Source organism: Furipterus horrens, unplaced genomic scaffold, assembly GCF_987537825.1.
Source record: "Furipterus horrens unplaced genomic scaffold, mFurHor1.1.pri manual_scaffold_3, whole genome shotgun sequence".
NCBI classification, from domain to species: domain Eukaryota; kingdom Metazoa; phylum Chordata; class Mammalia; order Chiroptera; family Furipteridae; genus Furipterus; species Furipterus horrens.
The window spans coordinates 71,813,019-71,957,197 of NW_028327173.1; the positions used below are offsets into that span (position 1 = coordinate 71,813,019).

The following is a 144,179-nucleotide window of genomic DNA, read 5'->3' on the forward strand; positions in this document are numbered from 1 at the left end:
CCCCTCTCTTCGCAGCTGAAGGGTCCAAGGGAAAGACGGAGTCAATACAGCTTGGCTTCAGGTGCGCCGCAGGAGTTGCCGGTGTTGACTACAACGTCAAACCGCCTTAGGGACTCCGGCTCCAGATTTTCTGTCGGGGTTTACTCCCTTAGCCTTTCCCCTGAAGAGGTATGCCGCAAGGCGGTGGAGGTTTTTTGGAGTCAGAGTTTTCCTTCTCTGATGTGCCCTGACTGGAAGATCGAACCAGCGACACTTAGCTCGCAGGCCGACGCTCAATCCACTGAGCCAAACCAGCCAGGGCTAGTATAAGACTTTTAGTACTATGTTGAATAAGAGTGGTGAAAGTGGGCATCCTTGTCTTGTTCCTAATCTTAAGGGAAACACTGTTAGTATGAATGAGCTGTAGGTTTGTCATATATGGCCTTAGTATGTTTAGGAATGTTTCCTCTATTTCCACTTTGTTGAGAGTTTTTATCAAATGGGTGCTGGATTTTGTCAAATACTTTTTCTCCCTCTATTGATATAATTATATAATTTTATCCTTTATTTTGTTTATGTGGTGTATCATGTGAATTGATTGCAGATATTGTACCACCCTTGCATCCCAGGAATAAATTGCACCTGATCGTGCTGTAAGATCTTTTTAATGTACGGTATTGCTCAATTCTGTTCGCTAATATTTTATTGAGGATTTTTGCATCTATGTTCATTAGATTATTGGCCTATAATTTTTTTTCTTTGTAGTAGCTTTGTCTGGTTTTGGGAATCAGAGTAATGCTGGCCTTGTAAAATGAGTTTGGAAGCCTTCCCTCCTCTTGAATTTTTAGGATAGTTTGAGGATAAATGTTAATTCTTATTTGAATGAGTGTTTGGTAAAACTCACTTCTGAAGCCATCCATTCTAGGGCTTTTGTTTGTTGGGAGTTTTTTATTACTAATTTGATTTTGTTGGTAGTAATTGGTCTGTTCAGATTTTCTGTTTCTTCTTGATTCAGTCTTGGAAGACTGTATGTGTCTAGAAATGTATCCATTTCTTCCAGATTGCCCAATTTGTTGACATATAGTTGTTCATAGTATTCTCTTACAATCCTTTGTATTTCCGTGGTGTCACTTGTCACCTCCTCTTTTAGTTCTGATTTTATTTGGGTTCTCTCTCTCTCTCTCTCTCTCTCTCTCATAGTTCAGCTTTTTATTGAACATGTTACAAAAGAGGTTTAGTCAAGAAGACCCAAGCACTTGTCATCACCAGACTCCTCAGATTCTTTCTTTGCTTCCACTTTCTTCTCAGCTGGGGCAGCTGTGGTGGAGGGCAGGACCTCCTGCTGCTGCAGCACCTGCTCCTGGGGCAGGTCCACCAGCCCCTACATTACAGATAAGGCTCCTGATGTTGACATTGGCCAGAGCCTTTGCAAACAAGCCTGGTCAGAAAGGTTCAACATTTATGCCAGCTGCTTTTCATTCGGAAGGTGATCATATCCTCTGTGACTGTTATCTCATCATCATGCAAGCTGAGGGCCAGTTAGATGCAGTTGAGCTCTGCAATGGAGATGGAGGCTGTGGTGTGGGAAGGCACTGCCAGGCACAGTGATTGTTGCCGGGTGATAGCTCCTCAGGACTGAGTACCTTACTGGCCGTTGAGGAAAGCCCTCTTTTCTTTCTTAATGGATCTAGTTAAAAGTTTATCAATCTTGTTTATGTTTTCAAAGTACCAGCTCTTGGTTTCATTAATCTTTTGTATCGTGTTTTAGATTCCATTTTGTTTATTTTTACTCTGATCTTTATTATTTCCTTCCTTCTACTCACTTTGGACTTTGGTTTGTTGCTTTTCTAGTTCCTTTAAGCGTAATGTTAGATTGTTGTTGTTTTTTTCTTTTCTTTTTTTGAGGTTTTTCTTGTTTACTGAAGTAGGCCTGTAGTGCTGTGAATTTCTGTATTAGGACTGCTTTTTCTGTTTCCCACAGATTTTAGGTCATTGTGTTTCATTTTTCATTTGTCTCAAGGTATCTTTTGATTTCTTCCTTGAGTCATTGTTACCCCATTCATTGTTTAGTATCGTGTTATTTAGCCTCTGTGTGTTTGTATGTTATTTCAGTTTTCTTAATTTTTTTAAAGCCATTGTGGTTGGAGAAGATGCTTGATAATGATTTTAATCGTGTTAAATTTATTGAGACTTGTTTTGTAGCCTAACATGTGGTCTGTCCTGAAAAATGTTCCATGTGCACCTGAAAAGAATATATATTCTGCTGCTTTGGGGTGAAATGCTCTGCAAATATTGATTAAATCCATTTGGTCTGATGTGTCACTTAAGACTGCTGTTTCCTTGTTGATTTTCTGCCTGGAAGACCTATCTATTGATGTCAGTGAGGTATTGATGTCAATGAGGTATTAATGTCCCCTACTATGACTATATTACCATCACTCTCTTTATGTCTATCAATATTTTATATATTTAGGTCCTTCTGTGTTGGTTACATAAATGTTAAGGGTTATATTCTCTGGTTGGATTGATCCCTTTTTCATTATGTAATATCCTTCTTTATCTGTTATAGCCTTTGTTTTAAAGTCTATTTTGTCTGATGTAAGTATTGCTACCCTAGCTTTTTGTTTCCATTTGCATGAAATACCTTTTCCATCCCTTTGCTTTCAGGTCGTGTGTCTTTTGATCTCAACTGGTCTGTTGTAGACAGCATATGTATGTCTCTTGTTTTCTTGTCCACTCAGATACTGTATGTCTTGATTGAAGCATTTAACCTATTTACATTTGAAGTGATTATTAATAGGTACATAGTTATTGCCATTTTATTATTCATATTTATATTCCTTTTTCTCCTTTTTCTTAAAGAAGTCCCTTTAACATTTCTTATAATACTGGTTTGGTGCTGATGCACTCCTTTAGCTTTTTCTTGTCTGGGAAGCTCTTTTGCTCTCATTCAAATTTAAATTACTGGATAGTTTTGATTGCAGGGTTTTTTGTTTGTTTTAATCACTTTGAATATTTTGTGTCAATCTCATCTTGCCTGCAAAGTTAATGTTTAGAAATCAGCTGACAGTCTTATGGGAACTCCTTTGTAGGCAACTAACTCTCTCTTGCTGCTTTTAAGATTCCCTTTGTTGTTAACCTTTGCCATTTTAATTAGGATGTGTCTTGGTGTGGGCCTCTTTGGGTTCATCTTGTTTGGGACTCTGCACTTCCTGGTCTTGTATGTCTACTTCCTTTGCCGTGTTAAGGAAGTTTTCTGTTATTATTATTTCTTCAAATAGGTTCTCAATCCCTTGTTCTTTTTCTTGTACTCCAGTGATGTAGATGTTTCTACACTGGATGTTGTCCCAGGGGTCTCTTTAAATTCATTATTTTCAATATTCTTTTTTCATTTACTGTTCTGAATGGATGTTTTCTGTTACCTTGTCTTCTAAATTGCTGATTCAATTCTTTGCTTTATCTAATCTATTGATTCCTTCTAGAGTATTCACTGCAGTTATTGTATTATTTATTTTTGACTGGTTACTTTTTATGTTTGTTTTTTTTGTCCTTTTTATGCATACTATCTTAGTGCAAAGTTCCGATTAAGTTCCTCAGGCATCCTTATAACCAGTGTTTTGAACTTTGTATCTAGTAGACTTCTTGCTTTCATTTCATTTAGCTCTTTTTCTGGAGATTTCCCCTGTTATTTCATTTGAGACATGTTTCTTTGTCTACTCATTTTGATTGCATCTGTTTGTTTCTATGTGTTAGGTAGATCTGCTACATTTCCCAGTCTTGGCAGGGTGGCCTTATGTAATAGGTGTCCCATGTGGCCCAGTGGCACAGCCTTCCTGATCACCTGATCTAGGTGCTCCAGGAGTGTCCCTTGTGGGGTTGTGTGTGCCCTCCTGTTGTAGTTGAACTTTGATAGTGGTTGGCACATTAGTCAGTGGGATTGACTCTCAGGCTGATTGGCTCTGAGGAATGGCTATGACCAGAGTATGAGCTGCTGTGCTCATGAGGAGCTGACCCCAAAGAGTGGGATTCACCCCAGGGGGGTTTGTTTCCCACCAAGACCTCCTTTTGAGTGTGCTGCTTATGGAGCTAATTAATCAGGTGGTGTTCTCTGTGATCCGAAGCTGGCCACCAGGTAAGTTGGTTCTGGGGCTTCTTGGGAGGGGCTGGTGAAGGTCAATGTAAGATGCTGCTTGTGACTACCTCAGAGCTACCTGTTAGGAGCTACAAGGTGATCCATAGATGGTAGCTGCCTGTCCTGGCCTGGATGCAGGTGGGAAGGGCCACACTGCAAACTGAGGCTGGTGCCACTAGTACCAAGCCTGGAGCAGGTCATCAAAAAGCCCAAGGCACCCTGAGATCTGCCACTACCTGCTGGCTGCCCATAAGGCTCAGTTGCTAGAAGACCCTTGGGCAGAACATAAGTTGGGTGAGGCAGGGTCTCAGGGAGTCATTGGTGGAGCTAATGGAGTTCATCAGGTTACTGCAGAATCAGGTTTAGTTGTGTGTGGCTCAGCACAGAGACAGTGGTGGCTGTCCCTCCAGCCCTCTCACTCTGGAGCCACACAATTCAGTTTCTCCCTCTATGTCTCTGGCACTCCCTGTACCCTTGAGCTTGATTAGAGGTGTTTTTTTTTTTTTTAAAGATCGATTGCAACTTGTTTGAGAAAAGTTGGATATAAAACTATTGTGTATGATCCCAGGATTATTTAGAAGATAGAGAAAAACAAATTGGTACGTGTTTGACAATTGGAGGCAGAGTGATGTAAGTTTATTTTAAAATCTTATATTTCAAATTTCCTACAATAAAAAAAAATTAAGAGGGATACTGATAAACTAGAAAGTATCCCCTTTCGGAAGCCAAAAACCTGGAAAACTTAGACGAATCAGCCAGAGGGAAGAAAATGATAGTTGATTATTTTGAAGTACACTAAATGACAACATTAAGTACACTAGCGTCTGGGGGCTCACTTTTTACCAGGTAGGATGCCGCAAGCCCCACAGCTGGACTGTGAACCTAGGTCTCCCGGAGCCAGCTCTACTTACCACTATTCACTCTGTCTCCTAAGCCAGAAACCATAAATTTTTCACACCAGTATCATTAATTTTCATTTATTATCAGGATATAGTGGCTAGGGAAGAGAGTGACCCAGAAAGGTAGGAGGTATTATGATGGTTATTTAATATTAAAGAGACTGGATACAATTGTTTCACAAAAAGATATATTTTCATATGGCTATTTACATTTTTTCGTATTTAGTTAAGAATATCATACAACTGATACCTTCTGCAATGTTTCATGCTTTTAAATTCTTTTCTATTTACACTCTTCTGATATGGAATTACAACTAAAATGGTCAAATCCCTTGGTAATAGAGAGCAACCAGTCAACATAGCTAGGTCTTCTCTTAAATTTGCTGATCAACATTAGCAATAGTTACGTTAATAATAAATTACTTAAAAATCAGTAGTAGTTTTAAACAATTCATAAATAAGTGTCCTCTGTGCAATTTACATGTTTAATATCCTGTGGATGCTAAAAGCTTGTATATTGTCAGATGTGCACATTATTACTTTTTCAAATGATAAACTTTTCCAAAGAAGAAACTGGAGAAGCTTGAAGTCATATCCTAAGGTTCTGTGGAGAGCGATCAAAGCTCTGCTTGCTTTACAGGAGGAGGTTCCAATTTACGTGAGAGAACAGTTAAAATCTGGCTGAATTTCTCATATCTCTCTGTCTGATTAACTTGTGCGCCTTTGCTGCCCCATAGCAGTCGCATTTGAAATTCTGTCTTAAAGATTTCATTCATTTCTTCATCTGGTTGAAAACCTAATGTAAACAAAACAAAACAAAGTTTTTTCAGTTATGCCTAAAACAGTGTTGAAAACAGACAGAAAACTTGCTTGTTTAAAGTAGGATCAAAATGAACTTCATCTCTCAGAACTTTAAAACATTCCCCAGGGAAAAACACAGATCTGCTATATGTAAGGGAGGTCAGAGGCCAGTCTCAAGGACCTGAGCACCTTCAGAGAAAAAATAACAAGCTCACTAAACAGGATAGAATAAAATTTGTGTGCATAAGCCACTGTGGGGAGTGTTCAAAGTACTTTTTGTGGTTATTTTTACAACTTTATTGGTGTATCATTTACATGTCATGATTCACCCATTTCAGCTATACAGTTGGGTTTATAACAGTAAATTTATAGTGCACAACCGTCACCTCCAGTTTTATAGAGAACACTTCCACCGCGCTAGAAAGTTCCCTAGTGTCCCTTTGCAAGTCAATCCCTGTTCCTACCCCAGATCCCCACCAACCACTAATCTGTTTTTTTGTTGCTATTCTTTTGCCTTTTATAGAAATTTGATATAGATGGACTTATAGAATATGGACTTTTTCTGTGTCTGGCTTCTTTCACTTAGCATGGTATTTTTGAGGTGATTCAATATTGTTGCATGTTATCAACAGTTCCTTTTTACTGTTGAGTAGTATTCAGTTATACGAACATATGACATTTTGTTTATCCATCATCTGTCAACTGGTGGATACTTGGATTGTTTCCAGTTTCTGAGTATTATGAACAATGTTAACTCTTCGTGTGGACATGCATTTTCATTTCTCTAGGAGTGGAAGTACTAGGTCATATGGTAAATATATGTTTACTTTTAAGAAACTGTCAAGCTCTTTTCCAAAATGGCTCTCCCATTTTATATTCTCATCAGTAACATATGAAGATTCTATTTTCCCCACATGATGCCAATATTTAGTATTGTCATTCTGGACAATGTGTGGTGGTATCTCATTGTGGCTTAAATTTACATTTCCCTTATGACCAATGCTTTGAACATCTTTCCCTGTAGTTATTTGTCATTCCTATATCTTCTTCGGTGTAGGGTCCTTTCAATTCTTTGTCTATGCAAATCTTGTTTGTCTCTCATTGAGTGCCAAGAGTTCTTTATATAGTCTAGATATAAGTCCTTTACAGATATACAGCATGGTGCAAAAGTTTGCATACAGATGTAGGTATGCAAGTGTTTATTCTTGTATTATTTATTATTATGTTCCATATGAACAAGTGTAAACCTACTTTTGTCCCATCCTGTATGTTTGTCAAATATTTTCTTCAAATTTGTGGGTTGCCTTTTAACTTTCTCAACAGTGTCTTTTGAAGAACAAATTTTTAAATTTTGATTTATCAGTGTTTTCTGTTATAGTTCATGTTTTTTGTGTCCTAAAAAATCTTTGCCTAACCCAGGGGCACAACAGATTTCTCCTATGTTTTGTTATAGGAGCTTTCCACTTATTTTTACTTTACTCATATTTTGGTTCTATGATCCATTTTGGATTATTTATTATATATGGTATGAGGTAAAGATCAAGGTTTTTTTGCATATAACATTCAAGAATTCCAGCAGCATTTGCCAAAATACTATATTTTATCCAATAAATTACTTTGACACTTTTGTCAAAAATCAATTGACAACCATATGTGTGATCCTGTTTCTCAACTCCATCTTCTCTTCTATAAAAGAGAATTATCTGGTCTACTTAAGACTGAGGATGCTCAGTCAACTCTATTAGAGAGGGGAAACCTCTAACCAAAGAGTCATACAAGCATGTGGTTCTCATCCTTGATTATTACTGTAGTCTGCTTTTTCATTAAATACTGTCCCACCATCTAGATAACAGGATCTTAGTAGTTGAGAGGATAATAGAAGGTTTTTAGTCCTTTCTTCCCTGTGATGCCAGAATATCTCTGAAAGATAACCAACCAGAGGCCAGATGACAACTTCCATTCCTTCTGTTGATAGGTTTTGAGCCCCTACCCTGGGCTGGGTGTGAGGGATACGATGGTGAGCAAATCTCTACCCTACTGGGTTCACAGTCACTTCCAACAGTGGGAACTTGCTATATCAACCTGTAGCAGCATCAGCTGAGAAATACCATGAGGTATCTTTAATTTGCTGTAGAGCAGCTTAAAGCACACTTTTGGCTTAGCCAGCATCCAAAGTAAGACATCTACTGGCTTCGTATAAGTAGACATTTTAATCTGGTGAATTATGTGCTTTTATTGTTTGAGATCTACACTGCTAACCTTGGCAAACTTTCTGAGGGAAGAAAGAAATGAGACAGATCTATGATGCTTACATCTACAGCAGACACAGCGCAAACTGTTTAGCTCTAAATCTGGTTCTGAAGCAACAACTTTGGCTCAGGATGAAATAATAGGCCTCTCCCACCCTGTGTGATCAAACTTGAAGAATTTTTAAAAGTATATAGTGAGGAAGAGAAAATAATCCTTCCTGATAACTGCCATAGAAAAGTTCTTATTTTTGCATTTGCTTCCTAAATGGTCCTTTTGCTTATAAGCCTTCAGCCCTCCAGCCTTCCTCTGCACAGATGCCAGATTTAAAACATAAATCTGACCATGGGATGACACCACCCCATGTTTAAAACCTTCCACTGGCTCTTCCCCAGCCATAGTTCTTCATTAAAGGCCCTCCCACCTGTGCCCATCCACTCCCTTCTTCAGCCTAGTTGACTACACTAATCCAAGCCCAAGTACTTGTGTTCTGTACTTTCCCCTGAGCTTCTTCAGTGCCTTTGCTTGAATTGGACCTTCTGATGCTAAGAGCAAGAGAGCTCACTTCACAGTGTGGCTGAGAAGGAAGGCACATGCAGGTAAATGAAGTCAAATAAAACTCCAACTCCTCGTTTTCTAACAGTTATTATTAGAGGTTCTAATGGTAGGCAAGCCCACCAATTCTTTTTTGACCTTTTCCTTCTGTTTATTCTATACCAATGACCCAACAGAATATATACAACAAAGAGAAATGGGATCCTTAAGTCATTTAAGAATTCAGAGGAAGTAATCAACCAGGAAATAGAATTCCCATGCCTCAGTCTTTCCTCCGTGGCGTTTTTCTAATTGAGAACACCTGTGCTCTTTCATGCCTTCGTTCCAATTACTATGCAGGTTAGACAGCAGCTTACAAGTCGGCCCTTACCTTCCAGGATCCTCTCTGCATTCATCCGGTAACTGTCCGCAGCCTCTGCCATGAGCCGGGCTGTTACCAAATGGTTCATCATAATCTCACAGCTCTCGTCATTATTTTCCCACATGTCAGTTCCTTCAAAAGTGACAGCCTGCCGTTCCATTAAGGTCACAAGAGGCATCAGCAGAGGGACAGATACACTGTTTGGGAGAACACATGTAGACTCTGAAAAAGAAGGGGTAAAGTTTTCCACCTCATTTTTTTCAAAGTTAAGCACAGAGAATTCCAGCTCTAGATAACACCACAGGAGAATCCTAGACCCACCTCTTCCCACGGACACATTGATTCTGCAGCTAAATATGAAACACCTTCGTCTGAGAGAGGCCCACACAGAAGCGGGTCGGAGAGGCTGGGACACAATGTCGCCATAAACCCCAACCTTGTGCGGTGACAAACAGTCTGGAGGGAACTCAGACCCCGGAGCTTCTACCTGAGGAGCAAAAGGTTTGAACCCCACACTGAGCACCCCAACTTGTGCCTGAGAGACCCCAAAACCAATGGGACTTAAATCCACAAGGCCTACAAGGCAATAATGATCTGAGGAACAGCTCTTAAGGGGTTCACATGCTCTCATTCACCTGTCCAAGGACTCTGAAAAGAGCTGATTGAGAGGTGCTCAAACTTTGTGAGTGAGCCTGGGGGTGGTCCCAATTTAGCGCACTGATCTAGGGACCTGCTAGCGGACAGACACAATCTTCACACTCTTCCTCTGCCTCACTCTAGCCAGTGGGCACCATCTTTTCCTTTTTAATACTGGGCTTTTCCCCCCATTTTCATCTTTTTTCCGTGGAAGCCATCTATAAGCTTTCCCTTTACTTCGCTCCAGCTCACTGTATCTCCCAGAAAGAAGCACATACCCTTGCCTGGTGCCTATCTTTTGCGGCTGCTGCCAGACGACACTGCTACATTGCCTGGCTCTGGTGACCAGTATGGCTTATGCCCATGGGTCCCACAGACTGTAACCAATGAAGAAAGATTTCTTAAACAGCTACTAGGGCACAGCAAGAAGCAACAGTGGCCTATGAGCTTATCATCTAAACTGAGGGCTGAGGGGCAGGCTTCTAATTAAATACACATCTAAGGGTTGACTGTAATCCTTTGCGGAGACTTCAAAGAATGGGCACTGTTTTTGTGCTGCACCCCCCTCCCTGCCCACTGTGGTCCAGAGCACCAGTATCTCCAGAGGGGAGCTTTCCCATGTATCTGGAGCACCCTGGTTTTTGCAGCTGCCATCCAGGAAACACCTTGATCACCAAACTCTGGTGGCCAGGGTAGCTTGTGTTCTTGGGTCCCACTGGACTGTAATAATTGAAAAGACAGTTCTTGGCAGGCTCCCCTTCCCCCACTGCCCAGGGTACTGCAAAGACTTCAGACTGAACTGCCAGAAAGGAGCTTATACACTCATCTAGAGCCCTGACTTTGTAACTGCCGCCCAGAGAACACCTCCAGATTGCCTGTGGCCAGTGGGGTTTACGCTCGCAGTTGCATAGGACTATATATATTTTTATATCTAATTCATAACAGATTAAAGACTTAAATGTAAGACCTAAGACCATAAAACTCCTAGAAGGAAACATAGGCAGTGAGCTCCTTGACATTGGTCTTGGTGATGACTTTTTGGGTGTGACTCCAAAAGCAAAGGCAACAAAAGCAAAAACAAACAAGTAGGACTACATCAAACTAAAAAAATGCTGCACAGCAAAGGAAACCATCAACAACATGAAAAGTCAGCCTGCAAAATGAGAGGAAATATTTGCAAATCATATCTGATAAGAGATTAATATCCAAAATACATACAATATAACACTCATAGAACTCAACAGCAAAACAAAACAACAAAAAACCCACACAGGACCCAAACAGACATTTTTCCACAAAAGTCATGCAGATGATCAACAGATATGTAAAAAGATGCTCAAAATCAATCATCAGGGAAAGGCCAGTTAAAACCACAAGAGGTATCACCGCACTTGCTAGAATGCCTATTATGAAATAGGTGAAGTGTTGGTGAGGAAGTGGAGAAAAAAGAAACTTGCCTGTTGGTAGGAAGGCAAATTGGTGCAGCACTATGGAAAATGGTATGGAGGTTCTTCAGAAAATTAAATATAGGACTACCATATGATCCAGCAATTCCATCTCTGGGTATTTATCCAAAGAAAACAAAAACACTAGCTCAAAAGATACATGTACCACTCCCTCCCATATTCATTGTAGCATTATTTACAAAAGCTAGGACATGGAAACAAGCTAAATGTCTATCACTAGATGAATGGGTAAAGATGGTGTGGTATATATTACAATAGAATATTATTTAACCTTAAGAAAGAATGATATCTGCCATCTCTGACAACGTGGACTTTGAGGACACAATACTAAGTGAAGTAAATCAGAGTCACCTATGCACTACTTATATGTGGAATCCAGAAAAACAAAACAAACAAAAAACCCTGAGCTCGTGGATACAGAGAAAAGTTTGGTAGCTGCCTGAGGTGGAGGGTGGGTGAAATGGGTGAAGACAGTCAAAAGATACAAATTTCCAATTACAGAATGAGTAAATCAGGGAAGGCAATGCATAGCATGGTAACTATAATTAATATTACTGTCTGGCATATTGGAAAATAGCTAGGAGAGTAGATCTTGAAAGTTCTCATCACAAAAAAATATTTTTGTAACTGTATGGTCATGGATATTTTCTGGACTTTATGATCATTTTGCAATATTTACAAATATCAAACCTTTATGTCGTACACCTGAAACTAATACAATGTCCTGTCAATTATACCTTAATTTACAAGAAAGATAGACAGAATGAAGTGACTGGTAGCCTGTGTCATTTTTTAGCAACTGCAGACCATCTACATGCAATGCTGTCATTTGATAAAAACCTTGATTGACACATCAACAATCCTGCAGATAACTCAGGGCCTCATAGCATGCCCTGCTAAATGCTTTGATCAAACCAGAACAGATACGACCTGCTGGTCTTAGAGACACCAAGCGGGCAGCCACCAGGCCTGTGTTGCTGACCCCATGCTCACCTCTGCCTTCATGCAAGATTTTGCTGAAAGGCTTCAGCTGTTTCTCGTAGAGGATGGCAGTTTGGGTGTGCTGGCGCCGCAGGGCAGTCCATGTGTTTTCTAACCTTGTAATCTGGAAGAAAGAAAGGTGTGATCATTTTGTAAGGGTTAAGTTGCGGAATAGATGACAGATGCACATGGTAAAAAAGTCAAAGCAGTTGACTCTAGCCTGCATTGCTCTCATGGCCCATCGAGGGACAACTCCTCTCATCAATTTCTTTGTGTGTGTGTCTGTACACACACACACACACAGATGCACGGCTTGAAAATAAATGCATGTCATACTACACATTTTTTTGTTCCTTGCTTGGAAATCATTCCATATGAATAGATATAAAACTGCACAGAACAGCCTTATTTTGTTAAACTTCTGCATAATGTTCCATTTGATGGATAAACCATAGTTTAACCCATCTCCTATAGATGAGGGTTTTCAACATGTTTTTCTCTTACAAAATCACCTCATAAAGATTTTGCAAATGTGTACATGTGTGAGACTATTGGGAGGATAACTTTCCGGAAGTGTAACTACTGGGTCAAAGGGCACATGTGTTTTAAATCTGGAGATGGATCACCAGCTGTCTTCCGTAGAGGTTATACCGATGAGAGGGTGTAGGCATGTGAGGTATAGCATGTTAACGTTCCTCGTAAGTAGTGATGTCTGAGACACACAGGAGAGTGGCCAGGCCATGCAATGCCACTACTCATGCCTTTCCATGTCTTTTGGAATAATCCAGTCAACACCAACACATGCCACTGGCTCTGACTGTCCCAGGATCACTGGTCCCCACTCACACCCTACCACCAGCATTCTCAGTGTCTGAAGTTTTCTACCTGAAACAAGGAAGGGAGGGAGAGCACTAATATTTAGGGAAGGAGAGTCAAGTATTTGAGGAATTTCACTGAATCCTCGCAATACCCTATGAAGCAGGTATTTTGGCCTCATTTTACAGATCAGAAAACAGAAGAGATCAGGTAACTTGCTCAAGGTTTTGCCTTTGGTAAAGGGTAGGGCTGAGGCTCATTTCATTGGCCTCTAAGAGCTCCTGTGTGCTTGTTTCATATGAAAGGGGAGAAGGCCCAGCACCAGCAGATTCTCTGGGAAGCAAAGGATGTGGGCTGGTCTGCCTCTGGCCACCCACATGCTGCCCCCTCTCCTGGCGCTCCCTTCTCTTCCTCAGCCCTCAAGCATCCCTTTTCTGAAAGAAGCCCTTGTCTCTTGGCTGAGGCCATATCCTGCTGGTTGCAGGTCTGGACAGTGACACACAGGAATGACAGGACTCCTCTGGGGTTTTCCCGGGTCTACCACTTCCCACCCCAAGCAGCACTCTGGCTCACCCCACGGCCCTGAACACCCTGCAGGACCAGGTCCCCTCATTGCTGAGGAGCTCTGGGAGAGAAGAGTCTGAGGCTGCTGGAGGGAAGGGAGCTGCCTACAAAGGCATGTTACCCTGCTTTGGGATAAGTCCCTGGCTGCTGAGTTTGAAGTCATGGGCAGCAACCATGTAATGCCACAAAACACCCCTTTTACCACTCTATGAGGAAGCTTTGCACTGGAATGCCATACACACAGCTCAGCTTGTTGGCTCAGCCCTCATAATTATATGCAGGTTTGGATAAGAGGAAATAAATCTGATGCAAATTAAAAACACCTGAATGAAAAATTAGACCTCCTAACATTATAGAAGTCAGTATATCAGGAAAATATGGCTGAATTTGCTTGTTTCCAATATCAACCCTACTAAATTCCAGTGCATCTAAAGAATTTTGTAAACTCTTGGAATATTACATTATAATTGGAATTGACTGCCCACCGCCCAAATTTTCCTGGTGAAGGAACTAAGTTGTCTGGCTTCTTGTTTTTAGGGTGACCTTGCTTTAATGCAGGGAAATTATGTTCCTAACATGGCCTGCAGGACCTGTGACTGTAGCTGCAAGGCCAAAGGACCATTTTCTTCTCTGAGGTCCACTTGATTTCAAACACAGGTTTTTCAGTTTTGATACATCCTAAAAACAGCCCATCAAAGCAGATAAATTCAAAGTGCCTGGTTTCAGAAACTAATTAAGGGGTTATATGGCAGGTGGTCCAGAAATCTGAATCTTTTAATGAGAGGGTGTTTCAGGTAACCTGAGGAACATTCTTTGAGATAAACCTCTCTAGGGATTCTCAGATATAAGCTCCCCAAATAGCTCAGTTTCCCAATCATTACCCCAAACTGCCCGCACACCTGGTGACTCAGGTGCACGCAGTCTCGTTCTTATACAACACCCTGGCCCCAGACGCATCATTCTAATTTGTTCTTCAGGAACACTGTTCTTGAGGATGAGTCTTCTAATGGCACCTCAATGTGGGCTGTCGGCAATTACCCACTGCTTTTAAGAACAGCCAAAATACTCAGGACACTGCTCTGCAGATTAGTCAAAGCAGCTTTCACTAAGATCCAAGTTACCTTTTAAGATTGACAAAAGTCATCTGTGATTTGCTAAGCACAGGCCTGCAGACCACTTTGTAGAATAGGAAGCACACACAGGCCCACAGGCCTGTGCAAAACCAGTGGAAATTTACCTGTGGCATTTCCAGGGCTTTCATGATGGCCGAGAAAGAATAGAGGTCGCCCATGGAGTCTTTCAGTTCCACCGCCACCTGGATGATCCTATTGAGGGTGGCTGCCCGGTCCTCCAGCGTGCCGGTGCAGCCCAGAATGTCCACTGCAATGCCGATAGCCATGGTGCTGTGCCTGCGGGGGAGGAGACCAGTGGGCAGGCCCAGGTCAACAGGACGAGGAGGGAAGGAAAGCAACCCAGAGAAGAAAAGGACTGGCGTTGCACCATTTGCTGCTCTTGCCCTGAGATGTGCTGATAGCTCAGACACTTTGGTTGCCGATTTCAGCAGCGACTCCCCTGCCCCCACCACACCGATGGCTGCAGGACCCCGACAGGGCCTCAGAAGGTGTACTTTGTGGGGTCAGAAAGGACAGGTGCCCCGGGACAGAGCGCTGTTTGGGCCCGACCTGGGGCATGAGAAGGGCCCTCCTCAAGGGAAGTCAGGAGGCTCCGTGTATGTTCCGCCACGAGAGGTCCAAGGAGCCACCAGGTCTCCCTAACACACTGGGAACCCCTTCCTCAGAAGCCCTGGGCCACCTCCACTGAGTCCCTACACTGGGGGACGAAAGGGACGGAAAGACGACAGCATATGCTAGATCCAGAAAGACAAGGGCGTCGGAACAAGGAAAGGAACGAGGAGCTAAGAATGGAGTGTCTGTGGCTCTGGTCAAGGGGCCAGAAAGTGAATGCGGACATGGACGAAAACTGAACAGCAGACTGGCAGGATGTCCCTGTAAGGTCAGGCTCCAATAAAATGGCTATCTTGTTTGGATCTGCCTACAACCCTCCCTTTTCTCATCCTGAACCATACAGGTCCACCTCACGCACCCAGAACAGGAAGCGGCCTGATCTTTTCTCTCCATGACGATGGGACTAACATGAATGGGGACACAGAGCAGCCTCCTCGGAGGGGGACAGGTGGCACAGCCTGGATCCCTCTCCTTCCCTCTGAAAACCAGGACTGCAGAGCTGACTGCACAGGCCAGCACAGTCTCAATCACATTTTGTTCCAATTGTGAATGCTGGAGGTGAGCCCCGATTCATAGCATGGGCACTAAAATACATGTCTTGGAAACTCTGGGGCCACCTTGTCCTGCAAGTTCAAAGCTAAGGATGCTACTCCATGGCCGCACCTGTCTCTGTGCCCATGGTGCGGTCTCTCTCACTCTCCTTGAGCAAAGGGACGCATGCTTCACCCAGTACCTAGCATTACTAGTTTCTCTTGGTGACAAATGTCCAGCCTAATACAAAGTCTTAGAAGAGTTTACTTGAGCCAAACTGATGGCATTTGCCAGGAAGCAAAATCTCAATGGATTGAGAAAACGCTCTGTTGAATGGCAGTTTTTCAGCTTATTTTACACATTGGAATCAAAGGAGGAAATGTAAGAGGAGTTACTTGAAATCCACTGGTGGTAGATTAGGGAGTCTGGAGAAGGCAAAGTGGGGCAATCTTCAACATCAGATAAAAAGCAAAATGGAGAGACACGTGCTTCTTTTATGTGGGTGGGTACAGGACAGTTAACATTTACAGCACAGAGATGGGATGCGGGCAATGAGATAACAATGTGGTCTCCTGCTCTGGTGCAGCGGTTGTGCCTTTGAGGGGTTGAAAAGAAAATTACTCTGACATTTCAAAGGTATGTTATCTTAGAGGCACAAAAACAACAGAAAATATCAAAATTAAAGACTGACCTTTGCCAAGGAAGCTACAGGCCTAAGTCATGACTACACACAATGACTTGCTTTTAGTTAGGTCTCCGTATGCCCAGACCATGCTATGGGGCTACTTTCATTCTCTGAGTTCATAGAGCTTGTCAGCTTTAGTCTGTGGCCCCCTTCTCGTCCACACGCTAACGCTTCTGAGTGTGTCTGTGCATATACAGGGTGGGGCAAAGGCAGGTTTGCAGTTGTGAGTATGCAAAACAGAGTTTACTCTTGTGTTATTACTAATTAATTATTGTATTATTTTCCATACGAACAACTGTAGACCTACGTTTGCCCCACCCTGTACGCATGTATGCTGTTTACTCGCAGTGGGACTTTAGGCTGCTCCCTGACTGCTCCACTCCTCGATTCCTTCATCTGTAAAATGGGAACAAAGGTAGTTGTGATAGAGACTGTGTATGGGTATAAAAAGAACTGAAGTGCCCGGCACTAGCAGGCACCTAGCTAGTAGTACTTGCTACCATGATGACCTCTAAGGGAGTATCATTCTCTCTGTATCTTGGTTCATTTCACCTGTTTGTCTCTTTTCCTTTATTTATCTCCTTCCTGATTTCTTGTCCTTTTTAATGAATGGAGTCTAACATAGACTTAAAGTCTATTTTTATGATCTGTGGTTTACTGAAGAGTTTTGCTACCTGTTTGCAAAGTGTTAAGATTGAGCCAAACATTTTATTTTTATACTTATTTATTTATCTATTTATTTATTTTTCAGCAGATTGAACCAAACATTTTAGACGTAATTTTTATCTAATAATAAACTAACTTTCCATATGCATTCAGTCCATTTTTTATTCGGTGTCCCCCCAACCCCATGTTTTAGTAGCCCTTAATAGAAAACATATTTTCTACCTCTTTATGACCTGGCAGTATATCAGTGGTTAATTGGGTAACTCTATCCATTCATTCGACCAACATTTGCCTGCAGCCCCCAGCACACACCGCTATGGGAAAGAAACTTGGCTGGTATGTCTGTTGCAGAAACTCTGATGCTCGGCAGCAGGAGGCACTAATTGTTAGACTCAGTAGGTTTGGAATGGGTGAGGTGGGAAATTAAAAAATAAAGGGTGGCTTTGTATTTGATTCTGAAACACAAGAAGATGATGTCATTTAGCCTTTCAAGACCAGAATACTCACGACCTTTATTTAAAGACATGGTAAAAAAGAAAACCCCTCCCCAGACTCTAGCAGCAAGACCCATGGGTCAGCTCTGGACAGGAAACGAGCCAATGAGTGGGACCCCAGGCCAGGGGCCATCAGGACAAAGAGGAAATGGATGTAGACAGAATGGAAGTCTGAAAATAGCCTAGAGAGAAGCCCTGCCCGCCAGCCTCAGCCTCGGACCCATGTCCTAAAAATCCTCACGAAAGTGATAAAACAAGGCCTGGAACTTGGCAATTTTTCAGACTGAGATGTAGGGGAAGTAGGGGGCACAGCTCATCTCTGTTGGAACGGTGACCACTGAGCCCAGACAACAGCAGAGGAGAAGTTGGTGGACCTGAGAAGCCAGGCCCCTGGGCTTGGGGAGGGAAGAGGACACCTGGAGAGAGTGGTTACAATCTAGAAAATTCTGATCAGGAAAACTAGAAAAATTCAGAAGGCAGACCTACAATTGTCCAAAGGCATTCAATAAGGATGCCTGAACCAAGTCAGCATGGACCACGTCCTGGCCTCCTGCCTCCCACAGTCTTCCATTCAGCATTCCAGTGTCTTCTGTGGGTTGCATCTGCGGTTATAAAGCCCAGGCAACAGCGGCACTGCAGGCACTTTACCTGCCAGGTGACTTCCCCGTGCTACTTGAAAGGCAATGTTTACTTTCTAGGGGCTGACATCCTCGGACTACACTGTCCACTGGCCACACCTGGCTATTGACACTTAAAATAGTAAACAGTAAAATAAAACATTTCATTTTTCAACAGCCCTGTGTGGCTAGTGGCCATCGTAATGAGATGCAAGCTGTTCAGCCCTCCAGCAAGGTGCACTCATGGTGCTGAGACCTAGAGCGTCACGGAAACCCACAGGCAGGGGACGGCGGCGCTCGGGACCCCGGGACCCTGAAGCATCACTGCCCTCTCCTCGTGAAAAGCCAGGACCCCAGCTGTCCGCTAAAACCCACGTGTGTGTCGTGGCAGTGGGAAATCGGTGGGAAAGGACGGAAAGCAACAAGACAGTCTTGCCCAAATCAGCTGTCTTTTTTTTGTGGGTCAGAAAGGCCAACTTCAATGGTAATAAGATAATGAAGTCTAGCACTTCTTTTCTTAAAAATGTGCCTTGCTATTTCTATCTTTCTAATTTCTTAACATGCAACGTTCCTGTGTGGGGGCTGAAGCGGACAGCCAGGGCCCTGGCTTTTCATGAGAAATGGGCAGTGAAACCTCAGAGGCTGCGAGGAAGAGGGACCGAGTGCCATCCTCCTCTGGCCTCTGTTCCACCACTTGTCCACTCTTCAAGGAAAACGTTCACTCTGTTCTTCCCAACCTTTCCCACAAACTCCCACTTAATTCCTAAAGCAGTCTGGAGCAGGGACAGGAACATGTTCTTTGTTCCCTCACTTCCTCGGAACTGTCTCTGTACCTCTCCAGGAATTCTCTGGCTAAGGCTTCTGGGAAGCATTGCCTGGGGCCACACATCCTCAAGGACAGTGGCCCTGGGGGGTGGGGGGTGCTGTGCCTCTCTCTGCTCTGAAACCCACTGCTCTGAGAGCCAGGGAGGAATTAATTCAAGGGGCCGGAAACACGAGGACAGTCCTGCTCACCTTTCGATGATGTCCAGACGCAGCTGGTGGCCATAAGGCAACGTAATGAGTTCCAGCCCTGAGCTCACGCCCATGTTCCTCCTCATCTCTTCAGAGACTTCAAGAATCCTAGCGACCTGTCAAGAACACAAGTTGAAATACGCCGGGTCAGGCAGTGGGCTTGCTGCGGACACAAATTCAGCGCGTGAAAGGAAACACACTGAGCACGGACAGCGTGGACGCACTTCCTACAGTTCTTTTTGAGCAGCAGCATCTGAAAAGACAGTTTTTATATGTGGTATTTGGAGGGTTTTAATACACCCACTGGAATATAAAACCTGGGAGGAAAGCACCTAAATTGGTCTGCAGAGTCTGCAAATGGGGTGTTTCTGCCCAGCCCGAGAAAAGCGCGGCTCCCGGAGCTTCTGCCTAACAGAGGCTGGGTGCCGCTGCAACGTTAGCTGGGGACAATGGGGCTGCACGCCAGTCCCCTGCTGTAGAAGAGCGGGATTGCGTCCAAGCTCCCCTCTGCAGCGTGCCTCGCCGTTCATGTTCTCACTTAACAGCAGGGCTGGCTGCTATTACTCGTAATTATGCCTCTCCGGGGCTCAGTAAGTGCACCACACGTCTGGAAACCATTAGAAACATGTACAGAGATTTGAAACCCGAGGTCTCAAACACACCCATTTCTCCCCGTGGGTTTTCTTTAAAGAAAATCTTTGTTTGTCCCAGCCAGCTCTCCCATCTCAATTCTAGGGTGTAATCATGGTTTATCAGGACCAGGTATTTGCTGGCCATTTATAATTATTACATGTTACCTCAAAATGTTGCAACGGAGTCAGCATATCTCTGAAACGGGACTAAGGATGCCTGAGTGCCCTGATGCATTAACGATGCAACCAGCAGACACTGACACTGAGCCTGGACACGCGGCAGGCATGGGACAATTCCTCTCCTTGATCTGTAGAGCTGTCCTCTAACACAATTATCCTGGCCATATGAACAGTCCAGATGTTTTCATAATAGGTTCCAAAAAACATCTGGAAGTTTAGCCGGTATTATTAACACTGACCCTTAACTTCTGTGTTTGAGCAAGAATTTGCTCTCAGCCCTGGGGAAATGAGCCTGTGGGAATTAGCTATTTAGGGGCGGACCCCAAAACTGGACGCAGAATTCATACCATGCTCTCTGAGCCTCAGTTTCTCCCACTCTAACACAACTGCTAAGTTCACCTTTCTCAAGTACTTTGCAAAGGCTCAAACAAGCTTACAACCCAAAAGAACTATTTGAAAGTACAGGGTGTGAATCATCAACCATGTAGAAGGGGTCAGAGTTCTGGCCCAACCTCTCGAAAGAGATTTACACCTTGACCATGGCAAGGCAACACAGACATGCACCCCAGCCACCTGCGGTCACAGACACTTTGCTCGCTTGTTTATACAGCTGCCCTGTCAGAGGCTCCAAACCCAGCACATCTGTGGGGTGTCCTCCGACCCACACACACTCAGAGCAGCAAGATTCAAAGGCTTGTCATGGATTCAGTTTTGTTCTGGAAGCTCTAGCATCCAGAGCAATCCCTGCTCTGGCAGAGAAGCCTCTAGGCTAGTTTCCTTCAGTGTAAGCATTCAATTCTCTGGTCACTTTGCTGGGCTCTACCAGAAAATACCAATGCCTGCTTGCTCTGAGGCTGGGCTGTGGGACCAGAGGGCGCTGTGCTCACACTGCAGGACCTGGCTCAGGTCTCTGTGGAAACACCCAGGGCCATGCAGGTCACAGACACAGAGGAGGGACGAACATTTCTAGAGCATTAGCTATGAACTGGACCTGGCTTGGTGACATCAGTGCCCATGATGAGGCATTCCAGCCTCCTTCTGCTCTGCAGATCTTAGCTACCCTGGTTCTGCAGGCTCTCCCCCAACTCGGCCTGCTCCTCATCCTGCTGCTTTTGGAGCTCTTGCCGTGACCAAAGGGAGCCCTGACGGGGGCATGGCCTGCCCTCCTCCCAGCTGCCAAGGGACCTTTTAAATTGCAATGAGATCGCCTGGCTCAGCTCACTTTCTCTGTTGCCTTTAGCAAAAACTGACTGGCACTAGGTCCTTATAAGCCTGTCTCCCTCACTGAACTGCAAAGTGAAGACAGCAACTGGGAATGAGCCCAGAAGTAGAGACTTAAAAACACGGAAGACCTACCAGGACCTCCCCCACCCCACTTTCATTGCCCGCACAGAGTGAATCTCCCATAAGCCAATCCCTCCCCACCATGGCCTTTGACATCTGAGTTTCTACATATGTGTGTTGTCTGACGCCTGGAAGATGCTTTTCGCATTCTTCATCCAGCCAACTCCTATTCACCCTTCAAAGCCCATCCCAGACATCCCCACCCTGTCCCTCTAACTCCCCCATGTTCAGGACCCTGCCTCAGAGGCCCCACGACTCCTGTGCCTGCCCCTACAGAACATTTCCCACCTGGGTGGTGGTCTGAATTCCTCTATCACTGTCCCTCCCCGCCTCCCCCACCAAGACCTGGCCTGGCCCACAGCAGGCACTCAGTCAAGGCTAAATACATAGCACTAACAACTCTTACTTAGCCTCATCCTGGGGCAGGCACGGTATGGAGGGTGGTTGGTATTATTTTCCTCCTTTTATGGGCAGGGAGAGCAAGACTGGGAGAGGCCAGGAGAGGCAGGGTTAGATTCAGGCAGTTCACCTCGGAGGCCAAGCTCTTAACCACTGACCCTCACTTCCAGCCACTGCAGAGACAGGTGGTAGGGAATGGCTCCAGGTGAGGCCAGGGTGGTTGGGGCCCCTTTGCAGGGGGCGGGGTTGGGGGAGTGGGGTAAAACATTGCAGACAGCCTGGGGGTGCTCTGGACGACCCACAATTCTGTTGGCCTTTCTAGGAGCCAGCCCTGGGCTCTATGCATGATATGGGAACAGCATTCAGGCCTCGAGTGCTGCGCAGCCCGTTCTAAGCTTCGGCCGCTCTGTCTAGCCGCCACTGCGTGTGGATCAGTGGCACAGCCCTTGTTTGGTTGACCTCTCAGGCTTATTGGCTGTGCCTGCTTTGTTGGCAAAGCCCTGGGGTCAGTGGTTCCAGGAAGAGGATGAGGAAATGGGGTGGACTCCGGAGGCAGGAAGGAAGGCTAAAGAGCCTTGCCCTTGGAGAGCGGCAGGCAGGTTCCTGCTCCGGTCTTTGCCTTGGGGGCTCCATCTTCCAGGGGTGCCTGAAGGCAGATGGGGCAGTGTGGCCTCACAGGTGGGGGGAGACACAATGCAGAGAGAAACAACAAGAACGAAGGCAGGCTGCACATTCCTTCTGTTGAGAACAGACTCAGAATCTAGCCTCAAGGCTGCCAAGGTGGTGAGAAGGTTCTAGACCCTCCTGCAAAGAGTCCTCGGGCATCTCACCTCCTTCATTACCACCGAGCCCTGCCTGAAGCCACAAGGAAGAAGGATTCATTTCCTCCTGGGAACCAGGCAGTTCTGTAAGCCCAGACCCAGGCTTCCACACGGACCTCCTTTGAGGAGAACCCAGACAGGTGCGTGCTGGGCTCCCGGCCTGCTGGCGCGGTTCTGCTCTCAGAGCCAGGGCCCAGAGTGCTACTAGAACAGGAATCCCAAATCCTCTTACTGTCCAAACAGGCTTCGTTTGCGTAAGAATTTAACCCAGCAAATTATCTGACGGTTGATGAACACTGCCCAAGGACACTCAGCCAACCGTGAGAACAGCCCTGTTCTTCCTGAGTAGCCCCCTCCCCCTGCTGTCTTCTTAGGGCCCCCACACATGCACACATGCTCGCACACACACACACGCATGCACACACATGCACATACATACTCGACCTCCCAGGCCTGGCCATGAGGTCAACTGAGGGATCCCTCAGTTCTGTTTTCAGGAAGGGGTTTGTTATCTCAAAACAGCCTACAACTGCCTAACGTTGCTCAAGGCTGTGGGGGAGGCCTCCTGCCCTCCAGGTGCGCCCTCAACCACCTGGGAGCTCCCTGGGGAAGGGGCTGCCCAAAGACTAGATTTCCTGCCATGATTTCTGACCTGGGCAACTTGTTTTGGAAAACCCAGTTCCTAAATAAGCCCTGACCTTTGCAGCTAAATTGACTTCACTGAGCTACAAATGAAAAAGGGCCTTAAATCTCACAAAGGCTTTATCTGTTGCTCAAATGCAGAGACCATCTCTTTATACTAAGGAGCTGGCTGAGCCCAGACCAGCCTGAGACACCTGCTTTCTAGAAATCTCTCTGAAGAATGAGGCTGCCTTGGGGCTGCCCATGAACAAAAGACACCCATAGCTAAAACAAAGGCTTCCAATAAAAACTGATGATGATGTAAGCATACATTTATTTAGTCACATGGAAAGATGGTCATAAAATCTTGCTTGATGAAATACTCGGGGTTTGGAACAGTAAATGGAAATGGGTGTAATTTCTGTGGTCAATAACCAGATCTGCAGGTACTTGCTTACATGTCTCTGCTCACAGAGTAAATGTTAGCAATCTCCAGAAAACTGGATTTTGTGTAATTTTACTTTTTTTCTCTTAATCTGTATTGTATAATTTTTCTAAGTTATATTTTATAATTATAATTTTTAAATTATTAGTTTTATAATTTTTCTAAATTGAGCAAGTATTCCTTATTTTTAAAAAATCACGGTAACTTTAAAAGGTTTATTTATCCTAAAGACCATTTCGGTAACAATAAATATAATATACAATGTGTGTGTGTGTGTGTGTGTGTGTGTGTGTGTGTCTGTGTGTAGTGAAATAAAAGTAACTAAGGCTCTGCTTCTCCAGAAACTACATTTTCATCTACAGTCTATTTTCGTTTGGACTTGACGTTACCAGTTCTGGCAGATTTGAGGCCAGGGGAGAATTGTAAAATCAGCACAGTGGGGACGGGGGCACTGCCCGGCAGCTGCCTACTATTCCTCTGTCCAAGGTGAAGTTTACAAGCTCCCTACCTGGGTGAAGGTTATCCTGGCCTGTGTTTCCCACCCCTTAAGTAAATCCCCACGCTCAGGTTATCTTCAGACTTTTCCTGTGAGCAAAAGCACTTAAAAGGTGAGGCGAAGTGAAGCGCAGACAGATTCCCCACTTCCAAACTTCCAAAACCCAAAAGGAAATTCGGAAATTACGCGCACCCAGGCACCTACCTTGCAGTCCGTGCTCAGCATGTGCTGGGCGATGACCTTGGGGTCGTTGTTGGTGAACAGTTCCTTCGCTCGCTTCAGCATCGCTGTTTCCAGGGGCTTGTTCTCAGGAGGAAGGAGCTTCGACTCAAAGTCGTTGGGCCTGAACGAGGAGGCAGTCTCCAGGAGGGGCTTCACAAATGTGCCCCCGTCATCCTGCCCCTGGTCCATCTGTGCTGCTGCTGGCGGCTCCTGGGGCGTTGCGCTGTCATCGTCATCGAGAATTAAGTAGTTGGTGCCCGAGTTCCGGGGACCTGCGGCCCCATTCTGCTTGGCTGTCAGCAGCTCTACATAGCTGTCCTGGGTGCTGAGGGGCAGCCCCGGGGCACTGGCTGGGTTCAGTTCACAGTAGTTGACCTCTGAGTTGAGCCAGGTGGAAGGAGATGGGGGAGCCTTGAGGAAGGGCGCCTTGCAGGGCTTGGGGGGTGGTTTGGGACACAGCTGGCTGTCTGAGCCCCTCAGCGCCTCCCCTGCCCTAGCATCCGAGGAGACCCTCCGAACCACCGCTGGGCTCAGGGTGGGCTCGCTGCCCGTCCTGAAAACGGGTGAATTCGGGCTGGGGCCTGCATCCACGCCTGAGGATTGAGGGGGCATCTTACAGCCTGTAGAGGATAAGAGACAGAAGAAGCTCAGCGGTGTGGAGAACACAAAACAAACACACCAGAGCGACAGCTCCCCGGCCCTCAACTCATGCCACTGGGCATGAATTTTTACCCTCAAAAGGTAACTGAGCATGACCACCCCATCCACCCCATGCCCAATCTAAAGGAGTCAGTCTGGGCATTTTGAGGGCTAAGGTGGCTCCACGCACAGTCTTAGGGGAATTTAAATCCCAGTGACCACCAGCAGCTGGGCTGCAATGTCATTTTACGGTCACAGAAAGTTAGGCCAGTCAGAGCAGTGAGTAATTTAAGCTTGCCCTAAGAAACACATCTTTAGCCACATAGCAGAAAAGGCCCTGAGCCCCTCTCAAAGTCAGGGTGGACCCAGCCCACTTTAGGGGACAGCTGGGGCCACATGCTGGGAAGGGAGAGAAAGACGTTGCGATGACCCACACAAAAGTAGTTTGAGGAACATTAGGAAAATCACCTTGTGGTCCCAAGAAAGGTCAGTTACAAAAAGAATGAAAAGCAGTCCCATGGCTACTAACAAAATTGCTTACTTGGTTTCCCCACATCCCACCCCTCTCCCTCTTCCAGTTGTGAAAAGAGAATGAAGAGAAAGAGGGGTCTCTGGACAGTGGCTCCACTAGGAGCCCCAGGATCAGCCGCCCTCCCTCTGTCCTGGGAGCAGACTGCAGGGGGAGGCTCAGATGTCATGAAGACCACCAGTTAGTGAATGGGCTTTGAATCAGGTAACCTGAGTTCAAATGCTAGCTTAGCCTCTTACTTGACACACGCCTCTGGACAAGGTACTTAACCTCTGTGCCTCAGTTTCCTCAGTCCCGAAAAGAGAATAATCATGCCCACCTTGAAAACTTGCTATGAGGCTTTAAAGCTAGCACACCTAAAGCATCCAGCTCAGTGATTCATATCTGGATATAGTCCCACAAACCTCCTGCAGGCATGGAGCCTTACGTCTTTCTCAAATGAGGTGAGCTGAGAAAACAGCCTGAAGGAAATTGGGGTAACATCGTCACCCTCTTCCCCCCAAATACCCATGACCTACTGATCGGCAGGTAGCTCTCCGACTGGTGGGCTTTGAGGGATAAGGCTCTTCGGTCCTGCATGTGATCCAGGCAGGCTGGCTGGCTGCCGCTCTTCTCTTTATTTCTGAAGCAAAAGGCAAGTAGGGCAGAAACCTATCATTAAATCATAAAACCTTGAGGCAACATCACAGAAAGGTTGCTCAGAATGGAAGTGCCTCTGCATACCCTAACAGTCCAGGAATGTCTGCTGGTGGAGCACATTTCTCATGAAGGTGATTAGTCCATGACTGTGCCGTGGGCTCCATCCCCGCATCCCCACGACCAATCTGGCTAGGTCCTAGGAAGCCTCCTCTGAGCCCTTCCAACCAGTTGAGCAAAGCAGGGGAAAGGTTTCAGAATACTTCGGAAAAATCTGATGAACTGGAACGTGTCCTTTTAGCAGAGCCTAAAGTTATTTACAGACCCAGGAGGAATGGCTTGTTTAAGTATGTGCGACTCCACCATGACATAACAGTGTCACAGTTAGTTTTCACTTCAGTGCAAACCTCAGGTCACCCAAATAATCCACAGTATCGCCTGGGGCGACTGCCACACCTGTCCTCCTGGATGCACCGGGGAGCCCACAGCAAGCAGCCTCACTCCTACTGGGCTGGGTGTAGGAAAGAGTGTGGTCACCCACATGGAGCACAGCTTCCAGGGAAAAGGTGCAACATAACCTGCAATACAATTAGCTAGCATTCCTCTGTCCTTGGCCAATTCAGATGGGGAATTTCTCTAATTAGTACCGAGGAAGAGAATCTCTCTTTTGCTAAAAGAGAAAGCACTGTACTAGCCAAGTTGTAATGAACTTTAATCGGCCCTCCCACAAGCTTAGGTTACAGAAATCACAAAGTTCTTTCCTACCTTTGCAAGCACCAAAGGAAAAAACCAAACAATCAAAAAAAAATCCACCCCAGACTCCCAGCCACAGAGAAATTCCAGCAGCCCCTCAGAGATAAGTCAGGGCAGAGGGCAAATTCCAAAAGGCAATGACTTCTGAAAAGCGATACTTAAGCCGAGATCACCGAGTGGGAGCAGTCAGACTCCGCTGGCCAGAGCACCAGCCTGGAATGCAACCTGGCTGACAGCACACACCTTTGCCCAGGCCGGCTGCCCGCCAGCCAACCAGCAGGTCCAAAGACAGGGAAGGGGCAGGAGTCCAGGAAGTGGGGAGGTGGGCAGGGCGTGGGGCCACTGCTGACATTGAGCCTACGTGCAGACACTGCTGGCCCTGCTGCCTGTACTGAGTCTTAGGGAACTCTCCTTGTAAAGGGCAATCAGAAGAGGGGCTCTGTCAGGCCTGTCTCATTCACTTAGAGACTTTCTCAGTTTTTCTTTCCTTTCTTATTTTTAAAAAGTAATTGTAATTCAGCCCTGGCTGGTGTGGCTCAGTGGATTGAGCTCCAGACTGCAAACCAAAGGATCATTGGTTCGATTCCAAGTCAGGGCACATGCCTGGGTTGCGGGCCAGGTCCCCAGTTGGGGGTGTGCTAGAGGCAATCATACATTGATGCGTCTCCCTCTTTCTCCCTCCCTTCCCCTCTCTCTAAAAATAAATAAAATCCTTTAAAAAAATAATTATATTTTAAATCTGGGTCTCTGAAGGCAGACCAGGAAACCTACCAAGCAGCACCACACGCAGCAGGGGTTTGGTGTGTTGATAAATACACTCTGTTCACCACATGAACTCCCTGTTCACAGTTGAGCAGCCCACCTCAACTCCCAAAAGAAACAGAAGAAAAAAGTACCTACCCCTTTAATATTTCAAGGGATCTCAAGTCCAATCTTACTACTATGCAAAGGAGAATTTCTAAATGCCTTAGATAAACAAACATTCTTCCCCCCTTCCTGCAACTGCCCTCCACTGCACATTCTACCGCCTTCCAGAAATGAGAATTACATTATGATTATTAACACTTGCCTAGCACTTACTATGGGCCAGCAGTTTTAAGCACTTTGCATATCCTAACTCACTTAACCCTCCCAAGCCCTATCTCTCCAGATGAAGGAAGTGAGGCCAGAGCAGGTGAGTAGTTTGCCCAAGGCTGACCAGGTGAGGGCGGGCCAGCAGATGCTGACTCACTGGAGCTTCCTAGCAGCACAGCTGTGATTTGTGTTACTCAGAATCTTGCAATTTACTTCTGAATTTCTGTATTCTAGAAATTGCTATTTATGACAATTCCTCCTGGTCCAGAAAGAAAAGCTGTGCGTGGAGTAAAATATGTTGGCTTAACTGTGTAAGCTTAGATGCAGGGAGCTGGAGAAGGGAGCTGGGTAAGAGAGGAGATGGGGTTGGTCTTCGCCTACCAGGCCTGCCTCTTTCTCCCTTCTGGGCATGGTTTAGATACTGTGTACAACATGCGCCAGGAATCTTAGCTCCATGGGGGACAGTGCTATGTAAACACAGGGCACTGAGTGCTGATGGCAGGGTGCTTCGGTACCGTGACCACCTCTCTGCACTCTTTTCTCCCCTGTTTCCCAAGGATCAGACTGCAGCCCTGGCTTGATGTCTCCTGTCTTAGGAATCGTATCTCTCCTCACTGAGTCAACCACCCTTTCCATGTGGACCAAGCCTTAACCTGAGCCTGCAGGCCCCACTGCCCTCCGACGGCCCCACCCGACGCTGCTGCTGAACCCTGGCACTTAGCAGGTGCACAGTCGTAGCTCAGACGGGGCAACTGGTTTTTCCTCCGGAGTCCACCTGCTCTGGCCCCACCTGTGGTAGCCGACGGCCCTTCTCTACCTTCCCCACATGCAGAAGGGTCCTGGGAAGCCTGGTTCCTGCACCTCCCAACTCTCCCTCTACTCCATCTGCACAGCCTGACCCTTCACGACTCACTAACCTGGTTTTCCAGCTCTTCTCTTGTCCATCGCTGTCTAGTCCCTTTCTTAGGACATCCCATTCACCGTGTTGAGTCTTTGAGACTCCCTCAAACCCCTTAGCCTGGGGCTAAGGCCCCCGTGATCTGGCTACGGTCCTCTCTAAGCCTACCCCTGCCTGCCCCTTTCATGGACCCTTTGCTCCAGCCCCACCGTTTACTCACTCGAAGCAACCCTTGACCCTTTCTGGCTCTACCCTGATGCTCATGCTGAGCCCCACCTGGAACAACCCCATTGCAGCATCTGTCCAAAGTTGCCCTGGCCTTCAGACCAGCTAAACTCCTACCTCCTTCATAAAAGTCTCTCCTGGCCAACCCCCTTCCTCAGCAACCATGTCATGTATTTTTGGCACCAGCTCAGTTGGGAATGGATCAGGCACTGCCATGTGACAGCTATTCCAGTAACACTTGGCATCATATTAATATCTTTTCTTGTTCCTTTTCTAGGGTGAGCTCCCCGCCTGCCTAACTAAGCCTGGACATGTTCAGGGTGCCCCTCACATCCCGACACCACCTGAGGAGGCCCTCACCCACCTGAGGAGGTTTCCTCTGGGCAAGCTCGACTCGCGGGCCTGGACGCTGCCCATGGTGAGGCTCAGCCTCTTGGCCACGTCTGGCCTTCCATCCACGAGGCTGCCCTCCCAGGCCCGGCCAGGGGAGGCACCATAGCGCTCCTCCAGACACCGCAGGGGCACCGTCCGGTTGATGGGCTGGAAGATGATGGCTCCACTCTGCTGGGAGACAGGCCGGCGATTGCCCACATAGCAGCGCACCAGGCCGGGGATGGAGTCGAAGCTCTCCATCTCGAATTGGTACTGCACGCGGCTGTAGGCCTCACTGAGCCGAAGGACTGTCCGGTGGATCTTGAAGTGCTGAGCAAGGTTCTTCCACTGACAGGTCAGAACAAAGTTTCCGGGGCTGGACAGAGAGTCTCGAACCAGGAAGTCCCCGTCTCGCTGCACGAGGTTTTCTGCCACCTTGGGGACCAAATGGTGATTGAGGAGTGAGCAAGGCAAGCTGACATTCCTAATTAAAAGCTGCACTTCTCCACTTCTTTGGGCCAAGAAAAGACAGTGGCATTTTGTCTTTGCTTCCTCAGCTGGCTCTTGGCTTGTTCAAATGTCTAATTTTTAGAAGACCCATTTATTCATTTAAGTACTGCTTGCTGACCACCTACTATGTGCCAAGTGCTGCTGTAAGCACTGGGTGTATAGCAGGGAATGAAGCAGACTACAGTCCCCACTGTCATGGGGCTGCTATTTTAGTGAGAGTAAATAAGCAACAGGAATGGTATGTCAGATGTTATAAAGTGGAGGAACAAGTAAGCCTGGAGATAAAAAGTGCTTGGGGGTGGGGGTGATGAGAAGATGAGTGGTCAGGAGGGTGTCATGAGATGACACTGGCGCACAGCTGAAGAAAATAGGAAATAAGGAAATTTGTGTCTGACCTTACAATCAATAATTCTGAGCAAACTGATTCCTTGCTGGAGGGCCTGGAATAAAGTCAGTGGGAGGATCACACATTTGCATACATAACATATGCAAAGCACCAGTTTAGTGGAACACAGCCCTGGCTCAAAAGTGGTTAACTATGAAGATGCTAATGTCTCTAGAAAAAGGAGAATTTATACTGTGCTGCAGCATGATCATTCCAGTAGCCAGGCTGCCTGGGTTTGACTCTGGCTCCGCTGTGTGACTTTGGACAAGTTAAAAAATCTCTTTGTGGCTCAGTCTCATGATCTGTAAAACAGGGATAATGCTACCTACAGAGCAGCTATAAAGACTTTGAAGGAGTAAAGTGTTCGCTGTAACGACCATGATTGTTACAGTGTTCAATTATACAGACTGGAATGATTTCTAGCTGAACATGTACAGTCATGGTACACGGAAAACAAATTTTTTACGATCACAATAAGGGGAAAGATGGTGGTGACAGTCATATTTTTATAAACTTTGACAATTTTCAGGCCATTCCAACATTTGATCAGCTAGCTCAGAAAAGAATGCTACCATGGTTACTTTAAAATTGCATTTTTGCCTTAAAACTATTTCTTTTCACACAGAAATTCTATTTTTTGGAATTGAGCCTCAGGAAATAATTATGGTCAGGAACATAGCAGTTATCTTAAAGGATGCTGGTCAGAGTGCCCAGGAAACAATGGTGCGTGTGCACAGTGGACATGCATACAATGCAGAGCAGTGTAGCAGAATCCTAGAGAGCTGCAGAAAACTCCCAGGATGTATCATTAAGTGAAGAAAGTGGGCTACCAGAAAGTATATGGCGTGATCTCATATTCGATTTAGAAAAATCTGGGAGGATTTATATCAGACTGTTCACAGTGGTTATCTCCAGGATGGAGAATTATGGGTAAGAGTATTTTCTATAATCAAATTTAAACTTAAAAAATGAAAAAGTTAGAATAAGAATCTTCTTTGATATTGCTGAGGAATCGGCTGTATTAAAAAAATAAGTCTTGACCTATGCCTTTCCCCTCACCTGCCACCCACCCCTGTCCTGCACATGGTCTGGGGTGAATGACTAGCCAGATCAAGTTATAATAAAAGCCATGGAAAATTCTGCACCTCAATTCTGTATGTATTTTATTTTTCAATTTCTATATTATTAAACAAAGAAACACCCATTATTTATGGTTATTTATGGTTATCATGCAAACAACAATCTCACAAAGTACATTCTAGACTATGAATCTGTGGTCACTGAGATGATTCCTCTTCTTCCCATCTCTGGGCCAGGAGGTGGGGTAATGAGTAAGTGCCCCCCCCACCCGGAGCACAGGGGGCCTTGCCGCTCGGTGCCACCACCTCAATGATATCCCTCCCCTTATCTGAAATTAAGCCACTGCCTTAGAAAGGAAGCAGGCTCCAAAGGGCATGAGGCTGCAGGCAGCCAGCCAACAGCTGAATCATCTGAACCACAGCCCGGCCTTGTACTTCTGAGGTACCACCCTGCGGCTGCTGCCTCCTGCCTGTTCCGTGCTTGCAGACCACAGGGACACCTGCTCCTTCCTCATCCACTTGGCGGGCATGCAGAAATGTACTTTGCTTTTTCCAAGGTGTCCTTAGAGGCAGGCCACTTTATAGTATTTGTTTTTGGCTAAACTGGGGCTCACTCCTACATGGCCTTGGTGGACGACCCTGCAAGGTCATCGATGTGGGCGCTGTCTGAGAACAGCTGGATGTGTGCCAGCAGGGAGGAGGCAGGTACCTGTCGGGGGATGCGGCCGTGGTACCAGGCGTGGCTGCGTAGGTCCTCATTGCTCAGCAGCAGCTCCTCCTCCAGCTCCTTCTTCAGCCTCTCAGGGGTTCTGTCCATGGCGTGCCTCTCCTTGGAGAACTGCAACACAGTGTCAACAGTGACCTCCCATCTTGCCCAGGCCTGCCAGCCAGGCCAGCTGGACACAACTGCCCACCTCGCGGTTGGCTGCTTTGCTAATCACACCCGTATATGCCCAAAGCCCTGTTCAGGTAGGGAAGCCTGGATTGTGATTACAATTAGCTGTGACCTTCCTTTCTCTGGCTGTAAGTGTGTAGTAAAATTTTCACCTGCACAAAGGGACTGTGATAGGAGAGTCGGCCAAGCTGTTCCTTTTATCAGGGTACTCAGGTAGCAGTTAGAAACACAGGGAGCTGGGCGGGGGTGCCAGAGAGAGGCTTGTGGGCACGAGGGACACACGGCTGTGGGGAGCTTCCCCATTCTCCCTCAGAACTGTCCTGGGAACTGAGCTGGGAAGGACCGCAGCCCCCAGCTGGCCCACGGTCCTGGGGCTATCATTCAGTGCTGCCCACAGCGCGGGCCTTGGCTGGTGGTGAAGGCTCCGAATTCTCTGCTGCTGGCAAACTCCAGCTCAGGAATTGAGTTGGCCTTTTAGAACTTTTAGCTGTGACCTTGCACAGAATAATTTTATGTTTCTTGAATCCAATAACAGAAGTCTTAAGTCTATATTTTGTATGTCTTTTTAATTTCATTTTTAAGACAGATTGGAAATTGACACTCTAAATCTAAACAGACAAACTGGTCCTTCCTCTCCGATAGTTTGAGACTCTCTGATCTAGGTCATTGCACAGCGGCCAGAGCGGGCGTCTGGGTGGGCAACACTGGCCCTGGTTTAATTTAAAAACCACACCCACTTACAACACGTGAACTGAACCTGGACACCTGCCCGGTTCCCAGCAAAACCAGGCTCAGGAACAGCGGGCTGAAGGTCATGGGAGCAGGAAAAGGCGTGTCCTGTGTTTTCCCAAGGTTCCCTGGTTGGCCTCTAAAGCCCTTAGAAACACAAAGCTGTCCTCATCACACTGCTCTCAAACTTAGCGGGGAAAGTGCCCCAAATCCTTCTCCACCAAAGAAAAAGAAAACAGACAGGATTTCACAGCTGGATTCTTATCCTCGAGTCTTTCTGGCCATGTTGGCCATGTTGGCCCACGAAGGCACTGTAGGCAGAATGAATGACTCAGGGGTGACCCACTTCCAAGGTGGGGCTCTGGCTTTCTAATGGTTAACTTCTCCCGTCTCCTCTCCCCCACCACAGTTCTTTTCACAGTGTAGGCACTTGGGAGGGTTTGATAAGCTGAATTCATATCAGAGAGGCTGATGTGGTCTGCCTAAGAAGCCCGCAGGGGTTAGCAGTGATGTTTGACACTGCCTGCTCTGATCATGAATTATGTACAGGTGCTTCTGAAGACAGCTCACTGTAAAGCCTTGCATACAGAAGGCAGATTGGCAGCCGGGCCACGTCTACTGCTGGTTTATTGTCTGTCTTGCTCCCACTAGATTTTAAGTTTCATAAGAACAGAAACCTATGTGCCTTCTTCCCAGCTGCCCTCAAGCAACACTTGAATAATTAGGCGCTCTGTATCCCCTAAGTGAACAAATACTCCCAAATGAGGAACTTCTAGGACTTTTCTTAGTTATGAAGATTCTCCTCTTCTCTCTCCAATTATTTGAAGCCCTATTTTAGCTGGGCACGTTGACACATAGGTAAAGGATGACATCTTTAGCTATGTGACCACGTTCTGGCCAAGGAAGGGTCAATTGCAGGGTTGGTGGCACTTCTCAGTGGAGATGTGATGGCTGGAGCTGCAACACCACCCTGAATCATGAGGAGGAAGCCACGGCCTGGGGGAACAGGAGGCATGAGCTAGCCCACATCCCTCATAACTGCGGGGTCAACATCTCAGCCCTGCATTGACAGACCGCCTCCAGGTCTTCCGTGTGATCGCCTGTCTTGTTTAAGCCTGTTATTTTGGGTGTTCCTGTCTCTGGCAGCTGAGCTTAATCCCAAGGCTACTGTGACCCTGGCCCCTATTTAGCCACCCTGACAGTCTGTAAGACCAGTTTGAATCCCCTGTGCTGTGTCCTGGGCCCACCTCTCCTTGGTCAGAGCTCTGAAAAAAGTGGAGATCAGCAGTGAAAGTGTCCTGTCCTGCATTTCTCTCCGCACCCTCCTTCTGCCCTGATACCTGACACCCAGACCACTTCCCACCACCCCCACCTACTCATCCTTTCTCAGTTTCTCTCATAAACAGTAAGTTAATTTTAGCCCTTTGCATACAACAATCTTTCACTCTGGGTTCTGAGATAATACTGTTTTACACTTGCTACCAAAAATATAAAATCAGCTATCTTATTACTTCTGTCCTAACTCCTTAGAAGAAAATCCACAATTACTGTTCTCCCCCTGCAGACTCTGTAGATGGGGCACTAGAGGGAGGTCCCTAGAGGGGAGAGAAACAGAGATTTTACTAACACTGACCCTCCCAAGTAATTCGGGAGGGAAGACCAGACTTCAAAAAATATACCCTTAAGATCCTGCATAAATTGTGAAAACTCAGGAGGTTACACAATTGCTAAACTTATATTTGAAACGAGGAGGAGAAGATGCAGGGAGATGAAGAGGAAGGAGGGTAGAGGAGAGAGTGGGAAGGAGGGAGGGAGGGAGGGAGACAGATCCGAGCAAGCGAGCAATAGCACAGAGTGCTTCCTGTGAAGCCAGCGAGGGCTGGTTCCACCACATTAGGGCTGTGGGGAGCTCCTGCCTTGGCAGATGATGTGGCACTTTCAACAACTGAAGGAGGCAATTCAGAAGTCACCCACCTATGGTCACTCTCATTAAACAGTTGTTATTTGGAGGATGGATACCTGCTAGAACTTTCACTTACTGTTTTAATCACATATATTAATGCAACTTTTGTTATTTTTCCCAAGTGCCTATATTTTATGAGACCTTGGCCTTGCAACTATGGTTTTGCTGCTATAGATAAGTACTTAGACGGGCTGTCAGTTCCATGGTTGGTGAGGGGTGACTGGACGTGGTATAAGAAAAGTTGATAAAATGTATCATTTGTATCTTTGAGAGCATTGGGATTGATATCTGTGTTCCTTGAGGACCAAGAAAGAGATTCCTGCTTCGTGGGACGGGCCACACGCATCTGCAACATTTGGCAGAATTCTGTTGGCTTCCCCAACAACCGAACTTTTGCTGTCAGTGTCCCTTCCACTTACCTGCTGCCCTGGGAGGAATTTGAGTTTTGAGGTCTTTTGGACAACAAAGTAAATTCTAGGAATTTAACGTAAGACAATGGTCCCTCTGCCCCCGGCAGTGACTTTGTGCATCTGTGCGGGCACCGTGTCCTCTGAAGTTCTGATTGCGACTCATGCCAAAGAACCGCCCACCCTTCCTTAGACTACATTCTGAGGAAAGGAGAGGAGGGAGAAGTTTTCACTTACATAATATTCACATGCATTGATGTTTTACACGTAGCCTAGAATTACACTGGGGAAGTGACAGAATAAGGGGCAGGACCCAGCACTCCGACAGCTTCCAACCTTGGGAAAGTAAAGAGGACACAAGTGTGTGCTGGCTTGGGTTTTCCCATTCTTTCACACTGGTTTCCACAGACATCTTTGGGAGTCAATGTGCCTCAGAGACTGGCTGGATCCAAATCATTCTCAAGTCCTCTGTAGGCACAGGATGTTGGCATGGGACAGTGGGCATCTGGGACAGAGGGCACCGTGACACCCAGAGCAAGTTTAATATAGCTGGGCTGCCTCAGAAAGTTTACACCAAACAGACATGCCCTTTGGATTTTGTTCTTCAACTACCAGACGAAGAGAGAGCAGGAAAACGCATGAAGAATGAATCTTTCACACAAATGCTATAGATGCTACGAATGGCCACATTATAGTAACACAACTTTTCTTCAATCTCAAATTCTCTATTTGCCCCTAAATTTGAAAAGCAGTCCTGGAAGGCAAGTCTGACTCCCTGTTTCAGAGCTTCTTATCTTGAGGGGAGAAGAGGGCAGTGAAGGGAGGCTGGAGACAGGGGTGGGTTTTGCGGCACCGGCGGGAACTCCACCCCACACAACAGCAGAGGCACAACCTCCGGACGGATGAGCGGAAGTTGCTGGACTTTGGCTCAGGAACATTCTGCCCACAGGTCTTGCTGGTTTCATCCGGGGACCGAATCCACCCACAGCCACCATGAGAGAAAGGCACAACCTGTATCTTCTACTCCAAGGCTTGCCTGCATTTGATCCACCAGATACTTGGGAGTGCTTCTTTTGGGGTGGGGTGTCAGAAAAGGAGCTATGTATGTAAATTAAGTAATAAGCATACCTCTAGCAGGAAAGAAAATAAGAAAGGAAGGGAAGGAGAGAGGGAGGGAGGGCAGTTGCTATATCATGATTACCCACTCACATGGCTCCTATTAGCTCTGGGCTGACGAGGAAGGTAAATTGGTAGCTAGGGCAAATGCGGGGGGCAGATGAGGCCCACACTTGTCACACCAAATTGAAGGTTAGTTGGAAAATTCCTAAGTTGTTATAATTGTTGCTTTTCACAGCAATCTGAGTCTAGCTACCTCTTTCCTATTGCTAGCATTTTAATAACCCTGATGGCAGCAGATGTAATAGCACAGTGTTTTTTAAGATTTTATTTATATTTGTAGAAAGAGGGGAAAGGAGGGAGAAAGTGAGAGAGAGAAACATCGATGTGTGAGGGAAACACTGATCAGTTACCTCTTGCACGCCCCCAACAGGGGACCTGGCCCGCAACCCAGAGATGTGCCCTGACAGGGAATCAAACAGGCGACCTTTCCCTTCACAGGCCAGCACTCAATCCACTGAGCCACACCAGCCAGGGCACAGCACAGTGTGCAAGCAGAGGGCCAGCCTGTCCCTTCTACGCACAGGTGACATGCCAGAGTGACGGAGTGACTTGGGGCAAATGAGGTTACCTATGCAGAGCCTCAGGGTCCTGGTCTGCAATTTGTGCTGAGATGTTGGTAAGGATGACATGGATCCATACCTGTAAAGCACTTAGTACTGACGCAGGCACAGAGTCAGCACTAACTGGTAACTGCTATTATGGACTTGTATCAGGCTGCTGCTCATCCGGTGATGCAGAACAGTTCATGTGGCAGGTGTTCAAGGTCTCATGCACAGAGGCACAGGAGTTCTGCTGGAAGGGAAGCAGCTGAGGAAGGCAGCCTGGCACTTGCGTTAGTGCCTTCTGGCTGCCTCCAGAGGTCTCTTCAATCCTCTCAAAAAGCCCCACTGCCTGCCTGCCCCAGCACCTCTGGTCCAGTTACCAGGCCCAAGGCCCGGACTGGTCCCAGCTTGCTGAGGTTGACTGGCTCAAAAATACATGCTTATCTCTCTGAATCTGGAATGAATATCTCTGCAGCCCCATAAGGCCCCCAGCAAGTCTGGTCTAGACAGGCCAGAATAGCCAGAGCCCAGGAGATGGTTGAGAAACATTCTGGCGGCTCACAGCCAACTCCACAAACGTGCTGGGAACTTCGATTAACATGGGAGCCCACATTTCAACAGTTCTTGAAGGAAGAAAAACTGTTCCAGCCTGGGAGGGATGGAGCTCGGGGTCTCATCTTGCAAGGGCTGCATGACATTAGATCCTGCATTTCAAATCAGTCACAACAATGGGACCCAAATTCCTAGGAGGTTAGTGCTCCTAAGTCCTCCATGAGGGAGGGTGTGCACAGAGCCATCTGTGGGAAAGCCCAGAGGAGGCTTCGGACACTCATTTGCATGTAGGAGACAGTTGAGAGGATTAGAAAAAGATGGCATCTGCATTATAATTAATATTGACTTCACTCCATCCCATTTGTAAGAAAAGCTTCCCAGTTCCCACAGAATTTTAAGTCGTGCAAATCATCAGCAAAGACCCTGTCCCCAGGCCCAGGAGCTGTGGGAGGGCAGAAAGAGAAGGGCTGTGGAGGCGCCAATCATGACCAAGCAATTTGCCAGCCACGGGGCGCCAGCCAGGGATGAGAGCCCTGGTCCCTACCCTCGCAGAGAGCACAGTCTGGGAAGACCACACACAGAGGAACAGTTGTACAATTCCTGAGCTCTGGAAACACACTGCCGGGATCTGATCCCTGCCCCTCCAGCGCTGTAGCCTGAGCAAGTTACTTCTTTGTCGTTTTGATTTCTCTTGGGTCAAGATGAGAAAAGTCCCTGTGGCCCCAGGTGGGGTGGGGATGATGATGAGGAGGGGATGGGGAATCAGGGTTGGCGCTTGAGGATAAAACTTGAGAACAGGAAGAGTACTGGGGGCATCTGAGGTCAGAGTAAGTTGGGCTTGGCTGGATGGGGGCTCTGGCTGGGGAGGAAAAGGCTGAAGAACGCAGAAGTACGGCAGTGGGCATGTAATGTATGTATGTGTGTATATATATAATATATAGATATATATATATATATCATCCCTCTTCCCCCCAGGAGAGCTCCATATTTTCGCTAAGCCTGTAGTTCAGGCCCCACCTTCCTGGCCATTGCCGGTTGACCTGGGGAAGGGCCCCTGATCCAAGCTGGTTCAGTCAGTTCTTTCTCGGATTTTTCCAAGTGGAACCGAGTAAAGAAGAGACTCTACCTACTCTTTTGACAAGATCATGAGACTTGAACCATGGAGGCTGCTTTACCTCCTGTGTCCTGCCAGGTGGATCAGAGTGTGCCGCTGCGAGAACGCAATCAGGGTGCAAAGAGAAGGAGCAAGAGGCGGGATGTCTGGTGGACGCACCCCGCTGAGCCCCAGCTGATGACATCAGCCAGTAAATTCCCTGCGTGACTAAGCTGGTTTGCACTGACTCCTGTCACCTGTGACCGAAGAAGTCCTCATCCAGGAAGGCAGGGGCGGGACAGAGGGGAGCTGACGCTGCAGGCTGAGGGTGAGACGCTCACGCTCCAGACAGAGCACCGGGAGTCTCTGCCCAGTTATCGTCATTACTTCGTAAATTATATAAATGTCTACCCACTCAGTGGTATACCTGAAACTAACATACTATTGTATGTCAACTGCAATTGAAAAACAAGATTATTGCAAAGGGAAAAAAAAAGATAAAAAGGAAGAAAGGAAGTCTCCGTCCAGGAAGGCAACAGGTACAAAAAAGATGCTTTTAGATAGGTCAGTCTCAGTGCAGTGAGCAGAACAGACTGGACGGAGTGTGGACGCAGACACAAGGCCAGTTCAGAGTCGTTCAAAATGTGCTGATGATGAAATCTCCATCTTCAGTTTTTTGGCTTGGTGTCAAGGTAGGAATATTTACCAGAATCCACCTCAGAGCTCGGATGTCAGTATGGATGGATGGAATCCATCTCCTCTGCAGAGCCTGTTCCTCCCCTTTCCCCACCATTGGCACCACTTCTGCCCTCATTGGTCAAACTAGAACCCTCAGAATTGGTTTCCATGATCAAGAAACTCCTGCTTCTACCTCTTCCCACTGCCCATTCTAATCCCCACTCTTCTGTTCTCCCTAAACGTCTGCACTAGCCTCCCAACAATTTCCCCGCCCCCATCTCTGGTCCTACAATCCCCCACCTGCAATGCCACTGACTTATCCTATCATTCTGAGCTCAGAAGCTCTTGGGGTGCCCCAGCAAGGGCTGACAGAAGATCCAGAGTCTCTTCCAGCGCCCCTGCAAAGAAATGGATGGGCTTCTTATGCCTAGTTTCCAGTCTCCCAGGGCTCAGACTTAGTCCATGGGGGGCGCAAACCCCCACCCTGCCCTGTTCTCCCAGCCCCCTGAGCCTTGAACCCATTTCTTGCAGCCCAGTGAGATGAACCACTGCCCTTGCCGTATGCTGCATTTCATACAGGGAATGAGGTCTGAACTTGCTGGGAGGCCCAGATCACAAGAGGTTTGTGGAACCTCAGAAATAACTGGCAGACGCTTCACTGGTAGGAGAGATGAGCAACGGTACTGCCGTTATGAACTGGTGTCCGTGAGTCAGCAGCTTTAGGTCATTAAAGTTTTCAGGCTTTTATTTTGGTTCACAGGTTGCTGAGGTGTGGGGAAATACTGGTTATGTTCTGAGGGGCTCAGATTCACCTACAAATAAAACCCAAAGCCTTTGTAAGGCAGGGAGTGCCCTTCTCCATCTGGCCCTGAACTCCCTTCTAATGTGCACTGATGCAGAACCCCGACGGCAGGGGCCTCCCACTGTCTGCTATGTCTCTCCTTCATGCCTCCATCCCAGGCTCCAGCAGACGGAGTGACATACTTGTAGAAGTACCAACTGTGCAGCCTGGCTGGACCCAGGCTGGGGAATGTGGAGAAACCAGCGGGGAGGAGGAGGCAGCCCAGGGCCTTGAAGACCACAATAAATTAGTTGTGTTTTATCGAAGGGAGCAGGGAATCCACCAAAAGGCTTTACACAGTGGGGCAATGCAGTCCGCTGGGCACAAGCTCTTGGAGGACAGAGGCCATGTCTTTGGCACCCAGAGTCCAGCCCAGTGCCTGGTGCCCAGTGGTGCCCAGTAAATACTTATTGATCAGAACCAAGCTTGCCTCCTCACCCTCAATGTGGCAGCTCGCTTGCCATGGGTGGGGAGAAAAGGAGAGAGCTGAAGGTTGGTCAAGAGCAGGTGACCTCAGCTAACTTAGACTTCTCTTGTTTGTGTATGCACCTAGCGGTAGCAGCCCCCCACTTCATAGGACTTCTGACCTAGTGCACATACAGTGCCCAGCACTGTGCCTGGCACACAGTAGGCACTTGCTTGTACCAATGGGGAATTTGAACCCCCTTTCAAAGATGACTCCTAGCCACAAAAATTGCTTCACTAAATTTTTTTTTAAAGATTATAAAACCCATCAGAAGGTTTTAGAGGTATCTGGCTTTTGAGAATTTAGTTCTGATGGGATTTAAAAAACTAGAAGTTGGAACAACCAATTTCTACTTAGGCATAGGTTTGCTTATTCTGTTCATTTCAGTTCAAACTCAATGGTACTTGGGGTTTTGAGTGGCACTAACTGGTTCTATCTGTGCAAGCAGAAGGCACTTTTCCTTGGTGGCAAGCACTTTGCATGCATATATTTCAATATTAACAAGTACACACGGTTAGAGTTAGCGCCAGCTGACTCACGCCCACACTGCACAGGTGACAGAGTGCCAGTGTGACAGCGCAAGAGACCTTCCAGTTTTGCACAGGCTGAGGGGTCCTAGCATGGAGATTAGGTGTCCTTCAGGGCCTTGGACACTTAGAAATTTTTTAACTTAATTCTTTAAACAAATTTTTTTTTCAATTACAGTTGACATTCAGTATTATTTTATATTAGTTTCAGGTGTACCGCCTACTGGTTAGACATTTATATAATTGCCAGAGTGTTCCCCCTGGTAAATCTAGTTTCCACCTGATACCATACATAGTTATTATGATATTATTGACTGTATTTCTCATGCTGTACTTTATACCCATGACTATTTTGTAACTAGCAATTTGTACTTTTTAATCCCTTTACCTTTTCTCCCAGCCCCCGTGATAAGTTTTTTTGTTGAATTTTAAATATTATTTTCTAGTCTTTTAGTCTATGATTGAGGTTGGTAATGAACTTCCCTGAAATAAAAAAGGAGGAAGGGAATGTGTGCCTGAAAAGAGGAGGGAAGGGGAGGGTAGAGAAGAGAGAATGTGAGGGAGGAAGGGAGCAAACTTCTGGGCTATTCCATCCTAGTTAGGAGTGCCGGGTCACAAAGTGCAGAATGTAAGCAGGCTCTCAAATAAAGCGCCTTTCTTCTGCCCTGGACTGGCTTATCAGTTGAGGGAGAGGTCAACAACAGTCCAGCCTCTCATCAGGTTGTACCAAACAACTCCACAGGTCACGTTTTTCTAGAAATCTCATCCAGAACTTAGGATCACAAACAAAGTTATAAGTCTGCCTGGAGCTCTGGATCATCATGTAAAATTGCTCTAATTTCAGAGATAAGCTCCTGTCTGCGATGAGCTGGTGGGACATCCCTCAGGGTTGTGCTGTGAACTGCCACCAGGTGGCCCAAGCTTGGGCAAGGCAAGAATCCAGAAAGACAGACCCTCATCTCAACCCACAGAACTCTGGCAAGACTTGCAGTGACAGGAAGCCTGCGTCATCGCGGTTCCTAATAAATGTTGTAAACAGATGAAGGGATTGAACTTCCCCTCTGAAAAGAGCACGCTTTCAATAACTGTTACACAAAGCGTTCTGAAGTCTTGCTGCTTGCCACATCTAGGATTGTCTTGCAAGTAAACCCATCTAAAAATGAGATTCTTTGGAGATTTCAGAAACTCGGCCCCTTTGAAGCCTTGCCTTGTGTTGAATCTCAAGCAGTGGACCAATTTATAAACAAATTCCAAAATCTATCAATGGCTTTGAGAGATCCAATTGGTATGTTTTATCATTGGAAACATGCATAACTTGACCATGAACCCCCAGAATGAATAAATCTCCATGACTTCTGCTATTCTTAACACTACCCACAGGTTGAAAAATAAAAATCCAGTTCTGTATGAGTTTCAAGTCCAGCAACTTTTAGCACAAACCCTCGCATGTCTTAACCTGAGGTAGACTGGCTGGAAAGGGGATGGCATTGTGGCAGTCTGAAAGCCTTGAAATGAAACCATATATTGGTGTCTGTGTCACTTTTTACCGACAAGCTGTGGCTTTATGGCTTGCCTAAAAATATGTTGTTATAATCCAAAGATAAATGAAGAAAGTCTTGAATGTACTAATCCAACTTTCCACTGGGGTGCTAGGCTACACAAATATAGTTTCTCCTGCTAATAACTGTGATTAAAGCCAAAGCCTTCACTAAATAAACAATTAACTTTGTAAAAAAGTCCCAAGAGAAAAAAAAAAGTTAATTCCAATTTTCTCTCTCCTGTTTAATGGACAGAAAAGCAAGTGGTGGCATGAACAACTGGGCATTTCCTCCTGGCCCAGCCTAGTGGGTGGCCACACAGTGGCCTGGCCACTGGCTCCTGGACATGTCCAGTACAGTGACAGTACATTTAAGGAGGTACTCTGCTTGCACAGCCTTCAAAAATTTGTTTATTGATTACAATAGTTGCCCGGCAGATGGCAATAGATCGTCTTGAGGAAAGGGTGCCTCATTCGAATTCACACAAAGACGCTCTGTGCCAGCAGGGAGAGGACCTAGGGTATCTGCGGGGTCTCTTTCCCTTTCAGCTGTTAGACTCCTGACAAATGGGGACCGCTGGCCTCAGTTGGGTCCCTGGCCTCCTTTCAATCCTTACACTAAAGTTCAGTGAAACAGCCTTTGTAGGCAGCTTGCTAACTCACACATACTTCACCCTATTGGCCAAAGTTCTGCAGAAGTGATCAGGAGGTCAGTTTCAATCAAGAGCTTGCCCATCCCTGGAACAGCGCCTCCACTGAAACCCAAGGACTCGCTGAGAGCCCACCGTGCCCCTCGGCCTCTTGGGCCGGGTCTGAGGGGAGAAGCAAACGTGGGTAAGAAGAACTCCGTGGCCTGACAGGGTGACAACCTTTTTGAGGAGACGAGACATCTGAAAAGAATGTAGAGCATCAACCACAAGCAGTTCTGCTGAAGTTCTCAGTGTGCTTCCCCTCCCCTACCTAGGGCAGCAAGGGTGTCTGGTCCCTTTGGAGAAAGGGGTTGGTAGTAGAGAGATTTCATAAAATCCCAATAAAGTTTAGTTTTCTGAAGCGCTTTGATTGACTTGATGTTAATGTTTAAGTGCCTCAATGATACAGATTTCTCTTTTTCCAAATCCTAGAAAGAATCTCATCTTCCACAAAGATCTGCAGATGGGTTTCAATGCCATTTACCCCATTATGATTAAACCTATATAATTCATCACACTTTACATCAGATTCTCACTCCATTGCCATTAAAAACTGATTTGCAATTTGCTGTTAAATTAAGATGCTTCATATTCTTACTATATGTGATTTTTCTTTTCATAGACAGATGACGATACAGGGGCCATTAGGCCCTGGCACAGACAGGAAAATGCCATCAAGAACCCTAGAGAGCCCAAATCTGAGAGATTTCATTTATTCATTATCAAACCTTATCAAAGACTTATCTGAAGAGGCCCAGAAACCATAAATAGAAAATATGAAGAGAATATCTGTGGAACACCTTGCTTATCAAGGTCCTGAGAAATTCCCATTAAAATTCAGCTTTCCATGTATGGAAATGAAAAAGACTAATTTAATTTTGATTTGTATAGACTGGAGTCTGGAAGCAGCGCTCCCTCTAAGCAGGCAGCAGTAACTTAATCCTCCATGCTAACCTAATTACATCAGAATCACTCCAAGCCATCCATCGGTACCACGGCTCCCTTTGATGTTAAATTCCTGTTGCCTTTTATCCTCAGTCATTCTCTGGGCAAAGTCTCCTCCACACCTTCCCATCCTGTAGGATCATAAAGCTATTGCTTTTGAAGCTCAGTTTTATTTGGGTGGAACACCAAGGGACTGAAAATTATTTTTCACTGAAGAAGACCGATTTTGGTCTGAAAACTGCTGGAGGAATTCTAAGTTTGACAGACTGCAGTACGCCCAGCACCAAAATGGCTTCTTTCTTCACATCTCTCACATGTGGGAGAACCTGCTCAGTGTACTCATGGGTTTGCCCATCATAAGATCGCTCTTGACAAAGCTCACTCAGAGCTCAACTCCAAGGGGGTCTCACCTTTCTCTGGTAATAGATAAACTGAAACACAATGAAATTTTCAACGGGCCATTTGTTAACATCTTGCTGTGCTGAAAGCTGCAGCGGGCCCCTTCCCCTCTAGATCAAATTTAGAGGAAGACTTCCTGGAGCATCCCACAGAGGAGCAGACATCCAAATTGCCCCCACAAGGCAGCCCTGTGCTCTGATTCTCCCCAGAGAGACAGCGAACGCGCCACACTTAAGATGAAGGCTGAAGGAAGGTCACAGTTGCACAGAAAGGTTTATTGCACTGATGAAACAAAGGGCTTCAAATAAAAGCTAAGTACAAATTCAACTTATGAAAACCCTTCTAAACCACTTAACTCCCTTTAACCAAGTCCTCAAGTAACTTCCGATAACACCCCTCTCTCTTACAGGGCTGGCATGCAGGCTAACTGAGACAATGCAAGTGAAATATTAATCACTGGTTCTGGCTGTAAGATTCCATTCAGCAATAGCAGTGCTTTGTTAACGTCTGCGGAGAATGAAAGCACAGACACTGCCCTGGCCAAGGCAGACCTCAAGAGAGGGGTCGAAAGACCAGCTGACCAAAGTTCAGAACGCAAGGAGAGCCAAACCAGAAACATTTATTACTGGGAATTTTACCTTGTTAATTCAACATCTTGCTTCACAAATCACAAAAGAGTGATTTGATATGTAGCTATTCACCAAAATAGATATCCTATTTGCTCTTCAATAAGAATATCAGAAAATCAAAATCAACTTAATCCATCCTTTTCCTAATTCACCTCAGATGAATGGGGCACCACTGAATAAACAAAACACATGTGGTTGAAAGACAGGAGGAGATGTAACTGGAAGGGAAAAAATGAGATATGCAAAACACACAGAGCAAAATCCAAAGACTCAGAAAGCCTTCCAGCATGAGATGCAGAGTAAATGACTTTCCAAATTCTTTCTCGCCAAAATAGTACGATGACTAACAGCTACTGTCTCAGAAGTCTGCTTTGGAACAAAGTGCTTCATATGTCAGGGCTCAGCACATGGTAGGTTCTCAGTAAAAAAAAAAAAATGATTCATCGCTAGATGGGTTTTGACCAAGCATCAACTCCACAGCTTCCAATATACAACTCACACATCACTTCCTTCCAGAGGAGTTCAAAGCTTCTGTACCTACCTACTTCATTTGACAAGCTTGTTAAAACCAAAACACTATGTAAGATGTAATGGGCAGAAACACAGAAACAGCACTGGAACTAGAGAGACAGATACCCAACACAGTGTAACTTGCATCTCATGGATCTGTACGCTGTCCCTAAAGTTAAATAGGTAGCAAGAATATTTAAATCTCACAAGAGAAAACATGACCAAGGCCCTGAGTTTGGATGATCTCCTCAGACCTACTGAGCCAGGGATGGACTGTCATCAGAATCCAAGTCTCCCAAAGTACATAAAGAACTAGAAGTGGTTCGTTTATACAGAAAAGACAAGAGGAACATGAGGGTGGTGTTGACATAGTTGAAGGCTTGGGCTCTTACTGTCCCAAGATGACGGGTCAAATATTCTTGGTTCACAGTCCTAGAGAAATGAATCCAGAATCCCTCCTGTCTTATTTTAAGGTGCCCACTCATACCAACTAATCTGACATGCTCAAAATAAACATGCTTATAATAGAGAGGAGAAAATATGCATCTGAAGGGCTGTTATGTTCATTAAACTGAAGAATAAGGTAGACACTGAGGATACATAGATTTTGACTCAATACTAGGAGGGACCTTCTAGCAAGTAAGAGTTATTCAAATATGGGAATGTTTTGCCATAAGGGCACAGTACACTGTCCATCTCTAGAGATGTCAAACAGAGAGGAAATGAAATGACCTCTTATGGAAATGTAAGACAGGATGACCAGTTAGGAGGCTACCAAAGAAAAGCAAGAGGCAGTGAGGCGTGACTTAGTACAGCGTTGGTGGTTAGAGACAGGGAGGAAGAGGCAGATGAGAGGAATGCTGAGGAGGAGAATCAGGAAGACTTAGTAACTGATGGGACTTGGGAGGTGAACAGGCTGAAGAAGAGGCATGGGAGCTCCTGGAAGATGACTGAGCCACCACCTCCCAACAGAGAAGCATGAGAGGGAAGCAGGTTTGTGGAAGAAGAGGCAGAGCCTGAGGTTCTTGTGGGCCATCTGGATGGAGCGGCTCACCAGGCAATGGGATCCAGGCGCCATGGAGAAGAGCTGGGTAGGAGACACAGCTGGAGAATCCTCAGAATAGAGTGGGTATCTATCTCAACAGTCACCTAAGAGATGGGTATAGAGGATATATGAGAACAGGGCTAGGGGATGCTGGCTTTTAAGAAGTAGTCTAAAAAAAGAAATTGAAAGAAAAACAAAAACAGGCATCTTAGTCCATTACGGCTGCTATAACAAAAAGAGCATAGACTGAGTGGCTTAAACAACAAACATTTCTCATAGTTCTGGAGATTTGGGACATTTAAGACCAATGCACTGGTAGATTTATTATCAGGCGAAAGCCTGCTTCCAGGTTCACAGAGAGACCTCTTCTTGTTGTGTCCCTACACAGCAGACAGGGCAAGAGAGCTCTCTGCAGTCTTTTTCAAAATTCAGGCATTAATCTCATTCATGTGGGTTCCCCCCTCATGACCTAACACATTCCAAGGACCCCACCTCCTAACATCATCATACTGGAGGCTGGGATTTCAACCTATGAATTTGGGGGAACACAAACATTCAGTCCATCACAGCAGGTTAGGACTGGTCAGGAAGGATTCAGGGGAACAAGTAGAATGTGGTGTCTTGGAGCTTGAGAGAGCAGCCTTTCAGGAAGGAATGGCCAACAGTGTCAAGTGCAACAGAGAGCTCCAATAAAATCAGAATTGGGCAGCACCCACTGGACTTGGCAAGGTCGCTGCAAGGTAAAGGGGGCTGAGTGGCCAATGGGAAATTAGTAAGCCGGGGCTGTGTTAACTAGCTCTGAGTGGAGGCAGACAGGGACCAGGAAGGAAGACATGGGATGAGAAAAGCTAAGAGGAAAGTGTTGGTACAGAAGAACAAACTGAAGACTTCTGGGGAATCTTTGAGACGAAGGTGGTCATGGGCACAGGTGGCAGGACCGGCCTTGGTGAGGGAGAGGGACACTTCATCCTTAGAGGCTGGAGGAAGGAAGCAGTGGTGATGGATATAGATACAGCTGTAGCTTGTGGGGGCAGGGGTGGGGACGGAAAAACACCCCGCCTGATGGTCTTAACTGGTGCTCTGAGGTAAGAAATGGTCTTATTAAGAGTGTTCAAGAAGACAGGGCTTAAAGAGAAGGTGGAGGGAGGGAAACAGTGAGGGGCTGAGCAAGGACAAGCAGAGCTGATGGGAAGCTTCAAGGTCATGGGCATGAATTAGAGAGATGCTATTTATGCTCCTCAAACTCATCCTACACACAAAGGAACCAACCCCCAAATCCTTATCCCACATGCCATCCAAACTGCTCTCTCTGCTCAGCACACAGCCCTGCAAGATCTGTCTCACTGGATTCATTTCCTTTCACTCAACTTTAGCTGATGCCCTTTCTCTCTCCCTAGTGCTTCTTCTGCCTACTATTTTTCTCAGTTGCTGTTCAGTGGTACCTCCTCCAGGACATTCCTTGGCCCAGGACTGGGTGAAACACCTCTGCCAGGGCTCTCACAATCTGCTGTGTGTTCTTCCTGCCTTTGCACCTACTACATACCTCAGAGAAAAGTGCCTGCATGTCCACCTCCTCCACTAAACACAGAATTGCTCCTTCGGAGCAGGAATTTTCACTCTGTCTTCCCAGCAGTCAGTAGACCCTCAATACACATGCTGGACAAGGGGGTGCAGTTGGGACTGGGCAGGTGAATTCCGAAGGGGAGGCTGGCTCAGTGTTCTCTCCAATCGCATCTTACTAAGATTCTAGGATTCTAGCTCATTGGTTCTTTGTGCATAACTGCTTTTATAAAAGTACACACGTATTAGAGCAGACACTGGGGAGAGTTGGTCTCCATGAAAGACTAATCATAGCTCTTTCATAAGCCAGAAAAACGAGCTGTGACATTCTCATGGTCAGAGCCAGATTCCACAGTAGCTCCTGGGACTGTGGACACACTGCAAATCCAGATGAGGAGAGAGATGCACTGTAGTATCCAGCCCCATGAGGACCTCCCCTCCTCTCCCCACCCCTCCCCTCTTGTCCTCCTCCTCTCCTCTCTCTCCCTCTCCTCTTCTCTCTTCCCCTCCCCTCCCCTCCCTTCCTCTCCCCTCTCCTCCCCTCCCCTCTTCAATCAGGCCAGCCTGAGTCTTTTCTGCTGTCCTGGGACATCCAAACTACACATCAGTTAAAAGCTGTCACTGACATCTTTGAAAACAGTGACGACAGAGGTCTTCCCGGTACTGCTGATCTCTGTGGCCTGAGCGCCCCAACTCTCCGGTGTCCACCCCAGGGTTTGGCACAGACCCACCTCTGCGCAGTCTTGGAGGTGCTGAACCCACTAACAGAATTTTCCCAGGATCTTAGTCTCCTTTCTGCTTCCCACCCACATCTCTCCAACAAAAACAAGCCCTCGGCCAGGATCCAAGCTCCAGGGTCTGTGGGGAGGGGGTGCTGGGACACAGCCCTGTCCCTCCCCGATGGGGAAACTAGACCCCCTGATTGCTCCCCAATGCTAATGGAATACGTGTAGGTCTCTTTAGAAAAAACTGTTGGGCTTTTGTTTGGAGGGCAGAAGAGATAAATGAGCAACTAACGGCCACCAGGAGGAGGGACTGAGTCACTGGAAAAGACATTTCCCCAGTGGCTTTTTCTACCTTGCACAGGTGATGTTGACAGAGCATCAGCCCCACTAACAAAGGCAGCTCAAGCCATTTTCAACACTGGGATGTGTCACTAGTACCCAAGCTGTCACAGCAGCAAACAGACCAAAGGACCAGCCATAGGAAAGAAAAGTGAGACCTTCGCTCCACCATGTTCACTCAGAAAGGCAGTTTCCAATGAAAACAGGTTCCAGGCACCCAGCCCTCTAAGGATGGGCAGACAGGATGCTTGTGTATTCAGAGAGGCTCCAGATACTTTTTTCAGAGGCAAGGGAACGAGTTTCAAGTTAAACAAAATACAGCAACAGCACGATTTAAACACTCTCCTCTATACAGCACTTTGTGGCTGCAAAGTACAGTCAAATCTATGCATGGGAAAGCAGATGCTTAAGACCCGCAGCCTTCTAACCATGATGTCTCATTGACAAGTCCACTGCCAATGGGCTTAATGACTGGTTAGTGGGCATTACTGGTTCACGTATCCACAGACTCCATCGTCCAACCTCTCTGCTTATGCTCCTTCGGAAAAGTGGCTATTCTGCACCTGTAAGGGAATTGGTGCCTCCGAGGTGCCCCGGAAGTTTCCTGACACGACCACACCATCCTTCCGCAGGAGGAGCCATGGATAAGGCGGCAAGTTTCAGCTCCAGAGAAATGGAATTTGTTGCCACTGCCAGCTCCAGAAATGTCATCTATTGAGCTTCTCTTGAGATTCCTTGTGCAATTCACTAGAAAGCTGATGGAGGTTCCGCCACCGCCTGCAGGAGCACAAAATCCATAATCCTGAAGCTTCCCTGAGGTCTTGCCTGAAAATCACGATTCTCACTACTCCTTCCCAACGGAACTGCAAACTACAATATTAATATATCATCTTGTTTCAGATTTCTATGGTCTTAATATGGTGTCACAGAAAGGATACTGGGCATGAGGTCAGAAAACCTGATTTCTACTCCTGGTTCTCCACTAAACGATTCTGGCCAGGTACTGGGTTGGCCAAAACATCTGTTTAGTTTTTTCTGTAAAATAAAAGACACTTTTTTATTTTCACCAATAACTGTATTAATCTGGATATTTTGGGTATGTGGGCTATCTCCTGATATTGGCTTCTAGTGGGTAGAGGCCAGGGGTGCTGCTAAACATCTTCCAATGCATAAGAAAACCCCACAGCAAAGAATTATTTGGCCCAAGTGTCAACAGTACCAAGAAACTTTGCAAACCACTTTTGACACATTCAATCAGTCACAGCACCTTCTCCAGATGCTGTACAAATCTTTTTTTGTTGTTTTAGTTGCAGTTTTACCTTTCTTGAAATAATAAAGCATTATACACCAAAGCATTGCATATTTTCTTCAAAAATTCACCAACTGTGGTAAGTTTTTTTAAAACACACGCTGATATGACAGCTGTCACAATGTAATTTACCAAAATTGTTTTGAATGCAGTTAAAGGGAACTAAGTGCTACTAGAACCATCGTATGAAAAAAACTAAACAAACTTTTTGGCCAACTCAATAGTTCCTCTGAGCCTCAAGTTTCTCTTCAGTGGAAAGGGGTAAACTATTGCCCTGCCCGGCCCAGAAAACTGGTTTTGAGACTCCAAGGAGACAACTTTTGAAGGAACTCAAACATTGGAAAGACTTTTGCAAATGTAACAAAATGACACTATGACCTAATGTTTCTGTGTTAAGTCCTTCAAAGGCAGGAACCATGCTCAGCTGTCATTTGTTACCCCCATTCAACAGAGCGTTTACACACGGCTGGTGCTTTTACATTGGACATTCAGGAACTTTGGAACTTAAATGTGTGCTAATGCTATGGATCAGGAATATCTTCATTTCAAACTTTTTTCCATTGGGCATAAACAAAACATCCTTTCCTTGTCTCATTCAGGATCCAATGGTCTTTCTGTTGAATGATGGCCACTGTGAACCCCTTCAGGGATGCTCCAGCCACGCCCCTCCCTGGGGCTGGGATATGTCATCTCTGACTCAACTCCACCGGGTACCCTTCATTTTCCTCTCTGTTCCTGGCCTCCCATTGAATTCCTTTCCAGGGCCTTTGTATACGTGTTCACATGAGGCCCCTAAATATATTCTAAGTTCTGCAAAATCTCTGCAAATAAGATCTTATTCCCTGCATGCGCCAGTGTGATTGGTCTCTTACAAAGTGAAGGAGCTTTTATATTTTTAATTTTCTTTCCATACAACAACGCTATTAATAACATTCGACTTTCTCCAGAGATGATATGGATTAGGCCAAATGGAAAGTTACCATGGCTACCATACTGTTATTTTTGGTATGAGAAATTCATGCCAGGGGAAGCAGCATACATGGTCCAGAACTGGAGCTTTATTTCGGCTTTGCTATCAGGCAATCAATCCCAATTTAATTTTGAAACTCTAATTACAACGGAACCTAATTATGAGCAGCAAGACCTAATGAAACCCCTAATGAAAAGGGGAGTCAATACAGTGATGCAGCATATCATTGGGGCAACATGGGCAGGATGAGGGATTTAAGCACAGGCGGATTTTCTCTCCCAGGTAACTAAGCAGAACAAGCCAGAGAAAGACATCTTGAGGGTCAATGGGAAACCGTGAGTTGGGTCTGAAGACTTCTGTTTCTGGTGAGGGAGCAGGTCAGACCCCCTCTCTGTACTGGGAAGATGCAACAGACTGGGGCTAGGGTACGAAGCCCAGATAGAAAGGAGGGTGTTTCTACCAACAGTCCACCAGCCAGAGTGGCCATGGCAGAGGCGGGGAAGGTCTAGGCTGAAGGAGGCTGGTCCAGACTAACCCCATACATTCCTGGGTCTTTCTGTGCGGGCCTCAAAGGACAGAGCAGCAGAGGAGAACGGGTATCCAAACCGAATCTTGTCACTCAGACCCAGATATTTATGGACTATTTTCCTCATACCAGATGCTGAGTCACTCTTTTCTGAATTAGCAGAAGTTGGCTTCTGGAAGGACTTCTATTAGAGTAAAGACCTCCTGCCAACCCCTGAAGTGCATGCTTCCCTTTGGGACCTCCGGGTCTATCTTGAACAGCTTTAAAATATTACTAATGGCATGACTTCATCTGCCCCACGCCAGAGCGATCCATATTTAGGTCAGAAACCACATGGTCCTCACATCACCCCACTGGGCTCCAGTATAAAAAGGGACTCTTCAATCAGCAAGAGAACACTTTTAACCAGTGATTAATTACTCACCCTCCTCCACATTCCTTGACAAACAGACAAAAATGAACTTTGCAGAGTTGTCAGAGAGCTACTCTGAATACTGCCACAGGGCAGTAAAATTAGAAGTATAGCCTCTTCTCATTCAGTCTATATTTTTCTACAAAGGGGTCTTTTTCCCTTTAACAAGTTTTCCTGTTCAATTTTCCAGAGAGTTTTTTTTTTTTTTTAAAGCATTATTGAGAAGAAAGAAGCAGAAGATTATAACCCTGTTGTAGCTTTTTCAACAGCACTGAATAAATCAGTCCCTCAGGAGCTGGAGCTCTGCCGTCAGGGTGGGAAGAATTCCTTGAGAGCTCCCAGACTTCTGTTTCCCATGAATACACGAGGTCCACAGTTCTGCCGGGGCAGGCAGGACTTTTTTAAGGCAGGAAAAACCCCAAATCAGAGAGAGCCTATATTAATCTTAATTCTTAGTGTTGTCACAAGTGGGCAACATAGAACACCAGCCTCATCTTGAATTAGTCAAATGAGGTTCTCTGCATATTTTCATCAAAGTAGTGTATTGACATGTTAGGCAAAATCTATGGCATTGGTCTTGTAACAAAGGTTAAAAATGGGAGCAATAAAGAAAAAGGCAGTTCTGAATATGGAAATGTTTTAAAACCTGGCTGCAGTCGGAAAGGAGCTATTTGGCAGTTTCTCTACATTATACGTACGTGTTATTGGCATGATGGACCAGCAGGTTAAGTGGAGAGAGGGGCTCAGCCACCTCACATTCATTATGAACGAGAGAAAAGAAAGATAAAGAGAAGAAAAAAAGCTCTTATTGAGCTACTTTGGTATAAACTTTCAGCTCAAAGAGACTGAAAGTGTGCAGAAATACAGAGCTTCATCCCAAAACACAGACTCTGCCTCAGGGTGAGGCACACCACCAGGGGCTTAGGAAGATCTGTCAGTCAGAGAAAGTGCTTCTGTTTTCACAGCCAGCAGGCTGCCAACTTTCTCCAGGACCTTTTAGAAAGCTAATGCTTTCAAGACCCCAGACAAATTTTAGATGTATCTTATCTCAAAACCACACCTACCTTGACTCCAAGGAAAGACTTGCGGTGGTAGAAGCAGCACAGAGCTGCCGAGAAAGCGTGGAAAGCATTGCATTCTTTAGGCATCTTTCAGTCTTCAGTCCCTGGACCACACGCTTTCTTTAGGGTTAAAAGAAAAGGGGGCTCAGGGCACTCGCGCCCCAGGCCCTAGGCAGCCGCTGTGCTATGCCGCGCCCGCCCGCAGTCCGGTGACCAGGGAGGGAGCCGGCGCCTTCTCCCAGGCCAGGCTGGGACTTTTCCCCTCCTCTGAGGCCAATACGATACACTCGCTCAGTTCTGGCAGGCTGTTGTCCAGCCTGCCATGCACACAGTGCCAGAAACTCTCATGTGACCAGACTTGCTTTCTGATGAAATCCTAACCTCTCTCAGAAGAGGCTTTGGGCTTTAGCTGTCCCCTCCGCGCAGAGACCCTGCAGAAATCATTAGCCCCTCAGGCAGCCTTTCCAGTGGCAGGCTGAAGGCACCAGACAATCTGCTCCTAGAGGCTTTGTCTGTCTGCTTGTCACCCTAGCACCTAGGGGTTAAGGAAGCACACATCACACCACCCTGTGATGAGACAGAGGCTCCTTTGAGAAAAGGACCTAAAGGTGACCAGGGTGTGACTTTCCCCTAGGCGCAATCCTAGAAGTCCTACGAACCCAGGCAGGATCTCTGTCCCCACTCTCCCAGTCCACCCCAGAGCTGTTTATTTTTAATTAGGATGCTCCTGGCAGCCAGATTGCAGCTGATAACGTTGGCACAGCCCTCTCTACCGGCAAAGCAATATTGCCTTTTGGTATTTAATTAGCAAGTCTGTCAGCAAACATCCTGGGCACCCCATGCCCACCCCACCTGGCCATGCAATCTATTGGGGGGGGGTGCTGTGTAGGCTCTTCTGACCCAACTGTCTGTCTCACTCCCCTCCTTCACTTTGAATAGTTCACTTTAATTGCCTGCTCCGCTGAACCCAGACCCAGCACTCGGACCTCCCCTCCGACCTGGTCTAGCTTGTTTCTTCTGTGCTAAGAGGGCTTCACCCCTACCAAGAGCCTCCTAACGCCTTTAGGGGAAAGTAGTTGCTTTGCTTCTTTCATTCTAATACAAGTGGGTGCTCAATGGTTCTGGGTTTTTGTTTTTGTTTTTGTTTTTGATCAAACCCAGGTTTCTGCCTGGAGCTCTTCCTCTCCTACAGTTCCAAATATTAACTTTCTGGGGCCCCAGCCACTCAGAAATTGGAATGTGTCCTGAAGCTTTTCTAAAACTTCACACAGGCAGAAACTTGCAACAAGGAAGAAGTAGAACCTAAATAGTTCAGAAAGGAGCAACACCAGATGAGGCATGAGGGAGGTATGAAAAATATCCAATGGGATTAGTGTCAAATACTCAGAGAGCCTTGGCCTTTGGACTAGTTCAAGTCAGCCTGTAAAAACAGGGACCTGTTTGCTCAATGCCTGGTGAGCAGCTTCTGTGTTTGTGTGAGGGCTACGGACAGAGACAGGGCTGGAGTCTCCCCACATCCAACATAGGGATAGGCCTACAAAGGCTATCCCCACAGGAACAATGGGGGGTGGGGGGGGGCTGACTTCCTTCCCACTCTCTCCCTCACTCCTTCTCCTCCATAGTTCTGAAGGTCAGGTGTGCAGTCCTGGGAACTTCCGGGTCCTGGGGAGCCCACCTGAGAACCTGGCAGCAAGTACCAAGGGTGGTAGAACTCCTGGTGTTTTTGTTTGTTGGCCCTTAAGACGGTCCAGTAGATGGGTCCATACCGCCCTCCAAGGTTCTGTACTGTATTCAGGAGGAAGCATTTCTCTGTCCTCATTTCTGTTAGATGGGGTTCAGAGGGTATGTCCACATGAGCGGCCAAGGCCCAAGACCCCAGCAGCTTTGTGGGGATGACTCACCAATCAGGCCAACTGCCACCAGGTAAGAGGCCTGGTTTTCCCTAGCTATTTATTCCCCTTTCCCTCAAGCTAAGAAAGTCCCAAGTGGCTTAAAAACACCATCCCTGGCCTAGGAAAAGGGAGAAAAGCAGCTCCTTCAATCCTGCAGAGAAATTCCGTGAGATCAGTCAGCCAAAGACTTTGAATTCCAACATCCTATCCCCAGAAAACATGAATGAAGGGCATTCCTGCAAGAAAATATGCAAATGACTTAGACATGTAAATTACATAGAAATACAAGTCAAGTGCTCCAGGGCAAAGGCCACAGCAGCATCACAGCTCTGGCCACCTGAGGTTTTCCCTGCTTACTCTGAAAAATGTCTCCAAAATGCCCCCAAAATTGGTTCCATCAGCATCAAAGAATGGGCTAATCTTATTAGGTAACTGCTTCTTAAGCACTTTTAATTTTTTGTTGTTGTTGTTGTTCTACACCAAAAATAATTTCTGATACAACGTTCAGGGGTTTTAATCAATTTTCTCCCAAAATGGCCAAGGAGAGACTAAAATAACCTTTCGTTATTGCAACTAAAGATAACTGTGTGTATTCGCGAAGTGCCCTTCACTGACTCGTTACGATTTTAAATGTCTCCCACCCACACTGATCAATTCTCCCACATTCTCCCCACAATGATTATTCTATTCTTGTTACAAAGAGACAGAGGACCAGAACTGCACGTCACTCAGCAGAGAACAAAGGACCAGGGACTCCAGCCTGTGACTGCAGAACCTGGCATCTGATCACATGGAAACACAAGGAAGAGATTTTTTAACGTCTTACATTGAACCTGTTACTCACAGAGATCCGTGAAAAGGCTGTGATTTGGTTCACTGGGGCAGCAGTCACTCTCCGATGACTTAGTACTTGTGATTTAGGGCCAGTCAAATCTGGATTCAGGGTTTTCTAAAAACCATGCCCTCCTGTGGACAGGGCTCAGTGTCACTAATGCAACTCCAGGGACCCATGGGCAGAGGGGTTGAGGCAGCAGCCCCAAGCTATGGGGAAGCTCGGTGCTCTCCAGCACCCCTGCCCCCACCACCCAGGAGGCTCGCTGCTCTGCACCAGCGGAAACACCTGTGAAAACAGCCAGTGCTGGGTAGCCAGGTGGACCTTTGAAGGAAATCCCTATTCCCTCAGGTCAAATGTTGCCCATCTCCTCTGGGAAGAGGGTTAAAGCAGGTGGGAGGAAGGCCCCTGCACACGTTGCCTTCAATGCCATTTTTCCCTTGGGGAGCCCTAATACAACCTGCCCTACTTAGTAACCATGGAAACGGGAGCTGCCTGCCAGCCACATTGCACGGGCACATGCTTCCTGTCGGCAGCAGCCCTTGAGCTAAGAGAGGCTGAAAACAAGTACAGAGTCCCTTTCCCAAAGGGCCACATCCCCCCAAGAAGATCAGGCTCCCAGGGAGGTGGACTCGCTCTCGAAGATAGCATGGGGGCAGAAATCTGTGTGGAGAAAGAGGTGCCTACCAGGTATCTGCTTTCCCCTGACCCTGGGCAACCAGGAAAACATTGCTGGCCGCACCCCCCATTCTCCTTCCCAAAGATAGCCCCGAATCAAGGCATCAGGCCTTCCATGCAGTGAGGTGCTCTTGGTTATTGTCAAGCAGCCCTGAACAGTGGCACTGCCCATGGTGGCTGGCAGGCTGTGGCCAGAGGGCACTTGTCCAAGGCTGCAAGTGCTGGCTTGCCCCTGCCCACGGGGACTCATTCCGAACGTCAGTGAACTCCAGTCATCATGTTCAAAACAGCTCACCCTCTTGTGGTATCCACGGAGAGTCTTTCCTTCCCAGAAAGATGGATCTTTCCTGGCTTTTGTCTTTACTAAACCCCAGCGACTGGGCTCTGGGGGAACAGAGACAGCTTTGATGCGATAGGGCGTAAGGCCAATGTTGCGAGTCCTGTTTCTCCTGGCGTCCTAGGATGCAGGGAAGGAAGATGAATGTGGACAGGACAACTCCTAAATCTCTGAGGATGCCCTCTGCGGGCTTGGCAAGAACCCGGGAAGCTGAGGGCCAGAGAAGGGGCACATTTATCAGCAACCCTGCTTCCAAAAGCTTCCCAGTCACCTGGCCTGTCTGGGAGATTCTGTGTGCAGTGAACCAGGATGGGAGGTGGTGGGGGAGGAGCTCGTGGTCTCTGCACACACACCCTCACCTAACGCGCGCCAGGGAGCTGGAGCAGCAGAGCTAGAAACCAGGAGGAGGAGGAGAGGCCGTAGTGGAAGAGGTCACCTCGTCACGCCAGGCTTGGTGGCTATACAAGCTGTCAAAGACAGCTCAACACATTTCTATAGACAAATGTGATTTATTTCTTGCTCCCAAAAGGAATGCAAACGGGACTTGGAGGGAGGCGGGCAGGAACGGCAGGCCCAGCTCTCTGGGCCTTGTTGCGTATTGCTGTGGATGAGATGAGACGCTGGCCTATGCTGGTGCACACAGTCTGCTTGCGAGGGTGTACGCGTCTCAGTCTGACAGTCTCCCACATTCCTCAAGGGGATAAAAGAGTATGGGTGTTAAATGGCCTCTGTCCGGAAACGATATTGATCTGCCCAGCACACAAACAAGGAGATTAAGTATTCACAAACAGATTTTTCTCTGCTGGGTCTTATGTCCTCCCACAAATTTCTGTTTCTCTAATTAGCTATAAAAATTGTGTAACTGATAATGTGAAGCAAAATGAGGTGAGCACCGGCCCTGACTTTGCTTTCTTGTACCATCACAGTACAATTTTATCTCCTACACACACCCCCACATCACCATTTCCTGGTGTCACCCCAGAAATCCTGTATTATAGAAGCTCAATTTCCTGTTTCTAGCATTAAGCCAAAATTAAAAGAACATGCATGGGGCATAATTCCAACCTCTCAAACAGCAATCAAGACTTGCTGGCGGTCTCAGCCTTCTTTGAGTCTAAAAAATCACAGCCTCTCCTCCCAGAACAATAGGCACATACTGTAATGTTTTACATATAATTTCAGGGATTCCCGTGTCCCCTGCAGCCCATCTGTACAGCACTGGGAGTCTTACCCACCCAAGATGACCTGCCGCCCGCCTCCCAAGCTTCCTTCTTCTCTAAATTCACTGCAGGCATCGCACCCTGAGTTGTCATTTGTTTCTCTTATCATCATAGCCCCCAGGTTTTCTATGCCGTAAGGTCTCTAGGTCCCCTACCTTCTACTTTTGGTAAGTGTGAGCTATATAAGCAACTAATAAAGGTGACACAAAGCCCCTCAGAGGCCCCTCCCCTGCAGAGCACTGCATCAATGGGCTGAGGGGCACCTGCAAGGCAGGAACAGGGAAGGCTCAGCAGCGATCACCAGGGGCCGTGTCTCCCAGCTCCACTGCCACTCGCTCTCCCAACTCACAAGCACTTCTGCAAAATTATATCTTCCAAAACTGAGCTGCAAGACACACTTGATATGTCTCAAAAGCCATGCTGAGAGGCAGCACAGCAGGGGGAGAGCTAGGATGGGTTCAAGTCTTCATGGCACCACCAGCGAGAAGGATCACCTTGGGAAATTTCTTTATCTCTTTGAGCCTCAATGTGCACCTCTAACTTGCAAAGTTTTTGTGAGGAGCAAGTGAGATAAAGAACCTGGCACCCAATCCACAACAGGCTCTCAGCACGTGTGAGTTTACCTTCCCTTTCAAAGGAAAAGGACAAGCCCCATCACCCTGTTTGCCCCTCCTGCAGGGCACGTGCCCAACTGCACCGTAAATCTCACCCAAATGTCAGGCTACAGGAGCCACGCCCCAAGCCACTGACAGGCCCCAACTGGCACTTCTGTGACTTTCGAACCTTGAAAGCCAGGGAACAATGGGGAGGAGTTTAAGAAGTGTTTTTTAAGCCTTAAAATATTATTTTAGACTTTCAAGTTTAAGATCACATATTAAAATTGCACATATGCTCACATGTTTCAGATACTTTTCTACTCCAGAGTCTTTGTTGTCTGGGGAGCTGTTTGTTTTGACAGACAGTCCTTGTGTCCACAGCACCTGCCCACTTGGCCCTCACCCGGGGGTCTGCTGCGTCCATCCACAACTACTGAGCTGTCAACGCCCACCGCCGCTCCAGCCAGTCGAACTGGGGGTCCTGTGCCTCAGCCCCAGGATCTGGGTCGCACCCCTCCCTTCCCACTGTCCCTGCACCAAGCTGGCTGCAGAAGTGGGCTTCAGCCTATGTCCTGCCTGGAGGCCGGCCTGATGCTCCTCCCATCTCGCCCCTCCCCTTGCCCAGCCCTCCAGGTTCTTGACCCAGGACTAGATCTTCCACTTGAGTCTAGAGTCCCCAGAGGACCACCTCCCATGTGCCTGACGCCTTCACTGGCCCATGTTCCTGGACACTGATACCAACCATTTCTAGAATTAGAACTGAGCCTGGCATAGCCCCTTGGATGCCCAGTTACCCTCGCTAGGCTTGCTGTGTCCTCCCAGATTCTGCTCCTGCCTGCACCTCCCCCTCTCTAGTCCCTGGTGTCAGGAATTGCTAAAGTTACAGCGCATTCTTCCAGTGCCACGCCACACCTGTCACCCACCTAGAAAGGTGATCAAATGTCTGAGTGGATGAAGCGGTCATTGAAGAGTCCTCATGAAAGGCAGGAACCCTGGCGTCCAAGATGGTTGGTGCCAGGGGAGGGGAGAGTCAGGGCTAGCTCCGCTGGTTTCAGTCTTGCCTAAGTAACACAGAAAGTGATCTCATTGATTTCTTCTTCTCTTTTTTCAAGCAAATTCTAGCCACCCGAATGAAATATTTCAGTAGGAAAGTATCCTTCTTTCATGGTTGTAAGCTGATCATGAGCATTATCATGAGTGACATACTGGTTAATTCTGCATCCTGCCCAAAGAGCTATGAGAATCAGTGTTTAACCTGGGGGTGGGGCGGGGCTTCCATGAGCCACTGGAAATTGTATATAAACTATTGGGTGAGAGGTCCACCATGGTTTTTACCCAGTTCTCAAAGAGCCATGTTGTAATGGGATAAAGAATGGGGGTCCCCCAAAATAGAGTATTTTCCCCACAGCCCTTGGTTGGGGGAAGGGAGAGGGGATGATATGGCTTAGGATATACTTTGCATGACTATGGCAAGTTGGTAGCTGGTTGATAGCTGTGCTACCACCCCCGGCAAAAGGCAGCCAGGGAATTTATACAGCGCCTGAGCGCAAGGCAGAGGCAGGGAGATGGAGGCCCGTGTGTCACTGAGAACGCTTGCCCTGACGAAAGACGGCAGCCGAATGAAGGTAAAAGATATGGGGGAACTAGCAAATGTAGGAGGGGCCAGGTATGAGGTCATGTAGGAAGTCTTGAGTCAGCATTTAAAATAAGGGCAGGCAGAGAGGGAGAGGAGCTGGTCTGCCATGGGGTAGCGAGGAAGCCACAAACAGCCGTGCCGGTCGGCCATGAGGGCTAAGAGAGAGAGATTCTGCCATGCTGCCTGTAGGAAGGGAGGAGCTACGTCTGCTCCCCTGAGGATTTGGCCATGTGGCCTGGGCTAGTAAGAAAGAGGAGAGCGATGAGGAAGGAGCCATGAAGTAGGGGGACTGGGCCATGAGGTTTGAGAGAGGAAGCAGCAGGCAGCTATGCAGTTTGTAGTCATGATTCCACCATGCAGCCTGCTGTAGTGACGTAGAAGGGAATTCGGCCATGCAGTCTGTAGTGAGGAAAACAGCCATGAGGGCTGAGGAAAGAGTGTAAGGAAAGAGCTGATGGAGCTGTGCTGTGTTGGAACCTGCTGTACCAAGCACAGATCCAAGGGAGATGTCTGGAATGCTGAACTGTGGCTGAATGCTGCCTTCAGGGTCTCTGAAAGATAGACAGAGAAGTCACTCTCTTGAGACATGAGCCACCCCGGATTCCACCATGATCCAGTGTAAATATGGCACATGTTTCCCTGAACCACTACATGGAGGCTGAGGACAACATACCCCAGATCCTGAAGGAGAGAGCTGCTGCGAGAGGATGGCAACTCTGAAACCCACAAGTGTACCTTCCAGAGAGGATGGAGACCTGTTTGCAGGACTGGCTTAAGGACAGATAGGATATGGGGAACTTCTGGGCATGGTTTTGGCTTGTAGCAAGGGGAGCAAGGGAAGTGCTGGGTCTCGTGGAAGAATAGGGCTCTCAGCGCCCCCCATCAAGGTTGGAATCCTGCAAATAAAAACCTGTCTCCCTCACCCTCAACACTAATTGTTGGGTCATGCACCAACACACCACATGCATGAACCTTGGTTTGTTCAGTTACAATGTGACCTAAAAATCCCCACTGATCTAGAAAGGCTTTCAGTAGGTGTTAAAGATATGGCTTCTGATGGTCTTACTTGATCTTTTTTTTTTTTTCCTAGTAGAGAAACGAGGAGAATACCCTGATCATCACAGGCATGAGCAAAGACAGATAAAGCATGCGGGCTACCTTGGACACAGTCAGGCATTCGCAGGGCCATGGTTGGTAAGAAGAAGAGACAGACACTGAGGCAAGCAGTGTTCCTGTCTTTCTGCTGTTGGAGCAGCTTTAAACACCTGTGAGAGGAACAGTCCCTCACCCAGCTGGCAGAAGGGCCTTGTTTGCATACAATACTTAGCATTACCACTACAGTAGATGCAAAAGAGCTTCAAGTGTGACTCTTAGTAACCCCTTCCAACCACAGAGCTCAGGGATGAGTTCCCAGAGACTGCAGCAGTCACGGAAACCTTTCTACCTTTTAGCTGGGGCGCCTCAAAGGAAGCATCACTTACCCCATGTGAAAGGCCCCCAAGAGCCAACATTTTTACAGTTTTTACCATAGTGCCTTATGTAGTACTCACACTAGGAGTCTTTTATTATTAGCTCCATTACACATGTGAGATCACACAGTTCTTAGAGTTAATCATTAAAACAACTATGACTCAGAATGGCTGGCTCTATCAGATGTGATAATGGAAGCATAGATTCCACCTGGTTGCCCGGAGTACCTTATCTTGTGCAAATCCAAAAGGCAGAACTGGGGCTGCGGCAACAACCCCCTTCCTCCAACCAAATAATGGATATTCTTGGCAACATAGCAGTCTCACTGGAACAATCCCCAGTCAGAGATCCTAGTCCACTCATTACTGATGGGAAATGGCAGGTACAGATGGATGCTGAGGCCAGAGTCTGAGGAGAGCCAGGATGCAGCAAAGCTTATAGCACAAGTGATGGCTGGAGGGCAAGCAGATCTCCTTTGTCCTAAATGCAGTCCTCAGTTGGGTCCATTTCTCCACAGGAAAAGGCAGAGGGTGTGTTGCAAGGGAAGGGCCATGTTGATGACCAGCCAGTTTCTTCAATCCCTAAGGCTGTCAGCTGCCAAGCACAATGCCACCCACAGAAGTGACACCCAGATGGTCAACACTCCTGGTGCCCGAGGTGCAGACAATGGATTCTTTTTGTCAGTGGTTCAAAGGACAATACAATGTCTGGCCCTGTAGTGTGTACCCAGAGGAGCGGGAAAGCAGGATGGAGGAAGTGTTACCGGAGAGAGCAGCAGGAGCTCACCTGGACCCACCTCCAAGCACACCACACCGGCCTCACAGTTGGGCTACTTGCGACAACAGATGTGCAAATTTTTCCAATGCCAAACTCTAAGGGGAATCCACAGCCTCTGTGCCCCAACCCCTCATCCCTACAACTTCTCTGTAACCATGTGGATCTGATAATTTAATGGGGAGGCAATGGGTATTCAGCCCATAAATAAACCAGAAGGGAGATAAACTAGAGAAAGATGAGTATAGGACTTAAAAAGATCAAAAAGAAAATATCTCTGCAAAGCCTAGTATTCGTATGCCAACATTTTACATATGTACCCTGAGTAGACAGAGACAATTAGAAAATATAGCCTAATGTACTTCTGATCCTGAAAATTCAAGGGAAAATTATATAAATAGCAGAGAGCAGTTACTACATTTAAAAGCTTTACCCCATGGCATGAGTATTCATACTTGTGATAGATGTGTGAGCCCATCAGAACACTGAACACTGAATGGTCCAGGAGTAGACATGTGATCTAAGTTAGACCAATCAGACTCTTTCCCTGTGATTTTTCAAACCAGAGCAGAGGGAAAAATCCCTTTTTCCCAGGGACCATAGCTTTAAGATTATAAGCCAGAGCAGCCTACAGCCATGTGTCCCCATGACATCCAAAAGTTGATTTGAGATAATGCAGTCAACAGGCTGAGTGAAGCACATGCAAGGATTCAGAGTACAGAGATGTTTTCCTCCCTCAGAACAGTCATCGACCCAGGAAACTCCACCCCTGCCCTTCCCAGTCATAAATTTCTTAGCTTACATCATCAGTTTGAGAATTTACAGGTTCACTTTATCAGTGTGAGATCAGATAAAAATTGAGATCAAAATATAATGCATTGGCCCTGACTGGCATGGCCAGTTGGTTGAGCGTGGTCCCACAAAGCGCAAGGTTCCCAGTTCAATTCCTGCTCAAGGCACATGCCTGGGTTGTGAGCAGGTCCCTGCCTAGGGTGCCTAAGAGAAGCAACTGATTGACATTTCGCTCCCTCTCTCTCCCCCTCCCTTCCCCTCTCTCTAAAAATAAATTTTAAAAAATAGTTTTTTAAAGAAGATATAATACATGGTTTTGGACTCTACTGGAGTTCACATGCATAAGATGTGATCCCTATTTCTGAGAAACACGAAAAAGGAGTCAACATAAATGGATGCTACATGAAAACATTGATATACGCCCATTAATAATAGGGTTGTACATTCATGTTTCAGCGATGGGTGGAAACTAATGGCGTTTCACAGCCTACTCCAAGGACATTCCGTTAAAGAACTGCATTGTCTGGAGTTTTCAAGGATAAAGCAGACATGAATAAGCCTCTAGGAAAAGGGAGAGGGATTCATGGATTTGGAATGTTCTGTGCCACTGAATGCAGGTGTGAGTTTTGCGCCCACACCCCGCTCCACCCAGCCCCGCTCCCAGGCTGGGGGAGCCACTAATGCATGGCTCATGCAGGCAACAGCGCCATCTCAAGTTCCTGGAGGATGTTTCCAGGGGCTGTTCTGTTTTGTGGAAAGACAGAAAACCTGATTCAGAGGTACTGGCTGAGACAGTCCCTTACTAAGGCCAGGTGGACTTAACCAGCTAAATTGATAACCTGGAAAGACACCTCTCATGACTTCTTTCTAGGTCAAGGAAAAAGGGAATTTGCATCACCCCCAAATTACATTCAGATCTTCCCAAATTTGCTCCTTACAGCCTTGAGGTGGACACAGCCTGAAAGTAGGCTTGGAGCCCTGATTCCCATCCTGTGTGGCCTGATGGGGCTTCCTTCACCCATTGCTGGTGCTCTGTTTACTCCAGTGAGGAACCCTGGCCCCATTTCTGCCTTCCAGCATCCGCTATTGAAGCACTCATTAAAGTGAGCTCTGTCCTTGCCCGCTGGCCTCAGGACCCATGTCTTATTCATCGTCACCCTCCAATGCCTGAACGGGACAGGGGCCAGTGAATGTTTGAAGATAGCACAGGGATTCTCAACAAACACGTGGAAGTAGTTTGCACAGAGAGTGTGCTTGCATATTTCTAGGCAAAGTGTTTTTATTCACTGTATTTGCAAAAAGAGAGGGACCCCTCACTCAAACAATGAAGAACTGCAAAGGCATGAGACATGACTTGCCACATGAGGCTCATGGTCCTCACAGGGTGAGTCAGCCTTGCCGCCCCTGCTCCTGAATTAGGGGTGGTTCCCTCTTCAGCCCTCAGAAGCACCTCACTCTCTCACCTGAGAACAAAGCTGGGCTCCCAAGAGGGAGGAGGCTCCCAGAACACAGTGGTTTTGAATCCCCACCACCTGCCTTCTGCACAAGCTGCCCTTGAATGCTCTGAAAACCAGGAGGCGAGGATGTGGCCCTATTCTCTTGAGGCTCTTTCCGGTAAAGACCATGAGAAGACAGAGGGAAGGGATTGGGCCGTCACGGACTTGACTGCACCACTCAAACACCCTTCAAAAACCACCACCTGGGCCTGGGAAAACTAAGAATCCAATTGCGGACTGGTGGTCACAGGAAACAGTCTGCCCGCTTCATCATTTCTTCTGCACAAGAAGCTCTTTTGAGAGTGTGAATGGAGGCTTTATGTAGTAAGTTCTCATCCACATGTGAAATGGCCTCTCAGACCAGGTTCCTGCAGCCTGGACACTGAGGTCATTCAAGAAACAATTAGATGCCATCTGGAGAGAGCTGGGACTCAAAAGGAAATTGCCTCCAAGGGCCAAAGAGCATGTTTTCATTCCCAAAGTCTGACACATCCTTATCTTCATTGACATAAAGGACTAACGGGGCGCTCAGCCAGCTAATCCTCACTGGGAGCACGAATGGGTAAATGCGGTGGCAATTAATAAACGCTTAAGGATCAGGGAAGCATTCATTTTCTGCCTGCCCCAAGGAAACGCATCCCTTGACTGCACTTCCACATCCAAGCTGAGCTTCTGTGCCATAACCCAGACTGTGGCTCCACCAAGCTTGGGGTTTTCACAGTTTTAATATAAAACAATTAGAGCAGAGCAGCAAGTGCTTCAGGCCCAGCTCTTTACAGCACATCATGAGCAATGACCTCATCTCACAAAGCAATATTTACTGGGGCTTCACAAGCCACTCATTTGCAAAGACCAGGCCGACCACTGAGAACTCTTATTACTAGGCTAGAGTCTCAAGTTTTTCTTATTTTTAAATAAAAATGGAATGTCTCTCCTATATTAATAATCAGTATCTTTAGACGTAAATGCAATTGTTGAGCAAGCTGGTTAAAAAAAAAAACTTAGCTAGAGAAAAATATATAGACTTAGGTAAACAGGAGGTGATGATTTGTGTTCTCAGGGTTTCTGCAGCTTCCTGACAGCTCTCATGGTGAAGGAGAGCCTCCAGGACGGCAGTGCTCTGAGGGGTCGGGAGGGCCCTGGGGCCTTTTGGGGAGTCCGCAGGGTCAAAATTATATTCATAATAACAGAGACATGTTTTGCCTTTTTCACTGGGTTGCCATTTACACTGATGGGGCAAAAGCAATTATGGAAAAAACTGCTGGGATCTTAGTACCAAGCAAGGAAGAGGCACCAAATTGGATATGTAGTCACTGCATTTCTTGACCACCATATTTTTTTAAATTTATTTTTTAATTTTAAAAAATTCTTTTAGAGAGAGGGAAAGGGAGAGAGAAAGAAAGGGAGAGTAACATCAATGTGTGAGAGAGACATCAATTGGTTGCCTGTCGCAGGCCCCCAACTGGGGACCTGGCCCACCACCCAGGCATGTGTCCTGACTAGGAATTGAACTAGTGACCTTTCGGTTCACAGAGTGGCACTCAATCCACTAAGCCACACCAGCCAGGGCAAAAACTTATTTTTTAAATATTAAAAAAATTAAAAATATATATTTTTTAAAATTGCCAGCTCCATTTAAGAAGTCCTTGGTGAAACAGTGAGAATTACTCACTTTATTATGTCTCAACACTTGAGTCCACGTCTCTTTATTAAAACTCTGGGTGAGAGACAGGAAGTACTTCTCCTGCATCCCCAAGCACATGGTTGTCACAATGGAAAGGAAATAAAATGTACAATTAAACTGTGAGCTGAACTAGCTGCTTTTTCATGAACACCATGTTACCTCAGAATGAGTGTCTGACAAACTATGGTTGTTCAGACATAGTTATTTGGCAGGCATTTGCTAAGAAATGAACAAAGTGAGCCTGTCACTTCAAGGAAAACAACTGACAGTATTTGTCGCCAATGATGAACTTGAGCTTTCAACTGAGAACTAAATTTTGGGAAACTTGTGTTCACTACCATGAGTTTGAAGGCTTCCCAATATTTTAATAATATTTCTGATGCACGGTGATAGTAACGAAACAAATGTGAGTTTTTGATATTGTACAGTGAAATGTGTTAACATTGGAAGATCTGAATAACTAAGTAGACCAATATTTTTCAATGACTAATTCACAATGGTATGAAATCCCACATGGGTAAAAGATCCATTCAAACTGTCAGATGGACCCATGGATTTTTAAGGGAATAGCGTAAGAAAAAAAAAGTTCATTGATATAGTTTCAGATTCCACATTGCAACTAACCTTTATAAAAATGGAGTTTTAGCATGACCTCAAAAAAGTTATATCTCTAATCATCTGAAAAGTCTATTAAAGTATTCCTCCTGGCGGTTAAGAGGGTGGGTGAAGGGGGTCAAAAGGTATAAATATCCAGTTAGAAATGAATAAGTCAGGGAATGTAGTGTTCTACATGGCGTCTACAGTTAATTTTACTGTCTGGCATATTGGAAAGTAGTAGGAGAGGGGAGCCTGAAAGTTATTATCCCAAGAAAAGCTTTTTGTAACTATGTACGGTGATGGATATTAACTGGACTTACTATGGTGATCATTTGCAATATGTAAAAATATCAAATCATCATTATTTTACACCTGAAACTAACATAATGTTATATTAATTACACCTCAATACAAAAATATTCTTCCCTTCTTAAACTATGTATCTGCAAAGCCAGATTTTCTTCAGACTTTGAACAGAGTGAAGGCTCATGCAGATATGAGAATCAAGCTGTGTTTCTTTAGATCAGAAACTACAGAGAGTTGCAAAAATGTAAAACGATACCATTCTTCTCACTGAATTGTGGCTTGGAAAATTATTATTTTTCATACAAATTGTTACTTATAGTCACACAATGGGTTTATTGTTAGGAGGAGTTAAATACACATTAAAATTCCTATATTTTAAGTTCTAATACAATAAACCAATAACTAAAACTTATGTAACAAAACCTCTTTTGAGGCCCTTAATAATTTTTAAGAGTAAAAAGGGATCTCGAGAGCGGAGTTTGAGAACTTCTGCTCTATTACATCTAAGCTACTTGTTTTACACAATTTCGATTGAGCCATAGACCTTAGCATCACATCTATAGAGCAGACTAAAGTATTTAAATAGGGGATGTTTTTATTTTTATTTTTTTAAGATTTTATTTATTTTTAGAGAGAGGGGAAAGGAGGGAGAAAGAGAGGAAGGAAAAACATCACTGTGTGGTTGCCTCTCATGCGCCCCTAACTGGGGACATGGCCCGCAACCCAGGCATGCACCCTGACTGGGAATCGAACAGGCAACCCTTGGTTCATAGGGCAGCACTCAATCTACTGAGCCACACCAGCCGGTGTGGAAGGGGGGGTTGTTTTTAATTTTTATAAGTAACTATCATAAGAGCACTAATATTTATTACAGAAAATATGGAAACTGAGAGAAATGTGAAAAACAAAACAAAAACTCCTTAGTTGCCAGGAAGTTAATTTTGATGTACTACCCAACACTCAGTCATTCTACTATAGGTTTTCATCCTACAGAAATTCCCACAGAAATGCACATCAAGCCATCTCTGTGGAAGGCAATGCCATCTTTCCAGTTTTGTGCTTCACTCCTCTTTGCTCCCACCCCACATCCAATCCATCAGGAAATCCTGATGACTCTGCCTTTATATTCTACATCCTGAATCCCCTTTCTTCACCACCTCTTCCACTATCACAGGTCCAGACTTCCATCATCTCTCATCGGGACAGTCACAATGGCCTCCCTATGGCTATCCCTGTGCCTAGCCATCTGCCGGCAATGTGGAAGTCAACGTGGTCCTGAGATGGCTCCCCATCTCCCTCTGTAAAAGTTAGTGTCCTTCTCAGACACAGCCCCAGGCCATCTGCCTCATCCCTTCCACTGCTCTCTTAAATCTGTTTCTACCGCTCTTGCTCAAATTCACCCACTCCAGCCTCTCTGGCCTCAAAGTTGCTCCTCGGTGGAAGAGGTAAACTCTAGCTTCACAGCGTTGCTCTGGCTGTCCTTTTCTCTTTAGACATCACACTTGACTTGCCTCTCCACTCAGAAGTCACCTTTTTGGTGAGGCCTAGCCTGGGCACCCTGTTAAAAATGTAATGCTCCCTTACGCCAACATTTTACATTTCTTTCCCTGGCGGATCTTTCCTGCTTAGCACTCATCACTGCCTAATGTGGTTTACTTGACTGTCTTCCTTATCTTCTTACTCCTCCACCCCAAATAGAAGATCCACAGAGGCAGAGACATTGTTTTGTCCACTGCTGTGTCCTCAGCCCCTAGAACAGTGGCCAGCAGATGGCAGCTACTCAATAAATATCTGTTAAATTACCATGACATATAAAACAAAAATGACTATATTTTTTAAATAATTGCAAAACTGTTTTCAATAAGAAAACATTAAAAAGAACCCATATTTCAGTAGGGAATTGGTTAAATATAATTGTATCTTATACAATGTAATACTGGATAGCCATTCAAAAAGAAGAAGTAGACCCTTTTGTTTAACATAAAATGAAGTCCAGCGAATAAAAGCAAGTTGCAAAGCAATGTGTAGTTCTGTATATTATTTTCTGCATCAACCCATCATGCAATTGTTCCCTGACTCAGCCTTCTTGCTTATCTTAACAGTTTGATCATCTCAGATCTCCCAAGAACACTTAAAGCTTCCTCACTTCCTCACTCTCTTTCCAGTCAAGAAATAGGACAGCAACTTCTCTTCTCGTCAGACTTCTCCTGCTGCCCTGTCCTGTTCCAGCCAGCTTGGGTGCCCACCGTCCCATAGGCACGGGGTCTTCCCCATGAATCTCTGATGTGTTGATAGTCTGTCTTCTGCCTCACCCAGTATCAGCTTCCTTCCTGTTAAGCTACCATTTTTTCCAGTTGTCAAATCACAATTCAAATATAATTTTTCAAAGGAAATCTCTTGTTCGCCACAGGTAAAACTTCAGATCAACACCAGCTCCCCTGCCCTTTGCAAAATCTACATATTGTATCACAGCATCTTAAAGCTTTTGGTCCAAGAATGTTAGACAATAATTCTAATGCCTTGAAAATTTTAATCTGTCTTATATGAAGTCAATAAAAACCAATTTCCTTTTTTTACACTTTAAACACAGCTTTTAGTTCTGAAGTTGTAAATATAAGATGATTATATATTTAATAGTAAAAGCTCCCAGAATATTTAGAAACTAGTAAAATGCTGCACTGTTATGATATTTGATGACCACTAGAGGGCAGCTCTTAACAGCAAAAGCATTTGTTAAAAAGCCTGTGGGCTGGAATTACTGGGACCCCTTAATGAGATCTGCACCCCTATGTTCATTGCAGCATTATTTACAATAGCCAAGATTTGGAAGCAGACCAAGTGCTCATCAGTAGATGAGTGGATGCAAAAAGCTATGATACATTTACACAATGGAATACAGCTCAGCTGTTTAAAAAAAAAAAAAAAAGAAAAATTTTACCCTTTGCGACAGTATGGGTGAACCTGGAGAGTATTATGCTAAGTGAAATGGGCCAATCAGAGAAAGACAAATACCATATGTGTTCCCTTATATGTGGAATCCAATGAACTGAAAATAAAGTAACAAACAAAATAGAAACAGAATTATATATACACAGAGTAGACTGACAGCTATCAGAGGAGAGGGGGGTTAAGGGGCTAGGTGAAAAAGGGGAAGGGATTAAGCAAAAAATAAAAAAATAAAACAGACAACAGTGTGGTGATTACCAGAGGGAGAGGGGGGTGGGGGAGGTGGCAGAGGGCAAAGGGGACAAACGGTGGTGGAACGAGACTTGACTTGGGGTGGTGGGCGCACGAAGCAGGTGCAGGTGTTGTGTTATAGAGTTGTACACTTGCAACCTGTGTGGTTTTATTAACCAATTTCGCCCCAATACATTCAATTAAAAAAAAAGATCTCCTGAGGAATGGATGGGTCTGAGCCAGAGAGTAGCCATAACTACACTTTTGAAAGTGCACATCTCTGCCTCAACATGTGAATAGTTAAGGTGACAATGGTGACCTCAGGTTTTTTGTTTGATACCAGATTGGCAAGAGAAGGCAGACTAAGGTTAGGTGAGGAGTATTTTTTCTGTCATGTAATAAAATCACTGAAGAATTTCTGGAAAACTTTTAGAAATATAAGTGTTACTTGCTTTGGAAAACCTGAAAGTCTTTGGCAGATCCTCATTTCCTCTTGTCTCAGTTTAAATGCCCTTTGCATCTGGTGGTATGTGGTCATCAGTCAGCCCATCAGTTACTCAATACAGGGCAGGGCAGAAGTAGGTTTACAGTTGTAAGTACAGAGTTTATTCTTGTCTTATTATTTATTATTGTATTATTTTCCATATGGACAACTGTAAACCTATTTTTGCCCCACTCTGCATTTATTAAGAGGACAGGTGCCTTGGCTGGTAGTTCAGTGGACTGCGTGCTGACCTCCGAACCGAAAGGTCGCTGCATCAATTCCTGGTCAGGGCACATGCCTGGGTTGCAGGCCAGGTCCCCAGTTGGTGGTGTATGAGAGGCAACCGATCGATGTTTCTCTCCCTCGCTTTCTCCCTCCATTCCCATCTCTCTAAAAATAAATAAATAAAATCTTTAAAAAAAAAAGGACAAGAGAAAGTCCTTGCACTCAGCATTCACATTCTAATAAGAAGTTAATTTTTTTTAAGTAAACAAATATAAATTGGGACAAGTGCTGTGTGGATAATATACAGAGAAATGAGACTAGGCAGGCTGCTTTCAGCAGGGGGTCAGGAAGATCTTTCTGAGGCTGTGAAATCTGAGTCAAGATGGACTGGCCACATAGAGAAGTAGGGGGATAGTTACTAAGCTAGAATTTGCTGAATACTAGCTACATGTCAGGCATTGTGCTAACAACTTTATGTACATTAACTCCTCTAATTCCTACATTGTCCCATTAATTATTAAGGAAATTGAGATCCAGTGAATTTCAGAAACTTGCTTAAAGTCCCACAACCAACAAATGGTTAAGACGGGGCTTTGCATCTTACTAGTTTCCTAGGGATGCTGTAGCAAAGTACCACAAACTTGGTGGCTTTAAAACAGAAATTTATTTCATCATAGTTCTAAATGAGGAGTCTAAAACCAAGGTGTCAGCAGGGCCACGCTCTGTCTGAGGGCTCTGAGGCGGATCCTTCCTTGCTCTCCCAGCTTGTGGGGGTTGCTGGCCATCCTCGGTGTTTGCTGGCCTGTGCACGGATCAACCCCCATCTCTGCCCCTGTTGTCACGTGGCACTCTCCCTGTGTGTCCATGTCTGTGTCTCAATCCCTCTCTTCTTATAAGGACACCAGTCATTGGATTAGGGCCCACCCTAATTCCGTATAACCTCATCTTCATTTGACCGTATTTGCAAAGATCTTATTTCCAAACAAGGCCACACTCACAGGTACTACTGAGGGGTTAGGGCTTCAACATATCTTTTTGGGGAGACATAGTTCAACCCACAGCAGCATCTTAGCACCCCCTTCCAACCACTCAGGTATTCTACCTCAAAAGAACCTTCCAAGGCCAAGGAAAAGGCAAAGACCCAGGGGCAGTAGGAAAAGCCAACATGGAGGAGTGCAGTGACTGAGGAGGATGGTGGAGAGGAGGTCAGAGGTAGGCAGGCCACGTGAAAGGGCTCTGAGGTTCAGTTATAAAGCTGAGTCTGATCAGAAGCTATAGCTTCAACTCTTGCTTGCATGTTAGTTTTCCAGTCCCTTCACCACCTCGCCTACTGTTTGGGACTTCAGAAGAGTCCTCTTTGGCCAAAAATGAATACGAATGTGAATCTGGCCTCGTTCCACTCCCAGGCTGGAGCAGGCTCCTTTCAGCACCTCTGAAGGACTGCTCGGGGTTTGACTGTGATTCAAATCATCAATTTCAAGAAGCCCAGGGAGAATTCACTTCTGACTTGGGACACAGAGAAAACTCAGTCTGCACAGGCAGAACAGCATCTGGCCTGAGGAGTTACCCAGACAAGCCCCAGGCTAGAGCAGTCAGGATTCAAGCTCCCGTTCCAGCAGAGGAGCTGAAGATGCTAACTGTGATGAGCCCAGCGGAGAGAGGCTGCTCCGAGCAGACAGGTCTGCTGCCTGAGATGCTGAGGTCTGTCCAGACGGAGCAGTGCTGCAACAGCACTGTGGCTGACTGTGCAAGCTCACACAGCCTGCACAAGGACGTGCTGTGGTGTCGTCGGGCAGGTGAGACTGATGTCAATGATGCAAGGTTGCAGCGCAGGAGTGAGAGCATGAAAAGATGGATTTTCTACTGAAAGCCTACCACACATTATTGGAAAGTAAAAAGAGACAGTCTAGAGCAGGGGTCAGCAAACCCTTCCTATAAAGGGCCAGAGAGTAAATATTTTAGGCTTTGCAGCCCATTCTGTTGCAACTCAACTCCACCATTACAGAGGCAGTCGGCAAATGAATGGGTATTTCTGTCAAACTTTATGCCCATTGAAATTTGAATTTTATAATTTTCACAATCTTCTTTTGATTTAAAAAAAAAACATTAAAAAATATAAAATTAATTTTTAGCCTGAGGGCCATATAGTAACAGGTAGCAGGCCAGATTTGGTCTTGGGCTGTAGTTGGCTGAACCCCTCACTCCCCCAGTTTAATGATATAACCAAATGCTCATGAATGAACTCAATGACACTGTGGTAATAAGGCCTCCAATTGGAAGTCTTCTTTCCTCCCCTGAAATACTTATTGGCTTATGGCAGGAAGCCAGACATTAATGTGAACTCTGGAATTGACCCTGGCTTCCTCTCCCTCACCTCCTGCATTTAAATCCCAACAGGAACCGTCAACTCACCTAATAAATTGGCTCTTAATTCCATCTCTAAAAGGCCTCCAGTACCTGCCCTGACTTTGCCACTTCCTTAGGAGAAGCTCTTGATATACCTTCCTCCTACCCACCTGACTTCACTGAAAAATTACTAACATGTGGTACATGCTCAGAACTCTATTGAATGAACCAATGCATTAAGATACCCACAAGCTCAGCACTTTCTCTGTCTGAGCAGCAGTCTGATGTGGCCCATCTAAAAATCAGAAATCTGGCAACATTTAAGGGCTAAAATATAAGGTGTTAGCTTGCTTTTTAAAAGTCAGGTTCACTGAGGTATAATTTGCATACAGTAAGTGTTACACTTTTAAGTACAGTTCTATGAGCTTTGAAACAACTATAACCAAGGTATTTCTATTACCCCCCAAAGTTCCCCATTCCCTTGGCAGCCACCCTCGCCCCTTACCTTGTTTTAACCACTTACCTGCTCCCTATTACTATAAGTGTTTATATGTATCATGGTATGCCATGGTATGGGTGTGCTACGGTTCATCCATTCACTGGCTGGGGGACATTTGAGCTGTTTCCAGTTTTTGTCAATTATAAATAATGTCACTAAAAACACTCACATACATATTTTTAAATGGGCGTATGTTTTCATGATAAGGTTTTAGTTTTTGTAAGTGGCCACCTTTCACAGACCCGCAAGATAAGATTCCATTGAACGAGGGACTCATTCAATGAATGCCCTCCATCCCTATTCTTGTCTTCCCACCCTGCCTCAGTAATTTTTAAAAACTGTTATAGCATTAAAATTGCCCAAGAATATTTGCAGAGAATGTCTCTGGGGCGGAGTGGGAGAAATTGAAGGTCGTTCCTCAGCACGTGAGCCCCAGAACGAGCCAGGGCTGTTTCACATCCAGCGGTTGGATCTGGTCCCACCAGGATTGATGCTGGCTGTGTGGATGTGCACACTCAGGCAAAAACCTGCAGAGCCAGCGAGTCGGGCCATTATTTGGTTCACATAACATGTTCAAATCTCACGGAATGTACAGCACACCATTGTTTTTGTAAGTCCCTTTCATAACTTTGTTAGCTGGCTAATTCGGAGCAGAGTGGCCTGTTGGAAGAAAAGACTTTCCTCAAAGACAGCTATTTAGCCATGACCATGGCTGTGGCCATCTTGGGCACAAAGCGAGAGCTGAAGTCATGCTGCCCGCCCTGCACCCCTCCCCCCTCCCCCTTCCCCCTCCCTCCAGGTCTCCCACAACCAGGCACTTATTCTTGGCGCTGGAATTCGCATAATTACTCCTCTTTTAATCTGCTGGGTGACCTAATGCTGCCCCAGCCAAAGGCAGGAAAGGCCTTGCTGAGATCTGAGCCTCGCGCAGTCTGTCATGTCTATAAGAGCCTCTTAGAAAGAATATTGGCAAAGTGTTAACCCCATAAAGCACTGATTTCTAAGTGTCCCTAGGCTCCTGAGCTGCTCATGACCCCTCTGGAGGAAGAAGGTATCAAAAGATGCTGGTCTCCGCTCAGGATAATGGTTCCAATCCTGTCCCTTCTTCTAACCTGAAAAGGAGTTCAGAAACTGCAAATTATTTCATAAAAGCACACAAGTGGTTCTAGCAAGAATCCACCAAGGCAGACTACAACAGGAAGGATATTCTGTTCCCTAGGAAGCCAGCCAGGAACAAAAGGCTGCCTTCTGTCTCACACTCACTCCCTGCAGTGGCCTAGAGAGCAGAGAGGAAAGCGGGCCTTTGTCCACCGTGGGGCCACAGACATGCGCTTGCCTACATCCTGGCTAATTTGAAAGAAGAGTCATTCCAGTTCCCTTTTCTATTTCGCTACATTTTCCCATTTATCTTTCTTAAGGACCACTTATTTTAAAATGAAAAATCTACAATAAGCATTTCTTCTAAAAGAAAAACCACCCAGCTCTCCCCTTATCACCTCCTCCCCCAAAACATATACTTTTAAATCACTCCCAGAAAAGCGACTCTTTATTAAAATGACTGTAAGTCTTGTGTGTGAGGAAGCTAGAAGGAATGAGAATCTTCAGTCTAAAGGAAAATAGGTATAAAAGGGAAAGGAATAGGCAGTAACACAAATTTGTAAAATGTAGTGTGGGGTGGAATGGGAGGGAAATTCCTGAATCTGAAAGGAGTAGCCCCAGGAAAATGACAAAGAGCGAGAAAAGGAAGCAGCTTTCATAGATTCAAGAAGGGGTTACAAAAGTAAAAGCATGGTGATCACAACAGCAATTGCAGGAGTGCTGGGGGCAAATCACCAGTCTTTGGAGGTCATGTGAAGGGTGGGGAATTATCTGTCAAACCCTTGGTCTTAATGTCACTCTTGTTCCTCTGAATATGGCAATTTTATGACCAGGGCTGACAGATTAATTTTTTAAAAAAGAACAGCAACAACAACAACAAAAAACCCCTTCTCATTTGCTAAAAAGCCTTCCCTTCCAGCCTATCACAGGCAGAGAGGAGCCTAAAAATGTCAAACTAGTAGGGACATTGGCCACCCCTGGTTTCTTGTTGTGGGAAAGATGGAATCTACAAAGAGAAGGTGTTCAGCCTGAGGTCACGCTGCTCTTAGGACAGTGTGGGCCATGTTCCCCTCCTGGGGGATTTTGGGGGTGGTGTAACTTGGGAGTCTCCTACTGAGACCATTACCATTTATTCACATTTTAGCACAGTAATTTCATTAAATTTTTGTGGGGGTAAAAATGTGGCAAAAACCAAATGGAGGGCACTAAGCAGGGAAAGCAACCCAGAAAGTAAACCCTACTACACAATTTTGCCTAGGGCTATTTCCTCCATTAAAAAAATAAAGTTGGCTTTATCTAGGGTAAGGTATGCTAGGTACGCAGAGGAAAATTCCAGAGTTGCACACCACAAACTAGAGTCAGGAACAACTAAGGAGCAGGAGGAAGGTGGAGCCGCTGTGGGGTTTCTGCTTTCCAACCAGGAAGGAGTGGGGTTTCTTTCAGATACAGCAAAAGAGAATCAATTACATTAGGTTACAGAGAGGGACCCTGTGTTTATACGAAAGTTACAGTCAGACTTTCAAGATGATCCTGTTTTGAGTTGCTATGAGGAAAAAATGTGGGAGAGGAGAGCGCTAGGAAAACAAGGAAAGAGTAGGAAAAAAAACCTCTCTCTTGTCTAATGGTCAGAATTAAAGTGAGAAACAGTGGAGAATGAGATCCCTCAATCACCAGCTTTGTGGAGCTGCTCTAGTTTTCTTACCACATCCAAACAAGAAACTCAGCGGGGAGGGTCTAGGTGTTCTTGAGGCCCCAGCAGGGGAGAAGCCCATGCCCCCTGCCTGCCAAGGTCCAAACAGCCCTGGGGCTGCCCAGCCTGCACAGTTCCCTCCATTCTGCACACAGAGGAGCTACCAGTAGCCTAGCAACCGGGGACGGGTCCTTTCACACTGCATTATGTGCTGCAATACAAAGTGCGCGGAGTGCCAGGAGGACACAGTACAAACCGGACAGAGCTGAATTTTGGATTCATTCTCTACCCCGCATTCTCTTGCCACAACCTGTGGCCCCATCACCCCACTTGTTATGCTGCAGCATCAAAGTGTCCTCTCCCCCAGACTCAAGGGGACAAGGTTGTCCCAGATTGCTCTCTTATGACTGGGCACTGGGACAGCCAGGTGAAGATGGGTAGCAAGTCTCCCACGGAAAGGAGAGAGGCATCTGAAGACCTGTAGAGGGACACCTGGGACCAGAGCTCCCAACAGGATGAGAACAGCTGTAGGTTGCCCACACCTGGGTGCTTCCATGTGGGGATGAGGCTCAGTGACCACCCACCATTCTGAGGTCACAATGAGTCCCTAAAAATTTGATTTCTTGACTTTTGTTCATTAGGTGGATAAATCTGACTCTGCCAGGTGGGTCCTACATGATGTAACATATTTTACACAGAACCTGTACTTCTTTTGATGCTCAAGAGGCATTATGTGCACAAGAGGATTGTAGGGAAGAAACAGATCAAAGGCAGGAAGGCCAAACTGAATTCCATTTTATCTACAGCTCTCTTGCCTTGCTCGGTCACCTTCGGCCGCCTCCAGTCACGAGGCTCCAGCTAATATGGAGTTGCAGGGCTGCTGCGCATGAACTCCCATCAGCCAGGTTGGAGAGGTCAACTAGGCCTGAGAAATGGCTGGATGTGCTTGTGCTGGCTCAGGAAGACCGACACAGAGAACCACCTGGACCTGAGGTCAAAGGCCTCTATGAGCACACTCTCAGAACTCTGGTGCCCAGAGAGGCAAATGGCAATGCCTCACATTCACCCAGCCACCGCCAAGCCATCCCTTGAAACCAAGGGCAAAGTCAGAAAGTAAGGAATCTGTGATGCATGCAGGAGGGACAGAGAGACTTCATTTATCCAGCCAGAGTCAGACACAGGAGCAAAGAGCAACCTCCAGAATACCTCAGCAAGTCCTTGAAAAGGAATAGACCTTGGAGCCACCAAGAGCCATTCCATCACATCTCACTGCTGGGGGGCAGGGAGACCCCAGCTAGAAGCCACTGGCAAACCCGAAAGTTCCTTAGTCAACGTGACTCGATTACAAAGACCAACATTCATGAGTGAGATACAAGAGCTTAGATAATACTAAAACAGGTCACTCCAAAAGTCTATGTTTAGCTTTAGAATTCATCACTGGATTATCTTAAAAGGTTTGGACTTTTGTAAAAGAAAAAGCCAAGTTACTGAAGTAAGGGGAGGGGTGTGCTTGCTGAGCACAGCGAGCGAGTCTGCAGTGGGAGACGGCCAATTTCTGAAACATGGCAGGGAGCGAATGTTAAAGGGCTGCTGTGATTTGCACACTGCATAATTCTAGGGCACAGTTTTCATGCTGCGGTCAAGGCAAATCACAGTCTGCGGGGACAGCGTTCCCTAATGCTCTGCAGGGTGCAACCTGCACCAAAGCACGTGAGACTTCCAGGAGGGACGTGGACGCACCCCTTCTAAAGCTCTGACCAGATTATGACATGATGGTCCTGCTGGTTTAGGATCATACATTTGCTCCAGGGAAACTATAGCTCAGTCATAGCCTCGGTATAAGAGAGGGGGAAAAGAATGCCCATCTCTATCCCAGCAAGCTTTATGATGACTGCTTTGAGTGACCAAGGGGTTCTACTAGAGTTCCCTCCTGTACCTCCCACCCTCTGGTCTCAAGGAAAGACATGCTAATGCCCTGGGACAGGCACAGGCCTAAATACTCTGAAAATGGGATACTGCTCTTAGAATCATGAAGACGATGGTGGCTCCTCAGAGGCAAGGACGTTAAGTACTAATTCATGCCATGATTTCTAAAAATTAAATATCACTCTGTACTCCCTGAGCTAGGCTTCCATAACCTCCCTTAAAGGTTTCCATGTTGCTTAACATAGATGAAATGGGTTTCTGTGACTTATGACCAAGCAATTCCTGACAGGTGCTAATTCCTTTTATGAAATTGTCCACCTTCCTCTTCATATTATAATTTTAAAAACTGTTATAAGAAAAAGATTAACACTATGTGAGGCTGTAAATGAAAAAACTAGGTGTGACAAATCAGAATTCTCTTTAATTACAGTTTTTAAAAATAAGATAAAGCAAAAACATACACACCCAAAAAATGGTGTGGGGGACAGAGGGAAGACGTGAAAAGCACTTTTCTTTTTGCTCAGAAGGAAAACACTGTTTAGAAGCGCTGACCATTTAGAAGCACTGAATGTCAGTGCCCCTGGAACGTACGGTATTAGCACAGCTCATGGCTCCGGACTGGCCACTGAACAAGGGGTGGCTGTTGAGAAGAAAAGAACGACTCAGAAAACCTCAGGGAGCCTTCAGTCCTACACTGAAGATAAACAGGTTCACAAGGCCTCATCTATCACTCAGAAATCCAAAAATCTCTGAAAACTGGAATTTTAAAAATAACTCATTTGGCTGCCAAAGAAACCTCATTTGGTGGCAAAACATGACCCGAACTACATAAAATCATTGGTAGTTTATGTATCCCATTTAGGGAAAATATTCTTAAATAAAAAATTTGGTCATGGGGTGCTGAACCTAGAGCCCTTTGGGAGTGTTTTATATACATGTACCATACTACAGTTCTTTAAAAGTTCTGAATTTTAAAACACACCTGGCCCTAAGAGCTTCAGATAAGGGGAAAAAGGCTGTAGACCTATATTGTGATGAGGTTAAGACTCCCACAAAGTTTACTAAAGGCCGAAAACAGTCAAATGACCTTCTGGCTGTTTCAATGTGACCAGCTTCCTGTACAAGCCACACTGCAGCATTACCTGGAAATGCTGTTAAAAATGGGAAATCCATTACATAGGGTCCTGATTACACATTAAATCCTGGTTTCCTACCTTCACATATTCCAGAGTGGGGTCCAGAAGATGCTGATCCCTGAAAAGAGAAAATACAATTATGAGAACAATTGGTAACATGCATGCTCACAATGGGTACAATGTATCCAACATTATTTCACCCAAATTCAAATTATTAAGATGGGCCTGCCTCCCAGACAATACTCAGGAATTTAGGCCAGACACAGATTCCTTTCATAGTGTGTGTTGGGTGGGGTGGGAGTGAGGCTACACCATGACGTCAATCTAGAAGTTCTACATACTTTACTGTCACGTTCAGACTCCAAATGTTAGACTATTTCTATGTGGTAATTCTAGATTCACTAGAGCGTCAAAACGAGCCTTAAAGCCTGAGGCAAAGCGCTTTGAGGACGGAGCTGGGAGAAGAGCAGGGCCAGGTGCCCACACGTGCAGCAGTTTGGACCAGGCAGCTGCATTCCATCCAGTTGGACAGACATAAATGAAGGCTCAGGTGGTGAGCTGCGGCCCAATATCACCCAGCATCCAGCAGAGTGAGAGAAAGGAGTCTTGTACCTAGTTCTGCTTCTCAAGCACAACTTTTCTCTTTTTATAGCTGACTCAATTGCCCTGGTGTCAAGCTGAGCAATGGACCCTGATTTCCTTCGGTGCCCAGTTACTGTTTCTCTTCCCATCTAATGTCTGTTTGTGTCTATCATACTAAATGCCAGGATTCACCAGACAATTAAAAGTAAACAGCAGCGGTGGCACTAAGGATGCTGACTTATAGAAAGTGAAAGAGGATCTGACCAAGGTAAAGGAATGGACGGGGAGACAGGAGAACTGATGTTCTCAGTGCTTGCAGGGTTATAGCAAGGTGGCCCCCCAACAGAGGATGTGAAAAGACAGCTGCCTTCAGAGACTCACGCTTCAAAAAATGTCAACTCATTCCTGCACAGCCGTGATCATTTGGGAAAGACACAATGTCTCTGAAGCCTGGAAGACTAGTCTTAAGGGGGAGACTTAGCATATCTACACAAAGAACTAGTCTATCTGAAGACAGGGGACACCCTGTCCCACTGCAGGCCTGGGTGCTTCCCAGGCATGGAATGACCTCAGGAGACTGCAGCATTACTGCCCTGACTAGGAGCAGCAAAGCCACAGCTCAGAGACAGGACCAGCTTGTGGCGGAAGCAGCTGCAACTCCCAAAGCCATTCATTCCTGGCCCGGTGTGACTGCCCTCATAGGGCTGCCATAGTGCGCATGAGCAGAAGCAGGCAGGCACTGGCAGGCTCCTCTCTGCGCACGCAGGTTAGGTTCTGGAATAGTCCCTTGGTAGAACCAAAGGATCTGAGCAGAGCTTCAGCTTACAGTCCCTGGTACATTCCCAACAGAGAGGGGTGTAAATCAGTCTTTCAGAGCCTTAAAACCAGGCACACACTTTGCAGTCAAGCTTGTGTTCCTTTATTAGGCCTTTTTGTTGTTTGTATTTTGTTTTTGGATCAGGCATATTTTCCCCAAAGCTGTGGAGTCTGTCTGCTGAGCCTGGCCCACACCTCCCTGCTGCACTCTGCTCTGGACACCGTGTCCTTTTGTATCTGTGGAACCACCTGGCCAGTGACTGAAGACATTGTCAGCAGCACTTTGGCCACACTGCTCCCCTTCAAGTTCTTGAACCCCAGGTCTTCTACTGAATTAACATTGTAGGCTTATAGGCATGCAGTCTTATGCTGACTATCTGGCCCAGTGGTCTGGCCCTGTGAGTGTAGAAAGATCTTAGAACCACTGAAATACTGTTTCTCATCTTCAAATTTTTATTTTGATGTACATTAAAAAATGCATATTATATGCATTAATACATACATGTCCTCATGCATGGGTAAACAGTATAGGTGTGTGCTGTTTAAATCAATAGTTCTCAAATGTTTTTGGTCTCAGGATCTCTTTATGCTCCAATTATTAGGGACCCCAAAGAGCTTTTGTTCATGTGGATTATACTTACTGACTATTGACAACAAATTAAAACTGAAGCATTTTCAAAAATTTTTATTTACCAATTTCTATTTTAAAAATAAACCCACTTTATGTTTGCACAAATAACATTTTTGTAAAAAACAGACATTCGGTGATAAGAAGAGTGACACTGTCTCACATTTTTGCAAATCTTTGTCATGTCTGGCTGAATAGAAAACAGCTGGATTCTCATATCTACTTCTGTATTCAAGTAGACAGACATATTGGAAAAGAGGGAAGGATGTATGTATGTATATATTTATTTATCTATCTACTTATTTATTTATAGAGGGGAAAGGAGAGAAACATCGATGTGAGAGACTGGTTGGCTCTCATACATGTCCCCGACTGGGGACTGAACCGGCAAGCGAGGGAGAATTTTAATAGACTTTTCAGGTCTTATGGATATTATTCTTTGATACTAAACCAAATGTGACAAGTGGTAATTTCTTAAAGATTAGTTGTAATGTGGAATCTGAAACCATATCTCTTACTCTTTTGCATCTGTCTCACACTTTGAATGGACCTTTTATCCATGTGTGATTCTGTAACCCCTATTCTAGCAAACACTGGTTCATTGAGTTATGCAGATCTCAATTCTGACCCAATTCATTATAACACACACAAAATAATCTCATGTTATTACCACCATTGATCTCATCACAAGTGATTATACTAAGTATTGGGAAGTGCTAAGCTCAAGGTGGAGGATTCAACTTTTCCAAAGTTCTGATTTTCACTTGAAAGCTTGATTTTTTTTCATTGGCAGCTAACACTGTCAAATATTTTTTTGAGTTTCATTTCACTCATTTTGGGGGAAAACATTTGCCAGAGAGCAAGACCATAGAGTCATGATTTGCAATTTTAACTCTTTTTAGGTGCTCGAACACCGTTCTCTTGGTAAATTCTTTTCAGAGTTTTGTCCAGGATCTGCTCTTCTCACTAGATTTAGCTGTAAACCCCTTTCCCGTTCACATTTGAAAGCTAAAACACTTCTCTCTCCCTTTCTCTAGAGATGCACCTAAAAACTCTATGTTCTCTAAGAGGAAACTCCTCAGACACTCCTGGGAAGGGGGTGGGATAACCCATGTGGACCAGGCAGTGCTGGCTGCAGCTGGCAGGGTCCCACTCACAGACGGGGTGGCCTCAAAGCAGGCCTGTGCTCCTCCCACCACCTCACTCTCCCACCCAGAGACGCTGGTACCCGGGAGCCTGGGTGTTCTCCCAAATGCCCCTGCACCTTGGATGAACTCCCATGTCCCTGCTTGATCCCCCATCACACACACTCTCTTGGCAGAAGAGAAGGAAACCAGAGGCACTGCTTAGGGGTAAACTGAAGTTCCCTTTTGACCCTGCCCCCAAATGAACTCTGCTAAGGAAGCCATGTTCATTGTGCTAGGAGAACAGAGGGGAATCCACATATTCTCAAGTTCTAGTTCAAGACTCCAGGGGTACCCCAGTGGATCCTCATATTCTCCTCCTCACCCTTTTTATAGATGCAAGGGAGGGAATATAAGGAACGTAAATAAAACTGAGTGAGTGCGTTACAAATCCACAAGCTTTAAAAATCATTGCCGTGGCTCATGGTCATGGACAACAGTATGGCTATTGCTGAGCAAAGGCGATATAAGGGGACTAAACGGTAATGGAAAAAATATAATAAAGATTAAATAAAAAATAAAAATTAAAAACCATTGCCTTGAACCAAATTAAAATTATATTTAAATGCAGAAGTGTTATGTCTCCTTTCTCAGCCAGCCACCCAATCCCAGCTAACCAGGAAGACATGGGCTAGAAAACATAGCATTTGGGCCTGTAGTCCCAGCCTCTAATTTGATATAGCATATCCAATTATTCATACAAGACTGTGGCAAACACTCCTTGAACCACAGATTTATATTCTCCAACAGAGATCACTAGAAAATAAACAGAGGAACTTGGCAATATAAAGGTTTTTTTTTAGTCAGTTTAAAAAAAAAGAATCGCACCCATGTGAATCTGTGATGTTGCATGTGTCTCTCTTCACAGCTGGAGTCTGGCAGGCGCCCACAGCCCTCTGCCAGGCCTGCTGCCCCCACGCACCGTCCACAGCCTGCAGGAGAGCAGCGGGTGAAACCGGACTCTCCCGTCATTTTGTTTGTCAGTTTATTAAGTTTTAAATAACATCAGTGTGTTTATACCAGTTAAATCATTCTTTCCACTAACCCACCTTCTTAAGTTCTTACTGAGGGATGTCTAGTTGGGAGTCACGGAAATGATATACTTATTATTCTGGTTTGTTTCTCATCTGTAACCAGGTTAATAATTTCCTCCCTCTTCAAAAGACCCTTGATTTTTAAGTGTTTGCTGTTTTGAGCTAAGAGGTTCTCCGTCTTGAATACACAAGCAAAATTTCACTAACAGAGATCTTTTCTCAGTGGTTTGAATACTGATGGGGCAAGAAATACCCTATGTCTGTCTTAAAATGAATGAATATTTGCTTCTTTAAATGTTTCCGAATAAAGTAATGGCTAACAGGTTGCCAAACAACTGTCCTTTTAGATAACAACGTAAAAAGGAATCAGCGGTAATAAAATGATTATTTCATATAATGCAGGAATGTGAGAAACTCGATGCAACTATTTCAGACTGCATAGGATCAGTGTTCCCTGTCAAATCCATGCACACTAGCAATTCCCAGAGTTGGCACACATCCTTTGCACACATGACATGGTGCTTGCATTCCAGGTCACTGTGTTGTGTATTTATTCATATGTGATCTCTCCCTGAACAAGATAAGCTCCCCAAGAGTACTGCTGTTTCTACTTCATGCCCAGTACCTTCCATGGTTCTTACATGCATCCCACAGACATCATCAAGCTTCTGCAACATGCCATGTACTAGGCCAGACAATGAAAACACAGGAATCCAAGACAAAGGCCCCACTCTCAAACAGATCACAGGCAAGTGGGGAAGACAGAGCAAAACATCCAAACAAATGAAGCTGGAGAGAGGGTATCAGTGAGAGAGAGACACTGTGGAGAGGCCTTTCCACAACAACTGAGTCAAGTTTTGAGGGCCGAGTAAGGACCTGTCCGAGTGGAGAAGCTGTGGGGTGGGTGGTGATGAGAAATGCCCAGGCAGCAAGAGAAGCGTGTGCAAACACATGGGAGCGTGAGATCATATGGTACATCTGGGGAACCATGATTGTTCAAGAGTTAAGCCCACCTTAGCCCAGGCCACCTCACACCTTCAGCTCTCACCTGAACCCTAAAACACCCTCCTGGCTCCATTCCAGCTCCAGTCTTCACATAGCAGCCAGAGTGATCCTTACTCTCAGATTACCCCCAACTCAAGACCCTCTAACTACTCCCGTCCACTCAGAACAAAACCCTGACATTCTCAGTGTAGCCTTTGAGGCCCTGGTTGGTGTGAGTCCAGCCAGCTCTCCAACCTCACCATGATGAACAGAATTCTGAAGACACCCTTGGAAGATTCTCATCCCCTGTTGCGTCAATCAAACACTAAGTACTGCTGTGAGGGGATTTTGTAGATGTAATTCAAGTCCCAAAATTGGCTGACATTAAAATATGGCAATTATCTAAGTGGACCTGACTTGAAGACTGAGATCCGACATAAGGAATCCTATTGTTGGTGTGATGTTATGAAAGGACCTGTGACAAGGTCCATGGCATGGAACTTCGATCAGCCCCCAGCAGGAAGCCAGAAAATAGAGACCTCAGTCCTACAACCATAAGGAACTGAAATATGCCAACAAGCTGAATGAGCGTGGAAGCAGATTCTTTCCCAGATCCTCAGAAATAAAAAGGAGACATAATCATAGATACAAAAGAGCACAGAAAGAGAATACTATGAACATCTTTATGCCAGTAAACTTGAAAATATGGAAAAATTTCTAGAAAAATAAATTAAAACTAAGACTAAAAAAGAAACTGTAGACTTACGGCCAAGATGGAGGCCTAGCCTGACATGCTCCATCTCCCTCCACAACTAAGAAGGAATACAACTACTGCAAAACCAGAAATAATCAGAAGTTCCAGAAAATAAATGGAAGTCCAATGTATGAAGTTATAAAAAAGTGGTGCTTGTCCGGACAAGTAGAAGGGGTGAATCCAGGGTGGAGAGGTCAAACTGTGCTGGCAGTAGCAGCAGCGATGGCGGTGGGACAGCGGTAAGCACAGACACCCGTATTTAAGGGGAGGTGAGAAGCACCTGGGGAGCACCCTCATCAGCTTGTGATTCCAAAGCTGGGGAAGGCAGACCCCTATTGCCTTGGACTGTGAGGCCCGGAGGGGGTGGGGACAGAGAAGGAGGCTCCCGGTCTCTCAGGAGAGAGTGAACAGCAGAAACCCATCTTGGACCCCCACCCCCGCAGAAAATGCCACAGCGTGGTGAGAAGGGTCGCCTGGTTGTGACAACTGCATGGGGCTCCACCCCCTATAGCACAGGAGGTGTGACAGCCCTGCCCAGAAAGCAAAGGTAAACAGAAAACTGTCAGGATGGCACAGATCATGATAGAGATCCCAGTGACACAGCTGACCAGACAACAAATATCTAATCTAACAGACCAGCAGATAGGAAATCTTTCTGAGGCTCAGTTCAGAGCTTTGGTTATAAAAACGCTTACAGACCTAAGAGCAGATCTTAAGATGCGGAAGGGACAAAGGCTAGTCCTGCTGAAATGAACAAAAACACATACGAAACTAATGGTGAGGGAAAGAAAACCAGGGATCAAATCAACAAATCAGAACATAGGGAAGGAACAAACAGTCAACCAGTGAAGAAAAAGGAAATGAAAAATGAGGAAAATGAGGAGAGGCTCAGAAACCTATGAGACAGCTATAAGCAGGCCAACATCCGAATCATAGGGTGAAGAAGATGAACTAGAAATTGAAAAATTATGTGAAAAAATAATGAAGCAGAACTTCCCTAACTTGGGGAAAGAAATAGACTTACAAGCCCAGGAAGCACAGAGAGTTCCAAAAAAACTGGACCCAGGGAGAACCACACCAAGACACATTATAATCAAAATGTCAAAAATTAAGGGTAAAGAGAGAATCTTAAAAGCAGCAAGAGAGAAGAAGAGAGTTACATACAAAGGGGTCCCAATAAGACTATCAGCTGATTTCTCAAAAGAAACTCTGCAGGCAAGAAGGGACTGGCAAGAAATATTCAAAGTAATGAAAAGCAAAAACCTACAACTATGATTACTCTATCCAGTGAAGCTGTCATTCAGAATAGAAGGGCAGAGAAAGTGCTTCCAGGACAAAACAAAACTGAAGGAGTTCATCAGATCCAAACCACTGTTATATGAAATGTTAAAGGGACTTGTTTAGGAGAAGGAGGATCAAAACTATGAACATTAAAATGAAAACTGTATCACAACAGCCAACAACAGAAGCTAGGGAATTGAAACAAAGGCAAACTAAGTAGGCAACGAGCATGGGAAAAGAATTATAGGTATGGAGAACATTATGGGGGGAGGTCAGTGCAGAGGGGGAACGGGGGAACGGGAAGGAGATGATGCAGGAATTAAGAAGCATAGTAGGAGGAAGTGGAGTAGACAGGAAGATGTTGAGAAGAACTATATGCACAACCAATGGGATGGACTAAGGCAGGGGGACAACTGGAGGGAGGGGTGTCACTGGGTGGAGGGGAACAAAGGGATAAAAAATTGGGACAATGATAACAGCATAATCAATAAAGCATATTAAAAGAAAGAAAGAAAGAAAGAAAGAAAGAGTAAATCTGAATAGTCCTATAACTATTAAATGGAATTAGCAGTTCAATATCTTCCACAGGCCTAGATGGTTTTATTATCTAGCAAGTTTGGCCAAACTTTGGAATTATTTGTTACTTGAAAAGTATATAAACTCTTCAAGAGGCTTGAAAAAGAGGATATTATAATTTTGGTATAAAAAGCAGACAAGGTCAATAAGAGAAAGGGAAAACATAGGGTAATCTCACACATGAATAGATACGAAAATTCCTAAATAAAATATTGACAAACCAAATCCAAGAATGTATAAAAATATATCATAACCAAATTTGGACTGACTCAAGAATACAGCGTCAGTTTAACATGAGAAAATCTATTGATACAATTTACTATATTAACAGATTAAAGGAGAAAAATGATTTTGGGCATCTAATTGACAGGAAGAAAAGGCATTTTTAAAAAATCACCTTTTCATGATCTTTGTGGAAAAAAGTTAATTCTTTACAAATTAGATTAAAAATAAAATCTCTGCTCACTTCGGCAGCACATATACTAAAATTGGAACGATACAGAGAAGATTAGCATGGCCCCTGCGCAAGGATGACACACAAATTCGTGAAGCGTTCCACATTTTTTACATCTCCACCAAACCAGCATTGCAAGAGATGCTAAAGGGTGTGTTCTAAGAAAAAAGAAGAAAAGAACAAGAGAGGAGAGGAACAGAGGTACAAAGGGCAATGAATAAATACATATCAATAATACCCTTAAATGTAAATGGATTAAATGCTCCAATTAAAAGACATAGGGTAACGGAATGGATAAGAAAACAGGACCCACATATTTGCTGTCTATAAGAAACACACCTCAAAACAAAAGATTTACACAGACTGAAAGTAAAGGGATATAAAAAAATATTCCAAGCAAACGGATCGGAAAAAAAAGCTGGGGTAGCAGTCCTCATATCAGACAAAACGGATTTCAAAGCAAGGGCAATAAAAAGAGACAAAGAAGGACATTTCATAATACTTAAAGGAACAATCCATCAAGAAGATATGACATTGATAAACATATATGCACTCAACATAGGAGCACCCAAATATATAAAGCAAATACTAGAAGACCACAAAAAGGATATCAACAACAACACACTCATAGTAGGGGACTTCAACACTCCATTATCAACAATAGACAGACCATCAAAGCAAAGAAACACCAAGGATATACAGGCATTGAACAACACACTAAACCACATGGACCTAACTGATATATATAGAACTTTCCACCCCAAAGAAGCAAAATATACATTTTTTTCAAATGCACATGGGACATTTTCAAAGATAGACCACATGATAGGACACAAAACAAGCCTCAACAAATTCAAGAAAACTGAAATCATATCAAGCATCTTTTCAGATCACAATGCCTTGAAACTAGAAATCAACCTCAGAGAAAAAAATCAAAGACACCCAAACTCATGGAGATTGAATAACATGCTATTAAATAATGAATGGATTAACAATGACATCAAAAAAGAAATCAAGAAATGTCTAGAAACTAATGATTATGAGCACACAACAGCCCAAAACTTGTGGGACACAGCAAAAGCAGTCCTGAGAGGGAAGTTCATAGCAATACAGGCATATCTGAAAAGGATAGAAGAATCTCAAATAAAAAACCTAACCATAAAGCTACAAGAACTAGAACAACAACAACAAACAAAGCCTAGGGCAAGAAGAAGGAACGAAATCATCAAGATCAGGGCAGAACTAAATGACATAGAGACTAAACAAACAATCCAAAAGATCAACAAAACTAGGAGCTGGTTCTTCGAAAAAATAAACAAAATCGACAAGCCTCTAGCCAGTCTAATCAAGAAAAAAAGAGAGAAGACCCAAATAAACAAAATCATAAATGAAAGAGGAGAAATCATGACTGATACCACAGAAATACAAATGATAGTTAGAAATTACTACAGACAACTGTATGGCAAGAAATTTGACAATCTAGAACAAATGGACAAATTTCTAGAAACATATAACCTTCCAAAACTGAATCAAGAAGAAGTGGAAAGTCTCAACAGACCAATAACAAAGAAGGAAATTGAAACAGTAATCAAAAATCTCCCTGCACACAAAAGCCCTGGACCAGATGGCTTCACAGGCGAATTCTACAAAACATTCAGGGAAGAACTAACTCCTATCCTCCTCAAACTGTTCCGAAAAATCCAAGAAGAGGGGAAAATCCCAAACTCTTTCTATGAAGCCAGTATTATTCTAATCCCCAAACCAGGTCAAGACACAACAAAGAAAGAAAACTACAGGCCAATATCACTGATGAACATAGATGCTAAAATCCTCAATAAAATATTGGCAAACAGGATCCAGCAATACATCAAAAAGATCATACATCACGATCAAGTGGGCTTCATTCCAGGGATGCAAGGATGGTTTAATATTTGCAAATCAATAAATATAATACATCACCTAAACAAAATGAAAGACAAAAATCACATGATCATATCAATAGATGCAGAAAAAGCATTTGATAAAGTACAACACCCATTTATGATGAAAACACTCAGCAAGATGGGAATAGAGGGAGCATACCTTAACATAATTAAGGCTATATATGAGAAGCCTGAGGCCAACATCATACTCAATGGACAAAAACTAAAAGCATCCCCCCTGAATTCAGGAACTAGACAAGGTTGTCCACTCTCTCCACTCCTATTCAACATAGTGTTGAAGTCCTAGCCACAGCAATCAGACAAGAAAAAGAAATAAAAGGCATCCAAATTGGGAAAGAGGAAGTAAAACTTTCATTATATGCAGATAACATGATAGTATACCTAGAAAATCCTATAAACTCCACTAAAAGACTACTCGATATAATAAGTGAATTGGGCAAAAGAGCAGGGTACAAAATAAATATACAGATATCTAAGGCATTTCTGTACACCAACAATAAAATATCAGAGACAGAAACAAAAAAGAAAATACCATTTACTATAGCAACAAGAAAAATAAAGTACCTAGGAATAAACTTAACCAAAGAGATAAAAGACCTGTACTCTGAAAATTACATAACATTGAAGAAAGAAATTAAGGAAGATACAAATAAATGGAAGCAAATACCATGTTCTTGGATGGGAAGAATCAACATCATCAAAATGGCCATACTACCCAAAGCAATTTACAGATTCAATGCAATCCCTATTAAAATATCAATGACATATTTCACAGACCTAGAACAAATACTCCATAAATTCATATGGAACCAAAAAAGACCCTGAATAGCAAAAGCAATCTTGAGACGGAAGAACACAACAGAAGGAATCACAACACCAGATATCAAACAATACTACAAAGCCACTGTAATCAAAACAGTCTGGTACTGGCATAAGAACAGACATATAGATCAGTGGAACAGAATAGAGAGTCCAGAAATAAACCAAGGCCTCTATGGTCAACTAACATTTGATAAAGGATGTAGAAACATAAAATGGAGTGAGAAGAGCCTCTTTAACAAATGGTGCTGGGAGAACTGGATAGGGACCTGCAAAAAAATGAAACTAGACCACCAACTTACACCACACACGAGAATAAACTCAAGATGGATCAAGCCGTGACACCATAAAAGTCCTAGAGGAAAACATAGGCAAGAAAATATCAGATATTTCACGTAACAATTTCTTCACGGATACATCTCCTAAAGCAAGAGAAATAAAGGAAAAAATAAATAAATGGGATTACATCAAACTAAAGAGTTTCTGCTCAGCAAAAGAAAACATCAGCAAGATGAAAAGGAAACCAACCATATGGGAAAACATATTTGCCAATGACATCACAGACAGGGGACTGATTTCCAAAATATATAAAGAGCTGATACGACTCAACATCAAGAAAACAAACAACCCAATTAAAAAATGGGCAAAGGACCTGAACAAACACTTCTCCGAAGAGGACATACAGAAGGTCCATAGACACATGAGAAAATGCTCAACATCATTAGCCATCAGGGAGATGCAAATAAAAACCACAATGAGATACCATTTTACACCAGTCAGAATGGCCATCATCAACAAATCAACAAACAACAAGTGCGGGCGAGGATGTGGAGAAACGGGAACCCTACTGCACTGTTGGTGGGAATGCAGACTGGTGCAGCCACTATGGAGAACAGTATGGAATTACCTCAAAAGATTAAAAATGGAACTGCCTTTTGAACCAGTGATTCCACTACTAGGATTATACCCGAAGAATCTTAAAACACCAATTCAAAAGAACTTAGGCACCCCTATGTTCATTGCAGCACTGTTTACAATAGCTAAGTGCTGGAAACAACCAAAGTGCCCATCTGTAGATGAGTGGATCAAAAAACTGTGGTACATTTACACAATGGAATACTATGTAGCAGAAAGAAGGAAGGAACTCCTGCCATTTGCAACAACATGGATGGAACTAGAAAGAATTTTGCTTAGTGAAATAAGCCAGGCAAAGGAAGAAAAATACCATATGATATCACCTAACACAGGAAACTAAAGAACAACACAAACAAAAGAACTAAATAGAACAAAGAGCAGAATAGCAGTCAATAGGGGGGAGGGGGGAGGGAGAGAAGGGGGATAAGTAAGGGAAGGGATTAGTCAAAGAACGTATATAAAAGACTCATGGACATGGACAACGGGAAGGATATGATTGCGGGAGAGGGGGTGGGTTGGGTGGGGGAGAGAAATGGGGAAGAAAGGGGACAACTGTAATTGAAAAACCAAAAAATAAAAAAGAGACAGACAATAAAGAAGTATGCAAATAAAAAAAAATTAAAAAAAAACAAAAAAATCTCCATAACCTGACAAAATGCACCTTTATCAAAATTCAAAAACCACAGCAAGCATCATTCCTAATGGTGATGTATCAGAATCATTAGGAAAGTCACCATCAACCAGAAACAAGACCAGGGTGTCCACTCTTACTGCTTCTGCACACCACTGTCCTGGAGGTACTAGCCAGTTAAATAAGCCAAAGAAATAAAAGGTATTTCTGGGAGAATAAACTGTCATGATTCACAAATGATGACTGTCAACATAGAACCTGCAAAGAATTTATACAGACCTTATAAGTAGGCAAGTTTCCTAGACATGAAGCAGTGTGCAAACATCTTAGAGTTAAAACTTACTAATAGTAAGGACTAGAAGGCTTCTGTGCCTGAGATGGAGGTCTTGCTTTGTGGTTGTTATCAAAAGTGAACGCATTCCTAGAACACTTAACTGAAGTGCAAGGTAAAAAGACAAGGTGCACCTGACCAGTAGGCTGTGTGTCTACCTGCAGTAATGGGGCCAACAAGGAAAGAATGCTGCAGCCTCGGCATCTACTGGTTTACCATTCTTAACCAAGCCATGCACCAGGGCATGACACACAATCAGGAAAGGAGCACTCAACCACCAGGGGAACGTTCGCCTTCCACCTGCAATCTTGTGACTGCAGCCATTTTGCATGTAAATATGGCCTTGATCTAGTGCCTTTGCCCTTCCTTCTCCAGCATGAAGATCCAACATCTCAAAATCTCAGTTGAGAAGTGAGGATGGGGGAAGGAAGAGAGAGCAACAGGCTTCAAATCTACTTAGAATCAGTGTCCACTAGACAATATTCCTTACTAGATTAATACATGGGACAGTCTAGCATTCTCATTTTATATTTTATTAGATGATGTCCTTCCTTCTAAGACCTTGCCTATCTCACCAGCCTCTTCTCCTTTCCTTCACTCCAACACATCCAAACATCTGGAATTCCCTGAGCCAAGAAGCCTGGAATCCCTATCATATCCTCATTCATTCCCACCTTCTCTGACCACTCCTTCCCCTGCCCCACCTCCACAACCCACAGAATTAATAACATCTCCTCAGCACTTCTTTTCCATGCATTATAAAACTTAATGACTGCAAATAATTATAATTCAGTATAATGTGTGTACTCCTGCCTATCTCCCTCACTGGACTATGAGTTCCCTGAGAACAGGGACCATATTTTATTTTATTCACTTTTGTATCCCCAGGATACAGTTGCTCAATAAATGTTTGTTTGAATGAGTGAATGAATGAATGAATGAATGAATGAAATGGATGTGTGTGTGTGTGTCCTCTGCAGTGTGCCGAAGACCCAGACCCAGCCCTTTCCTTCCACCACACTCTGTGGGTTCATCAAGGGAAGAATAATGTTGTAGGAGGAGAGGGAACAAGAGAGAAATGTTGTTCTTGGACTGATTGGATTAAGCACATTAAGGAGATAATTTAGCCACAAGCCTTGACTAAACCATGATGGCCTCAGACAGAAACTCCCTTAGCAATGGAACGTCACTGTCATCGGGACAGTGCAGCTCCCCAGCACCACTGACTGAGAGGCTGGCTGCTTCTGCTGAAAATTAGTCTCCGGACATATTTGAAATGCCAGGGAGGAGGTTAATCAGGGAGGTAACCAGGAGGACTGAGAGCATTTACCACAGGGCCATTTCCACCTGTTTATGCGAAGATGAAAAGGGATAGATGCTTAAGACAGGGTTGGCCTGGTGAGTGGAGAGATGATGTCTCTTGGAAAAGTATCAGCTAGTGTGCAGTTAGAGATGGACAGCTTCATTACAGATACAGGCAATCACCTTCAAGTCCCAGTAAGAGGTATTCCTTGCTCTAAATGGGGGTATATTATGTGTACAGCCTTTGCTAATTTAAAAAGGGATGTGGCTTTAAAAACAGAGCAACAAGTCACTGGCAGATGTACATTTAAGAAAATATATTTCGTTTCATCACTTTAATAAATGAATGAGAAGAGATTCACTCTCTTATATCTCACCACGTATTTATTGAGCTTCACTAGCAGTTGACAGTATTAAGGCTGGTGCTTATTTTGTATTCTCCTCTCAGGGTTAACACATGACATGAGGAGTTTCTTTTCACTAACATGAAGAACCTTAGGGATAGTTCTTAATGACTAAACCAACAGATCTGTTTTAGAGCAGAGGAGTGGTCTAGACAGAAGCTCACTGTCCTACTGCAGTGGGGGAATTCATCTTCCACTTCTGGTGTCTAAAGCTAAAAACAATGCACTGGATGTGATCTGGGCAGCCAACTGTGACCACTTCCCTTGGTCTCATTATTAAACTGCAATTAATGCTCCTAAAATCACATTAGCTTTTGTGACAACCATCGCACACTGCTGACTCATTCTGAGGCTGCAGTGATCCAAATTCTGCAATATTTTTCCCATGGAGCTATTAAGCCAAACCCCATAGTTTCCCTTTGTTTTTGGGTTCCAGAGAAACTCTCTCTCCCCACAGCCTTTGCAGTTAGATTTGGTCTGTTGTTTCAAAATGCCAACATCAATTTTGGATCTCATATCTGTCATTTTGACATCTTAGTTATTCCTCCAAGATTCATGTCATCCACCCATGCAATCTGTACGTCAATACTACTGTCTAAATGCTTTTTTAAGTGGCTAGAACGGGGTTGAGGACACAGCCTACAGCCTGCTTCCTGTACATCATGTAGCAGGAATTCTTCCCACCCCGAGGATATCACCAGAGATTGACATTTGCATGCACACCTCCACATTCCTCCAACCTACCATCAAAGTAACCCCAGGAAGGAAGTTAATCTAGTGTGACTTGCTTTTATTTTCTAAGGTTGCTGCTTCCTTTACCCAGCATTCAAAAACATCATTGTTCTAAAAATCCCCTTTTCCTGAATTTGATGTCAATTTTATCATTGTAGAGATTAATTGCATCTTCCAAGTTCCTTTTTTGAAAACTGAAGTGTCTCTCTGTCTGTATCTTTCCTGCAGCTCTTGATTACGCCAATATTTCTCCAACGGGACAGCACTGGTGTGATGATCTCAGCCTCAAGCCCTCTGTCTTCTTGGGCTTTCGCCTCACGGGGAGGCATTAAGGCCTCCTGTCACGCCTCCTTCTCTTCCTTCACCTTTACTCTATCCTTTCCAATCTCAGAGTCATTTGCTTGACACAAAGCAAGCCAAATAGAGGCTTAGCACTTGGGTTTTTTCTCTCTTTCTCTCACATCCCCTACTCTATGTGCTCTTATGGTTCCAAACATAACTTCTGAAAGCCTTTCTGTTACCAGTAGCATTTTTTCACAATCCCCTGCCCACTCTGCACTCTGTTTCTTCTACAAGTGGTGCCCCCCTTGATAAGGACCCAGTCACCTTCTGATACGGCTCTTGATTGCGTGGCCCAACCTTTCCTGGGTCTGAGTCTAAGGCCAGGACAGCAGAAAGCAAGTGGTGGCACATAGAAGGCAGACCCTTAAGGAAGGGTTATCTAGAGAGTACAACCTGCAATCACCTGGTCAAGGAGAAAAAAAGTCATGTGATACCTTAAAGATGTTAAGGTCAGAGGTCAAGAACAGCAAAATTCTTACTGAACTTAATTGGAATGATACAAAGGCTACACGCTGGGTGGGAAGGTAGATCAGTAGCAAAGATGGAGAGAACAGGGGCTGGTGAGACTGGATGGTTCAAAATGGGCTCACCCTTCTCCCTAAGGCCATGAATTCCTCACACGGATCAAGCCCCTGGCCCGTCTTTGAATCTCTAGCACTTAGCACGAAGCCTGGCACACAGTAAGGTTCAACGTACTTGTGAATGAATCCACCAGCATGGCCCTGGCCCATCACACCACATTGGGGGACCTTGCACACAGGTCAGTCCAGGCTGGACATTGTCCCTCAGACACACACTTAGATACAATATATCTGGATGATCACATACCTCTCCCTCCTTCAACCTGTGGCAAACATGTTGCTTTCGGTTCTCTTGAACTCTGCTTCCCCACCAGAGCCTCAGGCCATGAGATCTTCTTTATCGTTTCCCTCAACCTAGGGAATCTTCCTTGCTACAGCTCAGAGTAGACTGTAGACCAGTGTACATCTCCCGCCCTTGTTGCCAGAGATTCCGGTCACTTCTAAAACTCCTGCTGCTTTCACTTCAGCAGCGGATTCCTGCTTCTATGAGTCAGTTTCTATCTCATTTGAAAATACAGCAGTGCCTGATTAATGTGTTCATGACATATATTAAAAGAATGGCAATTAAACCGCCTCCTCAGGCAGATTCCCTAATCATGTTAAAACAGTGCCATTTAAATATCTTACATATGACACTATGGTGAGTCTATATAGGAAGCCAAGACTAATAATATAAAGTGGTACCGGCTGATAAAAACTTGATGCGGTCACAGGTCAGCCTGTGCTCAGCAGAATTTTAGTGACAGCATTAAGCTTAAAGCCACTGCTGAAATCTTAACTTGGCAGCAGCTCATCAAACTGAATAGCGTAAGAACAAGAAAAACCATATCAAGGCCAGTATGTCTCTTGGCAGGCACAGAAGGTCTGGCATCAGTGAATCATCAGACTTCAGACTGCCTAAGTCCAAACACAGTGCTTTTGGTAAAAGCAGATGCTTTGTTTGGCTAGTATTTATTTGCCCTCCTTCCCCTCCCTCCAGTCCCCTCCACTCCGCCCCCTACCATTCCCCATCCCCTTCGGAAGAAGTGTGTTTGTAAAGGTTTCTTCTCAACTCATTCAAAGGCAGAATAAAAGTGCTACAGTTTTGAGGCAATGTCCTCAAGGTCTCTAAAAGGAAAGATTTCACTCAGCCATAAAGATAAACATAAACCTCATATCTGCCTCCCAGAGCATGCACCTGTCCCCAAGGGGGCTCTTGGAAAAGCAGCCATCACCCTACAGGCGAAAGCCTGAGTGCCAACCACAGCTGTCCATATACTCGTCTGTCCACGTGTCGTCAGGACTGTGTGGGACCCATCAGGGAAGGGACCGCAGGAGCGAAATCACTGCGCTGCCGACAGGCCTGCAGGAAGGGCAACCCTGGGGACGTGTCTGCTTTAATTAAATTAAAACACTGTATAAAAAGTCATGTATATAAAAAGATGCACTTTGCTTTATTACACGCTTAAAAGCTTAGATCTTTCCCTATTGAACTTTGCCAGAAACCTTCCTTTGAACACCAGCCCTTTGCAGCTCCTGCCTCATCTCTCTGCTGCCCACTAAACCCAAATGCTTAGCCTCCTCTGCAGTCTCCCTGGGAAGGGAGCCCAGGGTTCCTCGGGCCTGGGCCCTGCAGTCCCTTCCCTTTAGGCTTTACACAAATCTCTCCCTTGGCGACGGCATCTGTTTCATTTCTCTGCAGAGTCCTAACTTTGTAACTTTTAGCTCAGACCTCTCTCCAGGGCTTTAGGCTCAAACTATCAACCGGTGATTCACCCCTCCATTGAGACCTGCATTCAGCTCCAACTCAGAATACTCAAAACCCAAGTCTTGATTCTCTGCTGTCTATTATCACCCCTCCCCCAAGAAAAAGCAGCCCACCAAATGAATCCCTGCTCCTTTCCCAATCTTTCCCAGCTCAGTAAGCAGCCCCACCCCATACATCCAGCTGCCTGAGCCACGGTTGACTGTCCACCTTCCTCGCCACACTATATCCAGCCCTCAGTCAGCAGACTGTACCTGCAAAACAGATCTTGAATCCACCCCCTTTCACCTCCTCCGTCACCACCTGGACCACACTACCATCTGCCCCCTGCACTTCTGGGACTACCTTCTGCCCTCCCTCCAGCCCCGCCTCCCCCATCAGTCACTTCTCTACTTCTAAAAATGAGATCAGGTCAGGTGGTTCCCTTACTTACAACCCATTTAAATGCTCCCCTTTGCCCTAAGGAGAAAGCCTAAGCTCCTTATCAAGGTCTAGGCCAGGGCTGTCCAATGGAAATATAATGCAATTTAAATTTTTCTAGTAGTCAATTGAAAAGAAATAGGTGAAATTAACTTAAATATTTTATTTAACCTACTATTTCAAAAATATTTCGATACATAGTAACATAAAAAATATTCATGAAGTATTTTACATTATCATTTTATATTAAATCTTCAAACGTTCCCTCCCACAGGAGGGCCTTCCCTCCACCCAATCCAAGGGCCTCGCTGATGTTACCATCCTCATACCCCTCATTTTGTTATGTATTTGTTGATGTGTGTGTCTGTGTGCCTCCTAATCTGGGCACTCCCTTAGGACAGGGCCCACATCTATTTCATTGTCTGTGGGTACTTGGTACCCAGCACGATGCCTCACACAAAATAAGCTCCACAAACATTCACTGAAGAATAAACAGTGAAGACACTGACATTAAGAACAAGAACGAGTGGGCATGGGCTGGGCCAGTCCACTGAAAACAGGTTCTGTTTTGTGTCTTCACACAATGGTGTGCTGATCTCTTAGTGCGGTGCAAGGCTGTTATACCTGTCCTCATGCGTGATGGCCAGGACTCACTGCTGCAGGGCAGCTCAGGGCCCACGCAGATAGAGCATGCCTGCCAGGCTCTGTCAACATGTGGGAAACTTTCTTCCACAGGAGCCGTAGGCATCGAACGTGATCTCAGATTGCACATGAGGATTAGGAGCCTCCCAGCTCCAGCCTCCCAGGAGGAAGGAAGGATGAAAACCAACATGTGAGCCCTCAGTCCATGCCAGGTTCTATGCTAGGTGTCTTCACAGGGAGATTCAGAAAGGTAACTATACCTTTCTTATGCAAGGTCACAAAGCTACCAGTTCTGGTTGCTGGAATCAGCTTTCTCTGACAGCCATGGCCACATCAATGTTCCAGCAAAGACACCAGTGGCCTTCATGCCACGTGTCACACAGCAGAGCTGTGTGATCAGGTGTGAGCTGAGAACAGTGACCTGCTCCATCCAGACTCCCAGAAAGCTCATGTGCAAGCCAGAGCTGACATTCAGTGGAGCCTTCATGTTTAGGGACCAGTGAACCCTTGCAGGGGGCGGGGGTGGTGGTGGTATTTTCACCTGTTTTATATTGCAGAACTTGTCCTGGTTCACACACGTAACAAGTGGAGAACAGGGACCTGCACTGAGACGTCTGGGCCATCTGCCTTGTGTTCGCCTCCTCCCCACAGCAGGACTTGCTTACTATGTTTGCAGGTGAATCTGGACCCATGGACAGTGCAGGCTTGCACACAGACTGGGTCAATTATGAAAGGCTTCTCAGATCTCTAAAATTTGTAAATAACAGTACAATCCTTAAAACCAGAAGACCATAAGTGTTTGTCTTTTGGGGCCTCTAAGAAACAAAGAGCTTGAAGTTCTGCATCCAACCCAACAGATAGTCTCTTAGGGACAGACTGGGCGGTGACAGCATTGAAAAGCTGGGAACAGCAGGGCGGCCTGAGGGCTTATCAGTCCTGTGGCTCCAGTCCAGGGCCCGTGAAGGCCATCTCTTTCCAAACAACAATAGCAACTACAACGTCTCCAGCTTGCGTCCTTCTGGCCAGGCTGGAGTGGAACCCAAATCCACACGTAATAAAGAGCAGGATCATTTGTAACTACACAGCACCTTCCACTTACAATCCATTTTCACATACACTGAGGGATGCAAAAAACACTCCTAGCTTCTGACTCTCAGAAGACTAAAAACCTGACCTTTCCCAAACAGCTTGTAGGAGGCCTGAAAAAACATGATTTAAGGCAGGTCTGTCCAAGGCATGTGTGGGGGGCTGAGGGGTACCAGAGAAAAGGTTCAGCAGCTCCGCTCAACAAGGACGACATTGTGTAATTTACTGATCCTTTTCTTCATTGTGGTTTGCAATCAGTTTTTAAAAATCCTTTAGTTTTTCCCAGAACAGCTGAGAATGCACAGATCCCAGCATTTAGGTTCAAATCATCCCTGTCAGTAGAGGATTTAGGACTACTGTCAGGCAGCTGGTGGACATACAGGCGTTTCCCATTTTCTGGGCTCCCTCAACCCTGGGGTGAGCAGGATACCCAGCAGGGCTGAGCTCACCTCTGACCCAGCTGCTCCTGGCCCCAGCACACCAGGGGCCTGGACATGCACCGATCTTTGGAATTCACTAACCCGCCCACAACAGCTGCATTCAAACACTATGGGGCATTTCAGAATGTTAGTAAATTTCAATTTGAAATTTTAAAACTAAAAACTCAACACATGGACTATTACTTTGTAGAGACATTCTTGACTGCGAAGCCATTGCCATTTTGCTAACTCAATCAATGACCTTCTATTAAATAGACTCTATTAATGTACTAAATATATTTTTTTCAACTCTAAACCCAACTTTTCCTCCGTGCACAAAAAGATTCCAAGTTGCAGGCAGCAGCCATGCCCATGTATAAATAAAATGCAGATGTTTGCATGTGGATCTTCACATTTCGATCCTTGTGATTTACTTTGAGCTAAAAGACTGATTGATTTGCATGTCTGGGATAACCTACTTTGTTAAGGAGAAAACAGTGGTTACAGAACTTGGAGGTTCTGAAGAGGAACAAATGAAACAGTCTCTCACATGGCGGCACTGACACAGCCCAGAGTGAGGTCTTTAAACCAGTGTTTAGAGAAGAGCCCATCTGCATGGATCCCGTGCCTTACACTTTTACTTTGGCTTTGAAGAGCTCACACTGAGACATGGTAGGTTACTCACTGCCTGGGAAAGTGTACCAGATTTTAACTTGGGATAATTCTGCAGACTTCCTGGCCCCTGTCAGTTAAAACACTTGTGACTAGTCAGTCAGCTCCACTCATCCAAACGAATGAAACATCACATTGTCCCACCACATGCTCCTACAGCACAAGGGGCAGAAGGAATTAGGCCCTCGGCAGCTGTTGCCGGGAATGTGTGCCTCCATGTACCCACAGGCAGAAAAGGGACCCCGACCGTCCCCAAGTGTTGATCCTTTGGCTATCCCAGCAACACAGATAGCCAACAACAGGAACCAGTCCTGAAGGAAGGTCCCAGGTCCGAACAAAAATGCATACTTGAAGATAAATCAATCAAAAGGACACCAGCCGAACAACTCTAATGTCAAGAGGAAACCCTGTCTGCAGACCTGTTGGAGAAGCCTTGCTCTGCATGCAGAACAAAAGCTTCTTCTGTGACATCGAGCAGCAGGTTTAAGAGTGCCCTGGCTTCTCGCTTTGGCCACCTTTCAAAACCACAAGTACATCCAAGGGCAGCCAAGACAACAACAAAGCCAAGAGATTCAGCCTCCGAAAGGGGAGACCAACTCCCCCTTCCAGGCCTGCCTTCTGCCTGGCTCTTGGTGATTAAGGCTCCATTCTCCCCAAGGAGGATGTCAGAGGCACTGGATTCAGACATGTGGACTGAAGCTCTGCATGCAAGAAGATAGCTCAGAGGATGCCTGCGGCTGATGCCAACATTCCTGGGAGGCTGTGGAGCACAGTGTCTGGGGAAGGCCCGACAGCACTTTCTGGGTTCCGATCCTAGCTCCGTCACCCACTAGGGTCTGATCTTCAGTGCCTCAACATCCTTGAACCATTTTCTCAACTGTTAACAATGATGATGATGATGAGATGATGATGGTGATGCTCATAATAAAATCTGCTATGTCCCTCACACAGGGTTATGATGTTCAGACAAGATAATTTATGAATATATCCTTTTATGATATTCTAAAACTAAAAAGTGTAAGATAATAATTCACCTGGATATGTCATATTTATATGACAGCTTAATAATGCAAATTTTTAGGTCAAAGGGGAGACTTCCCCTACTTTGCCTGGGGCCTCAAAGTGAATACACAATTCATATTTAATTATAGTAACATTGGCTTTTTAATGATTAATAAGGTAAACGTATCTATTGGGGAAATAGTAAACTTGCAACTTATCAGAGTATTTTACAAGGCACAGAAAACTATCTGGAGGGCTTCCCCCTGCACCTAGGTGGGACACACAGGGAGAGAGGGTCCAGGCTCTTCAGGATGGCCCAACTATTGTCATGCCAATACCAAATGTGACCAAAAGGGAGGTTTTCACACTTGACATCCAAGCAAGTCATAAAATTAATGCCAAACTTCACTATGAAAAGAAGCAAGTAAGCCCTGGCTGGTGTGGCTCAACTGGCTGGAGCAATGTTCCATAAACTGAGAGGTCACAGATTGGATTCCTGGTCAGGGCACGTGCCTAAGCTGCGGGTTTGGTTTCTGGCCAGAGCGCATACAGGTGGCAACTGATTGATGTTTCTCTCTCACATCGATGTTCCTCTCCCTCTTTCTCTCTCCTTTCCCTTCTCTCTATACTCAATGAACATGTTCTCAAGGAGAGGATTAAATATAAAGGACCAGCAAGTAAGGCCAAAAAAAGTTTAGCTGAAACAAGCCCCCTAAAATACCAATAATCTTATTAAAGGTTGACCTAACTAGTCTTAGGTGCCTGAAGACGAAGATCCAAAATTCTGACTTTGGAAGACATGGCTCTCAGCACCCAGTGGTGAGTGAGATGGAGTGGTGGGTGGCTGGTCTGTCTCAGCTCCTTGTAGGCTGTAAGCGGTGAGTTAGGAATAGAATGGCAGTCTTCCTCTCACCACAGTTCCCTAGCGGCACCTCAGGCAAACCCCCCTCCTTGGAACCATGGGTTCTCATACATTCTGCTTGTCTCTAGTTTTTCACACAGCTCACTTTGTTTATATCATGGGTTGCTCCTAAAAGGAATTGAGGTAGCTCATAATCTTATTAGGACTACTTAAAAGGATTAAAAAAATAAGAAACTTTAAACTCCTCAAAATTGGGAACACCTCCAAAGACTTAAAACAATGTATTAGGTAATGAAAAATAATAATAAGATGATGAGCAGGGGGAATAGGATTTTACAATGCTTTGACATACAATCATATGCCTTTTCAGCATAATTTTAGAAAACATGCATTTGTTACTTCCTGCATTTGCCCTTAATCATAGATATTTTAAACTAAGGAAGAAAGATGTGGCTCTGGATGAACGTAGCTCTGAATCATAGACAAACCTAAATCAGCAGTACTTGTTAAGTCTTCCACTGCCTGGACTTCAAACTCAGGACTTGTAAGATCTTTTTACAGAGATCTGACCTCTCTGTCCAAGTCTGTTTTCAAATCAAAAAGCTTTGAACTCCTGGCAGGTTGACAGCCTGGACCTTGGATGTTTACCAAGAACTTCCTCAAGATGGGGCAGGCGGCTTCATTGCCACCCCCACAACCCCCGCCTTCTGAGGGGGCTGGCCCCTAGCCAGGACCTTAGAACTCCCAGAAATGAGTTTGTGAATTGTCTGTGTGTCCATTTGTAGGTGATATCTAGCCCAATACAAAATTTAAGTTAAAAAATAAAAAGTGGTCACAGAAAGCCTGGTAACATCTCATAGCCTGGCATTAGTGCTTATTTTGGGGTGCCCAGAAGTGATTTTTCTGCCTCATAGCTTCATCAGAGAACGATGGCTCCCCTTCGGCATCTCACCCGTTAAGTACCAACGATGTGAAACGAACAATACTGTGGACAGGTATGTGTCTCCACATTTACCTGTTTCATCAGAGGCTCTCCAAGCTGGGAGGTCACACACCTAGATTTATTCAGAGCATGTCCAGATCTACCTAATGGAGCTGGTTCTCCCTTGGGGACCTTCTGGTCTGATGTCAGAAACCTTTCAGAGCTCTAATGCTTTCTACAGAGAATACCTGGGCCTTTACCTCATTTCTTCTTGTACTGCTACAATACTAAAACTATTCTAAACTCCTGACTGCCTAGCTCTCTCCCAATATCTATATTATGCTCTCTCAACTTGCTACACTCCAGCCACAGGCCACACTAGCTTCCTTCAGCATTTCTCAAACTTATTCCCGCCCCCAAATCTTTGCCCTTGCTCTCCCTGTGCCCGGGACAGCCTTCCGCTGGTTCTTCCATGGCTATCTTCTCTCATCATGCAGGTCTTAGCTTAAATATCATCTGTCCCTATAAAAAAGATCAACCCCAAGAAATCTCCAGCATATCACTCATTTCCTCCATGACACTTACTGTAATCTGCAATTATCTTGTTTACTTAATTGTATTTATTATCTGGGTCTTTCACTAGAATATCAGCTCTGGGAGGACACTGTTTCATATGTTCCATAGCTATCCTGTTAGTTCACATATTTCTCCACCCTGTAAAAGGGCATGAGCAGATTACTGAAATATTTTGACTACGAAAATGTCTTCAATGTTGGACCAGCCCTTAAGTTAGATACTCAGAGGAACTGGGCAGAATTTTCCAGGTGACTCACTAGTACTTATAAAATCAGTGTACTCTAATTAATGTAGATGCTCAATACATAGATATTGAATAAATATATGAGTCAGGATCAAAGTGGCCTTCTTTGCTACAGGACTGGACAAAAAGAGAGACACTAGGAGATGCAACAGAAGAAACCACCCTAATCTTTGCCCGACAGCAACACAGGTTGCTGGTTTTCCCAAAAAGTAAAGGAGTGCAGAGTTTCTAAACCAGCTCTACCAAGCAGCAACCAATCATAGCCAGGCCCATTACAAAACCAGAGAAGCAGCCTTTACAAACCATAAGGCTTATTTACCCAGATCCCTGGTGGATAGAAGGAGAAATAAATTCTGCTGTGTTCTGCATGGTGATGAGTCCACACAAAATTTTATTTCATAATGTTACAACTAAATACAAGAAGATATAGGTTCTAATTTATAGACATCCTGGCATCTCTTTAGAATTGGATGGATACAGTTTAGAATCTGATGTTACGATAAAAAAAAAAAAAATTACTTGTGCCTCTTTTTGAGGGACTTCATGATATAGAAAGTTGGCTTTGGAAATGCTCTCAAGTATTAAATAATATTTTTTAAATGGTTCCTTTTATTACATGTTACAGGTTTTTTTTGTATTAGAGTTATATATTTTTAAAAATAAGTCCTTATCTTTGAAAGACACATACCAAAATATTTATAGATAAAATAAAATGAGGTCTGAGGTTTGCTTCAAAATAATAGCAGAGGAAGGAAAATGGGTGGGAAAACAGACAAAGCAGAACTGGCCAGGGGTTGAAAACTGTTGAAGCTGGGCCCATGGAGATGGGTCCACTAAAGTTAATTAAACTATCTGCTCTACTGTGTACATGTTTGACATTTTCCCTAAGAAAATGACTTTGTTACAAAGCTGTTGAAGTCATTCTCCCTCATGAAATTTAAGAAGTTACCTGAAGGCGAAGGTTTCGCCTTTCCAATCTTGCAGCGGGTGCTCCGGGATGACGTCCTGGGTCAGAGGTGAGCTCTGCCGTGGGGACTTGGAATGGGGAAGAGTACCCATGTGACTGAAGTTATCACAGGACCGTATGGGAGGAGGGCCTTTCTTCTTCCGTGGAAGCGTGCCGTGTATAGACACGTCTTGATAGGCATCTGTGTGATGTTCGACGAGAGGCGACTTGCTGCTCAGAAGGTCCATGGACGAGGCCAGGGGGAACTGGTGATTCACTGACGTGTTTCTGGGAAGGCTTGCAAATTTTCCCGCAGCCATGATGCTCAGCTCTAAAGGGAAACGAAAAGAGCAAAGGTATAAATCTAAGAAAATCACTAGACCTGACTTCCTGCTTATAGAAGGAAATGGAAATATACCACGTTACAAAAAAACATGTTCACAATGTTAAAAGACAAACGTTGAATGGCATCACTAGTAAATTTAATACAAACAGGAAGTTTACACATTTTCATATATATATATATATATTAGAGAGGAATTCTCCTGGGTTGGCAGCAGATCTGCCCATGAAAAGGGTAAATACCCATCAGAGGCACATGAGCTGTTTTATTATTTCAGGTGTCTGAAGCTGATGGGAAAGCATGACTAACAAAAAGATTATTGAGGAAGGACTCAAGGTTTCAGTACCAAGTGCATTAGAGAAAATGTTAGAAGTATGTTAGATAATGAGTTCACGTTTTCCTACCACCCTGTACACGATAAGCATCGGCAATAAGAGATTACTGGAATTCCTTAGCTGCTAGAGCTCCTTCAGTGTCAGGCCAGCCCCTCAGTACTGCTGTACCCAGAGCAGCAGAGCAATTTTTCTGTCTGTGACCTGATGCCTATATATAAATCAATGTGCTCTAATTAATGAAGACAGGCCAGGGTCAGGGGTCAGGAGGCGGGCCACTCCTCCGCACTACAGTGGGCTCAGCTGCAGAGGGAAGCCACTGAGGTGCAGGCCCCATGTTCCCCAGAGGGGTCAGGAAGCGGCCCGCCACCAGCAGGATTATGTGTTGTGCATAAGTCAGGGAAGAGTGGGAAGGGAAGAGAAAAGAAAAGAAAAGAAAAGGGGGGTGGGGCATGGAAAGAAAAGGAAAATGATACCTGAGGTTATGGCAGCCCCAGCAACTGTTTCCAGCTTTGACCACTAGTAAAAATGTCCTCCCTGAGAGAGTCAGCACCCCAAACACCCCTGAAACAAACCAGGGTTTTGACCTAAGCCCAATGATATGACATTTGTAAGGCTAAGATTTGAGGAAAACAATTGGGGCTAGTCCCTGGAGACATAAGGATCCAGAGTGCGTCCCACTAGTCACACTATCGGCCTGGTCTGGACAACACAGCAGCCCGGCCGAGCCCGACACACTGGCCTCTCCAAGGCGGGGAGGCAGAACAGCCCTTTGCTCTGCAGTCTGCTCCCAAGCCCTGCAGCCCCCATTCTGTACAGATCACCCTTACCACTTTAAAGAAGACAACTCAGAGTGAAAATCATCATGTAACAGAACAACTGCAGAGTCAGTTCCACAAAGGAACTGGGGATTTGGGACACAGCTTGAAGATAGCCAAGAGGAACACAACCCTCCAGAATCTCGTAGTGCAAGATGAAGAACCAGGGTAGACAGCAGTGTGCAAAGAAATCCACTGACAACAAAAACACACAGGATCCACTGCTTCTGCATGCAGCAGTGAGAATCACACATGTGCTGGGGGCTGAGTGGAAGGGGACCCCTTACTCAACTTATATAATCCTAACCCTGTCCTCAGTTCTTTGCCAAACCTGGTAATTCTGGGGCTTGTCTGCTCCACATCTAACTGGGACCACACAGAAGGCCTGGCTCACAGCGGGTACAGAACAATGGAATGGTAAGGGCCCTTCCCGTGTGGGCCTCTCCCGGCTCTGACCAGTACCTGGCACACTGTCAGCACTTGCTCAACATTAATCATCATTATTAAAAAAGAAACCAAATACCCTAGCTCTCCCTTCCTGACCACCGGTGACGTGAGCTGACTAGGATTCCTTCACCCCACATACACGCATACACACAGCTGTGAACTCTCACCTGTCTGAGCTACCAGCACCTTCTTTCTCCACAGACAGGTCCAGATCATTTCAAAGAACCCCATGAGGAGGCCCAGAGCACCCCACGGAACCTCTTTGCGCACGAAGGGCCACATTATTGATCAACTCTATTTCCAGGCTGGTGTGACAGGCAAAAGGTATGCTGGCTCCTGTGTTCCCAGCAGCCTGCTTCCTCTCTGCCTATCCAAGATCTACCTAGATTTCAAGGTTAAGCCAAAGTGCTCTAGAGTGCCCCTCATCTCAGTTTATTCTTGGCGATAGAGGGATATTAACACCTGCCCTTTTTACTTTCAATTCAACCAACATTTAAGTGCCTACTCTTTTTAAGATGCTCAGAGGAACAAAGAGTCCTAAGCCCCAATCCTTGACTATGCATTATACGGACCATCAACAGGGGCCCTTAACATGCTGGAGGGAAGAACAATTAATTTTTTAATTAAACTTATTGGGGTGACATTGTTTAACACAACTATGTAGGTTTCAAATGTACATTTCTATGATGTCAAATCTCCTTCCGTCACTGTATATTTGACCATCTTTACCCTTTGCTATTCCCCACCCACCCCCTCTCCCTGGTAACCACCATACTGTGTCTATGAGTTTTTGTTTGTTTGTTTGTTCATTTATTGCTTTGTTTTATATCCCACACAGAAGTGAAATCATATGAAGAACAATTAATTTTCATGAAAGGATTCAAGGAGGATCTCAGAGAAGGCCTCACTGGAGACAAAGGATTTTGAAAGGTGTAAAACTGTAAGGAAAAGCCTCCCAAGAGGATGCATGCTGTTAAGGGCAGATGCAGAAAGGCAGGAAGTGCCCCACGGGCTCAGGAAACCGCAAGTCCTGGGGCATGACTGGAGTGCAGAGGTCGAGACCATCTTCTGGAATAAGCACGGCTTAGGACCAGATTATGAAGTCTTATAGGCTATGTCAAGGTGTCTGAACTTGGCTCTAAGTGCTAGGGAAAACCTGAAAGGGAGAGACAGATTCCCATCTGTGCCCAGATAGGCACTGGCAATTTTGAAGGGGAGAGGAGGCACACACAGAGAGGTCAGTCTGGTGACAACAACAAGCCACCAAGAAACCACGAAGAACTTGGTCTGAGGCAGTGGCCAGGGGAAGAGAAAGAAGGGACAGAGTGAGGAGCTAGGAGTGCAAAGCCTCTGGCTGGGAGGACAGAGGCCACAGCCATGGGACGATGGTGCAAGGCTGTAATACACCAGGTAGTGTAAGAAGGGGACCCCTGCAGGAAGGTGGGAAACAAGGGCACCACCAGAGTTGTTCTGTGTGAGGCACCAGCAGGAGAGTTTGGTCTCGGAGGTTAGACACTGGCATGTGCAATCAGGAGCCAGGACAGGATGTAGATTTTTTTAAGAGTCATCAACATAAAGGGAATATTTAAGCCAGAGAGTAGATCCCTTAGCTTATTATTATCAGATGTGATAACATATGTGAAAGTACCTCTTAAACTGTCAGGAACCATACAATATCCATGAATTATATCCCTACTCTCTCCCACCACGGCTGCTTCAAGTCTATAAGGACCAAAGCTAAGAATGCGTTCTGAAAATTTTAAGTGGTGGTTCTTAACCTAGCTGCACATTAAGAAGCCTCCAGAAAGCTTTTAAAATCCCAACACTCAGACCTGGGCAAGGTAACTCAGTTGGTTAAAGCATCCTCCAGGTATACCAAAGTTGTGGGCTCCATCCTAAGTCATGGCACATACAGGAATCAACCAATGAATGCATGAATAAGTGTAACAACAAACCCATGTCTGTCTGTCTGTCTGTCTGTCTGTCTCTCTCAATCTCAGTGGGAAGGACCCTGGCAGCAGTCTTTTAAACGTTCCTTGGTATTATCCAAAGTGGAGGCAGGGTTGACAACCACTGGATAAGTGAGTCTCTTTGGTACAAGGCAACTTACACTCAGATTTGCATAGTTGAATAACAGAATGACAATAAGGAAGTATCATTCAGTCAGTAGAAGCATTCATTCATTTTTCTATTCAACACTCATTTAAGGAGGGCCTCCTTTGAAGCGAGCACTGTGCAGGTGTGGGGACAGAGTCCAACAACTCTCCTCATGAGGTTACTACTTTGTGGAGGAAACAGACTGTAAGTAATGACCATTGCTGGGGATTCCCGGTGCTGTGGGGGCACATGAACTGGGTACCAGGGTCTGGCTGCCCTGGAAAGGCTTCCCTGAGGAAGGGATGCTGATCTGAAAGATGTGAAGCAGAGCTAACAACTGGAGAGAGAAGATCATCCAAGTGGAAGTTGCCAGGGAGTTCTCAGCTGCAGACAAATTAAAAATACACAGGCTAGGCTCTCTTTACAGCTATCTGGCCCCAAATTGGATCTCTTCCCCATTAAAATAGAGTCTTGTCCTGTGTCTAGTCACTTGGAATGACTGGCTCAACCCTGGGCCCTGTGTCAAGCTTGAATTGATCCAATGGCGAGGGAGGTGGACCAGCCCAGACACATAACTTCAAAAATAAAACAAACTAAAAGTGGGGCAGGGGATGGAAGGGGAAACTACAGGTGGAAGGAGCTCATTTGCAATCTTTGGGTTGCTCTATTTCATACTTGGGCTTAATATTTCCATTACTTCTAATTCTTCCAGATACAGGACCCAGAGGGGAAATCCAAGGGATGGAAGTGTGTGGGTGTAGTTTGAATCTAGGTTCAAGGTAAGGACTTGTCATTTCAACAGAGAAGCCACTTACCACATCTGACCACTAGGCAGAGAAGCAAGCCCCTTCCTTTTTCCAGATAACAAAATAACCGTTAATTCAATATATATTCTCTGAAGGTTTACAATGTACCAGGGCTGAGGATACAATAAGCCGGATAAGGTCCTGCTCTTACAGGGCCTACTCTATGATGGGGGAGTCCAAAAAGCACAGACATGAAAACAAACTAGGTCATATCCCTGTCACAAGGCACTAAAGAAACACAAAACACGATGAAATGATAGAATATACAGGCTGGTCTAAACATTAGGGTGGTCTGGGAAGGCCTCTCTGAAGAGGAAATAATGACCTGAGACCTGAAAAAAAGAGAGAGTGAGAGCAGGAACCAATCAAGAGAAGATCAGAATAGAGTTCCAGGCAGGGGATCCCGCAAACTGAAGGCCCTGAGGTGGGAACACGTGGTTGGAAGAGCACTGAGGAGACTTAATCCAAGTCTCCAGTCTCTGGATCCCATGTTTCCTCCACTTGAAGATATTTCTGTCTTGACTTTTCTAGTCATCGTGTACTTCTTATGTACTATTTGATTTTTAAAAATCAAACATGGTCTGACTCAGAACCTAGGCTTGCTTTGGAGTCAGACACTTAGTGATCCAAATCCCCACTCTGCCACTGACTTACTAGTGGTATGGCCTGAGACAAGTTACTCAACCTCTCTGACAGTCTCTCATTTGTAAAAATGGGTTAACGAAACATATTTCATGGAGCTGTTCAGAAAAGTAAATATGATTGTGTATGGAAAGCCCTTGACGTAGAGCAAGCACTCAATAAACAGCAGATCTCTTCTAAGGAGCTCAGAGATCTGTCTGTCTTGCGTGTCATTGTATCCGTTTTGCAATGAGAGTTCACAGATGAAGTCACTGATTCTGGGCAAGAATGGCCAGGAAGGATGAAGAAGGAAATGTTTTAACCTAAAGCAATAGATATAAACACACCAAACCAAGTAGAATGTAGACACATACACACAGGCATCCCAAATGAGCATGTATGCAGTCTTAAAAAAAAAAAACCCAGGTGAGACTCTGGCCACCAGACATCACCTCTCTCCACTGTGCAGGTGAACATAGTTTGACTCAGTCTAACACCAGATCTTGAAACATTGATAGTCATGCACCATATAACTCTGTTTTAGTCAGCGATGGACCACATACATGATAGTGTTCCCATAAGATTATAATGGATCTAAAACTGCCTATCATGTAGCAATGTTGTAGCTGTCAGAATGCAACATGTTCCTCATGTGTTAGGGGTAATGCTGGTGTAAACAAACCTACTGTGCTGTCAGTGATATAACAGTATAGCACATACAGTTATGTGCAACAGTTTTAGAGTGCACTCTTTCTAGTTATTAAAAAACCCAATTTGCTGTAAAACCATATGCCATGTCACACCAGCAGCAGCCTCGTACCTCTCATGTTTAATCCGTCTCTTGATTACATCATTTCCTCTCGTGCTTGATTTAATCTCATGTTGTTTTATACACGGACAGTAATGTCCTAGGCCTTCACATCCACTCACCACTCACTCACTGACTCACCCGGAGCAAGTTCCAGTCCTGCAAGCTCCGTTTATGGTAAGTGCCCTACACAGGTGTACCATTTTTTGTGTTTTATACTGTATTTTTACTGTACCTTTCCTGTGTTTAAATATGTTTAGATACATAAATACTTACCATTGTGTTACAGTTGCCTACAGTATTGAGTACAGTAACAGGTTTATTGCCTAAGAGTAATAGGCTACCCCATATAGCCAAGGCGTGTAGTAGGCTATACCATCTAGGTTTGTGTAACTGCACTATAACATGTTCCCACGATGATGGAATCACATAACAACGCATTTCCCAGAATGTATCCCTGTCGTTAAGTGGTGCATGACTGTACAAAGGTCAAAGACTCTATATCTTGATATGAAAACGAGACCCATGTGAACGTTCAAAGAGCTGAAATCTCAGTAGGGACAAGAGCAAGCCTGACAAGCTCCCAACCCATGTGCTGCCTTCCAGACTATGTGGCTGTGCTTTGAAATGCTTGTGAATAGTTTACCGAGATATGTCAAAAAATCTGATGATCACATGGAAGTCAAGGCAGAGATTAGCAGCCCACTTACTTGGGTTTTTCTACTTTATTTCTGGTATGAGATATTTTCAAGTCAAACTCGCAGTATGCTTTAAGAACTTTCTATATTTTAAACTATGGAAGTGTAACCACCTCGCTGCCCTATTATGACTTTGGCAGAGAATTTGCAATTCAGATATGTACTTTTATATCTTCAATGCAGAGTCAGACAGGGAGAGGAGGTGGAACAACCACACATATAAAATCAGCTTATCCCCTTTAAAATGAAGTTTTGCTTGGGTTTAAAATTAAGAGTATCCCTTTATTTGAAGTAAACTCAATGAAGTCTAGCCAAATGATTGAAGTATGAATACTTCTTCCATGGATTGTATTTCAAGCACCATAGCACATGATTTACATGATAAGGTCCTTAAGATTAGCATCCTTCTGACAAGCAGTCCTTTCTCTATGAATAGGGGGAGATTGAGACCTTGGTTAGTCATCCTGGAAATGTCAGCCTTAGCAGCAGTTCAGAGAAAGTTGGAGTGGGGGTGAGGGAGCCCTTGGCATGTCAAGCTGTTTACATTATATTCCATAGGCCCCCTTGCACACGCATGTACAAACGCGTGGTCTGTGGTTTCCCCATTACCTCCTGGGCAGCCCCTTCCCACTTCGGACCCCTCTTTGTTGAGCCCTGCCCCCAGGACCGAGGCCTCCCCCTCTTCCCAGATCTGGCCCCCGTCCTTGGCAACACGCAGGGAGATTATCCGCTCTCAAACAGACCTTGCCTCCGCCAATGTATTTTCTTTGGAGAGATCTGCACAGCCTTGGAAGATAAGAGTCAAGGTTTAAACGGATCTCCTGAATGCCTGGCTCGTTTTCTATCTCAGCTAATGACTATGCCAAAGCCGTAACCAAGACAGACAACAGGTCTTTCCCCTTCGCACCTTGCTTCAAGAGAGTTAACACCAAAAACAAAATGTTCCAGCCCTCAGAACCTCAGCCACGACCCGCCGCAATCCCTACAGAACACTCCGCCTCTCCAGCCGCTTCCGAGCTCACGCGACCTCTCCGGGGCGAGTGTCTACACCTGATCAAACTTTTAAAGGGATGGCAGCCTCAGCCGGCAAGGAAAGATGGTCTGAGACAGGAGCCTCCTTCTGTCCCTCCCTTCCCTGCCTTTACCTCCCCTCCCCTCTCTTCAACGCAGACGGAGCAACACAACCGACTATTCATTCTTTTCCAACAAAGGGAGAGAGGGAGGGAGATGTTGTCAACAGTTACACGGCAGGCTCCCTCGCTTTCTTTGCAAACTTTCCAAGAGATTAGCGGAGAAACTCGTCTCATTCAAGCTCAGGACTTCCAGTGGAGCCCCTTGGCTGCCGCGCCCCCTGACTCCCGCGGGCCTCGGGGCAGAGAGGGACGGGACAGGAGGGGTGGCCGGCCGAGCAGCCTGGAAGGGCAGGGGTTCGGGAGAGGCCAGCGCCCGGGAAGATGCCACTCAAGAGCAAAGGGCAGAGATGCTCGCCACAAGTGGGTGGCCGCCTCCAGCTGCGGGCCACATTTGGGGAATCCCAGTGGTTCAGAGCCCGCCCCCCCCCCCCCCAAGGCGCAAGTCGCATCCGCAATTCAGCCACTCCAAACCCCAAACGCCAACTCAGCTGGGGGGTTGGGGGGCGAAGAGGGAGCGCAGGCTCTATTTCCCCTGTAGCCTAAACTTTCTCCCAACAAACTTTCCAGCCCGTCCTCCTTGGGAGGGAGAAGCTGAGGCACCCGGGGAGGAGCAGCACCCTTGCGGGACGCGCAGCGTAGACTCACCTCGCCGCGCAGCGCTCGGCGCCCGTGTCTCCGGCAGGGGTTCAGCGGCTCCGCACCGAGGGCCCGGCACCGCGGCTGCTCCCAGAGCAAGGACGGCTCATGGTCCGCGGGGCGCGCCCGCCGAGAAGCCTGTGCGCCCGGCGCTCCGGATCCCGCTCCGCCTCCCGCTCTGGCTCCGGCTCCAGCTCCGGCCGCGGCAGCAGCAGGCGCGGCTCTGAGCGGGCGGCGCGCACGCCAGCCCTCAACTGGTGATTTGAGGCTTGGCGGCCCCACCCCGGCGAGCCGATCCGCTTGGCCTGGCTCCTGGCGGAACCCCCTGCGACTTCTACGTGCGGTGACCTCTCCTTGCCCGCCTCTGTCCGGATTTTAGAGTTTAGATCTCCTCGTATCTCCCCGAGAAGACAGTCCTCCAATGTAGATAGACCACGTCCTCATTGTACCCCTCTTAAGAGACAACCCCACCTAATTCACTCCTCCCCCTTCCCTGCGTGATTTAATTACCCAGCAGGTCTGCTTTGTTTGACTGCAGACACCTGGCTGGCTTTTAGTTTAAAGGCCTTTGATGGAATAAAACTCCAGGTAACCACAAATAACCAAGCCATGAGAACAGACAAATCCATCACATTGGATATATTGAAAGTGGCCATTCAGTACTAAATGGCTTGGTGGGGTGAAAAATTAGAGCCAACTGGAGGACGTACATATCAGACATCAACACCTCTTATAAAGCTATAGGAATAGTAATTGGCAACAAGGTTATATGAACTGACCAATAGAATAGAGTTCAGAAACAGATCTATATTATGTGGTCCTTGATTTATGTCAAAGACGCTGTCATGATGCATTGGGAAAGGATGATCTTTTTTGTAAATGATGCTATATCAACTGAACTGAACACCCTCTTGGAGAAAAAAGAATCTTGACCCCCCCCCACCCCCTATCCCCTGCCATATCAAAAAATCAATTTCAGGTGGCTTTCAAATCTACACATAAAAGATAAAACAATAAAACGATCCAAAGTAAATATCAATAAATGTCTTCATGACCTTGAGGTAGGCAAAGACTTTTTAAATACATATAGTACTACCTATAGAGGAAAAAACTGATCATGGAACAACATTAAGATTAAGAACTCCTGCTCATCAAAAGACATGATCAGCAAAAGGTGAGCCAGGGAATGAGAAAAGCTAACGGCAACATGTATACCCAAATAAGGACCTGTATGCAGAATATATAAAACACACAAACCAGCAAGAACAAGGCAGAAAATACAATTGAACATAGGCAGAATATTCAACAGGCATTTCTCAAGAGGGAATAGGCATTTCTCAAAAAAGCCAACAGACATATTAAAAAGTTCTTCATTATTAATCATCCCAGAAATGCAAACTGAAGTTACAATGTGGTCTCACTTCACACCCACCAGAGTGGCTAAAACTAGAGAACTTGTACAAGGGGGACACGAAAAAAAGCCCAGAATTTATTTATAAAATATTATGTAACTAACTACTCTTACATGTTTAAACTTTAGTCACCTTCAAAGTACTCTCCATTTGATGCAATACACCTATTGAGATGTTTTTTCCCACTGCTCAAAACAGTTTTTGAACTCAATTTTTATGCCTTTTAGTGCCTCTGCCTTTTTTTGTTTCACCTCTTCCATATCAGCAAAACATTTCCCTTTGAGAATTTTTTTTTAAAATCTAGGGAAACAAAAAACAGTTGCTCAGGGAGAGATCTGGTGAATAGGGAGGGTGGGACAAAGGGGTCATGCCATTTTTTGGTTAAAAACTGCTGAGCATTCAGCACCATGTGGGCAGGCGTGCTCATAAACCACCCATAATGAAATGGGCGAATGCGCCGAGTCTTCAAAAAAAATTCCCTGGAGCTGAACCCAACCTCTCACAACAATGCCAGCTGGTACTGTTATTGGAGAAACCTTGGTTCTCACCAATATAGTAAAGAGTTACAGATCAGTGGGCCTGTTAAGAGTGCACGCAAAATTTATTAGTGAATGGGAGAGCAAAAACAAGGGTGGCCAAAGGCCGGGGTGGCAAGCTTGCCCTAGGGTGGCCAGAGGCCCTGTGGCCAGAAGGCCAAGAGCGCATGAGGGCCAAGAGCCAAGAGAGCAAGTCCTTTATTCTGAGGACTTACATAGTTGGTGGGATGGGGGTGAGGGAGTTACATTTTGATTGACAGGTAAAAATGGTGCCAGTTTTCCAGGACCGGGCCATGGATACCTAAAAGTGCTAAAGGGCTTCTTCCTTTAGGCACTATGGGCCCTTTCCTGTCTTTTGGGCCTTGGGATGTAAACACAGTTTCAAAGGCTTTCCTTCCCAAATAGTGGAAAGGACATACAGAATTCCAAGAACTTTCATCTTCCCGTACTAACATAGTGTTTCTTGTGACGTTGGAACACCTGGCAATATTATGGGACCAGGCCCAGGACTGCTGAGTTAGCAGGTGAGACACGTCTCCCTCTGCTACTCATTTGGTTGTAACAGTTCACTGATACAGCTGGGTTCCTTGAACACTCACCTAGCTGGGGAAGCTTGTCCTACAAGGGGCATGCCCTCCAGAAGATAATTCCAGGGGTTTTTTGGGGGGGAGTCCCCCCTCACACAACACTTTAGAAATCTGTTTAGCATTACCTACTGAAGCTAAATTAACAAGTAGCCTGTGACTTTGTGGTAGCAATTCTGTCCTTAAGTATATACCCAATAGAGATGTATGTACACATTCTCCAAAAGACATGTTCAAAAATGCTTATAGCTTCTCTCTTTATAACAGCTCACAAGAAATAACCCAAATGTCCATCTATGGAAGAGAAATAAACTGTGTGGAATACTATATACACAGTAATAAGAATGAGTGAACTACACCTATACTCAACAAGATGCACGGCTCTTACAAACATGATGTTGAGTGAAAGAGGCTGGACACAAATGGGTACATATTTAGGATATTAAAGGTGAAAATAGTGATTATCTTGAGGTTGGGGTAGTGATGAAAAGGGAACCCAGAGGGGGTTCTAGGTGCTGGTACTATAAGTGTTCCTTGGAGATATTGTGGGTTTGGTTCCAGACCACTGCAATAAAATAAATATCACAATAAAGTGAGTTGTAATCCTTTTGCTGGTGGATGGTCTTGCCTTCAATCTGTAAAAAATGCCACATATGTTAAGCACCATAAAGTGAAGTGCAATCAAGCAAGGAAGCCTATGTTCTACTTCTTGATCTAGCTGCCGGTTACATAGAAGTGTCCTATTTTATAAAAATTAACTGTCCCTCACTTTATTAAAAAAAAAATTGGTTTGTGCACTAATCTGAATGTATGCCTTACTCCAAAAAATGTTTTATAATTGTGCCCTATTGGGTATATTTTATATCACTTTCATCCCCCTGAGAAAGAGCGATTGGCAAGTCTGCAAGATTCTATGTGCAGCATCCTTAAGAATGAGTTTCTATGTTTTCTTTATGAGTATTTTTGTAGCTTGGATTTTATCTTCCATACCTCATTAGAAGCAGAAACTTTTATTTTTGTTGGATTTTCCCAAAGTACTTAGTGCAGTGAATGTCAAACAGATCAGTTGTTACATTTCTAAACTGAATTGTCAGAATTGCGTTTATTGACTTTCTGCTCCTCTGAGGTGTCACTAATAACAGTGGTAAAACGTACTTTGGTTGTTTTTGATTTTCAAAATTCCCTGATCCTCCTTTTGCATGGTGCACCATGGGGAGGTAGCAATAAAGAAAGACCAGGAGACAACTTACACCCAGAGAAACCTTGGGCAAGTCACTGCTCCTCTCAGTTTCTCCATTTCCTCATGAGTCAGTGGGTGAATAAATGTGAGCAGGCAAGAAAATAATGGATGTGAAAGTGCCTACCGTATACAATAGTAGTTACTGTTAACTGTTACTGGAATCAACACATTCTAGCATTTGTCTTTACAATACCCCTGTGATAAGAAGCATCTTTATCCCCATTTATATGGGAGGAAATAGACTCAGAAAGTTTAGGTAACTTCAACCATAAATTCATTCAAGAGATATTTGTTGCATGCCTACTATGTGCTCAGAAAGGTTAAGTAACTTCAACCATAAATTCATTCAAGAGATATTTGTTGCATGCCTACTACGTGTCAAGACCCATGACTAGTGAGAAGCAGAGTCAGAATCTGAGTCCGGTATTTTAACTTCAAGTTCAATGGTCTTTTCACCACACAACTACTTTCACATTTGTACCTTCAGTTCCACAAAGTAGGTGCTCAATACATTAATAGGAGTATTTTCTTTATTCTTAAAAACTCCATTGATTGATTCCAGAAAGAGGGAGGGAGGGAGGGAGGGAGAGAAACAGAGAGACAGAGAGAAAGAGAGAGGAAAGTTGCTTCCCTTACGCTCCCTGACCAGAGATGGAACCTCCAACCTTCAGGTTTACGGAATGACATTGCCACACCAGCCAAGGCAATAGGAGTATTTTAATATAATCTTTTGATTAGGGAATATTCACATGGTTCACAAATTGAAATATAAATGTAATCGTATAACAGTAAAAAGTCCCACTCTTAGTTCTGTCTCCCATCTGCCCAGTCCCCTTCTCAGTATAGGTAACAATTGCTGTTAATATTGTGTATGCCTACCAGGGTTTTTCTGAGTGAATATGTGTTACCTCCACCCCTACACAAAAGTAGCATATTATAGTTCTATACTTTACCTTTTTTTCCCCACTTAAAAGTATATCTTGGAGATTTTCTCATTAAATGCATAGCATTCCTTTGACGAGATTACCATAATTTATTCAATCAGTGTTCTGTGGATGGATATTTAGGTTGTTTTCAGTCCCATCCTGCTACAAACAATACTGCAATGAATAATCTTGTACATGTCATTGGTGTGTGCAAGTATATCTATAAGATACATTTCCAGAGGTAAAATTGCTGATTTGAAGGGCATATACTTTTGAAATTTAGGCATGTAATGCCAAATTGCCTTCTGTAGAGATTGTATTCAATACCAGTTTATACTCCTGGTCAGAATGTATTATTATGAAACTTGATTTTTTGTCAACCTGATAAATAAAATGAATTTTAGTGCAATTCGAATGTGCATTTCTCTTATACTAAGTGAGGCTGCTCATCTTTTCATGTTTAGTAGCCATTTGCTTTCCCTTTTGGAAATTTGTACTTCCATTTTTCTATCCACCTGTAGGTTTTTTTATATCGATTTTCTAGGACCTCCTTCTATATCAGGAAGCTCGGCTCTTTGTGGTATGAGTTGCAAATATTTTTTCCTACAATGATATTAAACAAGAGAGGTAGCATATGCAAAACACAGTTATTTTAGGAAGCTCATTCTGAAAACCATGTAGAATGAACTAGAGAAGTGAGAGCCAATGCAGGACAGTGATTAGAAGACTATGACAATTGTCACATGGCAAGGGATTTGACTAGCTGGTGGCAGTGGGAATGAAAGGACCGGAATAAGCAGGTTATTACCAAGGACTAATTGGCAAGAATTAATAATTACCATTGATAACAATGACAATAACAGTAGCTATAATTTGTTTAGGAGTAACAACCAGCCACATACTTATGCTAAGTGCTTTATCAGCTTTAAGCCAGGAGCTGGTACTATTATTGCTGCCACTTCACAAATGAGAAAAGTGAGTTTTAGCAGTTAAGGAACTTACCCAAATTCACACTAGATGTAAGTGGCAGAACCAAGGCTAACCCCAGGTCACTCTCACCCAGCTGCTGGGCAGAGGGAAGGAAAAAGATCAAAGGTCTGCATTCTATGTGTCTGAGTCATGCCTGGCTTGATGAGAGATAGAAGCCAGGGAACAGCTGCCTCTGACTGGAGAGCAGCAGGCTCCCTTTTAGGTACATTGAGCATTTTTCAAAGCCTTTCCTATATATGATTACCCTTCTCTGTGAGTCTAGGGAGATGGTATGTTCCCATTTTACTGATGAGAAGACTGAGGCACCATGAAATTAAATAATCACTCCCAGCTTTGAAGTCCTGTTCTCTGGAAACTTTCCCTGAAACCCAAACAGGTCACATACTTCAGTTACTTGTGCTTTATAGCCTCCTTTCCTTCATGAAATTTGTCACAGTTCATAGTTACACATTTATACCTGTTATTTCTGTTTAATATCTGTTGCTCTATAGACTCAAAAATCCATGTCTGATTTTGTTGTTGTTGTTGTTCCTAGTTTGGGGCCTGGCACATTCTTGGCAGTTAGTGCATATTTACTGAGTAAATGAATGAATAAATGAATGAATGAATAAACAAACTCCAGGCATTTGGATCCTTTGTCCTTTAATCTTTGTATTATATCTCAGAGCTCCCTATGAGCTAAATAAATACATATAATTACATGGATGTGGGCTATGCTATAAACAATTTTAGGATTTGAATCTCTTCAAGTCTACAGCCAGCATTCATATTAATGTTTAAACAGCAAAACCCTGGGCTGTTTCAGCCAAAGGGACATATGAAAGGACAACAGAGCCAGTGATAGGGAGCTGATAACTTCTGGGCAGTGCAGGAGGCATTGTAAGGGAGCACTCAACCTCATGTTGATCCCCTTCTGCCATGAAGTAATTTGTTGACTCCCACCCTGTGACGTCGCTAGGTAACAGGTAGCTGGGGCAGGCACTGGGGAAAATGCACTTTAAGGAAGAATAATTTTTCAAATTCCAGGTTTGCACAGACTTAAGTGGTAACAAGTAAGGAACAACAGATGTTTAAGCTATAGTCAATGAAGACCAAACAGAAAAATCTGAACTTAAACCATGGTAAACAGAGAGACTGAGAATTTCCTGAAGTTAATCTGTAATAAACCATGGCTACAAAGAGCTGGCAGCTCTGATATGGACCATAGCAGCAAATGTTGCAGTATTTTCTGGAACTTTCCCCTCTAGGTGCCTGCCTTGTGAAGAGCTAGCCATGGGTTTGGTCATAGGAATTCCCAGTCTACCACGCAGGGAAGTCAGCCCAGCTTCCTAAAGACCTGTGTGATGGCTGCAAACTCACTGTCATATCAGCTAGAGAAGTCATTGTAGGAGGGCTACAGCTGGATAGATCCTCAGTAAATACGTACTGAATGAATGAATGAATGAATGAGTGAGTGAGTGAGTGAGTGAAAAAGAGATGGAGTTCTACACAGGCTTACTTTCTACACAAGGTGCACCTCAATCTGATGGTCTACATTTGAACAACCCATTTTGGGACTTGCTTTTATCACCAAACTCTGGACCCTTGTCCCCCAATTACTTCATTAATCTGATGACCAGATATGCATTATTCAACAATTAGAAGGAAATGTTACAAAATGTTTCTGAATAGTTATAGAATTCCATATTATTTTCATTTCCTTATTTAAACAGTTGTTTTTCTTATTTTCAGTAAGCATGTATTATTTTATTATTAAAAATGTCACTTAAAAAACAAGTTCATTGAGGCCCTACCATACAGAAAGCATCGCCAGCCCAAGGAGATATGGAAGTGAGTACTTCATCAGGAACATACATCCTGTGGAGAATGTAGCATAGTCACAAAGTGAGAGAAGGTCTGGCTGCAGCAGAAGTCCCCTATGCTATGGGAAGGCAAAGAAGGGAGAGATTAAAAAGATTGAGGGACAGAATGTTGATGCTGGTGAAGATAAAGGAGAAGGAGGAATTTTAGAGAAAAATGCTTTACTATGGCCATAAAGAAAAAGGAAACAAGTGTATGTAAAGCTAGTGCAATCGCCACCAGCTGCCATCTTGAGTTATGATAGGAAAGGGTTCAGTTTAGAGCTGCAGGCTACCCCAGTAGCAGGTGAAGCTGAGCACACCAGCACAGTTCTAATGCAGAAGAAGGAACCTGGATACTTGGAGGAAATGAAGGGAACATGAAGCCTACCAGCTCCCTTACACAGGAGGAGCCAGACAGACGGGAAAGCTTAACTTGTTTGGATGCATTCATTCAACCTTTGAGAGCAAAGTTGGCTTTCCAGACACGTAGACTTCAGTCTAAGACAGCTATGTTCAATCAGCGTGCTGCAAGAGACACAGTGGTGTGCCTCAAGAATTTTTAAACATGCACTACCTATTCAGCCAGGGGCACTGACCCCTTTTCCCTTAGACTGTCAAATCAAAAAATGACAACAGCCAACACAACAATAGCTAGCTGGTGTGAATGAATCTAAATTTACCTATTTTTTTTTTCAGATGAGCAAAAAATATATGTTTTGGAGGGACAACAGAATGTTAGTAATTAGTTTACGTGTGCCATGAGATGAAAAAGGCTGAAAATTGCTGGTCTGAGAGAATGGTTTGTGAGATGTGGGCAGGAGTCACGTACCATCTTAAAATCTTCCTAGCAATCTTATCATGAAAACCTCCGTCTTTAGCTGTTCATTCCTTTGTGTGAGGCATTGATGTCTCTCTCTAGGCCTCTTTTCTGGGGGAAGGGGAGGATGGTAAAAACAATGTTAACCCTTAATGGATGACCAAATAGAAAACTAGCTCTGAAAGCACCCTTTCCCAGGAACTCTACTACTAGAAATCTGTCCTACAGAAACCCTCACCTGTACACATTAAGATATTCATGGCAGCACTGTTCTCAGCTTAAAAAATATTTATCCACAGAGGGATGACGATTAGAGATTAGAGCACATTTCTACTATAACACACACTATGTAGCTAGTGAGAATATGGTACTCACATGGAAAGATATTATTAAGTGAAGAAGGCAAGTTGCCCCATTAATGTAAAAGTAACAAACATATATTTGTGTGGGATTGTGTCTACATGTACAAACTGTCTGAAAGAACTCCCATCAAACTGTTTGAGAGGTGAAAGTGACAGGTGAGCAAGAGGGGACTTTGCTCTTTCCTTTATGCTATTCTAAACTGTTGGAATGTTTTCCAGTGAGCACCAGTTGCTTTCACCATTTTACATAGTGCTTACTATGAGCTTTATGAATATTAACTCACTGAATTCCAACAATAATCCTATGAGACGGCACTATTCTTATCCCCTTTTATAGATGAGGACAAGGTCCCTGCCCAGCTCACACAGTAATATATGTAAAGGTGCTGAGCTTTGGACCCAACTACCTGGCTCAGACATCATGCTATTCTTAGTCCCTAGGTTTTAGCACCTCAAAAAGATTACATAAACAAACAACCAGCACTGCTTTTAGCATCAGAGGCACCTGCATTTGAATCCCAGATTTTGCTGATTAGCCGTGCAGTTTTTAGCAAGTGTCTTAATTGTAGGTCAGTTTCCCCAGCTGTGAAATGGGGGATGAGAGTCACATACCTCATGAGGCTGTTTTGAGAACTATAACAAACATGTTTGGTGCCAGGCACTTAGTGAGCACTTGGTAAATATAGGCTATTTCCTCTATTGAGATTAAATTACCAGCCCTTTAATGTACATTACTTTAACTGGCTGTTTTCTCAATCTGCTGCTTGGCAGCATCTGGTGCTTCCGAGGGGTCTTGGAAATAAGGGGGAATTGTCTGAGACCAAGAAAATAAAAAATACTGAAATAACACTACACCTTTTTCACAGTTTTGTCTAAAGCTTGTCCAGTTAAGAAACTAAAATTAATAGCATTTATATGAATTTTGAAATAATTCTGGGATAAAAATATCATCATCTAATTTTTAGAATGAAGGCATTCAGGGATTTGCCCAAGGTCACTGAATCAATTAAATAACAGAGCCAGTGTTGTGGCTCTGTGGAGTGAGTGCCAGCCTGCAAACCAAAAGGTCACTAGTTCTATTCTCGGTCAGGGCACACTCCTGGGCTGCAGGCTGGGTCCCCGGTTGGGGGCATGCAAGAGGCAACCACACATTGATGTTTCTCTCCCTCTTTTTCTCCCTCCTTTCCCCTTTCTCTAAAAATAAATAAATAAAATATTTAAAAAACAAAAATAACAAAGCCAGGACTGAAATTTAGATTTTCTAATTTCATATCCCACCCCATTTTCCCTGACACCCACTGCCTGAGTTGGGGAAATTGTGACTGCTGCCTCTCAGAAGGAAAGTGTTACAGGAATGTTCACTATTAGTGCCATGGGGGAAACATTCTGCCAATTCTGAATGATGACAATGGTCTCCTCCACACTTTATTTAGAGCTAAACTGATTCACTGGCAAGTGTGACAGACACTCTACATGTGGGGTCTACACAGCCCAAGCTCAGATTACCCTGTCCCTTTCTCTCCAGCTGTGTGTGGTACTTATCTGTACAACAGTCATTCTACAAAACAGGACACAGCCGTCCTGGAGGAGACAGGTGACCTGAGCAGGCAGGTGGCTGCAGGCAGGTGGTAGGAGGGTCCAGGGTGGAGCCTTGCTCACTGCTCTCAGCTCAAAAGCCTCTTGCCTCTTCCTGATCCTTCCTCGTTTTTGACTCAAGAGCATGGAAGCCTGGCCAGAGCCAAGGAAGGATGGTGTGAGGTTCTGATTGTGCACCCACTTTTCAGGCTCAGTCACTACCAGAAAGGCACCATTACCATTCTCCAGAGAGAAGAGATGACAACCAGAAATGGATCAGAAAAACCCAGAGTTCTCAACCTTTTTTCCAACAAGACACAAGTGTTGTACAACTCACTCACATGTGAGCGCCAGGGGTGTGGAAATCCCAGGACGTGAGCATGAGGTATGATCCCACAACTTTTCTTTCGGTCAGATACCCTTTCATTGCTAGAATGTGGATACTTTTTAAAGCTGAGGTTTCTCTCTACTTTGGTATAGGCTTGAAAAATGTCATGATGCAAAGCTAATAAAATTTTAAGTATCTCTTTGGAATGCAAATGCACGGAAGTGGTATTATGATAGAGACTCTTGTATTTGCCAGTTTACTTTAAAAATAAATTATTTCCAATCTGTGATACTGCGTTATCAGTAGTGAAGCGCTTACCACACACCTCAGTCCCTCATTGCAGGAGCAGCTGGAACAGCATGTTGTAGGGCTAGGAGAGGTCGTCAATTTGGCCCTTTCCTCCCTCCCTAGCAGACACGCTCAGGTACACACATGTGGATCATGTGGAACTCCTTCACATGGCCCCGTTGACAGTACCTAGGTAACCAAGTACTAAGAACATAGGCAAGCACCCTTAGAACTGATACGTGCAGGTGTCTGCAGTGAGGGGCAGAGCACCAAAGACTCCGTGGGAGGAAGCACAGCCTAAACGTGAATAATAGCTAAGTCTGCCTGCACTGGACTCTAAGAGCTTTACACACATTATCTCAATTAATCCTTTCAGCAACCCAAAGAGTTGGAGGTTATTAAGTCCATTTTACAGATGAAAAAACAGACGGTAACCTGCCAAGTTCACATAACAAAGATGTGGAGGCCGCTCGATTGGACTCGCGGGCTCTGCTCTCTCATCACGAGCCCTGTTTCTCAGTGCGCAGCAGAGTGTGGGTTGAACTGCTCAAGCATGGCACGGAACAGCAAAGTGACTTAAAAGAAGCAAGCTACCTGGTTTAATGCAGTGCCTGCCATTCGACAGATATTTGTGAATTGGACTTTTGAAGGGAGTTTCAGACATGGGGTGGAGGTGGGTGGGAGTCTCCAGTGGGTGGGAAACCCCGGTCTGGGCCTCCACGCACACTTGAATTTCCCCACGGCAGGAAACCACACAGACAGGTTCATAGGTGTGAGCGTGAATTCCGAGCTCCCCATCCTACCCAGGAGTGGTCGGGGAGTGGCAGCCTTGCCATCCCTGGGACGGGGGGGGGGGCTCGTCAGAAATGCCAAACCTCAGCTCCACCCCAGGCTGACTGACTCAGAACCCGAATTTTAACTATCCTCCAGGTGACTTGGTCAAGAGGCCCCGCCCTGGCTCCACAACCCTCTGGCACGGAAATGTGCCAGTCCTCATCCTCATCAGTCTGGGGAAAGAAATTCCTTTTTCCCGTTCTAGGCTTAAGGGGACTAAAGCCACATACTGCCCTAACCTCCTTCCACTTGAAGGACCATCCAAATTTGAGTGGGAGGCACAGTCGTGGTTGTCAGCATTTCCAGGAAGTTCCAACCCTGTGTGCTCCCCATGTGACCTCTCAGTGTCAGGACTCATGAAGTTGAGGGTGTTAGAGGAGCTCTTCCTCCCAGCGTGACCAGGCAGTGACAAATGCGCCACATGGAAGGAAATTAATGAATAATTCTCGATTTCTGAAGTGAGTCACACAGGCCTTTCCTGGAGACTGTGCTCCAGATTAGATTAGACTTGTGGTTTCTGTTTCTTTTTTTCTTTAGAGTCGCTCTTTTTTTTTTTTTTTAATTGCACTTATTGGGTTGACATTGGTTAACAAAATTATATAGGTTCCAGGTGTACAATTCTATAATACATCATCTGTATGTTGTATTGTGTGTTCATCACCCCCAGTTGGTTGGTTTCTTAATTCAGAGTATACTGTTAACAAACCACTAGAGAGCGTCCCCCAAAATACAAGTTGCAGGGGCAGCAGATCGGGTGGTCCCCGGCATTGAGGCACTTTATACAGAAATAACATTACATTGTTGCCACTTCTGGTAACAATAGTAAAATAAACGACAGGTAAGGAGCTTCTGTAACCATGGACTCTGGTGACTTGTTAACTACAGCGGTCAGAAACTAATCACCAGTAGCCCCAGGGACCCCTACTCCCCACTCACACACCCCAGCTCCCTCACTGTCCGTCTCCCATTTGCTCTGGGCTCTCAGTGCCCCATGGTGACGGGGCCTGTCTCTTGCTAGAGCACCTATTATTGGCACGTTGTATGCTTTGCCTATTAATCCTCATGACAGTACCTTGAGGTATTATTTGCCCTACTTTATAGATGAGGAAACTGAGGCTCTGTAAGTTAAGTTGTCCACAGTCACGTGTCTAGAAAGTGCCAGAGGACTGAAATACAGGTTGGACAGGGATTCTAAAGTGCAGGGTCTCTCCCTGTACCTCGCTGCTTCAACCTCACTTGCCTCCTTGTGGAATTTCAGGTGAGAGACATACTAGGCTGAGCGGGGATGGGGGTGGCCGGGTGTCTTCGCTGCCTCTAAACCACACCATACCAGTGGCTGTCAACTCCAGTTCTCCATCTGGGGCCAGCTCCAGGATCCAGAGAGGCTCTGCATGAATCCCCAAGGGGCGGAAAGAGGACCCCACCACCAACACTGCAACCCTAGGGGGATTATCTAAGCCCATAAAGTTTGGGTGTAAACTCGTTCCTGTTAGCTTTCTACAGGCTCTGTTTGGAAACACAGATAAGGTAACTTGGTAAAGCACCTCTGCATTTGAGACGGAGACAAGTCCTGGCCATTTGCTCCTGAGACCCGCCAGGATGAGAGCCAGACAATGAGGGCACAGAAGGATGGGCAGGAAAAGGAAAGCCAGTCACAGGAAAGAGTGGCAAAGGAGCTGATCCAAGTTTCAACCACCCACTATTTCTAGGTGGGACACTCCTCAGAGGAGAGAGGATCCAAACCCAGACCCACAAATGATTCAGTGCTTACTTGTTCCAGGGCATGCTATTCAGTCTTCCCCCAGGATACCAGAAGTGGAGCCTGCTACAATTCTTTCACAGGAGAGCTCTTTGGGGGAATCTTTGCTCACTACCTAAAATTGGGGGCCCTTACCCTGACCGGAGTGGCTCAGTTGGTTGAGCATCGTCCTGCAAAGCAAAAGGTCGCCGGTTCAATTCCTGGTCAGGGCAAAGACCTGGGTTGCAGGCCCAGTTCTTGATGGGAAGCATGCTAGAGGTGACCGATCAACATTTCTCTCACACATCAATGTTTCTCTCCCTCTCTTTCTCCCTCCTTTCCCCTCTCTCCATCTCCACAGCTCTCCTCTTTCTTGACCCAACTCTCCCTGCTCCCTCTGCAGGGTGCCTTCCTCCTCTAAAGCCCTTCTCCACCCTTGGAGGCCTACCCCTTTATAAGCATCACCTGGAGAGCCTGACCACACAGATTCCCAGGCTCCTCTCCCATATGCTTGGATTGCAAAGATCCAGGTGGAGATCCTGAGACCCAGTGTTTAACAAGTTCCCACGCGTCCTTATGATCAAACACGCTTAGGAAACCCTGGACTGTGCTCCTCTGTAGTCAGGCATTACTAATTCACCTTGGAGCTTGCTACAGTCCTCAAAGCCACTGCTCCTATCCTTCAATGCTCCAGCCTCAAAGTTCACTGATATCGAAACTCTAGCGACATGTACCTTTTTCCCCACATCACTGCCTGCTCCCTGGCCCCCCAGCGAACTCGGCTTCCCCTGACACAGTACAGAACACAAGCTCTTTCTGCCTACATCCCCCTCACCTACCCACACTCCTGCTCCCTGGCCCCTGACCCCAACATTGTCCTTTCATCTACATCTTCCTGGTCTATGCGCCCCTCCCGAACTTCTTTCTTTCTTCCCTGAACACTTGGAACCATCATTGAGCATATGAGCTAGTCTGTTGCCAGTCTGAACCCAGAGCCTTCTGCTGTACTTAACTTGGCAGCCCTTAGATTAATTCATCCACTTTCATCTTTCCTACACCCAGGGAATTGGAATCTGACATCACCAGAGAAACTCCCATAATCCTGCAGGCTTTTCCCACCACAAACCCATGATCTTCAACCTTGGCTGAGCTCAAGTTTAGCTAGAAGTTGAGGCCACAAGGCCATATGATTTCAGCTTCCCACTCTTTCCTACAATAGAAATGACATCCCAGTCACCCTCTCCACCTGTCCCTCCAGCTACAGGGGACCAGGTCTCACTCTGTTGTTCACTATGAAACCATCTGGTATGTTCTTGACTCCATGTGTTCCATTTCCTCCCTTGCCCTCTCAGTCACCTTTTCTCTTCTGTGTCTGCAACCTCTCTCTCCCAGCTGGTGGTTCTAGCTCAGCCTATTAAGTTGCTTAAGTTTCCCTCATCCAAAAGATCTTGCTTGACTTTATACTCCCTTTTACCAGCTTCCTTCCTTCCTTCCTTCCTTCCTTCTTTCCTTTCTCTCTTTCTCCCTCCAAAGGCTATGCAGTTCTCTGTGTTATTGATCTTTCTGCTACATTTGATATTGATGACTACTTCCTCCTTCAAGAATCTTCCTACTCCTTTGACCTCTGACCCTGACTCTCCTACCTCTCTGGAAGTTTTCACTCTGTCTTCCCTGTAGGTCCTCTTTCACCAACCACCTTGAAAATGGATGTATCCAAGTCCTGAACCTTGCCCATTCTCCCGAGTCATCACACACCCTTCCATAATTTTATTTTATTTCCTTTTTATTGAATTTATTGGACTGACACTGGTTAACAAAATTACACAGGTCACCGGTGCACAATTCTATAATACATCATCTGTACACTGGATTGTGTGTTCACTACCCCAAGTCAAGTCTCCGTCCATCACCAGTTATACCCCTTATACCCTCCTCCACTCTCCCCCACCCATGGCAACCACCACACTGTCCATAATTTTAATGTATCCTGCTTCCTGAGCTTTAGTTTTTACATCCAAATGCTCTGCTAAATATTAATTTTGGCACAGACAGTTCAAAATTAGCACAGCCCAAACCTAACTCACTCCAAAGCCAGCTTCTCTTTCTCTTGTATCCTACACCAAATGGTACCCCATCCAGCTAGTTGCCTGGGAATCATACTGGGTCCCAGTCTCTCCATCACTGTCCCCCACACACTTACACACACAGCCAGCCATTCACGAAGTCCTGGGGACCTTATGCCTGGATATTCTTCAAATTCATGTGCCCCTCTCCTCCTCCCACCCCGACTACCTGCACTAGAGGTCCTCACCCTCTCTCAACTGGACTCTCCAGAGCCTCCCAGTTGGCCCCCCTGCCTCCCACCCTGCCCTTCTCCAAGCAGTGTTCCACTCAGCCGCCTGAGTGAGCTTTCTAAAACGCAAGCCTCATCCCAACTCTCCATCATATAAAGCACCTCAAGAGCTTCTTGCCACCACAAGCTAAGTCCAAACTTGTAAGGATGGCTCCCCTAAACTCATTACACTATTTCATCCCTCCATGCCACTGCTCATAGTTTCTTTCCTCCTTTCTCTGAACAACTCCCCCCTCTTCCTCCTCCCTCAGCACACGCATCATGCCCCCACAACCTCTTTCCTGGTTCTATATGACTGGGTTCGTGACCCCTAAAACTGCTCCTGTGATGCCCTTTCACCCATGGGTATGATGCCTATAACATCCTACAGATGTGGAAAAGAGAACGCTTGAGGGTTGTTTCACAGATTTACAGCCTCTCTCCACCCCAGATGTTACCACAGTGACCAAGAGTTGGCTACCCCTTGCACCTGTGACTGTGTCTGAAGTCAGCTCTTCCCTCCTTCTGCCTTTCCCATGAAGCATGAGGACCACCCAGTGATCAGCCCTCCTCTACCTCTGCTCTTCGAAAGGAGTGGCCTCTCCTGGCAATTGGCAAACCTACCAGAAACTTGGCTCTGAACCATTCACATCTAATAGGTGGTCCAGATATGCTGGCAGAGACTGTGCGTTTAAAGAGGGGGAGAGATGGAATCATAAGCTGCATGTTGTCAGATCACCCTGATTCCTAAGGGCCAGGTCACTCACCGGTGAGGGAAGACTGTACTTGCGGAGGTCCACACGGGAGGAGAATGCTAAACCACACTCCTGCCCCTCTCGGGAATCCTGAGATGGCAGAGCAGACCTTCAAAAGGGCTGTTTACAAGCCTACCTGCCAGCCCTTCTGGGAGGAAAAGTGAATAGGCTGAGGCCAATTCCAGGAGCCCCAGGACTCCAGGGTGAACTCTCCTGAACAAAGTAGAGGAGCCCTGCCCTCAGCCTCTGCAGGAGCTCCTCAGATCTGCAGGGGATTGACACTGTTAGAGGAGATGGGATAACCTGGGCCTGGAGTGCTGAATAATGTCAGAGAAACGACTGTTAAATTGGACTCTGTGGAGCCCTTCAAATGTTCTCTGACCCAGCCCTGGTAGGGAATGGGTCGCAAGTGCTTTCAAAGGCAGGGCTAGAAAAACTGACAGTGCCAGGCTGTCCTCTGTAACCTGTTGAGAGCTGGCCATGCTATGAGAAGGACCACAGTGGAGGCAGAAGCAGCAAGGTCAACGAAGGCAGCAGCAAAAGCAGCCTGGCCAATCCAGACCATTAGGACTAGGACTACCATGTACCATGCAGGCTGTTCACTGAACAAGGTGGCTCAGCTGAGGGAGCAAACGGGGGCTGAAATCTAGCCTGCACACCTATTTGATAAGCTGCATGTCCTGGTGCAGAGCTGCATTTGCTGGGAGAAGGAGGTGCCTGTGTGTAATTTGCAAAAAGGCACTATTTAGGATTGTTGTGACATTGATGGAGAAGACGTTGGCAGCAGCAATGAGAAAGCTCAGTAGAATGCAAGAGAAACCCAGGATCTGGCAGAAGATGAAAAGGGTTTTGGTAGCCCCAGGCCCCCTACTAGGTGGGGAATCAGAATTTCAGCCAGTAGAGATGCTGTCCAGGACCATGATTATATCCTACTCCTTCCTGCCACCCCTTCGCCCCCATCCCAATCCCTCCTAACCCACATCCAACCATCCAAGGCCTCCATCGCCAGAGGAAAGAAGGCTAGTACGTTCATGACTGTGGGCCCATCTACCTAATCCCTAATGATCCATTCCTCAATAGGGTAGAGGACACCCGGTAAAGAGAGGTGGTCTCTCCAAGTCCACCCTGTGATGACCACCACACTCAGCTAGTTAGCAGAGACCTCGGCTGCATAGCTAGGCCACTAGGCTGTGGCTGAATACCAGGTGAGAAGGGGCTGTTGAGATTTCCCTCTTTGTTCTTTACTATTTATAGCTCTACCTTAACAGCATCCAGTCTGGGTGACAGCTCACAGGTTCCAATCTGCCAAACGAACTTCTAGGAAATTACAGTTTTGTTCCAAAAGCTCATAGCACACAACCTAACGAAACCTGGGTATTGCCTCCTGCCCTTTTGGCTGGAGACAGAAGGAGGACAGGCAAGTGGCAGACCCTCATAGGCAGATATGGAGGGGAGGCCAGGGTAGGGAAAACTAGCTTTTCTGAGTCCCTATTCTGTGCTGTATGTACATGATCATATTTAATTCTCTAACAACTTTTTTACTTAATGATGAATATCATTATTTCCATTTTATAGATGAAGAAACTGAACCCAAGAGAGAAGAAATAAAGCCAGCCAGCTAGTAAGCTGTAGGGATCTGATTTGAATTCCCAGGTCTGCCTGGCTCTGACACATGGGATTTTAACCTACAATGTGTCATCTGCAAAGCATCTCCCTTACGGACAGAGATATCAAAACAATGAAAAGGAACAGAAGAAGCTTGAGGAGCTTTGCTTTAGCAATGGAAGCCAATCTTCCTACAATATTCGTCCTTCCTGTTCACACCTCCAGGACACTTTCAACCGCAAATTATACTCTCTGCCTCCCCCAAGGATTTTTATACAGGTGAAATCATTACATTAAAGCTACACATCCTGAAGGGGAAGAAGAGTGGGTAGAAGAACTCATGACCTGATTATATATGAGCCAGCAAGGAAGAACCTTCTTTCCCTTCAGCCAGCTTCTCAACCCACTGCTCAGCCAATGCATCATCCCTCAGGGAATATGTGCCAAGACCCACAGTTTAGCTAATAAAATATGAGAGCAGGAAGGGGCCATAAACAATAATAGCAGTGTTTACTGAGTGCTTGTTAGGTTATAGCCAAGCACTGTTCCAGGAACATTATGTAGAGACCCGTTTAATCCTCATACACAGGCCCACAAAGTACAGATGAGGAAACTGAGACCCAGGAAGGTGACTGAACTTGCCCAGTCTCTCAGCTCTGAAGAAGGGGACTTGGAATCAAAGTCACACAGCCTGGCTCTGAGATATTGCCCAGCTTCTCTAAGATGGTCTCTCCTAGCTAACCCCACCCCGTTTTACAGGTGAGGAAGCAAGTCCAGCGGAGCAGGGTAATCGCCTACCAGCCAAGGGCAGAGCCAGGCCTAATGTTGGGTTTTCTGGGGCTCTTGTTCAGGACACCCAAGACTCCAGGTGCTAATGACTCTTTGTTTAGCTCAGATTTCAGATCCCACTTAATGCTCTGAGCTAGAAAATTCTTAAATACCTATTTATCTGTCCGACCCTATTCTGTGCTTGAGCACCCCTGATGGGCTCAGGGAAGGCTAAACATAGCTTCCATTAAACTCTTTATCTCTCGCCTCCTCAGCAGGCAGATCCAAACAGAAGTCAGGAGGAACGTGTCACCTCTCATGTCCAGCAGTGCTAGGAATGACTCTAAGCACTCCCTGCAAGGCCAGCAAATATTTTGATAATCTTTCCCCTACAGGAGTCTCCTGTGGAGAACAAATGGACACAGGAGTGATCTTTCAGCAGATTCCACAGGAAGGAACATTACATCAGTGGAGGGGATTTCTGACTCTCAGATCTTTTAGGAAGGAAAGCAGATTTGGAGTCAGGGGCTGCCTAGGTGTCTGCTGTGCCCCTGGCCCTGGAGGGGCAGGGCTGTGGGAGCCCTCAGTGGGAGGTAAAGTGGGTGGTGGGTAAAAGTGCGGCCTTCGGTCAGCCAAACCTGGCCTTGAGCTGCTTAGGGCTGTGTGACCTAGGGCAAATTTTCTCACCTCTTTCTGGTCCTCAGTTGCCCCACTGTAATACGGGGATAAAAAGAGCACTCCCCTCTTGGACTGGCCCCTGAAACTTAGACACAACAGTGCCAAGGAAGCGTGGAGCACAGGGCCTGGCTGCACTCAAAGACCCAAACGCCATTATCATCATGAGACCTTTCACTTTCCTTAAAAGCTCATGGGGTGTGTTCTCTGCTCTCACTTGTCCCCTTTATTGAGCTTCCTTCCCTTAGTGGGCATGAGGCCTGTCACCTGACCCAAATGCGCCTTCCGGGAGGAGGCAGAGCCCTGAGGGAAAGGATGCAATGGGGCTGCCAGCTCCTCAGGCTGCGATGGAAGTTGGTGAGTTGGTGGGCCATCCCCACGCACAGCCACTTCCCCACAGGTGTCAGGCTGGCTGGGCAAGGAGAAAAACCCCACAGGCTCCTGGCGTGGGACATTTCTTCACAAAGGCATATTGTTTTGAAAAAGATAAATCAAAATTAATAAATGTGTATAAAAAGCAAAACAATATAAAGCCGCTGTAAAAGGCGTGGTACAGACAGAGCGGAGAGCAGCTGGCGGGGCGACAGGAGGCCTGTTCGGCGTGGTGGCCGTCTTGGCCCCCATCTGAAGTCCACTTTCTGCTCCCACCTCCAGGCTTCTTTCAGAAGGTGCATTTGCTTCTGTTATTGGGATCTACAGGCTCCCGAGGACACGGAGGATGACTTACCAGTGGGGACTTACCAGTTAGGTAGTGGGTATCTGAGGCAAAAGAGCCACTTCCTGTGTCCCTGAGCCACCAGTCATCCAAGCTGCTGTCTGATATCTGTCTGACACCAAGAGCACCTGAATCACCCTCAGGGACCTGACCCAGAGAAAGAGCTTGGTGGATGTTGCTGAAGAACCCAGGCCGTGCCTGAACCCATGGTTTGGAGTGGGGTGAGGAGTAAACACACATTTTATCCACAAAAGAAACCCAACCTTTCCTAAAGGTATTGACCTGTCCCACGTGCACTTTAGGAAAAAAATTCTCATGATGGAAAGTCTTGGGGCCAAGACACACCCCCCCCTCCATGCATACCCACACCTGCAGCAGATCCCTCCCTGAAGCCACAACTGCTGCTAATAATTCCTTTACACAGTTCAAGAATCCTGTTTGAGGTTATGGAAGGAAAATGTGTGTCTATGGTAAATGTACTGGTCGGGGGGTGGCTAGTATGCATGTAGGAAGGGACAATATTGACAAGAAATCCAACCACATTGACCAGAAAGAAGTCTTAAAAACAACTACAGACCACTTATCTGTCCTCTGTGCCTCCAACTTATCAGCTCAGGCTCAGGATCAGGTGAGTTCTATGACCAGCTTTGCACAGCAAGCTGACCTGGTTCCCAGATGCAGCACCTGGCATTGAGCAACAGAAGAGGTTGTCATGGCCACCAGGCCCTGAAGTCCCTGTGTCCAGAGTCCCTGGGCTTAGGCATGGTGGTGACCACGACGTTGCCTGTTCCTGATTTGACGCTGCTGCTCTGGTCACAGAGCTCTCAGAGGCAGACTCGAGCCAAAACACTTCATTAAGACTGGAGGTCAGATAACAGCTCCAGCCCTCTTTGGAAACGACACACCGACTGGCTAGTAGCAGGGGAAGGGAACCGACCAGGTCCCAGCCCTCCCAGGAGCCCCAAGCATCGTATTTCAGCGCGCTTCTGCTTCAGCGACTCCCACAGGAAGGAGAGGGCTTGCTCCCACCTTGTTTTTAGTTTCAAGAATACTGTAATTCCCTTAGGAATACTCATGTTTTCATTGCAGTCAGAGTGGCGGCTGCCTACGCACTTCAGAGGCTTCAGACTTGATCCGGTCAAGCCCAGAGCTGTGGTCTCCGGGAAGCAGACAAACAGGCCTGGAGCTCAGCGAAGGGATATTGCTTTCTGTGGTCCAGGGCTGGCGAGGAGCCGGCGCCTGACCCGGGCACTCCCAGGTGCGCCCTGCCATAGTGCAAAAATGACTGCTCGGAAGTTACAGGAAACGGAATATGGATCAGGTCAAGCCCTCCTTTAGTTGCCAGAGGGGAGGTAGATTATATAAAGAATCTGTGTAGTGAGGCATCTTATTTGGAGAAATGAAGAATACACTCACGAAATAGAAAACTATTTTAAAAAATTATTTGTTTTTAAAGATCAGCTTTGTGGGTGTGTGTCAGGGATATTTTTAAAAGTGAAGCATCTAAGCTGGCTTTCCAATTATATATACATAAAATGATAATATATATTACATTTATACGATGCATTATGGTTTACAAAGTACTTTTGTATGCTCATTCATTCATTCATTCATTCAACAAATCTTCACGAGACCCTACAGAGATCCAGACACATTCCTAGGTATGGTGGGACAGTGCTGAACAAGACAGTTAAGACCCACCCCCCACTTTCATCAAGTTCATGCTCTAACTGGGGAGACAATCATAAACAGCAGGTAATGAATCAGCAAGGTAAGTTCAGGGAGGAAGAAGTGCTTTGAAGATGAAAAAGTCAGGTTTAAGGGACTAGAGCAGCACTGTTCAATGTGGCACCCATTAGCCACACTGGTGACTTAAATTTAAGTCTACATTAATTTTAAAATTGTATAAAATTAAACATTTAGTTTTATTTCAAGCACTGAAGAGCCACCTGTGGTACTGTCTAGTGGTACAAACAAAGAACATTTCAATGAGTAGAGAGTGACTTGGGACTGATTTAGATTGGCTGGTCAGGAAGGCCTTTCTGAGGAGGTGCCTTGAGTTGAAACCCCACAATGAGAAGAAGCCAACACCTCATAGACCTGGGTGGGCAGAGAGTTCCAGGCACTCTAGAGCAAAGTTCAAATGTAGGCGTGAATTTGGCAAATTTGGGAAACAGAAAGGAGGTCGATGGGGCTGGAGTATGAGCTGGAGGGAGGGTGTGGAGAGTGGAGAACGGTGTCATAGGTTAAAGTAATAATAAAAGCAGCTGGTGGCTGTTGAGTGCTCACCACATGTCAGGCATCCCTGGAGTGGGTACGATTATCCCCCTTTAACAAGGAGAGCACCAAGACGCACAGAATGAGACACGCTTAGCCAAAGTCACACAGCTGCTGAAGGGACAGAGCAGGATTTCCTCCGGGTGGTGCGGGCTTGGAGCACTCAGTCTCTGTGCTGCACTGCCTCTCCAAAGAGACAGCGGCTGGGCATGTCCTGTGAGGAGTTGGGACCCTACCCGGGTGTGACAGGAAGTCATTGCAAGTTTTCAGACAGGAGAGTGATTCAATCTATTGCACTTTTGAGTGACTGATCTCCTCAGAGTGGGGAGAATAGATTGTAGAGGAAGCTACCGCATTAATCCAGGCAGTAACGTTACTTTGGCTCTGACTGGGATAACAGCAACTCTTTGTTTTTATTTTTTAAAGCCTGTTGGACATTGCATTTTTATTTTTTCCTGACTTACTTTTCTTCAAGGACTTTGGCAAATAAATCAATGCACCCTTTCTTTAAAAAAAACGAACAAAAACAAAAACAAAAACAAAAATCTTAATACTAATATACTGATAGAAAAGCTGGGTTTTGCCAATCTTACCTAGTTCCACTTAAAGCAGCTTTTCTATATTCTTTAGACCATTATCAAATTAAATCAATGATTTTCCTGAACTGGGAGGTTAGCTCAGGCTTCACCAGGGTTTTTTCCAGCCAGGAGAAGGGGCAAAGTCTTGATATGGGTTGGCAGCCAGGATGTGGGGATTTTGTGGGGACTAAAGAACTTCATGGACTGTACAGTATCTGAGCATCTTGATATTGAGCATCCAGAGGGGCAGGTACCTCAGTGATAATCATGGCTCCCCAGGCCAGTTTATCCTGTGATGTTGACTTTGGATGACGTGGTGTCTGTGTGTTCCAGGTTCTTTTGTAAAAGATAGAATAAAGGCAAACTGACAGACCTCCCACAGAGAAATGCATGACTGTTATTTCATATAAATCTTTGCTGAGCTCTTGCAAACAGTTGCCTAAGGTGCTTATATAAAATACAACCTGTAATTGCCTCCATCATCAAATTCTTTTACACTCTCCCTCATCAAATTTTTGTTCCTTCAGACCTTCTCTTCCCAGAAGTGATGGGATAAGGGGAGTAAGATTGCTCAACTAGTGTTTCCCTTCCAGCCACAGCTACCTTGTGAGGCCCAGAGTGCAGTGGCCTGTTTTGAGGTACAGGTTCCCGTCAAGGTCACTGCCCTGCAGCGTTCCCCACACCGTGCGTCCTTTCCCCTATGTCAGGTTATCTAACCTCTCCTTGGCTCCCTTTCTCATCACTAGAATGAAGATAATTATTGTTAACTGTCATTTTACCTCATGTGCTGTTGTGAGAATTAAATAAGTAAAACAGAACAATTATCATTGTTAGCTATGACTTCATATTATTATTGCTGGGAGGGAGAGGATAGGAAACCCAGTCTCAAGGCTACGATGAGTAAGAATCCAGAAATCACCCAGGAAGCCATTGCCGGGGAGCGTCTGTGGGTTAGTCAGGGAATTCTCCGAAGCTCCAGTGTCCCAGAAGTCACTTCGTAGGCTAGGTCGACACTGCCCCACAGCCTGGCTGCAGCTTCCACTGGCCCAGCATTGCCAAGCTCTGTGGCACAACAGCAGTGGACCAGATGTTCCTACCTTGCCTGTTCTCTTCCTGCTGAGGCTGGCTTGGGTCAAATGCAGCAGCTCCTATAGAATGCAAAGGAAAGACCTTCTCCGTTTGGTGTGAGGAAGTTAAGTTATCTCAGGCAAGGCTGGGGCAGCTTACCATGGGGTGAGTAACCCCAGAGGCGGACTGGATCCAGGTCTGTGGCCTCTCCTGTCATTGCCTTCCTGGGGCTGTGGAGCTAGCACTGCCCAACCCATCCAGAAGCTTCTTTGCCAGTTGTCTCAATACTTAATTCTCAATAACACTGAGTCACAGGACAGCAGTTCCCTTTTTGGCTGGAGCAGTCTTACACAGATTAAGTCTTTCTCCCAGAAAAAGGAAGGTCTTTACTTTTCTGTAGAGGTAGAGGGAGGCAAGCAAAGTGTTGTGATTTAGGAGCACAGTCTTAGAGCCAAATTGTCTGAGTGTGAATCTGGCTTCACCACTTACAAAGTAGAGTAACCTTGAACAAGTTATAATATTTAACCTCTCCTTGTCTTATATGCAAAATGGGGATGATAACAGTACTTACTTCATAGGGTTATTATGAAGGTTACATGAGTTAATATCTATATAGAGCTTAGAAGTATGCCTGGCATATATTAAATGCTTATATAAGTGTTTAATAAATAAACATTCAGTAATGGGGAATTAGTTATATAAACTCTGTATAGTGGAATACTATATAGCCCTTAAAATCTTTATTACAGATCATGGAAATAAATCCATGATCATTATTAAACACTAAAACAAACTATAGTATACCATTATTATTGAAAGAAAGAAAATAAATCTATATACATTGAAATATATGCTAAAAGTATGTATACCAAAAGAGTTTTTCTGTTTTCCAAAATTTCTGTTCTGTATTACTTAGTAATAAGAAACAATAAGAAAACGATAAAATTATTGAGTAACAAAAAACAATAGCAATTATTCAAATATAGTAGATGTGCATAATCCAGATTAAATGATCATGTTTTAAAATGATGATGATGATATGATGATGGTTCTGACAGTCCCCAAGCACAGAGATCATTAAGAGCTGAGGCTGAGAGGTGACCACCACCACATGCTTTAATGATTAGCCAAATGTTATCATCAAAAGTAAAAAGTAATAGTATTATACGTTTATATGAATATGACACACTATTTTCCTTCTGGGAATAAGCAAAAGCTAACCATACCAACTCAGGCCAGATTTAAATCTTACCTAAGCAACAGGTGACTCACATATACAAAATAAACAAAGGAGCAAATGGCCCTGTGTAAAACCAATGAAGTGAGTGTGTTTGGCAAGGTGGTGAGTGAAGGGGGAGTGGAGAAAATTGCATTTGTAGATAGGATGGGGTGGGGTGAGGAGAGCATTCTTCTAGCCACTGAATCAGAGGTTTCAGAAAGGAAACAGAACTTCAGGGGCTGCTAAAATAAAGGAAGGAGATAAGCATCGGTTTTTTACCGCTCATTTGTGTGGAACTTGCCTGAAGAAAAGAATAAGCCAGGACTTAATTCCTGAACCATGACCTTTAGTAATGGCACAGACTTCTCAACTCTGTCACCAAGCCACTTCTCACCCTTTTCCAGGGTCTTTTAAAACCCAAACACATGTATCTGGGCTCTGATGGATGGAACTAATATTAAATTAAACACTCGGGGTCACAGGTGGTAGGATGGATCCCAAAACTATCTTAACTTCACTTCCAAGGTGCCCTGTCTGGCTTTGCCTGGTTTTGCCATTAACACTCAGAATTTCACATACCCTATCCCTAATGCAACCATTGGAAGTTATCATGATCTTGTTCATTTCCATATTTTTAGTTCACAAATTCTCTCCTCAGCATCCTGTTACCCTCAGAAGGTGTAAAGAGCTTTGAAAGAAAAACAAAATACTAATTGCAAATTCTAAAATTGTGCTGGCTGAATGAAATTTTTGACTGACGGAAACTGGTTTCAGTTCCCTCTCCAATCTTTTCAAATGTCACCACCATAAAGCCTCTAATAGAACTTAACGTATTCACAAACCACATTGACATTTACATGGAAGCAATTATTGCAATAATTCCCTAGACACCTTAACTGACTAGAATTGCTTCTTTCTTTCCAAAGAACCATGGGGTCCCGGGGCTGCCTCGGCGCCTCCCAGGGCTGTGCCCGGTGCCCAGGCAGGAGGAGGCTGGCAGGCTGTTCTGCTTTTCAGCAAGGACAGGCAATGATTAGAACACCCAGATGCTTTTTTTTTTTTTTTATGCTTGTAGGGAATCAGCTTCTAAGCTGCAGGCTTGTAAAAACAGGGGTCACAAATTCAGTGTCAGGAGAACTGGTTGCACATTTGAAGGCAGTGAAAAGAATCGCTAGAAGAAGGGCCATAATCACTTGAAAAAAAACTCCATTGTATTTAGACAAGGAAAGGCCAGATGAAGTTAGAGCTTTTTTCCTTCCAAGCATCTCGTTCAAAGCCATGGAGGAGAAAAGAACGAAGAGGTGTCCACAGGCTTTGTGAGCAGAGCGCTCCTGACTGTTCAGGCACGTGTGGTAACCCAGGCCTTCCTGAGGTGGGGTGTCTCCTTCCTTCTCTCACAGGCTTTCTGACCCCAAGAGTTAGAGAAGCTGCACTGATTTACAGCCGTATTGCTTTTCCCTTCTTTCTGATCTCCCAGTCTGCGGTCTGTTCAAAGCACACTCAAGGGGAAGAGAGGCCAATGAATCCGCCTAACTGGGAAGTGGTTTTGAGCAAGCACTGACATCCGGACACACGCTTTGTCTTAAAATGGGTCCCCTGCGCTTCAGTGGAGCAGGGCTGTGGTCTACGCAGGTGTTTGCAGTGGCTCCCAGGACTCAGTGTAGATGACCGTGCATAAGGATGCCTCCAACTACTGGTATGAGATTAGGGTCCACAGTGGTGAGTGCTCAGCAGACAGCCCTCCCTTCAGTTCTCCCTTAGACCAGCCAAAAGGAGGGAGGGGGTTATCTCCTGGACTAGCGATAGAAAGAGAAAAAAGAAGGCCATTTAATGGAAAGCTGTTGCATTTTTTAAGTTCTACTTATCATTTATGAATTTTAGATAGGTGGAAAAAATTCTTTCCTTGATCAACACAGCTCCTCTGTAAGGACTGAAAATTTTCTCCTATAACATCATTTCAGTGGAATCTAGTTCCTTGATGGAACAGCATGTAATTCTTTCACATCACTATCTCAAATATATATTTTTTAAACTGAGAAAAAAATGTTATCTTTCTATAATCAAGTCATAAAATGAATAGCTCTGTTCAAGGCTGTGTTTTCTTTGCTTTCCCTCTGCAAAGCTGTTCGGGGGAACATGCATATCTTCAGACTTCTTTCACTGGAGAAAAAAAGTTAGGCCAACTTGACCAAATCCATTAAGGAATGAAATAAGTAGTTTTGAAACAGTATAAATCCATTCCTGGTGGGACCATGAGTAGAAGGGTGAGAGGCTGAGAACCAACAGAAGCTGGCCAAGAGATGGCCTCCTTTTCTGCACCTATGGCCCTTGCTTCTGCCTTTGCATCTGCTGGAGGGTCTCTAGAAGCTGGGCAAGCATAGCTCTGCTGTGCGTGGCATAGCTGTGGCTAGAGTAGCCTTCCCCCAGCCTCCCTCCCACCCCTGGGCAGGTGTCTGCCACCTCTTCCTTTGTCCTTTAAAAGGCACTTTTGAGTAGAGAGTACAAAAACCCCAAAGCCACTAGCTTAGAGAAAACTTATTCTAGGAGACTCATGGAAAACCTTGGTGCAAAGACTGAGTTGCCCACTGAGTTCTGCCCCCCACCCCACTCCCACATCTCCAGAATTCAAGCTGTGAGTATCACACTCTTCCCTGAAGGACAGCTGTTACACAAAGCTGGCAGTAGGCAGCCCCTACTGATGGCTTGTGGTTCACAACCAGCATCCGGCAGTCAGTTCAAATCCCTGAGCCATGACTGCTTTCTAGCTCGCATTAGCTGCTCTCCTCGCCCACTTATCTCCTTTTATTCTCAATATGTTTATTTTCCATCAAAGTGATTATGCCATTTCTTGAATCCTTAATGTATACTCTTCCATGGCTGAGTTTTTCAGGTTTTCTGAATACCAGTGCCTCTAAAAGCTTCCTATTCCCTCTACATCTCCAACTCCTTTTAAGTGACCATTTGAAAACTCCCTGGGCTCCTCTGTGGCACCCACTCCCTCTTTCCTTCTCTATCCTTGCCCCTCCTCCCTCCCCTCCCCTGCACATCTCGCTCTTCAACCATCGCCCTTTTCCTCTGCTGTCTCCTTCTCTGTCCTGCCACTTTTCTACTTTTCTCTTTTCCACACTCTTTCTTTACCCTCCCCCTTCCTACTGCCCACCCATCATCCCTACCACATCACTGACCCCCAGGGTATCTGGAAGGGTGTCCCACGGAGATGAGGACAGCTAACTTGGTTTCTAAAGGGTTTTCCCAACTCTAATAGTTACAATTCATGAGTG

At 45.3% G+C, this 144,179-nt stretch overlaps 1 protein-coding gene, 1 non-coding gene and 1 pseudogene across 4 annotated transcripts; 1 reads left to right on the top strand and 2 right to left on the bottom strand.

Moving 5' to 3' along the window:
- Positions 1–1,213: 1,213 nt before the first annotated feature.
- Positions 1,214–5,056, bottom strand: LOC150015296 (large ribosomal subunit protein P1 pseudogene; annotated as a pseudogene).
- Positions 5,057–5,072: 16 nt separating this feature from the next.
- BCAR3 (BCAR3 adaptor protein, NSP family member) lies at positions 5,073–115,502 on the bottom strand. 3 transcript variants are annotated; one of them, XM_090269748.1, is made up of 12 exons: positions 115,445–115,502; positions 106,700–107,027; positions 80,947–80,986; positions 32,159–32,287; positions 29,468–29,910; positions 26,036–26,139; positions 24,332–24,969; positions 19,190–19,305; positions 14,675–14,846; positions 12,070–12,181; positions 8,984–9,196; positions 5,073–5,806 (listed from the first exon to the last, which is right to left on the bottom strand). In XM_090269748.1, exons 2-12 carry the CDS (start codon positions 107,014–107,016, stop codon positions 5,628–5,630), a joined length of 2,463 nt encoding a protein of 820 aa, XP_090125874.1. In that variant the 5' UTR covers positions 107,017–107,027; positions 115,445–115,502; the 3' UTR covers positions 5,073–5,627. The 3 variants fall into 3 exon arrangements, with proteins under 3 accessions (XP_090125874.1, XP_090125876.1, XP_090125875.1); XM_090269750.1 differs by lacking the exons at positions 106,700–107,027; positions 115,445–115,502 and adding an exon at positions 97,409–97,526; XM_090269749.1 differs by lacking the exons at positions 80,947–80,986; positions 106,700–107,027; positions 115,445–115,502 and adding an exon at positions 53,981–54,248.
- On the top strand, positions 89,166–89,272 carry LOC150015298 (U6 spliceosomal RNA). Its single transcript, XR_016510120.1, has one exon. It is a non-coding gene; the product is annotated as a U6 spliceosomal RNA (small nuclear RNA).
- Positions 115,503–144,179: the final 28,677 nt, after the last annotated feature.

Coding starts and splice junctions, on each gene's coding strand:
- BCAR3 (XM_090269748.1), bottom strand. CDS start 107,016: ATGGCTGCGGGAAAATTTGCAAGCCTTCCCAGAAACACGTCAGTGAAT. Junction 19,306..24,331: donor TGCTGAGCACGGACTGCAAG/GTAGGTGCCTGG, acceptor TGTTCTTGACAG/GTCGCTAGGATTCTTGAAGT. Junction 12,182..14,674: donor AAGCCCTGGAAATGCCACAG/GTAAATTTCCAC, acceptor TCTTTCTTCCAG/ATTACAAGGTTAGAAAACAC.